The sequence below is a fragment of the Hippocampus guttulatus genome, chromosome 17 (assembly GCF_054856545.1).
Source record: "Hippocampus guttulatus isolate MCC_2025c chromosome 17, RoL_Hgut_1.0, whole genome shotgun sequence".
Classification (NCBI taxonomy): domain Eukaryota; kingdom Metazoa; phylum Chordata; class Actinopteri; order Syngnathiformes; family Syngnathidae; genus Hippocampus; species Hippocampus guttulatus.
In genome coordinates, this window is record NC_141277.1 from 11,675,490 (window position 1) to 11,818,783 (window position 143,294).

Sequence of the window (143,294 nt, forward strand, 5' to 3'; positions counted from 1 at the left end):
CGAGCCCCATATAGCATGAGAGTGACGCATAAAGCGTTAAGACGACTGTCGAGCATCAGCAGCTCTCTCTCGTCGGAGATGATAATTACAATCTTCACTGAAGTTCCATTTGAGTGTGCTCTGCTATCTTTGAGATGAATCTGATAAATCGAGCTTAAAAAGTGCCTTCGATTCCCCCTAGCACTTTTATCACCATGTCGTCATTCATGTTAAAAGTTACGGAGAGTTAATTATCGAATTTTTGAAGTGGCGCAGCTTGAGTCCGTGATGTTGTGTCACCGTCTTCATCAAAACACCTCATTGATCAATCTGTGAAGGAAAGGTCGTCCTGGGAAACACTGTTTGAATGATTCAAGTCATATTTCGTTCGCCAAAAAGAAGAATTTTTCCAAAAAAAACAACACGTTTTTTTAAATCAAAAAGCCATCCGTCGCTGTTGATCCTGGAAACATTTGCATCATAATGTTTGTGTTCCATCTTATGAGCATGACGTGAGGTTTGACCTCATGGCCCAATATGCCAGGCCTTTACCTTTTCCACGAAGACACATCAAGAATGAAATCACAAGCAGCCAACAAACTCAACCCAAAAAAAAAAAGCAGAATGGACTTTGACGACGGGATGAAATTGAATGAGCGTCTCTCCAATGAGAGCGATTCCGGATAACAAGCATGCGATTTAATGGGCTGTAATGCTCATGGACATCCTCAGTTGCCGGGTAGCCTCTCAAGACAGTCACATCATGTCATCACAGAAAAAAAAGTGATACATTCCAATCGAGGCGAACCTTCACGGCTCACAGCGCAGCGCTCTTTCCAGCTTCCAGGAAATGATAGCTCGGCATTCCCAGGAGCACCGTTTTCAAAATTGCTGAAGTTTTGAGTTTAGTACTAAACACACCAAGGGGAGGCTTCTTTCTTTGCCTGCACATCACTGCAAAAAAATTTGCACAAATGGTCAAAAACCAGCAAACGTAATCTAGTTATTAGCTCTGTATTATGCAGATACCAAGAAGCTACACAGAACAAAAAATACGGTTAGGTTTATTTTAGCTAGCAGATTGGAACTTTTTTTTTTTTTAACTCATCCAGTACCAGCCAATTCTAGACCAAGTCTGAAAAGACGTTTAAAAACGTCTTTGGGAGTGAATGAGTTAATATATACTGTGACTGTCTAACAAAATGTTGATTTATGTTTGGGGATGTTGTAGGCTCCATCTTCCCATCCTGCAAGCCACCTGAGACGGTGTTTAAGGTCACCTTCTGGCTAGGCTACTTCAACAGTTGCATTAATCCCATCATCTACCCGTGCTTCAGCCAGGAGTTCAAGAAAGCCTTCCACAACGTGCTCCGCAGCCTCTGCCTGAGAAATGGCGAGACCCAAGGAGCCCACAACACCAGCCACTCCGCTAGTCCACGACCAGTATCTAATAGACCTGATTTCTCGACGTCGAACGGTGCTTCTTCATGGCGCTGCTGCGGGACGCTGCGTGTGTCCTCTGAAGGTGGTTCCGATGACGCGAGTTCAGCGAGTCTTCTGAGGTCGTGCTGCCTCTCAACTCGTCAAACGCCAGTACCTGAGTACTCCTCTGCAAAGGTCTTACGCCTTTCACTCAAGGTTCCTGGGGAGGCCGTTTGATTCGTACTGTCCAGCACTTGGCCAAGTTTGATCCTACAAGGATCAATCACAAGTACAGTCTGTATATTTTCATTCATATGTCAAATGACGCAATAACCACGACTACTATTCCCAAAACAGTCATTTATGTTGGAACAACTTAAAATTATAAATGCTTGACACATATGGCAACATTATTAGTTAGCACAACAAGCAAGCAACTTGCAAAACAATTTGCCGGGGTGTTTTTAACGTAGATCTTCAAGTTGGGGGACAATACAAAGAGCAAATAGTTCTGCAATGTAAATCTTTTGGTGAATTGCACAAGGTAAAATTTTATTGCCGTTTGTTGCCTTGAAATTTTGAGTTAGTTTTTTTACAATGTACCTAAAATTGTGCAATTGACCCTTTATGAGGATAAACTAAGCCTACGTTCACTCGATTATTGTCATGTAAATACCTTCAACAATACTCAAATGAAAGGAATATCAAACTAACTGGAACAATTTGCATATTTTTCCGACCGCTCTGATCTTTACTGACTGATCTGTACTGCTTCTAAATGCATTTGGAACTAAACTGGTATCTAAAAGGGTGGAACTCGACATTGATTCACAGAATCAGATTTTTCATGAGACGCTATTAATGATATGAGAAGAACACAAAATGTGCAGTTATTGGAATTTTAAAAAAAGCACAGGTCAGGGTGAATGTACAGAAAATGCTGGATATCCTCTACTGATGATTTAAGTGCTCCCCATGCTTGCTTGGTTTTTCTCCAGGTGGTCCCCGGTTCCTCCTACCGTCATGTTAGGTTCACTGAAGACTCTAAACCAGCGGTATCCAACCTTTTTTGCCCCACGGACCGGTTTATTGTCAGACAATATTTTCAGGGACCGGCCTTTAAGGTGTGACGGATAAATACAACAAAATAATATGATATGACCTGCATGAAAACTGTGGTATTTTCGAAACATAATAACAAACATGAATCCTGACACGAGGAACGTCCGATTTGGACGCAACGCTCTCTGGTCGCTATGGTAACATTTAAACGTGCCTTCAAAATAAGATACGCCGCAAATACAAAGTGCATGAAAAATACGACTCACCATGCCGCATATCATGCACAGTGGGGTTGGTGCGTGGGAATCTGCCGTTGAGATAAATCCGTATTTTAAGTAGGACTCCTGATACTGTCGATTAAATGTAGCCTTTCTTGAAAGTATTTTCCCCCTCCCCAAGACGTTAGTTTTTTACTCATTTTGCTAACCCCCAGATTTCATTTTAGCGGTAACTTATCACATGACTGAGAAGTGTGCCTTGACCTGCATAAAGAGTTACACATTGTAGACGGATTTAAAAGAAAATCCGGCAATTTTTCGAAATGAAACATCTTTCAGATTCCAAAGTGAATACAACTGAAGTAATGTAAGTTCTTCATTCTTTCTGTGCGGCCCAGTACCAAATGACCGACGGACCGGGACCGCTCTGCGGCCCGGGGACCACTGCTCTAAATTGTCCATAGATTTGAAGCCAAGTGTCAGCCGTGTTTTGTCTACATGTGCCTTGCAATCGGCAGCCGACTAGTCCGGGCTATATACTGCATCTTCTGAAATAGTCTCCAGCACAGCAGTGTTCCTGAGGTGGATTAAAATGGATGAAAGGGTAGAAAACAAAAGCCGTCGTTTCTCCGTTTTCAACTCAAAAAGGCTTGAAAAGTCATTTATGAAAAGCTTTCACAGAATGCTTCCAGTGTGTTCTTTCTAACTACAAGACAATTCCCTTTGCCTCTCCTTGAAAGTAGCGCTAGAATAAAATCACCTCTTTGGAGCCTGTTGCCAGGCAGTGGAGCAGTGATGATGCCTGAGCAGGCTTATCTGCCAAGTGCAGCATGATGAAGGAATTTCTCAAAGACAAATAATTTGTCATTTTGAAGTTACCTGACGTGAGAACATAAGTGGAGGTGCTGACAACAGTCTGTTTTCACGCCAACGCATGTACTTTTTAACAGTGGTGACTCATGTTTTAACTGCATCAATCTCAGACATTTTATCTTCTAAAGTGATGCAAATATGCCTGCTCACGAAGGAATTATGCAACAGAGGATTTCTGAAACAGGCTACATCAATATGTAAAAAGGAATGTGACTGAATTTGAAATTACTACCATTACATACATAGATATCTATATATGTGTATATTGATATATATAAATATATAGATAGAGATATATAGCTAAATATATAGACAGAGAGAGACAGGGAGATAGAGAGAGCGAGAGAGAAGACCGGGGGCTGACTGCTTAGCGCGTTGACCTCACAATGCAGAGGTGCAGGGTTCGATTCGGGCTCTGGCCTTCCTGTGTGGAGTTTGCATGTTCTCCCTGGGCCTGCGTGGGTTTTCTCCGGGTAGTCTGGTTTCCTCCCACATTCTAAAAACATGCATAGCGGGTTAATGGAACACTCCTAATTGTCCCTAGCTGTGATTGCGATTGTGGATGGTTGTTCGTCAATATGTGCCCTGCGATTGGCTGGCAACCGGTTCAGGGTGTCCCCCGCCTACTGCCCGAAAACGGCTGGGATAAGCTCCAGCTCGCCCCATGCAAACTCCACGCAGGAAGGCCGGGTATCGAACCCTGCATTTCTGCACTTGTGAGGCCGACGTGCTAACCAGACATTCGCCGTGTGTGTGTGCACGTTCAAACTGAGATATAGATAGATATTTTTTTAAATGGTTGGACTGAGACTTTTTATTTCCCCTCCCCTCATGAAAATCCAAAACATTTATGCTCTGTTCACTTGAATATTTCTGCGTGATTCAAATCTTTGCATGCACTGGAGAGCGGGCGTTCAAGCCGAGTTCCCCTGTGGCAATAAAATACACAAACCTTAAAATGAATAATTCAGAGCATATTTATCGAATCCGCGTTCGCCTCGTCTGTGTCTCCTTACCAAAGCGAACCACCTGCATATGTTATCTTCTCTGTGTGGGGGAGTGTGTCAAATTCATCATTTAGCAACTCTCATTTAAGACGCAGCATGCTGCTGAAATGGAGTCCAACCAAATAGATTGGTGAAAAATTTGCATGTTACTAATTATAACCAAATTTTTTTTTTTCTTTTAAACCTTGCTACTGAGTGGCAACAAGTCCAAGGCGTTACTCCAGCTCCCCACCTTAAGTCAGTTGGGATATGCTCCAGCATAAGCAGTGTCAGAAATGTATCGGTGCCCTTATGCAGCAATTTTGTCCCAGCCTTTGTCGAGGAGGGAACCAACATTCCACCTACCCCAATCAACAACCCAATCAACCCCATGCAAAGGAGATGTGCCGCAGTGCATGAGGCGAACGTTGGTCACAGCGGATCCTGACTGGTTTTCAGACAACCCAATTCAGTAAAACCTCACATTTTCGAGTAACCTTTTATTGTGGGTAGCCGAAGACACACCTGTGCAATACAGTATTCGTTCTGTATGATCAGAATCGTTTTTAACCTGCTATGGATTTCACTGCACTATTCAACTCAGAAAGCAGCGGTGAGGGAATATCTGTTGTGAAATTCAAACTCCCTCAAAGAGGGGGAAAAAAAGACCGCAGAACAGTTCTGTCCCAGGAACAGCACCTCATATCGGCAGCAGGTGAGCAATCTGTGATGTGTAACTGCTCCTGATGAGTGTTGCTCTTGACTTAAGTCTGTGGGCAAGTGGTGTCTTACATTCACCAACCAATGTTTTACTATCCAATTGACAAAAGGATCAAAAGATATATTTAAACGTTCCAATGTCTCTTGCATTTCACTTTGTGTACGTGGACATAAAATCCAATTCCAAGCAAATGGATTGATACTAGAACAGCACATAAAGCATGCATTATGGGAATCTCGTGGTTGTTTTCCTAAAGAGCTTATTGACGCTTTTCAAAAAAAAAAAAAATTATGCAATTTTTGGCAGCAATTATTAGAAATTAATTAGAAAAGGGTAATCTCCACATGGAAGTGAATTTGTAGAATGCTGGGACTAAAAGTGGTTTTATAATAAAAAATATCGCAGCTGGGAAATGATTAAATATGAATGCCAAATAACAATGTAACACCATGTGAACCGTTTGCCAGTGTAAGCAGCTGACTGTTATACTTGAAGCTTCGAGGGCATAAAATGGGCCAGCTCTGCAATTAAAAAGTCCCATGGGGATTGTTCGTTGGGGTGTTGTGCCATCTAAAAAGGTCGCGTACATGAAAAATCAGGCCTGCATTGTTTAAATTCCTTTTAATTTGAAAATTGTGTGAAAATAATTTGTACCTGCAGTCGGAGACCTTTTCATTCCCCAGAAATAATATCCTCCTTCCAAAAGGAAAGGTTGCCTGATGCTGTGGGCGGCTTGATTGTTTTCACTTAAGCCTGCTGAATTGCAAAACACAAGCAAAGCCCTGGAAAACCCAAATAACTCAAAGTAACAAACAAACAAAAACCCATGACAGTAAAACATCACTCTGACACCAAGTGGGAGGCGTGGCAGTCCTTTTAACAGAAAAAGCTAATGACCAACAGGTGCGATGCTGGAGGAGGAGCCCTCCAATACCACTTGTTTGTCACAAACAGAATGGAACCATGACAGTAAATTATGAAACAAAACCAAATCGAATTTAAAAAAAAAACGAATCATGACAAAGGCATAGCCTCGCACAGACTCCTGTCCACACCCTTGTCTTTATGCTCATGAAAGTAGAGCGAGGACTGACAGATAATACAACAATACTCGTGGCCATATATCCTTTATCCTCTGTGATGAATGACTAACATTACTTACTTACCAGCCCATATGATTTTATGATCCTGTCTCCACGAGGGCAAGACGCAGACACGAAAGGAGCAGCATCATGCACAACTAAATCGAAAGCAAAAACTGCTTAATTTATTTATATTCTATTTAATTGTCAGAAATGTAAAGGGGATGGGGGGTATGGAACTGATTAAGGCTGTTTCAGATCATTAAAATGGGCAAAATATGTTTTGCAATTTGATTGTTTTGAGTTACAAGTGGGTTCGCAAAACAAAACTCTTTTTTCAAGGCATAGCTGTACATCTCGTTTAAAGGAGCAAAAGCATTAATGTGTAAACTAACTTTATTGCAGTTGATTATTGCATACACGCACAAGCACGCAGATACTGTCGACACTGCGTCAACAAATGAAGCTCCCGAGCCGCACACTATGGAGAATTTCAATCAATCTGTCACGATAACCTGTCAGCCGTCCTGCTCTCTCTACAGGCCACTTTAATGACTAAGTGTGCTGCCTTTCGATGTGCCTTATTTACTGTCAGAATGTCAGAGCAGGAAGGCCTGCCTCCAAAAATCCATCTCAAAAGCATTTGCATACTGTATACGAGTTGGACTGGAGTCTGGCTCAAGTCATGGTCACAATGCACATGTTATCCAAAACTCTTATACTATAGATAGATACTGGATACACATACACATACACACACACACACACACACAAAAGAGTTTGGGTGGGAAACAACAGAGCAGAAGAGGGAGAATCAACACGAAGTGAGAGTCAAGGAAGGAAATATTGTTCGGGTTTTCCAGTGTGAGCAGGGAGCGAAACAAGTCAATGTGTGTAAAGCCCATAGTACGGTAAAAGGAAAAAAAACAGCTACTATGAAGGTGAATAAGGTACAATGTTCAGTTAATTCCGTTTTTCACGGCCCTCTGAATAGGGATCGTCGGTCAGCATGGAAGGATCACTCTTTCTGTACTTTTTTTTTTACACATTTATTGGAGCACTTTGCAGCAGAAGTAGTAGTAGTAGTAGATGAAACAGAAGCAGGTAATAACCTAAAGCACACATAAATGCAGTAAAAAAAATGAATATATCTCTCTTTCTGCATCACGATGTAAATAGGTATAGAATTGACATTAATTGACACTTTTATTTTAACAATACATTTAATAAATACTTTAATCAACCACTATTTCACTATGTATTATTATCGTCATCATTATTTCAAACGTAAGAAACCATACATCACAAACACATCAAGTCGACTCGAACAAAAGAACTACAAGTCCCAAAGATCCAACCCGGAAGCTGAGCGCCGGCACGACTAAGCCCAGCTGCAACGCAATGTACTTCCCTCAAACATCAAATTGCAGCCGGACAAACACAACAACTATGCAAAATGAGTCAAATAAAGACACCACTGTTCTAGCAACACTTTAGCCCACGCCGTTTACATTGCCGATCGCGAACGGTAACTGACCGACCGTGATTGCATAGCGATGCGGCAAACATAAAGCACAACGGACACAATGCAAAGCAACCGATCATGATCGAATCTAAAGCTAACTTTACATATCTGGTAGAGAAAAGCACACGCGTTGCTTACCATTGGGCCATGCCGACGACGAAGCGAGTGTATTCACTAACGTAACATAATGCGATGCTGCTTTTTGTACGTCGCGCGAACGGTCACCTGTCAGTGGCAGCCCCGCCCCTCTTAACGTGCCAGGTGAATCCAACATACAATAAACAAGCTGAGTGTATATTTTCAGGAGCGACAAACAGTTTTGAAGACATGCGATCAAAAATAAGCATACAAAAAATAAATATACAGTACATATTTAGTACCAAAAATGTAAAATTATCTGCCGTCATTACAGAAGGTTCTGCGTGTAATGTTTTATAATGCCGAAGCAGTCTTACGCAGAAGAAAGAATCGATCAAACTATGATGTCCTCTTATCCATCTCTCATGCTTCTTCAGCGCTCAACTCGTACTAACTTCAAAATATGTGCTAGACTGCCATCTAGTGTTAAGAAAACGCATTACAAGGAGGACGCTCTGCATTCAGGAAGCGTTGAAGCGGCGATTCTAATTTAAGATCACGTGATTCTCCAGCGCTCAACTCGTACCAACTTCAAAATATGTGCTAGACTGCCATCTAGTGTTAAGAAAACGCATTACAAGGAGGACGCTCTGCATTCAGGAAGCGTTGAAGGGGCGATTCTAATTTAAGATCGCGTGATTCCAATTTCGCTCCAGGTTTTATGAATTATATATTTTTTGATTTTACTATGTACATCTGTCCCAAAAAAAAAAAGAGTTCAGGATACCTACTGACTTGCTAAATACCCCTGCACGCAGTAGTGGGCCTAAAGTAAAAATTATATCCCAGGAAGACTGTACATAATCATATCATAACGAAACACTGCAGTCTACATTGCCGTCCAATGGCGGTGGGGCTAGCTGACCAAATTAAACATTATATTGTAGCAGGCCTACTCCATATTGACCAGCCGTGAATGGGTGGCTGTATGAATGCGCCATGTGGATTGAAAGCTATATTAAATTGACCAAATATGTTTCTTTGCCCATAACAATGCTACGAAACAAGAGTTAATTTAATTGTATTGCCTTTTAATTATCTGATATTGTAAAAGTGTAGTAGCCTCTTGAATGAATCTTTTATTTTTGTTTCAGCATTTCATAAAACGTGACGCATAAGAAACACGAGTGAAGCAATTTTTTTCATCTTTTTTTTTATTCTTTGAAGTCCTTGTAGTTGCTGTTTCCACTTTTTTTTTTTTAACATTACCGCCCACTTTATTTCCCATGGTGAGCAAGCATCCCAGAATCCCCATAGCAACCGGGACAAACACCGTCACACAGTTTCACTTTCACAAAGGGGTTGGGGGTGGGGGGGCTTCGAGGGGGTGGGCAGGTGTCTTTACGATTATAGGCGGTTGTACAGAACGGCATCCCCTCTCAGTCTGCAGCACGTTGCGAACATACATATCACTTACTGTATATCTGATTAGCATAATATCGCATAGCATTAGAACTCAAGCAGACTAGAGAAGTACAGCTGTGTGGTTAACGTGTGTATTGTGCAAGGAGGGATGGGGCATGCAAACAGTGGTGCTTAGTGAGTGTGTGTGTGTGTGTGTGTCTGCGTGTGTGTTTGTGTGTGTGTGGAGATTACTAATGGTCAAGTGAAACTCCAGTCTAACTGGCATGGCTCAAACAAGCCACACAATCTGCAGCTCGTGAGAGTGGCGAGCTCTGTCGGCATGGCAACAGCCGCACACAACCCAAAAATGCAAAAAACGTAGAGAAAGAAAAGGGAAGAACAGGTTTGGGGTGGGGTGGTGGGAGGACTCTTACAGTTGGTGCCAAACTGGAGTGTTTGAGGAACAGACTTGTCTCCTTTCTTCTCAATTTCATTCTGGATCGGCAAACATTTGTGTTCATGATATTTTTTTTTGTTTGTTTGTTTTACAAATGAATGAAATGAAGACATGGAAATGAAGAGAGTGCAGTTCGTCAAGCACCACTCTTTAGGTACCGCTATGCTTGCTGAAGATAGTTTGAAGTAACGGGTAAAGTTGAGTCAGGAGATGGGAGGAGCAATGCTAGCCAGATGCCAAGCCGCATCCATTGCTCGGCAGAATGAAAAACAGATAATACACAAAAAAGTGAAATGAGAGGATAGGAGGTTTTGTCGAGTGTTACCGGGGTCCATCCCTCCAACATCTACACTGCACAATAGTCACACACACACACACAGCATAGAACATCATCAGCTCGCCACCACTTTCAAGCGCAAAAAGAAAGTGCTCAGCCGTTCAGCAACTAGTTACAAATTGACCTTAAAGAGCAGTTTAACAACACAGCTTTAAAAAAAAAAAAATCAAGATCATGAGCTCATAACATCTTTACAGCGGCTCTACTGGCACAAGAGGCCCAAATGAAAGCGCAAAATCTGGCACCTTTGAATCGGTTTATCCTCACTATTTTACACCAATTTTTTTTTATCTTACATCCTTCACTTTAAAAAGAGCAAAACAATTATGTATACACCTTTCTGTGGATTCAGGCACATAAAGAGTAAGAACAGAAAGCGGCGTATATTGATGAGTCTGGAAACATTCTGTGTGAAAATGCACGGGTTGGCGATGGACGGCTTTAAAAGTTTGAAAAGTTGACGGCTGCTGTGTGAATTAGATGATGTGGCGCAACAATAAGGCATTTCTCTGGCCCTCCTTGGTTAAATGGTTCCCTTAATTCGCTTTCATCCCACTTGGAATGGCGAGATGAGACATAAAGCTACATTTACAACAGCCGTCGGGCCTTTGCAGCTGACAAGCAAGTTTAGACCAACTGTATGTACTTCAGCAAAGATAAAAATCATAAGAGTGTGTGAATGATGTACCATGGGTTACTTGTTTTTTCTTCTTTTAAAAGCCCTACGGGTGGATTATTGATTAAATGTTGGGTGGTGATGAAGCACACATGCTGCTCCCAATTTCGAAAATACAGTACATTTGATCTTTTGCAGTAACGTACCCAATCTGCGTTAAATCAGCCCACCCAATGGCAAGTGAACTGGAAAAAGAACAAACAGTATTAAACAAAATAAAAAGTGAACAATTGTTTTTATTTTTTTGTTCCGTCATGTGAGGCAGACCTTTTTTTTGTGTTGTTTGTTTGTTTGTTTTGAACCGCGTCCTCGAGGATCTGGTTTAAGGAGGAAGGGGAGTGAGAATGTGGGGGTAAAAAGCAGGCGGTGGCAGAGTTACAGATCACGGATGGCGAAATGCCAAATGGGTCATCGTGAGAAGTTCCCGGCGTGGAACCCTCGGCACCTATCGGCCGTCCTTCCTCAGATCCTTTACCCTCCCCCCCCCTCTGCGCAATGGATGGAACGTTCTAACCGAGGCTGGTGATGTTAGCCTTCCCACCCGGGGGCGCCACAATGCGCTGGGTGTTGCGGCGAGGAATGTTGTCATCGACCTGAGCGCCTGCGTGGACAAAAAAAAATCCCGTTTGACATTTTACAGGGAACCAGTGTTGCCACCATTTGATTAGCACAGTGGTTGTCAAACATTTGAAACCAAGTCCCGCCTCAAAAGGTACTTACGGTACAGTGCCATGTACCACCAAACCCACTAAAAATAAACTACAGTAACATAGTAGGCCTAAGTGTTCATCATAAAATGATGCAGAGGTTTTATTCCTAAAATCGTTTTATTTTGAGAATCCATTTAGAATCACCAGATAAACACACTGAAATGTTAGGCCTGTGCCTTGATTGGATCGATCATAATTTCTGTGCGCAAGTGAACTTGCCGCGTTCGGCGGTAAACATTTAATTGTCATTATTCTGAATCATTAAGAACAAATGTGGTACGATACAATCACAACAATCGTGCAGGGCGGTCAAGTTGACATCAGTGAAGCGGGGGGGACTGACGTTTTTTCATCAAAAAGCGAAATTTACGGAAATGATGAGCTGTGAAAGATAACTTGGCCAACACTACAGTAGAGTTGCAGGTTTAGCAGCGACGCTTCACAACAACAGCGACTTGTCGCAACCATTTGGTCTGATCAAATTGTAGCAGGCCCTCTTATTGCGAAACCGTTTGCCACAAAGTATCTGTACAATTTTTTGGAGAATGGGGGAAAAAACTAAGAAAAGAACCATACTTTGTTGCAAAAATGACAAATAATTTTGCGACAAACAAGTTTGGAGGCGTGATGGCTCAACACAACAGTCTCACTGAAACGACAGTGAAGAAGATTTAGTGGGAATATCCCATCCGATTAAAAATAGTGTCCTCAATATTAGGGCCCAAACGATTAGTTGAAAAACTGATTGAATCGGACGATTTTAGCTCTTGAAAATGGACAAAAATTTACCCAAAAACCAAACAAATGGGCCAATTTTTGCAGGTTTTTTTTGTTAACCATTAACACATTAACACACAAGACAAAGATAATGACATTCAAACGTCACCCCCCCCCCCACAAACACACACAAAAAGCGAGAAAATAATCATTTGATTTTTGCTGATTTTCCTCCCTGCTGTCAAGTTAAACAATCACTAAAGCACAATATTAGTCTGCAAAAAAAAAAGTCAAATGTTCTGCCTGCAATTTAAAACTTTATTGTTGTCAGCGTTAAGATTAAAAACGAAATTATTTTGATCAATTTTATCTCAAAATGAATTGGTCCATTAATCGGTTATCGTAATTTTGGTGTTGTGTCTTGAGTCGAGCTAATTCCAATCTAAGAGATGATCCATCAGATGAGTGTCCACTAACCAGAGAGGCTGAAGCCAGATTGATGCAGGTTCCTGACTGGTTGCTGGTTGGGCTGCTTAGCAGGCGACGTCTTGGCCGATGAAGCGGGCGTCATGGCTTTAGGGGTGACCGACACCTCGCAAACCGGACCGTCGTACAGTCCCCTGGGTACACCCCTCAACTCGGCCAGCTGCAGTGTGGAAAAAATTGTTCAGACAATTAAAAATCAAAACAAAAAAAAAAAAAAAAAAAAGGAAGAAACTAGACATCGAAACTGTTTTGTACCCTGCTGCGAGCTTTTATCCTTTTGTAGACGTAGTCCGGAAAAGGTTTGCGGGCCACGTAGCGTCCGGAACCTTCTGTGGTGTGGAGGTTTCCTTCCTCCAAGACGATCTTTCCCTGGCTGATCACCACCAGTGGCCATCCACGCACCTCGGTTCCTTCAAAGATGTTATACTCCACATTCTGCAAGAGGAGGCCATCAAACAAGAACAAGCGGGAAAAAAATAGAGGTGTGAATGTAAGTGTGACTTGTCATTTGTATATTCTGGACATGCCAGCTACCCCACAAAATGGACGGATGGGGGAAAAAAAACGTTTCAGAATCCGAAACAATTTGAGATGGAACAGTGATGCTGAATGAAATCTGTTTGAACATCGATTAAAACAACCACTGCTTTATAAAAGGTGCTGAAAATGGAACAAAAATAATTCATAGAACGACAAACAATAAAACACTAAATTAACAACAAAGGCAGTAGAAAGCACAAAAAGAGTAAAACTAAAAATTAAGTCTCATGCGGATTCAAAAGCCAAAGAATAACAATGAGTTTTCAAAGTTGGGCAGCAGCAGCAGCATTTTGGACCAACTGGAGACACTTAATGGAGGATTGGCTGACTCCAAAGTAAAGTGCTGTGTGACTCCAAAGTAAAGTGCTGAGTAAAAATATGATGAAAAGAATTTCAAACGTATTACACACGCAGTACAAAAAAAATGTTTCTTAACTGGGGTTCACTTTTAAAATAGGCCCAATTATAAGGACGTCAAACGTAAAACTCCACGGAGCAAAATCCTTCATGACAATTTAAAAGGAACACATTACAAGCTTGACTTCCTGTGTGTTGTTGTTCCCATGTTGTGTTTGATGTGTCATCTAACAGCTCCCGCATGCTTCATTAGAGCTGCACTGACTCATCACGCAAATACCAGTATATTACACCATAATAACGTCAAAGAAGAAACACATTGATTTCATCTGGTCAACGTGACCTGCTTTGTTTGCTCCTGTGAACTCCCTGTCGACCGTCCATCCATCCATCCATTTTCCGAACCGCTTGATCCTCACTAGGGTCGCGGGGGGTGCTGGAGCCTATCCCAGCCGTCTTCGGGCAGTAGGCGGGGACACCCTGAATCAGTTGCCAGCCAATCGCAGGGCACACAGAGACGAACAACCATTCACGCCCACACTCACACCTAGGGACAATTTAGAGCGTCCAATCAGCCTGACATGCATGTTTTTGGAATGTGGGAGGAAACCGGAGCACCCGGAGAAAACCCACGCAGGCCCGGGGAGAACATGCAAACTCCACACAGGGAGGCCGGAGCTGGAATTGAACCCGGTACCTCTGCACTGTGAAGCCGACGTGCTAACCACTGGACTACCGGGCCGCCCCCTGAAAATCCTACCCAGGAAGCTGGCGATGTCCCATTTGGAGTATCAAGCAACTGAGTAAAATTAGAACGGTATGAAAAGAGCTTATTGGATTTAAGTCCATGGTTAGCACGTCGACTTCACAGTGCAGAGGTACCGGGTTCGATTCCAGCTCTGGCCTCCCTGTGTGGAGTTTGCATGTTCTCCCCGGGCCTGCGTGGGTTTTCTCCGGGTGCTCCGGTTTCCTCCCACATTCCAAAAACATGCATGGCAGGCTGATTGGACGCTCTAAATTGTCCCTAGGTGTGAGTGTGGGCGTGGATGGTTGTTCGTCTCTGTGTGCCCTGCGATTGGCTGGCAACTGATTCAGGGTGTCCCCCGCCTACTGCCCGGAGACGGCGGGGATAGGCTCCATTCAGGGTGTCCCCCGCCTACTGCCCGGAGGCGGCTGGGATAGGCTCCAGCACCCCCTGCGACCCTAGTGAGGATCAAGCGGTTCGGAAAATGGATGGATGGATGGATTTAACCCACATTGACCCCAAATTGGTCTCGGTTCGACTTGTCATAGCAACAAGTTTGAAAACAACCGATGATGCACACAAGCCTCAGGGAAGAACAACCAGGGTCAATTACGGATAGTCAAACATATATTGTGTTTGTGTCTGCTGAAAAGCTTCTGAAGGCTGAGGTCATTCATTTGGTGGATTTTGAAATGAGATCACTCGTACATTACACGAGACTTGTTATAGCACACGCGCATAGCGAATGAGCGAGCCGTACGGCGAACATCACTTCATCATTTTTCCGACCAGACGGAATTCAAAACAAACCACCAAAAAACAACCCGATCCGAGTACAGTGCAGACACGCGCAGACGCACACTCACACACGGATCTGCCTGCTAACAATCAAAACCATTCCAGTGTTCTAGTTCTTTTGGGGGAGATTTTACGGATGACGTCAGCCTCCTGCTGTTGCTGCGGGAGGTCCACACCCTGCTCAAGCGAGGCCGTTATAAAATCCCCTTTCGCAGCATGAAAACGTCTGCAAAGGCGGCATACTAACTCTTCTGGCTTCATTAATCACGTGAACTAAATGGTGATCAAATGCATCGTGGGAAGGTTTTATGCTCAGTCTGTTTTGTAAATGGACTGTCACGACTCCACTATTGACCTTAGTATAATCATTTTTTTCCCTTTCCTGCTAATAAATACACAGAAGAAAGCCTTTGGGGGAGTCCAAAGATAACTACATAATGACCCTGTGTAACCTGGATGTAACTCCAAAAACTTTGAACTGTTCATGATTAGAATTATTTTTTAACTAAACTGTAAAGATCAGCAGTGTCAATCAAAACTGAGCATTGCTACCTTTGCGGCAGCTATATTTTAGAAAACAGCTCTCGATCCGTTTATGATCCCTGAAAAGCTGCAAACATTAAAGCACCACAGTGTTTCACTGCTGGAGGGCATTTCTTCAAGCATTCCGAAATTTGCATTCCATGCGGAGGTCAGTAGAGAGATAGACTGAGGAAAAATGAATACACTTCCAAACTCAAAAAGGTGTTCCCAGTAGTAGGGTGGCCTTTTAAAGCTTTAAAAAAAAAAAGGAATCATTTTGGAAAACTACAAGAGCAAAGGATTTAGTGATGAATTAGTGAGTTCAGAGTAAGAAAATCCATTATTTTTTTACTTCTTGACTTTTCATTAAATCTCAGTTTCTTTTGAGATTGAGACTTTTAAATGTTGTATTTTTAAATACACTATATGTGAAGTACATTCACTTATGTTGTGTATGAAATGTGCTGTACATCAATGATTCTATTTCTTTTTTTAACCAGCCCCTTGGTACTGCTAAATGTCACAACAATGTGACAAATGTTTGTTTTGATTAAGCCCCCTGTATGATACCCAACATTTATTTTGCAAAAAAACAAGACGAAAAATAAGAAAAAAAAATGAATTGCACACTACAAGATATGTCATGACTGCTACACTAATGCTCCATTTATGACCGAGAGTAAAGGTAGAAAAGAAACTGACTCAAACTGGTAGCTTCACCAACAACACAACATACACAATGACAACATGATTACATGACGTCAAAATGTGACAGGTTAAATCACAGGTGTCAAACTCAAGGCACGGGGGCTACATCCGGCCCGCCAGGTCATTTTATGTGGCCCGCGAAAGCAAATCATGTGTGTCAACTTACTAAAATCTGTCCCGAAAAGTCATATTGTCATGTGTAACGTTGAGATTTGAAATTATTTTGTTAGCCAGTTTACACTCACTTGAACAGTAATTGAACAAACTATTATAATTGACTTTACTGATTTCAAAACTAGTAATCTATTAATTTGTTGTGTACAAGTAATAATTTTGTGGTTTCACTGTCATAACGGCCCACCAAAAGAAGACGTAACTCCAAATCGGCCCGCGACTAAAATAAGTTTGACACCCCTGGGTTAAATACAATACAATACAATACATGCAGATTTATATAGCGCTTTCACAACAGCGACAGCTGTAACAAAGCGCTTCACAAAACAGTTAACATAAAGTAAAATAATAAACACAACGCATAACATAAAACACGGACAGTCGTGCAGTCCTAACCACTTTTCCGTCGCACGCTTTGTTGTTTGAAGCAGTTTCAGATGAAAGAGGAGAGAATCAAAGTGTCCTTTAACCAGTGGATCAGAGACGTCATGCTCAAAATGTGCACACGTCGGCTACAAGCTAAGTTTCAAAGTCAACAAGAAGCTGTAGCATCCATTGACGAAAAAAGAGATTGGTTCACTTCTCCTGTCCCATGGAAATCCATTTCAATTCCAAGCGGCGACTCTCAGTTCCAAATACGCATCAACGCTCCTCTCTCCTCATCCTCAACTTCAGCAGCCATCCATCCAGCCGCACCGACGCCGACTGTCCGACAGCGCCGACATAGCCACTGAGCAAAACGGGGTTGTGAAAAATGCTGCCCATTACAGGCGCAAAAAACACAAGCGCCCCAGGTCTGTCCGGCACCGACGGTCAATGGCGGCGACATTCCTCCAAATCAACATCTGCGCTGGTACAGGCGTGCTGCCGAGAAGGCGCAACCACCAAGCACAGATACTTCTCCTTTGACCAATGTCGTGGCCAAAAAGCGCTGAAAACAGTCCATATCGGGTCCACGCGATGAAACAACAAACAACATGTGACAAAACAAAAGACAAAAATGCCAAAAAAGAACAAAAAAGCAAGGCTCTTGAAGAGCACTTGCTGAAGGCTGCCTAATGCAGAGAATAAAACCTAGCTGTTTTGTACCATTCTTAAATAGTGTTAAATCTTTGATTAAGATATCCTTTGACTTTTGGGTTGAGTGAACGCTGGCGCGTTTTGGCTGCCGCTGCTCAACCCGTATTATTTTGTGTTTTTTGTTATTGTAAAGTGTCCTTGGGTGTCTTGAAAGGCGCTTATAAATAAAATCTATTATTATTATTATTATTACTCGGGCGCCATCTTGGAAAAAATAAATCATCAAATGACACAGCTCAGGAAGACACAAGAGCAGGGAAAACGGGGTTGATTAACTCGATAAGCAGCCCACGGAATTTGGTGGCGGCGCGGGCACCCGCAGCGGCTCCTCTCTCTCCCGAGGAATGTCATTTCCTCCGTGCTGTATGTTGCACATGTAGCACATTTGACAATAATGTTGACTTGACTTGGAACCGTGAAATGGTGATTGAGTAGCATACCGAGTTGTGGCTCTTGGCGGAGATTATTTTCGTGACATCGGGGTCCCACAGCACCAGATCTGCATCAGAGCCCACAGAAATACGACCTTTGCGGGGGTACAGGTTAAAGATCTTGGCCGCATTGGTGCTGGTCACCGCCACAAACTGGTTTTCATCCATCTTGCCAGTCACCTGAAATGAATCCAAACTCAAAATGTAAATAATCCCAAAGTGGTAGTTAGCCATTGTTACATTAGAAAAACTGTTGTCTGTTGTATTTATATGGAAGCTTACAGTATATTTGATATCATTAGCTTGTGCATTTACTGTAAAGGGGCTGACATGCTTAACATTTAAACCGGCAACATAAACGCTCAGCAAACGGTACAAGAAATGAAATGTAAATACAGTGGTACATCTACTTACGACATTAATTGGTTCTAGAAGGAATTTCTTAATGAGAAAAAGTAGGGATGCGTTTTCCATGTAAATGCCCTAATCCGTTCCAAGACGCCCCAAAATTCAGACAAATGTTTTATAAAGCATACAAATGCATCAAAATATGGAACAAATACATGTTAGAATTAGATTATCCCATAATAAATGAGAGTTGTGCATAATGTAAAAAAAAAAAAACAATGAATAGAGTAAAGGATAAAAATGATGGTCATTTAACTTTTAACTGCATCCTCAGCGTTTTTTGCCCTCTTTCGTTCATGTCCTCTCTCAGAAGTGGTTTTTGCCTGATCTCAGGACGTTTGCTTTTGTCTGCTTTTAACAATCCTTTGAAAATGTCCAAGGCGAACATCAGCATAGTGAGCGATCACCCGACTGGTGAACACTTTTTCTGGGTGGTACACATTTACATAAAACTATCGGAACACCCCCTGGTCAAATGACGAGCACGCTGCATCAACACCTATCTATCTATCTACACACAAAGACACATACGGTAGAAGTCCCTCTCAGCCAATGGGATGCCAGGAAAATACCAGGTAATAGCCAATGGCAGAGCAGCTACAAGTATATTGCATTTAGGAAACTGGGAGCTGCGAGAAGCATACCACACTGTATTTATACCTTTCGTATCTTGAAATTTCTTTCGTAATAAGAGGCAATGTTTTCCTGTTGAGGCGTTTGGTAACTTGAAGAGACGTTCGGAAGTAGAGGTACCACTGTCATTTGTGATTTATTGCATGTTCCGTGGAAATTCAACCCATTCCTCTAAGGTCAGTAAAAATAGGCCCTGTGGCCCTTATAAACCCTTTCATGCACCCTGTAACCCGATAACATGATAAGCAGTCCACTGTAGTAACCGCTGTCCCTGAAAAGGTTAAATGTGATTTGATCTACCGCTCTCATGAATTTGCAGTGTGTGAAGCGACGTCACATGCAACAACACATACCACACACTTGTCCCAGATAATCGACATCCTCTCCTCTGTGCCGTTGACACCTTCCGGAATCAAGCTGAAGTCATCTTTGCCCACGGCGCGTTGGGCAGTGTTGAAAGGACAATGTGCACTTCCTGTCACCTGCAGGTCACCACTGCAAGAATAGGAAGTGGAAAATAGCAAGCCTCATCCGGATATGTCCCCCTTGGAATGTTTTGATTATGACGTTACCAAGAGAGTAAGGAGTTGAGATAGTCTGGTGTGGTCGGGTCGGGGCTCAGCGGTGGGGAGGTGACGTAAGCTGCTGCCTTGGCCCAATTTTTGCTCCAGTAGTGTGAGCCGTCTGTTCCCAGGCTCGCGGTGATCGGCTCTCCATAGACAACGGTGCCTGCCCAAGACAGTTTCATATCAATCAAAAAGTTCCAAAGTGTGCAGAAGCTTCACTTTAAGTCTATGTGTTGGTTGACGATAATCGCCTTTGATTGATATAGACCGAGATGGAAAAAATTGAGCTTTCTATGCCAAAGGCATTGACTGACTGGCTCTCTTTGTAGTAACGCGTTATTTTGGAGTCTTTGGGGAGAGAATATTCTTTTTTTTCTTCATTCCAATAACAGTTCTTTGTCAAAATGACATGAATGAAGACAAAACAACATATACATAAAATCTGATATTCCAGTTCAATTCCACAGTTACATACCGTATATGGAAAAAAATATATTGACAGACTTTAAATAAACAAAATAATGATTGCATACCAATTTAACATTGAAGTAAATATGTATACAAATTGTCAAGAGACTTCAAATAAACAACTTTGAGTATATGTAAAAAATCTTTCTACTTTTTTCTTTAGGCGTGGAAAAAAAAAGTAGCGTGTTTCCGGTAACCCGACCGACAGAGAATTTCTACGTCGAAAAAAAACTTCACGGTCTGCATTTTTTTCAAACAACCCTCTACATTTTTGTGTAGAGGGTTTACATCGGTGCAAACTCTCGCGATATTCAAGTTGAGCGCGTGCGTCGTTTGCCCTGTCGTCTGTCAACAACATTGAAACATGGCGGCGGCCGCGATCTGCGACGACAGTTTAAACCGCGTTTTCTGTGTTAGTCGCATGTATCGAAAAAAATCAGCGAACTATTTGATGAACACCACGGGCCGAGTAAACACTAAGGGCGGAGGAGGGCGGAGGCGGCGGCGCGCCGCGGCCGCCCGAGTCCGGAGCGGGGAGAAAACCAAATAGGTGGCGGCGGCGCCGGCCGCGGAGCGGCGGGTTCAATGTCTTCTTGTTTTATGTTTTATGGTTATTTTGTTTAAATTTTTGATGGAAAAAAAAAAAGATTAAAAAAAAAAAACTTTGTCCGACCTACCGACCCTATGCTGAAATTTCATGTTACCGGAAACACACTATCTTTTTTGTTTGACCTTATCTACAAATTTGAGAGACTCAACGTAACAATCAATATCAATCAAAAAAGCCTTGAAAAATGGAGTAATTTTTTAAAATAAAATTGGCCTTACATCTTTAGATATACGTAATTCTCTTACTTTGTTACAAAAAAAAAAATTGGAAGGAATAAGCCATCGATCTTTGTCAATGGCTTATATATGGATCAATATTCAGATTTCTTGGACGTAATATTTTAAATGTTCTGTAAAGCATTTTGTTCCAGCCGTTGTGAAAACTCTATAGCTTTATTGTATTATATTGTATTCACTTTAGCGTAGCTCCATCTAGTGGATGCATAACCCCAACCCCAGCAACTATTGTAACTTCTATTCTATGCGCTTTATAATGTGGTGCACCCTATATATGAAAACAGTTTTAAAATAGGCCATTCATTGAAAATGCACCTTATACAGTACTACGAAGTGAATTATAGTGTGGAGAAAACGATAATTAATTTCCCCTTTTGAGTTAAACAGATACTTTATCAAAAATAATACCTTTATCAGCCCAATTTTGGAAATATAAAGACTTGTTCCTTGTAATGAGTTGTTCCATATAATAGATCTCTGAGGAGAGAAGTTGTCGGAGAAACACAATTTCCATGCCAATAGGGCTGATGAAAATTGGAAAGCATAAGAGGTAACTTTGTGACGTTATAGTCTGTAATGTCATTGATGTTATCTCGTAAAATTAAATAAATAAATAACATAACATAACTGTCATCTGCTTGTAGAGTCATTTTAATTTCTTTATTAAAAAAATAGATATCCCTTTGAAAGTTGGATTATTGTATGTTTTGAGATGTATTGAGAGTAATTTTGCTGCAATAAGAAACAAAAAAAGACCGATGGGGGGCTGTTTTGGAGTCTCACCCTTCTTCCTGGCTTGAGCGATGACGTCAGCGGCACTCTTGCTCATTACCTTGGTGACATACAGAGGGCAGTTGGTCTGATTGGCCACAGTCACCGAGCGATTTACAGCCTCCGCCTCCACCTAGAAAAAAACCCAAATCATAATGCATGCGATCAAACAAGAATGGTGTCATGATTTGGTTTGGGACCAACAGGTGGCACTGCAAGGCTCCCCCTGCAGCTGCACACCTGTTGGTCGTTATGTAATTATGAGTTGTATAAAACGACTCCCGCCCGAACACTCAGTGTCGGGTCATTGTTTGCTCTTGGCTACTGTCATGTTTCTTTGTTGCTTTTTGCTTGTTGCTGTCATGTTTTTGTTCTTGTTAGTTTTTTGCCACAGCCATGGTTTTGGTTTGTTACTTTGGACTCTTTTTGTTTTCATGACTTTGTTTGTTCTCGATATATTTTCTGTGTTTTAATACAACTCGTCAAGTTCACCTTGCTCCTCCCCCTTGCCTGCTTTTTGGGGTCCACCGCCACCTTGCAATGTGACAAATGGATGATGAATGTCAGATTAAAAATGCCTCAGTGCGGCCAATATCCTCCTATCAAGCTTTGCTCCTCGTGACATTAGATACAAATATACCAGGGACAGCAGAGAGAATGGCCAATCTCAGCCAAACTTTTATGAAAATTGTATTCATTCATTCATCTTCCGAACCGCTCCATCCTCACTAGGGTCGCTGGAGCCTATCCCAGGAGTCTTCGGGCAGTAGGCGGGGGACACCCTGAATCGATAGCCAGCCAAACGCAGGCCACACACAGACACGAACAACCGTCCACGCCCACACTCACACCTAGGGACAATTTAGAGTGTTCAATCAGCCTGCCATGCGTGTTTTTGGAATGTGGGAGGAATACGAAAATTATAACAGTCTGAAATTGCAGGGGGCGGCCCGGTAGTCCAGTGGTTAGCACGTCGGCTTCACAGTGTGGAGGTACCGGGTTCGATTCCAGCTCCGGCCTCCCTGTGTGGAGTTTGCATGTTCTCCCCGGGCCTGCGTGGGTTTTCTCCGGGTGCTCCGGTTTCCTCCCACATTCCAAAAACATGCATAGCAGGCTGATTGGACGCTCTAAATTGTCCCTAGGTGTGAGTGTGGGCGTGGATGGTTGTTCGTCTCTGTGTGCCCTGCGATTGGCTGGCAACTGATTCAGGGTGTCCCCCGCCTACTGCCCGGAGGCGGCTGGGATAGGCTCCAGCACCCCCCGCGACCCGAGTGAGGATCAAGCGGTTCGGAAAATGGATGGATGGATGGATGAAATTGCAGGTGATATTTTTATTAACAGTCTTCGGAATACAGAAGTATTGCGCAACACAAGCTGGATGCCAAAAGCAAAAGAAATGATGACAAACACAGTATGTCCTATTCAAGACGCATCTCAGTTGCCTGTGTTCCTTTAGATGTAAAACAGATAACATCTTTATTCGTGGCGATTGAGAGCCCTGCTCTTCTTTTCCAGCTGGGAAGTGAGAAGTGATTCCGTGAAACTGGGAAGATGATAAGAAGAAGAGGGATTTGGAGATTGAAGTTTTTATGCAATGAGGCAGCGTGTTTTGGGAGTTGTTTCATCTCTCTTGTTTCCATTGCATTCATCACAAAGGATGCGCTGTAATCGATCTGCTCAGCCTCACAGCACCAAACTCTTGAAACACACAATACTGACCATGGAAAGGATGTTGAAGAACTTTCCAAACAAGTGATACTACCAAGGCTGCATGAACTGATCCAACATTTCCTGAAAGACAGATTTATTTATTTATTTTTTTAATAAAAAAATGTATTTTACCTCCTCGGGACGGCTCAAGACGTGTCCCTCAGGACCATTGATGCCCTGCTCCAGGATCCGGCGCTGTTCCTGAAGAATGTACATACAACAGCATGCTCAGGCAACTGCATAAATTTCACATGGTAGGATTAAACGTACAGACTAAACACGCGGATGCCCTTTATGAATATTCGTCATCGGTTGTCAGTGATTAACATTGAAGAAGTTTGAGTCCTGGCGTGATAGAGGGATGAAGAAAGAGAAGAGCACGTTGTTCACGTTCACCCTGGTTGTGGGGCATACCTCAGCAACAATGTCTCCGTTTTCAGCATGCACCTGAGCAATGGCTCCAAGATCACGGATTACACTGAATACTTCATACACCTGCAGGCACGACAAGGAATTGCATTTACCCACACTGGTCACAACATTAAGCACACCGAAACAATAAACTGTGCCGTTCCAAAAAGAATCATGCTCGGTTTGAATGAACATGGTTGAGAGCTATTCATTTGACACAACTTTGTGTTTAGAAAAGTCACTTTGAATCTTTCAAAATAAAACTGATTATTATTATTTTTGTAAAAGAAAAATAAAGGGGAAATCTCTTGTCTTTGATCTAATGAGATTGTACAAAGCCTACTCCGCTAAAGAAAAAGGAGGTACACCCTCAGAAATAATACAATGGACACACCTGAGTGTCAGTTAGCTGGAAAAGATCCTTATAAGCCAGATAGACCAGGAATGAGTTGATACCTGAGAAAGTGGGGAGAGACAAAACGATTTAAGTATGCAGCAACTAAAAAACATATTACAGTTTTAATAAGACAGGCTAAAAATCGTGCAGAAGCAAAAAAAAAATAAAAAAAAAAAAGATCAGCTCCACAAACCCCTGCAGCAAAAACGCATTACAAGCGTTGCCTGAATTGTGCCATCGTGGGTTACTAGTGGCCCAAACCAGCCTCAAGGGGCCACTATTGAGTTTTAGAGGTTCTTTCTGAATCAACCACAAGGATATTTTCCAAACAAAAAAAGTGTGGTTTGAAATTAGCCGTCTTGTGAGCAGCCCATTGCCGCGGCGGAGTTTTTTTCGACATACCGTGATCCTTCACAAGGGCTTCCATCTCTTCCTGCATGCCTCTGTGCCACTCAGTGATGTCCATATGCAGCGAGTAGTCGCAGCACGACTTGCTGTCGGCCCATTCGCGCCACTGCTCGAAGGCCGAGATGAGACTGACGCCTGGCTCGGGGACCACGTGGTCGACTGGATACACACAAAAACAAAGCAACTCATCCGCTTTCATCTGCAGTGTGTTACTTTTGGTCTCACATCAAGACTGAGATCATAACCTGGCAGCGGAAAGTTGCAGTTTGATCATGAAGTGTCAGGGAAAATCATCATGCATGATGTAAAGGAGACGAGGAATGACAACAAAATCTATTCACAATATTTGGATTGCAGCTATTTTGCAAATGAAAAATCTAGTCCAGTGCACGGCTGAGCATCATATTCCCTGACGGCAGCCTTCTCAATGGCATTGAAACATAAAGACGGGAGATAACTCACTGATCATCGTGGTGCCTCCCGCCAGTGCCGCTCTGGTGCCCTGGTAGAAATCGTCAGCAGATGTCATGCCTCGATCGGGCATCTGGAAGCGTGTGTGCACGTCAATCCCTCCTGGCATCAACATGCGCCCATGGGCGTCGATGGTTTTCACCCCGCCGGGCACGATGAGATTTTCACCTATTTGTCTGAACAAATGCCATAAAGGGTGATGACAGATTTTGATTGGAAAGTTTCCAGCCTCAAATTCGTCATGTGTTTTCAGTCTTTATTTGGGCTCACTGAAACAATGGTCAATTCTTTTAAGCAAGAATTTTGATGTTAGTGTTACCAATAATAACAAGAGATAAGTGTGATATACTTTTCTTGCTGTGTTCCTTCAGTAAATTTAATTATAACCTTGTTTGGGGTGGGGGGCGATTGATGGGGGAGAAAACAGAGCTCATTAACTTTGTATTTTTGAAATGTTTGTAAACATTAAAGAATATTGAATAATATTAGCCAAGATTTCCCCCAGAAATAAAACAATAATGAAAAAGTCTCAAATTCGAACTATTATCTACAATCTGCTGGCAACCAAAACCAGCTGGAATAGGCTCCAGCTCACCAACAAACTGAAAGAACACAAGAATAGAAATGGACAAATGGGTTCTATTCATTATTGACATTAAAAAAAACACACACAGACAAACAATCCTAAAATCTTAGTAAATCTGATTAAGGGAATGAGATATGAAAACTACCTTTGAGACTGTACAGTACTAAAGTACCGGTACATAGCATTTTAGGATGTAGTAAAAATATTACATTTTAGCAATTAGATAAATCTATTAGATTTCTCAAGTATTAAACTAATTTTTAATGACCTTTTTTCAATTGTTTATTTTTTTTTATACTTTAACACCTATGTATTCATACAGTGCTTCTATTGCCGCTGCAGTACTTTTCTTACCATTATGACAACTACATATATTCTCCTTGTATACTTCCTATACTACTTGTGTACTTCCTACGATACTTTAAATAGCACGTCGACTTCACAGTGCAGAGGTACCGGGTTCATTTCCAGCTCCGGCCTCCCTGTGTGGAGTTTGCATGTTCTCTCCGGGCCTGCGTGGGTTTTCTCCGGGTACTCCGGTTTCCTCCCACATTCCAAAAACATGCATGGCAGGCTGATTGAACTCTCTAAAATTGTCCCTAGGTGTGAATGTGAGCGTGGATGGTTGTTTGTCTCTGTGTGCCCTGCGATTGGCTGGCAACCGATTCAGGGTGTCCCCCGCCTACTGCCCGAAGACAGCTGGGATAGGCTCCAGCGCCCCCCGCGAGCCTCGTGAGGATCAAGCGGTTCGGAAAATGGATGGATGGATGGACGATACTTTAAAGTTTATCGTGATGCATGTTGTCTAATTTGAACGGTGCCAATGAGTGACTCACTTGATAACGCCATCCTCCATGTAAATGTCGGCGCAGAAGGACTGGTCATCGTTGACGATCTTCGCTCCTTTGATCAGGAGACGGTCACTCTGAAAGATAATGGTCAAGATCACACAGCTAAGATTTTTTTTTTTTTTAATCCCATGTCTTGGGTTACATTTGCTTCAGTTAGATATTCTACAAGAAACAGATGCTGCAGATCTCAAGATACTCTCAGCGGTCTGCCAAATGGAGGCGACCAAGGTGAAGTTACGAAGCGTAGCATTGGCTTTGGCTTGGCTTGGCAAGAGATTTAGTGTGTAAACGGAAAATGTGACATAAAGAAGTGGATTGACACTCCCCAAAAACTTGAAATGAAGCCGATTTCATTCCCCCAATAAAACACCGTGAACACACATTAATGTGTCTATGGAGGGCGGTGGAATTACAAAAGCCTATAAAAAAAAAAAGGATAGAAATTGTGCAGAAAAAGTGTTCTCATGAGTCCAAATGGAAGGAGAAAGTCGAATTGCTGTATGAGTACAATGCGTCCATTAAAAGTGTTGGGTCTGCTATTCAATTAAGGATGTAAAACCCATTTCACCCAATGATGATTTTGGCAAATTAAGGCAGACAAACAAAGCTCTTGTTCTGCATGCCAAAGAGAGACAAAGAAAAAAAATTGGGGTGAGAATTCACCAGTGAGAGAATGAGGATAGAGGCCCCCCCCCCCCAGACACACCCCCTGAGTCCTTTTTAAGGATTCAGACCTTTGCAGAAACACACATGCGAGGGGATCAATCACAGGGCCAAGTGTGAAATCAATCATTATTACACAGCCGGGGTAGGGCAACTTGTCTCGCTGTGAGGGCGAGGGGGTGCTCTTCCCTTTGCATTGCCTCCCACTCTTCCCTCCCTCCCACCGTTCTGGCACAGGGGACGAGAAGGGAGTGGCAGCTCCGGTCACAATGAAGCAAGCATCGTACGCTAACAAAGAAGGCTCTCTCTGAACCACTGTTGTTAACCTCAATCCAACCAGTCCCGTTCCCGAGCAGCCGGTTGTGGCCCCGCCCTTCGCTGATCCACTGCAGACCTGCGAAGCGTCCAATCGCAGACTTGAGAAGCAGTCAGGCACTGATATAACTTGGAGCTGGGAATGACACCGTCTTGCTACCCAACTGCGGATACTACAGCTTCAATAATACAGCTCAGAAGCACTGCTCGTTTAATCCTGTGCGTGATCTGAAATCCTCACAGCACAAATTATGAAACACAAGGTTTTATTTCGGGGTGCTGTGTACAATTTTAAGCTCAACCTTTAGAGTAGGGGCATCCAAAATGTTTCCTTCAAGGGCTACATACAGAAACATCGAAGGATACAATTTTGAAATTCTTCAACTTTCATTTATCAACCCCGCTACACTAAAACAAGCAATGTTATATTTATTTTGAAAAACAGCTACGTTTTCGCTTTCAGATAAAGGTGCTAAGGTTAAGAGTGAAGAATTTTTCAAAGATTTTTGGAGTGGCTAGCGGCCATGTATCCTGCTAGAACAGATCCGTCCCTACACTGACTGAAGAGCGGTCAAATCTCCACATTCAGAACGAAAACAAGAGAAATCTGTGGGAAACTAAGAACCAATTTTAAAGCTGTGGCTAATAGGAAAGGAGTATATGTTGAAGTGGTACTGAGAGGGGAGCTAAGTTTAGCCTGGGTCGTGAGTGAAAGTCACAGAGAGGCTACAGCTTTAAGGGTAATGTAAAATTTGTTTAAATGCTCTTAAAGTGTTTCCGGAACATATCTTATGGCATATTTAATTTATTATATAAGCAATTATGAACATTGTTGCATAGGTACTTATAATCCTACGCGAATTGTGACGGTCTATTATACTTTATAGCATGGACAGCACTAAGCTCCAACAGGTACAAGGAACAACAACTCAAATGTTTGTCATACAGTAAATCTCTATCTTGATTAGACGGGAACAAAAAGAAAAAGATCCGTAGGTTCTACGATTAAACAGAATCACTATTGACTTGAGCTCAGTAAAATTAGATTATGTTCTACTGAACAGAGGAGGGATTTGTAGCTCACTGTTGACCTGCTTGTGTCCCCCAGCACGAATAACATGACCAAATGACAATTTGCTTCACAAGTCAACGCTCGCATTTTCACACATTCCTCAGACCAGAAGCTTGTAAGTTTGGAATTACAGCTGCTGAAAAATTGTATAATCATCCATTTGTTGTCAGCCCACAGGGGCTGCAAAGTGGTTGTGTGTGATTGGACTGAATCTGTGCCAGGCATGAGAGCGATCTTCATATCATGAGAACCTTTGATAGGATGCAGACCAAGCTCAATAGCAACTTTGCAAACTATTGGCTGGCATGTTCAGCTTGTCCCCCGCCTACTGCCCGAAGACAGCTGGGATGGGCCCCAGCATGCCCCCGACCATTGTGAGGATAAGCGGATTAGAAAATGGTTGGTTTGTTGGTTGGAGTAATCTGCTGGACAAACATAGTAACTCACTAATATTAAAATTTTGAACAAGTTGACGTGTGAAAAAAAATGCTCAAAATGCGTTATTGCACTTAACGTTGGTTTTTGTTCAGCTGTTTTGTGCCGTCCTTGAATGGTAATTTTTATGCAAGAGAGCACAACTTGTACAGTGTACGGCAACTTTTCTTTTTGTGTTAAGCAGGTAGCGAGTCTGCCATACTGCACCACACAAAGAATGAAAAGTACGGGTCTCCCAAAATGACAAACAACACTGATGGCCAATACTAGTAAAATTTAGTCACTGAACATTCAATATGCAGTCCAAAAGCTTCTTTGTTGCTAGGAAAACTACTGTTAGCATTGGTCATTAACCAGCAACACTTTGTTTTCATCCAAATGGAGAATATCCTAGTAACACAAATGAAGTCAGGCAGAGAAGGCTGCCAGATATGACAGTGAGCACGATGATTTAATATGCCGTTATTTTGACTTAGTCCACCTCATTGAAAATGTCTAGCCACACATAGGCTGTAAAAACAAATCCTGGCTATATTTCATGCTTCATACAACAACCCGTATGCAGGAATAGTTGTTACGATTGTCTGACTGTCAATGTTTTATGTGTTCTGTTATTTTGTTATTTTATGTTAACTGTCCTGTAAAGCGGGAACCCCCGGTGGTCCAGTGGTTAGCGCGTCGACCTCATAGCGCAGAGGTACCGGGTTCAATTCCGGCTCCGACCTCCCTGTGTGGAGTTTGCAAGTTCTCCCCGGGCCTGCGTGGGTTTTCTCTGGGTACTCCGGTTTCCTCCCACATTCCAAAAACATGCATGGCAGGCTGATTGAACACTCGAAATTGTCCCTAGGTATGAGTGTGAGCGTGGATGATTGCTCGTCTCTGTGTGCCCTGCGAATGGCTGGCAACCGATTCAGGGTGTCCCCCGCCTACTCCCCATAGACAGCTAGGATAGGCTCCAGCACCGCCCGTGACCCTTGTGAGGATAAGCGGATCGGAAAATGGATGGATGGATGGATGGATGTCCTGTAAAGCGCTTTGTTACAGCTGTTGTGAAAGCGCTACATAAAAAAAGATGTATTGTATTGTATATAAATGATTCATAATAAAATATCCAAATCAATTTGTTCCACGAGCCATCCAATCTGTGGCTGGATGGTTGGATGGCTTGTGGAGCCGATGATGAGAATAAAGGAGCATCAGCACAGAGTGCAGATGCGTATGTGGAACTGAGGGTCGCCGGTTGGAATTGAAGCGGATTTACAATGGACAGGAGATGTGAGCAAATCTCTTTTTCGTCAATGGATGCTACAGCTTATTGTTTGCTTTCAAACTTAGCTTGTAGCAGACGTTTGCACATTTTCAGCATGAGGTCTTTGATCCGCTGGTGAATGGACACGTTGATTCTCTGCTCTTTCATCTATAACTGCTTCAAACAACAAAGTGTATGCAGAAAAAGTGGTTAAGATTGCACGACTGTCTGTGTCTTTGTGTTGTGTTGTATTATTTTGTCATTCTGTGTTAACTGTTCTGTTGATGGCGGTGCGGGCACCCACAGCGGCTCCTCTCTCTCCTGTGGTTGAGAGGAAAGAAGTTTAATCTGTGCTGTATGTCGCACATCGAGCACATTTGACAATAAAGTTGACTTGAACTTGAACTTGAAATCAGGACAAAGGAAATGTAAGTCCATCCATTCATCCATTTGCAACACCGCTTATCCTAAAGAGGGTCGTGCGGATTGCTGCAGCCTATCCCAGCTGACTTCGGGTGAAAGGTGGAATAACCTCTGAACTGGTCGCCTGTCAGTCACAGGGCACACATAGAGACAAACAACCACACACACCCACATTCACACCGTCACAGAGTGGGAACCGATCCCACACTGCCCACACACAAGTCGGGCAAGTGTACCACTACACCATCAGCGACCCGGGAAGTGTAAGTGGATCGGAAAATATCCTGTATCGTTTTACAATAAGGATATCTACATGAATGGTATACGTATTGGTTTGTAAATCATTTGCTGAAACATAACTAGTTCACTATGATATGTAATGAATAAGACTTCTTGCCAAATAGTGAGCCCACCTTTAGTTTTGCAACTTTGCTCTTTTGCACATTATAACTGGTAGCACCTCAGCATTCACTCATTATTTCTTGAACTGGGGTTGAAGATGATGATGTCATTATCAGTCTAGTTAAAAGGCCTTATTTGAAAGGGGCAGCAAATATGCAAAATCAACTTTGATGCACTCGTCATTTAGAAGGCACAAGAAGACAAACCACTCAGACCAACACTCACATTAACACCAAAGGACAACTTAGAGAAAACCTACACACAAACAGCACACAAGGAAGCTGCAGCCAAAATTTGAACGCAGAACCTCAGAACCGTGAGGCAGATGTGCTAACCCAATGGTGGGCAAACTACGGCCCGCGGGCTGAATCCGGCCCGTTGGTCTTTTTAATCCGGCCCGCCGAAGGTTGGTCCACAATTAAGGTTCGATGTGAATGATTGCATTCATTTCAATTGGACTTGTAATGACAGGCATTTCACCGCCAGGTGGCGCATTGACTTGAAGTTGCAGAACACGGGGGGGGGGGGCAATCTTTTCGACCACCTAGTACCTCTGTATCGCTCTACTTCTACTGGTCTGATCACAACCCATCTGCAGCGATGCACAGGCTAAAATAGGTCATCAACAACACTTTTGTCATTTAAAAAAAGTATATTAATACCGTACTTTCATGCTTTTGTTCTGTTGATGTTTGATATGGACTGTCAACAAATGCAGTTTTTTTTTTTAAATGTACCATAGCTCGTGCTGACCTGGCCCTTCTGTCAAATTTTAAAAGTCAATGCGGCCCCCGAGCCAAAAAGTTTGCCCACCCCTGTGCTAACCACTAGGTCATGGAAGGCTGTCCTCCTGCATATTGTTGAAAACACTTTAAATGAACTTTCTAGCTATTCATTGTTTTTTCGATCAGTAATTCCTTTTATTTGAAATCATTTAAAATCTCTTCAATCCACTTCTTAAAACTACACACACAGAAAATAAAGACTCCTTGTTGACCTCCTCAGTAAAGGACTCAGAGCAACCAGAGTCACTGCGGTCGTGTTCCTGACTTTGAAACACAATGGTGTGCCTTGTTCAAACGCGAAGTAACGGAAAATGTTCCATTTCTGTGCACCTTTGTCTGGGGCTTGACTTTGGGGAAACTTCTAATTACGCTCGAGGGGTGGCGACTAAGCCAGTGGATGATGGGTGGCTGTATTTGGAGGGAGAGCAGCATGCTGCGTAATGTGTAAACAGACAGCGCCCCAGGCTGCTGTGTGCTGTGAGATAACATGAATTTGGGGGGGGGTTCCCTTGGAAAAGTAAGTGCCGGCTCACTATGGGACAAGTGCAGTACTGCAGGTGTACACTGCCTAATATGAGCTCAGATGTAAAACATTGTAGCTCCAGAGCATTAAATCCAGGTCATTCTTATTATAATGTCTTTTTTCTTTTAATCTCCTTTAAAGAAATTGATTTGGTCTTCACTTTTTGTGCTTTTCATTTGATGGGGTGCAAAAAAAGTCAAATTGCTGTTGCAAAAAACATTTCAGATTCATGATTGACATTTTCAATTTATACATCAACTTAAGCTTACTCCTGTGGTATTTTTTTCAAGCATTAAATCTCAGGAAGGCATAATAACCACAATGCCTGAAACACACAATTCTGAGCACAAGATTGTCATGTTCCTGGAAGAAAACTGAATCAATACCGTGCTAAAAGCACCCTATTTTTTGTGCCGAGCACAGGTCGAGTGCTGAGTGCAGTTTAACTGTGTGCATGGGTGTAGGTAGATTTCTTTTGTCAATTGCAGTTTTTCTCACTTCAACTGTAAATCTTCTCAGTCTCCGGTGATCTTCCTCATCGAAGGAGAAATCACAGACATTGATTCGTGGTGATGCATCCAACTCCGATTCCAGGTGGTGAGCCTGCCTACGTTCATGTTTAATTGATGAGAAATGCGGTTAGCATCTAAGTACTGTACCAGCTGCACAGCTGAGTCTGTACAGGACACAGCAGTTACTGTTCTGTGAAAAGAACAATATCACTGGAGACTGCACTGACAGAAACAACAATTTGTGAGGACGTGCGACACAGAGAGACTTTGGGAATGAGGCATGATCCCTTGATTCACATTTAATCCATTCATTTTCTAGCCGGTCTTCATTTGGTTGAATAGACTTTTCACAGAAATGCAGCATGGTTTGAAAAATTTCTACAATTGATTCTATACAACCCTCATATAATATTTGTTGTATTGTAAAGACAAGAAAGGAGACATTTTTGCTCTCTCTCTCTCTCTCTCTCTCTCTCTCTCTGATATTGTATTATCACTTTGCTGGGAGACAAAGCAAGCTGTCTCTGGTCGGGGGGGGGGGGGGGGGGGGTGAGGGGGGTTAGTCGCATTAGACAGATGATAACTGCCTGCTCATGTCATTTGCGTATATAACCTAATTTAAGGAGGATTTTTGAAAATTAAATTGCATCCGTCATATATTTGTCCTGTGCCTTGTTTACATGAGTTTCCCTCAACAAGCTTTATGGAATTTAAAAAACAAACAAACATGATGGTCAATTTTACCCTACTCACCTCGTTTTATGAACCATACTGACAGAACTGTGACCAAAACAAAACAATATATATATATATATATATATATATATATATACACACACACACACACACACACACACTGATGAGGTTATCTTTGTCCCATCTCTTTAAATTTGAAAGAAAAATGCCTCTGGTCTCTTTTTCTGACATGCCCAATTCAGAAATAGCCCTTCTATCCATTTATGTTTGACCTAATTACCATAAGGACTTCGACACCAACTAATCCTCGGATCTCTCCACGCACCACCAACTGGCTGCTTGCAAACACCTTAAATCAACCAAGGATGACATCATCAAATCTACCCATCAAGTCATCAATAGTATGTCTATGAAAGATGAATCGAATCCGCACTGTAATAAATTGGAAGTCTAATGCATGTACTTTGATACATTTCATTTTTTTTAATCCTGTAAGTGGACATAAAGTTACACCCACTGGTCACAGCACTGGGAACAGTAAACATCAAATGTAAGCCACCACAAATGCTCTTTACAAATAAAATGCACAATGATGGGTCATGTAACTGTATAAAGTATTAAACACAGAGTGCATGCCTCTGCAATATGCATGGGTGCACTGAGAATAGAAGAAGACCCTGCGGCTCCATCTCTATTGCTCGTGCACTTCCTTTATTCCTTTTTACTGGTTGGCTCCTCCTGTTCATCCTCTTCTCACTCAGTTGAGAAGACAGCAGAAACATGGAAGGAAAAAGGAGCCACTGCCCCCTCCCTTCCTCCTCCCTCGTCACTAATGTACATCCTTGTGAGCTCCAAAACGATTTGAGGGCAGAAAAACTAAGAATCACCCCCAATGTGACAGGATCAATTTACCCTTAAATGCCCTTGTCGTTCTTGAAATCTCAAACAAAAAAGGGGGCATCAACAGCGATTCACACCAACCTTGCATGCAGCAGGAATTGCGTTTATAACAAAGAGCACCGGCGTAAAGCTGACTCAGAATCGCATAGTGCACCTAAACCTGCATTATAGCAACATTTAGTGCTGCAAAGCTCCGTTTTAAGCGTGCCAAATTGACGCTTCACACGTCTTCCCTCAAAATACCGTAAAAGTAGCGACAATCCGCTGTATCGAAAAATCATTAAGACGACGACGAAGGGCGAGCAGGCGGCTCAGATCGCTGCTTTTAGAGGGGAGGGTGAGACCAAAGCGCTCCCAATGACATCCTGTTCCCACACCCGCGGGCCCAACCACACCGCCACGGCAACTCACTGTGATGCGAGGGATGTTCTTCTTGCCCTGGTAGCCAGACATCTTCAGCGCCTTGCTTTCGCCGGGGACCGCTACGTGCGTCGACCGAATGAAGGGCAGGGAAAGACTCAGAGGATGTGATGTGAGAAAAGCAGGAGCACGGTCGTTCTTCAGGAAGCTCCCCAGGTGACCCCACCCCCAAAAAAATGTGACAGACGGCAAGAAATATGCGAGAGTGAAAGTCAGGATGGAGTCCTTGGCAGCCTCCCGGTCTCCGCCGATGCACCGAGCCTTTTCCAGCCAGACAAGAGGGGAGGGGCCGAGGCGAGCCCGGTCCCCGTAAAAAAAAAAAAAAAAAAAAAAAAAAAAAGGAACTCCGCTGCGCATGCGCAAAGCCTCGCCCTGTTCCATTGACAGAATGCCGTTACAGTAACAGTAACTCAAGCGGCTTATCAGCGTGATTGGGGTGTAATGTCTTTAAGTGACGCCTTAAATTATTTGGCTTCATGCTGTCCGCTACCAACATTTTTAGACAGCGTAAGCACATCGGTCTTTACTTGTCTCCTACCCATACCTGTCAACTTTTCGGAGCGCCAACCTGTATAAACTACCAAAAAAATCCTTATAAAGAGCAAAAACTCCTTATAACATACCAAAGCAATTTATATGTCAAAATAACGGCAGAAAAAAACCCACAAAATGTTCAATGATATTTATTGTAGATCTCCATAATACAATGTCTGGTTAATGTCTAATCATCCATCATTCTACTTAGTGGCATTACTGTGTTCAGAGTTGTATTCCTGCGTTGCTTTTTTCACAAACTCCAAATCATTTGGAGTTGGTGAAAAAAACCCCCGAAATTTTCAGAATCCGTACGATTTGTGCGATACGGCCATACACGTAAGATTCACCACAAAATCCCTATGAACTATGGCTAAACCGTATGAGTTGACAGGTATGCAGTAATTGCTCTCCTAGGATTAGACAGTGGTGAGAGATAACGATGTACAAATACTTTGTGTCTGTATTTTTTTCCAATGTTTTGCTTGAGTATTTATTTTTTTATCCCCACATTTATTTTGTTGTATTATATACTTACAAACAGATATCTGCACTTTCTACTTTCGCCAAATTGAGCGCATTATCATGCAACCTCTGCAAATGACAACACAATATATAAAAAAGGGAAATAGAGAGAAGTAAAGAAAACAGCAATTGATACTTCAACTGACTGAGATATTGGCACATAACATGGAAGAACGTAAACCGGAAGTGAAAACAACAATGGCAAGGGATGCAGAGGCAAGATACTCTCTATCCATGGCCTTAAATTAATGGGGGAGTTTGCAGTAAAACTGCTAGCAAGTTTTGAATGTAGCCTCACAGAGAGAGAGAGAGAGAGAACACACACGCACATTCACACACCGCGTATGTATGTGCAGCTCCTTCTCAAAAGATGACAAAAAACATGCTCAAGTGCTGTATTCTGATTCTATACATAGTCATTTTCTTTTATCTGGATCTGAGGGAGCCAATGCAAGAACTCCATTAAATACTTGACGTGTTTGCTTTCAAAACTTAGCTTGTAGCAGACGTGTGCACATTTTCAGCATGACGTCTCTGATCCACTGGTGAAAGGACATTTTAGAAAGGACATTTATCCGGCTTCAACTCTGTATTAGAGTGAGTGTCGATAAATGAACTGATCATCATGTCAATGGTTGAGATCCAGTCATAACTAGCTTGTGTGTCCCAAAGGCTTCCAATCAATATGCAACATGAAACCCAAGCTCAACACCACGTCTAAAAGCTTTTAACGGCATCCTGAGTGCTTAAAAACAACATAAGGGATGCATCAACATCATTGGTGCTACAAAACGAATTAGCAGGAGCAGCATTAAAAAAAAAGTTGATTGCTTTTCCTGCTAATGTGCCACATCCTCATACACCCTCACCCCACGCACCTCAGAGAAATTAAGTCTGAAATAACATACGTTGAAAGCATGTGTGGACTGTTGTTTTACATAAATGCACTGTAATGCTAGCTAATCAAACACGAATGTCCTCGGCCACGCCCTCAAGTAGCTCTGCATGCGGTTGCGTCACAATTTAGGCTTGCTGGGAGATTGAGTCAGTGAGTTGTCTGGTGGCCAGTGAACACAAGAGATGTTCAATATAATCGTCTATGCTTATGATGCATGAGTGGGTTTAGAACATATTCAGTGCAGAGCGGGATTGAGGGAAAACTTTATTGGGATTAAAAAATATATATTACCTTTCCATCATCCAGATTCTGCAAAGCCTCCTTGCCAGTGCTCTCCCTGATCTCCACCTTCTTGGGCTGGGAAATGTCGCTCTGCCGGTCGATGACTCGACTGTCTCGCTTTCCTCTGCACGCAGACAGCGCATCGAAGTCCAAAGTCTTGCTGTCTAAGGAGCCTTCCACTGGGCAGAACATGCCACAGAACTGCTGCCTCGGTCTGGCGGGGCTGTCGGAGCCCATGTTCTTAAAAAATCCGCTTGCTGCCACTTCCCCGGTGGTCGACATGCCTTGCAGACGGTGTTGCAGCTGTACAGGAGGCCAAAATATAGATATTCAAAAAAAATCTCCTTTATCTCAGCTCCGCTCTCCTGCACGGCCACCGCCTTGAGATGACTTCAATTGCAGGTAGGTGGTGGCAGCGTGACTAAAGCGGACAAATGAAAAGGACAATACAACATGAAAGTAGACCCACCCTGGTGAAAATGCCTTCAAGTCACGAAACAAACCCGAGAAAATGTTAACGTGATAACACTTTTGTTTCTAAGCTACGAGCATGCGACCACAATGTGACAAAACCGACGATGTTAGGGACACACCGGAAGTTAAGCCTGTCAAAATAAAAGCGCAAGAGGGTAATCTGGAGCCGGTGTGAAGATATCAAGACGCGGGAGAGTACCAAGAGCACAATTATTCCTTCTTACTTGGAAACAAAGTAACACTGACAAAGAGATGCATATGTCAGAACTGAATACTCGAACAAATAAAAGCATTGTCATGTAAGGACGTAGCACGTGTATGAAGGGCGTTTCCGGTCAAAGTTAGAGGCCAATATCAAACCTTGTAGACGAGTTTCCTGAAGTCACACCCAGTCCAACAAAAGAAGGACGCTGTCCTTTCAGCACTTCTTTTTTATAGATCTTTCTATCTATCTATCTATCTACTCCTTGTTCGTTCTTTGTAGCAGGTGTTCTCAAACGTTTTCAGTCCAGGTACATAACTACAAGTTTACGTGTACCATGTGGGGGAAAAAAGAAAAACATTTTGTCGAGGTACAACGTGTGAGCTTTATAAGAAATAGGTTGTATTTTGCAATGTTAAAGTCGTAACATTATGCATTGAAGACATTTACCAAGGGAAGACAGGTTAGTCTCATTATATGAAACCATTTATTCCTGTAAAAAAATGCTGTAATTTAAAAATAGGACTATGTTCTCATACTCCCATTGCTCCTGAAAAAAAAGAGGATCTTTCATACCTTAAATTCATGCGGGGGTTCAGGTTTATGTTTATTTATGTTTATTTATTTTTATCAGTTAGGGAGGAATATACAGTATATTTTTAAGTCCCAAACGTAGATATGCATTTTTAGCAGTTTTCTCTGAGTACCTCAGGCCAGGGCTCGCGGACATCTAGGGTTCAGGGAAGCCCAGTTTTTTGAGAACCACTGCATTGCAGTCTTGTCTGAAATATATTTCTACCTTTTGGAATGTAAAACCTTCCATATAGAGGTGCCACCTGCTCTTTGATGTGGTGGTTTCTGTTTCCTTCTTAACACAGATACGATAAATTTGTGCAAAGTTCTAAAGTGCACATGCCAATGACCGGGCCAGATTTACAATGTTTTTACCCCTTTTCTGATCAAAGTTGTCAAAAATTTGCCAAAGTGCATTGCGTGTGGGTGAGTATGTTTAATTCCTTCATATTGAATGCCGTATGGTTTGGCAAAAAAAATCCTGTCCTGGTCCCAGTGTAACCTTGGCTGCAGCTTCACCCAAACAAATCCTGACTCGCATTAAAAACAGACAAAACATGGACTGCAGAAGTGACTGTGGAATACATTTCAGCACGTCAACACGGTTTCCATAACAACGTGACAGGCATCGAATGGTTCAGTTGCCACTCTACTATCTCTCCAAAGGGCTGGGAGGGCACCCATGTGCATGTGTGTGCACGTGGGTGGGTGGTGATCAGAACAAGAAGAGAAAGTGTGAAGGTCTTGCAGTGGGTTGGGAAATATGATAATAATGGACACGGCAATGCTTTGAACACAAACACAGAACTGCGTGAAGCACATAGAAGGAGGCTGAGAGCAGAGACGCAGGGGTGCGTAGAATAATTAGTGAGGAAAATTGGCAGCATGGCTGATAAACAGTTGGACAGGGCGGAGGGGTAGGAAGGGCTTGGTCCTGGCATACATGAGCAGACATACAACAAGTAGTAAGAGCAGCCGATCCTGTAGGTGCTTTTTAAAATTTCATTTATTTTTTATATGGGACCTGTTGTTCTACGTTTACACTGCAGTTCATCACACTGAAAAAACAAGTGTGCTGTTTTGTTGAAGGGGCGGAGAAGGAATCCAAACATACAAAACATTATAACCAAACAGTCAGCTAATGGCAATCAATGCCTTTCGAGGACACACTGTTTTTGTGTCTGCTTTAGTATGGGCCGCATTAATAATGGCTGCCTTTGACTGACCTCTGCCACGTGTTTGTTTTCCACATTATTTTGTGGTCTGGAGTTAGCCACATGGAACATGTCGATTGCCCTCTTTTGCAGATTCTGAAGGGAACAGTCAGTATTAAAGTGCCAGATTCAAGTGATAAATTGTGGCAAAATGTGCAGATGTACCTAATAGTAACGTCAGGCCACTATATCACTGGTTTGAGCCATAGACGTTTCACATCGCAAGTGCTCTATCAATAGAGTTGATTCATTGAAGATTTTAGAACATTTGAGTGATTCCATTTGCTGTCATTCTACTGAACCAAATTACTAGAATAGGTTGCCAGGATATATAGTCTGTGTTTATATAGTGCTGTCAAGTGATTCAAATAAAGCGTGCAATTTTCCAAAACAAATCACAATGAATCCATTTTTTCTACTGGTGAGTGCATGACGAACATTGACCTCAAATTTGCATTCTGAATCCGGCGCGTTGATAAACAGTCTCAGCATTTTATGACAGTGTCTGACACATACCCATTCTACTATTGGTACAGCATGTAAACTAGAACTGAAGAGGAGAGGAAGCGGAGATTTTCATGCTGCCGGTAGAGGGGGAGAGGGATGTGAGTGAAAAAGACATTCTCATTAGATTTTGTAATGAATCCGTATTGTGTTTGAATATGTTTTGTAATTGTGGTGCGGCGCGGTGAAGATGAGATGCTGCATCGCAAGGGGTTTTCCTCGGGACCGAAGAAATAAATAAAAGATTCTCCTCACCAAAGCAAGGGACATGACTGGCCACCACCCACGGTAACCAATGGTGACACCATCAGCTGCAGTGGGCGGAGCTATGGGTATTGCTGTGTTGGGATTGGTCAAGAACAAGTGTGCTGACAATGGAGGAGGAGACAGAATGTGCGTGATACCTATAAATCAATCAGGCACGGGATTAGCTCATTGAAACAGCTCTGCAACATTGCTATATGCATTAGGACTGGGTCGACTCATAGCTACTGCAATGCGTGTATTATATTCAACTTTATTCAAAGCGACCATGTATGACAATAAGCCAAAATAACTGAGACAATCCGGCATGACGGAATTTATCATTCAGTTCCCCATATAGCATTGCGTATTTTTCATCTGAAGTATATATTTTGGGAAAAAGATTGAACTGTAAAGCACTTTTTCACTTTTTATAAACTTAAGGTGTGGTATAAGTTAATTTTTGTTAACTATAATGACCTCTTGTGAGGAGTAACATAGCAGCATTGCAGAATACTCACCACTGGAGGGAGAACAGTGCTAATGAGAGTAAATGAGAAAGGCATATTCTTCAAGGGAGGGCTTGGGGGGTAACTGAGCAGTCAAGGCGTCTGTTGAGAAGCTGAAAATGTGAGCAATGTGAGAGAGAGAGAGAGTAAATGTGGAGTCACACAACTAACAGAGGGCATGTTCAATGCAAGGCTGACGTTAAACAAGGTCATTTATGGGCTGGTTGGGAGGTCAAAACAGTCCCTGCACAGCCAGTCCCCCCACCCTCTCAAATTGGTCAAACCATGCCTCTGATTTGACCATAGAGCTCATAATTCTGAACAAGTTATGAAACATTGGACATACAGTAGGTCTCAGTTTATGCCGAAGCAGGCCTGCACAAAGCTGTGGATTTGAACGGGGTCCAAAGCAACAGTTGTGGACTCTGACAGCTGCCAAAGGGTGACACACTTTGCTGAACACAAGAGGAGTGCGCAAACACAAGATCTCACTATAAGTTTTAAAGTGGCCCTTAACAAGCAGCGCAATCAATGTTCCAAATATTCACTCTCTGCTGACACTTGTTTTAACATCAGATTCCATCGATTTTTCAGTCTGTTAAAATTCATATTCTGATTGGTAATATGTTTTGTAATGCATACACGCGACTTCCTGCAAGTTGTCAACTAGAGTTCGATTAAAAATAGGTTTTCACTACTCATTGAGTGCTTCCAAACCTACTGGAAGTTTTAAGGCATCGTGGGTTTAGTTACTATTATTGCCACCGCTAGTTTTAGCAGAAGCGACGTTTTAGTAGCAGACGAGCATGCCACACCACTAAGACACGGTATAATTTCCATTACACAACACAGTACACTTAATGGTGAGTGATGTTTTGGTTTTCGAGGAAGAGGACTTTCACACATACACACATGTACAGTATGTATATATCAAGTTCAAGTCAACTTTATTGTCAAATGTGCTCTATGCGCAACAAACAGCACAGATGAAATTTCTTTCCTCACAACCATAGGAGAGAGAGGAGCCGCTGCGGGTGCCCGCGCCGCCATCAACGGAACAGTTAACTAAAATGACAAAATAATACAAGATATAAGACAGAGACAGTCGTGCAATCTTAACCACTTTTTCTGCATAAACTTTGTTGTTTGAAGCAATTATAGATGAAAGAGGAGAGACTCAAAGTGTCCTTTCACCAGTGGATCAGAGACGTCATCCTAAAAATGTGCACACGTCTGCTACAACCTAAGTTTGAAAGCAAACAAGAAGCTGTAGCTTCCATTGACGAAAAAGAGATTGGCTCACATCTCCTGTCTCATATAAATCCGCTTCAATTCCAAGCCGCGACTCCCAGTTCCACATACGCATCTGCACTCTGCGCTGACGCGCCTTTCTTCTCATCGTCGGCTCCACAAGTCATCCATCCAGCCGCAGACTGTCCAACAGCACCGACATTTCCGCTGAACAAAACGGGCTGTGAAAAATGCTGCCCATTACAGGTGCAAAAACACAAGCTGTCCAGCACCGACAGTCAAATGGTGCCGACATTCCTCCCAATCAAAATCTGTGCTAGTACACATGTGCTGCCGAGAAGGCAAAGCCACCAAGCTCAGATTCTTCTCTTTTGACGAATGTCATAGCCAAAAAAATGCTGAAAACAATCCACGTGAGGTCCACACGACGCATCAACAACACCATGTGACAAACAGGACACAAAAACAACAAAAAATGCAAGTCTCTTGAAGTGCACTTGCCGACGGCTGCCTACTCGGGTGCCATCTTGGAAATATATATCGGTCTCAGGGGTTCGAGAGAGCCTCTGCCATGGAGGTTAAGACACACCCGACTCAACATGTCATTTAGTTATGACATGCCCGCTTGGCCATCACTGGCTGTAAATGATAATAATATTCTATTGCTTGTACAGTCAGTGCTGCGGGAAATTTAGTTCGCTCAGTAGTCAACGTGTGACTGCCGTGATAGTACGTCGTGCGATTTAAAAATGTTTTAATTAATACATGTTAACTATGTCGAGCAAAAAAGAAAAAAAAAAACAAAGTGGTCAAACGAATATATATCACATGGATTCACATGCATCACGCATGGGGCTCAATATCCTATCTGCATGATTTGCCATGCCAAGTTGAGCAACTCTAGTCTCGCCCCGGCAAAACTGTAGGAACACATTTTTATTTATCAGTAATGAAGGGTTCGGTGAATGTGCATATGAATTGATTGGGTTCGGTACCTCTAACAAGGTTAATAAGAACCTTTGAGCTCTCTCTCCCATATATATATATATATATATATATATATATATATACACACACACACACACACAGTAGGGCGGCCCGATAGTCCAGTGGTTAGCACGTCGGCTTCACAGTGCAGAGGTACCGGGTTCAATTCCAGCTCCGGCCTCCCTGTGTAGAGTTTGCATGTTCTCCCCGGGCCTGCGTGGGTTTTCTCCGGGTGCTCCGGTTTCCTCCCACATTCCAAAAACATGCGTGGCAGGCTGATTGGACGCTCTAAATTGTCCCAAGGTGTGAGTGTGGGCGTGAATGCTTGTGTGCCCTGCGATTGGCTAGCAACTGATTCAGGGTGTCCCCCGCCTACTGCCCGAAGACGGCTGGGATAGGCTCCAGCACCCCCCGCGACCCGAGTGAGGATCAAGCGTGTGTGTGTGGATATATATATATATATATATATATATATATATATATATATATATATATATATATCCATCCATCCATTTACCGAACCGCTTGATCCTCACTCGGGTCGCGGGGGGTGCTGGAGCCTATCCCAGCCGTCTTCGGGCAGTAGGTGGGTAACACCCTGAGGAGGGCAGAGAGAGCGAGAGACATCTCTTTCTTCTTGTAACCTCACCTCAGTAGGACAACAGCTTTAGAGACAGGGACAGTGGGCCATGATGTGCTTGTTGGATTCAATAATGCGTTGGCCTTACATGAAATGTGACAACGCGGGGACAATCTATGAGCGGCATTTATCATCAAGTTGTAAATATGCGTTATTTGGACAGTAAAAAACAACGACCGTACGAAACAATGAGTGAGGTGTCTATAACGCACCGTCCACAAAGGCTTGCCGTGTCGGGCAGCCAACAGCTCAATTCCTTCATCACAATTCTTAGGTGTCGTAGGTGCATGCAAATAACTCCTCACCTTTTACCTGCGCTGGTTCCCGAATATACCACGACTCCCGGGGTTCTTCCCGTTACTGCTGGGGGTTGAAGTCACATTTGTGGAACGAAAACTTCTTGACAATGCTCTCTGCTAAATGTCTACTGAAGCAACCCAGTTCAAAATGATCAATTGCATACCGCTTGGGAGTCCTTGCTTGACTCCTTGCCGATTGACCTTGCAATCCACTTGTCACATATTTCTTGATCCTTTGGAAAGCTGAAGGGACGATTGCCACTCCCTTCACCATTAGTGCTACCAACCGCCACGCAATGAAGGAACCACTGTTTCAGTGCTAAGGCATGTGGCAAGCAATTGAATACGAAGAGCACAAAATGCATGCCGCAGTAGCCACTAAATTGTTTGTCTTCTGGGATGTCACAGGTCTGGAAATACCCGAAGAGGAGAGGACGCAAGATTCAAACAGCAGATGACACATCGTATTTAGGGATTAAAGTGCTGACTACCACCGATCTAATCACTTTTTAATGACAGTTATGCATTGCAAAGGGCTTCGAGAGATCTGAAGAAAAACTTTTCAATCTTTGGTTTCTGACCATTAAATAAATCATGCAACCCCAAACGTGGAATATTCATTCAGGTTATCTTTAATGACCAAATGTTTATCATTTGTTGAATGGAATCGAAGGGCGGAAAAAAAACAACAAAAAAAAGAAAGCAAATGTATTACAATAATTACGGTCAGGCCATCTCGGTGTGAGAGTGCTCTCTGGTTTCCTTCTCACATCAGGGCAAGTCAATGCAAAGGCTTTTAGTTTGGAACATGTCCAGGGCGACTCATGCGCTGTGCATTCATTCACAATTATATTCATTTAAAAAAAAAACAACAACAACAATTTAAAATACGGTGATAGCTCAATCAAAATCACCACTCTGCAAACTAGATCGGGTTTTTTTTCATGGGGGTGATCACAATCAACCTTGTGGGACATTGTTGGGAAAAGTACGAAAGAAATAACAGGGGACTACTTTTACTCCTCGTCTATGCCTTCAAAGAAAGTCATCCAAGAGCTCTTTGTATGCAAACATCTTGTCAACATTGCATTTAGATGATGGGTCAAAGTTCAGTCCTGGGCAAGACCGAAATCTACTCCCACACAAGCTTCGATAGCAGATCAAGTTTTGTGCTGTTGTTGAACACTTTCAGTCACGTGTCTCCAATCACATGCCAAGTAGGACCTTGGGTGAACTAATTCATAGTTGCTGCCGTGTGGATTAGACACATGGCTCAAAAACTGAGGAAGTACCCCAACTTAATTAAGGAGGCTTCGGCGCTATCCCCCCAACTCCCCATTTGTTTTTTGAAACAAGAAATAAAATACCATAGGTCCTTAAAAAAGCTTCTATGAATAAAAGAAAACTATCAAGTTAGATTTTCCAAGAAACACCAAAACTAAATGGTCAAAACTTAACTCTGATCTACATTTCTCACTATCGATTTTGAGAGCAAATCTTTTCAAGTAACTTAAAATGGACACTAAAGACTAAAACAACATCGTATCGCTGTGTCCCATTCAGGGCCCCGTTAGCTTTTAGGATATGTTCAACTTAAAGAACATTGACATGCGGTCTGAACCTTATTGGACCCCGCAACACTTGCCCAAGACACCAACCTTGAAATACTGTCAGCACACATGTAGCTTGCATACACTTGCTCATACCCAGTTTTCCATTTGCTGCCTTTTCTGAAAGAATGCCACCCATTTTGACATCTGAAACAAGCCAATGAATATAGCATTCCGGCCCCCTGAAAAGCTTTTACAAATGAGATCTAAGGTAAGGTGGGGGCGGGGGGGGGGGGGTCATCTTGTGTCAGGAAAGGCAGTCAAGAAAAAGAGAGGGCAGGGCAGGGCAGGGCAGGGCTGAGGACACCAATGCATTTCTCCTGAGAACATGTCATATCTCAGTGAGGAAAGGGGGAGGGAGTGTGATGTTGGCAAGAAGGGGAGAAGAAGAAGAAACGCTTCACATGACATCAACACTTTTTCTGGCTCCAGACTACTTCTCAGGCACTTTTCTTCAGGTTCAGCTTCAGAAAGAGCTGGTGGGGGGCGTGGTCAATCTCTTCCCAATGTACACTCTGTTGAGCAGATGGCCAGATGCAGGTCACATGTCAAAATACAGCCGAGGAATGAAACGATGATTACAATTATGGAATCTAAGCAAGAGAGCTGAAACGTGACTGAACAGCACCCCCTTCTGGAAATTATCGGGACTTTGGAAAACATACCCAAGGAGTGAAAAAAAAAAGACCATCAAGTGGCATCCATGATGTTTGGCCCCTTCATTAATAAACCCCCCCAAAACAAAACAAAAAAACATTTATGGGGGGGGGGGGGTTATATACCTCTACAAAAATTGACTCCCGCATATTCACAGGATGGCACCAACAGATGCACTTTGTGGTAGAATATCAGTGGTGAGTCAGCCCATTTTTTGTGGAAAATACATGTTGGAACTTATCAGCGTTTCTGAAGAAGATTTTGTCGTCGTCCTCGCCCCCCCCCCCCCACCCCCCACGAAAAAAAGAAATTTCAATGGCGGACAATTATACACGAATTTTCAGTATTTGCAGATTGGCCCCGTTCCTAATTCCCTGTGAATAGCGGGGGTCCACTGCAGGATTTTAAGTTGTAATATCATCATTCACCACTAGATGGCAGACATTGCTTGGATGTGCTTGAACCAAGTCTTATACTGCCCTATACTTCAATGTGAGTAGGCCTATTAATTGCCAGAGTTTTAATGACTATCAGGTGAGAACTTGAATTAGGGAGTGCAATAATTTGTAACGTGCAATAATTTGAAAATGTACCATTAAAAGACAGCTAAATATAAATCACTTCACAAACAAAATGGATCAGAGCTTTTTCCACACTCAACACAAGAATACAAGAATTAATGAATCAACAGGCATCATCTTTCATAGTGCACCAGTCATGAGTTGGTGTTTCTTACCCAAGTCCAAGGGCGAGGATGTGTGAAATCAGCAGGGAAGGAATGAAGACTTTGAGGAACTCGGCAGAGAAGAAGCCTCCTTTTTTCATGGCACCAGTCTTCCTCATGCTGAGCGTCACAGAGCGGCGAGGGTGACAAAAATGAAACTCCCTGGAGGGAGGGGGAAAAAAAAAAAAGTTACAACACAGCACATGGCTGACTCAGGGCATTTGTTTTGAAATTACAGGTGTCAATTTATCACGTTAATTGCGAACAATTAATTACAGTCATATTTAGTGCCTTACATTTTTTAATCGCGTTAATCTAAATTTTAATGTCTAACTTTATTGTTTCTGTAGGTTGCCTTTTTATAATATCCCTTTTCATGTGTTGGCTTCCTGAGTTCGAGTAGTTGAGGGTGGGGAAACAACTGTCAGTCACAGCCTGAAGCGGACATTGATTAGCTGTCATTATGTTTGGGCTTGTTTAGTATAAGCTGATTGGCTCCCATTGGAGTTGGGCGGGCTAAGTGAGGAGTGGTGAGGAAAGGAGAGGTGAAAATGGAGGAGCATATGAGAGTTCTCGGCACAATGGATGGAAAATTAACTTTTCAAAAAGTGACGACACTATTGATAAAAGTAGAGTGCTGTGCCTAATTTGTAGAGTTTGCTGACCACCGAAGCAGCTCAAGTTTAGCCTCTCACATTAATGCAAAGCACCCAGTCATGAGTGCATCCACAGCTAACATTAGCACCGAAAGCGTTATTAATACAGCGAGCTAAAGCAAAGCTCTTCGCCAAACTAAACTCAAGGAGAACACCCCGCGTACGAGGCATCAAGTCAGCATAGTTGCTGTGTCCTCAGTAGCCTACCAGAAGTGGTTGATGTTTATTTCGGCACTATTTGTTCTCATGATGAACAGTGTTATTTCTGAAATGCTAACTTACAGCACTATGATTTAAGGGTCTCTTATTTATTTTTTATTATCCGAAGCAAGTTCAGTGTTGAGTATTTGTATCGCTCAGAAAAATGTTCTTACTGTTTTTGATATGTTAACCCAGGGGTGGGCAAACTTTTTGGCTCAGGGGCCACATTGACTTTTAAAATTTGATAGACGGGCCGGGTCAGCACAAGATAGATTTATTAACACATCAGAACATATTAAACATAAACAGAACAAAAGCATTAAAGTATTAACATACTTTTTAATGGGAGCAGTGTTGTTGCTCACCCATTTTAGCCAGTGCATCAAAGTCTGGTTGTAATCGTGTTGTCGCAATTCTCAGAACAGATATGAGGTGTTCATCACTCATCTGGGATCTGTGGGGTGCTTTGTTGGTGTTCATCACATTGAAAGTCTGTTCACACACATATGTCGAGCCAAACAACACCATCATTGTCCGTGCCATCTTCTGGATGTTTGGAAATTTGGCTGCACTTAACGAAGCATAAAACTCATCCAGTTTCAGGGAGTGGAACTTGTCCTTTAACATCATGTCACATTGGAGATCTATCAGTTCCAACTGCAACTCCTGTGGCACTGTTTCCGGGTCTTGTGAGAAGGGACATGACACCAGCTGAAGTGCCCTGTCAATTTTTTCAAAATCACAAAAGCGACGGCAGAATTCCTCATGCAGGTCATCCAGTGATTTTCTATATTTTTTCACATGTTGTGGGGCCTCCTTTAACGTAGCCAGTGTGGGGAAATGAGCAAATGACTTGGCTGACATTTGCTTCGAAAATAAAATCAGCTTGCTTTTGAAGGCTTTGACGTTTGCTTGCGTTTCATGCACAAACTGTTTTTTCCCTTGGAGCTTCATATTCAGTTCGTTCATATGTCCACAGTAAAAGCAAAATCACAAAGCCAATCTGTGTCATTCAGCTCAGGAAACTTGTCACTGTTCTGAAATTGCTCTAAAAATGAAATAATCTCCCGTTTGAGCTCCCACACACGTTGACATACTTTCCCCAAACTTAACCAGCCAGGGATGGCAATGGCCAATGATGAAAAAAAGCGGAAAGGGGCGTGGCCTGGACGGGGCGACCAATCACAACAAGTAAGACATCATACACGTCCAATCGCAGGGCTGTTTACAATCGGAAGATGGAAAGACTGATCGGGAGAGCTCGTGAAAACTCGACGATAAGGTACCTGACCCCCCCTAAAATTTTCTCAACGGATGTAGACGATTCACAAAAATGATCAATTTAAGAAATAAAACGGCGGATTTCCGCGTATCTGCGGAAAATTGCCATCCCTGACCAGCGGGCATTAGAATGATACAATAAGTCCGTGCGATCAGCGTCAGCTTCTTCAAGGAAATGGATAAATTGACGATGGTGAAGTCCCCTCGCTCGAATAAAATTGACAAGTTTCACAACTGGCTTCACTACGTGGTCAAGCTGCAGCACGGATTTACACAGTGCTTCCTGGTGAATTATGCAGTGTATGAAAATGACCTCCTGCTCAGGGTTGTCCTCTTTCACCCTGTCCTGAATTCTCTTCAGCATCCCGATATTTTTTTCCTGTCAGCTTCGGTGATCCGTCTGTGGTAACGTTGGTGAGCGTTCTCCAAGGTAACTTGTGCCTCTGTATGACCGCTGACACGCTGTTAAATAAATCCTCTCCTCGTGTTTTTCCTTTCAGGGATTCCATATCCAAAAACTCCTCCGTAATCTCGAAATTCTCATTAATCCCTCTGATAAAAATTAAGATCTCAGCGGTGTCCTTAACATCGTTGCTTTCGTCCAGTGCCAAAGAATATAATGAAAATCTCTCCGCTTTTTTGTTTAGCTTGCTCGTTAAGTGTTCGTCAATTACTTCAATCCGGCGAGTCACTGACCTGAGTGATAAGCTAATTTTTTCAAATTAGTTCTTGCTCTCAGGACATAAAATACTTGCTGTCTCTAAAATGCACTCTTTAAGAAACTCCCCTTCGGAGAAAGGCTTGCTGGCTCTTGCTAGTTTGAATGCCAGTAAAAAACTTGTCATCGTGCTTGCTTCTTGGATGGAAGTTGATCGAGTAAAGGTGTTTTGTTGAGCCTGCAAACTTGCTAGCAACCTGTCAGCAGTAGCTGTACGTTCTTGTGTTGAAAGGTTGCTGGCGTAATTAGCATGCTTCGTGGAAAAGTGACGGCTGATGTAGTATTCTTTTAAAACCGCAACAGTTTCTTGGCATATAAGACATACAGCCTTGGATTGGACTTCGGTAAAAAAGTATTTAGGCGTCCATTCCATCTTAAACACCCGGCACTCACTGTCGACTTTTCTTTTCTTTGACATTGCTGCAGATGGCTTGCGATCTAACCAGTAGAAGTAGAGCGATTACTGAATTGGAAATGGCTCGCTCTCTCGAGTGCGCTCTTTCTCTCCCCCCCCCCCCCCCTCTCATTCTTTTGGGGTACGGGCACTGCAAAATAAAGTCACAGCGCCACCTGGTGTTGAACGCCCGTTATTGCAAGTAGAAATGAACCAAAATTGCAGAATTCACATCAAACCTTGTACTGTATTCTGAACCAATCTTCGGTGGGCCGGATTAAAAAGCCCAACGGGTCGGATCTGGCCCGCGTAGTTTGCCCACCCCTGTGTTAACCTATGCACTTTTTATGAACCTGATGTTCTATTTTTATTTTGTAATTATTTGGAGATTTACAAAAACAAACAAAACGGTGATATTCACCCTGGTGGTCGAAACTAAAGGTTGCAGGTAGGACTTGGGACTAGTCTCAACTCCAGCATCAAGTGAATGGCTGGGACTGCATCTGTTCATGTCTGTTTACAAACAGTTAAGACTTTATAATGCCACTTTTTTGTCTTTTGATCTGCCTCAATAATGGAATGAATTAAAAATGAAAATGGGGGTTTTCTCAGCACTTTTTAGATGAGATTAAAATATAGATTAATTAGATGAATTAATTACAGATCATAATTAATTAATCTCACGTTTTTTAATCGCTTGACAGCACTTTTTGAAATGACAATTCTTTGTCCTCTATGTCTATATACTGCCTCCTTGTGCCCAAGGCATACACCAGAAGGTGTGGAGCTGCACGGGATGAAAGGCATTTCCACTCATTTCAATGAGGACAGATGATTTGTGGTGCAAGTACTTTGAGTTAAGAGCAGGGTCACAGAATCAATTCAAGTCATATGTAAAGGCATCACTGTTCTGAGTTGAAATCTGGGAGTCACAGTCTCATATATAAAAATGTCAAGCAACAGGTTTATTTTAGTATCGTGCTGTCACACCAACTTTATTGCCACTTTCTCAGAAAAACAAGAAGCCGTGTGTGTGTGTGTGTGTGTGTGTGTGTGTGTGTGTGTGTGTGTGTGTGTGTGTGTATGGCTGGGGAAATGTTTACACAGTTAAGACTTACTTAGGAGGAATGTTTTCCGGTCGACTAGACCAGTCAGCAACCCAATCTGCGTCCTTCATGAGGATGTCCATGTCCCTCTCCTTGTCCAAGACATCCTCTTCGGTCTGAAAACACAAATGTTAGGTTATCACCGAGAAACCCCGCAATCATAATATGCTGGTGATTACGGGGGGGGGGGGAACACTGAAGCTATCAGCTTGCTGCGTTTGCAAACCCTTGTAAAAAAGGGCAATACTTTCTTTTCATGTCATGTTTTTGAAGTTTTCAAAAACATGACTATATGAACCGTAACTATAGTTACAGTTCTCGTGAAGACCACAGTCTGAAGTTCTGGCGGAGGGGTTGCCATGACAACCTCAATCCCCCCCGAGGCCCCACTTCAGTTCTCACTTGACTGTCTCGTCTGCCGGTCACGTCCACATCGAAGATGATCTGCCCTTCATCTTGCGGAGTTTGGGGCCGTGGAGGACTGAGGGGGCAGAACAACAAATGAACAAACTTCATTCAGAGTATGATCCCTACGGGTCGGCCACAAAATCGTGTATGATGAGAAATTCCACAGTCTAAACATGGAAAATATTTAGTTGGCTTATGTAGATGCTTAAAAATTAGAAATCTATTCTATATGGCAGTTTTAAATGCAGAACTCAACTCAACTGTATTTATAGAGCACTTTCAAACAGCCATCGCTGCATACAAAGTGCTGTACATGGAGCAATTTAACATAAACAACAAACAGTAAAACAAATCGGTAATAAAGACGGTAGAAAGCACCGAACAGCAAAACCAAGAACAAATCTAAGTCATGCTGAGTCGAATGCCATAGAATACAAGTGAGTTTTGAGGCGGGTTTTGAAGATGGGCAGCGAGGACAACATTAAAAAGCACTAACAAAAGACTGAATTAAAGGATTAGAAAACTTAATATTAAGGTGGGGAGAAATACCCTTGTTTCATTGTTTCATTCATAGCCCGGGGGTCGGCAACCCGCGGCTCAAGAGCCACATGCGGCTCTTAACGCCGCCCTAGTGGCTCCTTGGAGCTTTTTCAAAAATGTTTGAAAATGGAAAAAGATGGAGGAGGGATATATATTCTATGTTTTAACATGGTTTCTGTAAAAGGACAAACATGATACAAACATTCTTAACATTTTCCAATGCTGTAAAAATGTGTAGAATAAATATTACATTTCAATATTTCTGTCAACAAGGATTTGCGTCATAGCCTACGACACACGTTTCTCTTAGCATAGCGGGATGTCAGTCAGGTGGCTTTTGTATTAAAAAACAGTGTGTCATGTCCAATTCACCGAGGGTACTGGCAAAGAATGGGAATCTGGAGGGCCGAGAGAAGTATTTTTAAACGGTACACGTGAGCTACGATAGTTAACACGCTGCAAAAGTGCGTCCCATCATTCGTTTATCTTAGCGGCCGTTATGGCTGTTGCTCATGATGGCATGCATGTGTACGTGCGTGTGTATGCGCACGTGTGCAGTAACGGGTCGATCGCGAGAGGTTGGTTGATCGAAAAGTAGATCTTTGGTCAAAAAAGGTTGGGTACCCCTGCTCTCCAGATGGGCTACAGGGAAAAAAACAACATTTAATCATGAAGCATTTGTAGCTAACTTAGTCTATATTATCCTGATAGCAGGATAATATAGCGAATATTGATACATATAGCATGTGTTGCCTTCATTATAAGTCTTACATCAGGCTTTTAATTTTTTGCGGCTCCAGACATGTTTGTTTTTTGTTTTTTTGGTCCAATATGGCTCTTTCAACAATTTGGGTTGCCGACCCCTGAACTAGCCCTATTGACTGACAAGTTAGCAATGACACATCCCAGTACTTTTAATTTCTTTTCTAAATTCTAATAAAGCAAGAAATCTTTGCAGCATTGCTAATGGAAAAATGTGTTTGTGATAAATCTGACAGCCACCCAGGGCAGGCAAGTGGTCTGGCATGTGACAGACATCACATAGTGCAAACAGTGGACAACCTAGCCAACCAGGGGTAACCGTGGCAACGAGAGAGCGACCTTTCAGGTTCCTCAGCAATTTTATTCCTAAGGCAGTGAGGACAACAACACATCTGGGATGTACCGTGTATGTGCAATGCTGCTCGAACAATTATTTGACTTCTTCCCAGTCTACTCGCCGCAAGAACAATGATGCATTCATGTCGCGTTCCTAAAGGCAATTTGGTTTGTGGCTCTTTTCTTATTCTGTGTATTCCGATCAAATAAAATGACTTCATTATTTTAAGTCAAACCTTAGCGATGGATAAGGGAGTGCACGCAGGGGTCACATACAAGATATGATCTTCCAGTAGCTACGCTCGAGTTAAATAATCACAGGCTTGGCTTACCCGATTGCCTCGGACTCTATTCAGGTTTAAAAAGGGTAAAAGTCAAAAATAACTTTGGACAAGAGCCAACCACTACGGTGAAATCCCGGAATGCTATGAACCCGGAAGCTCGGGGCTTTCCGTGAACTTTGCCAAAGACAGTTCTTGAGCTTTCACCTCCTGTGTGTTCCCTATTAGGGAGAGAAGGGACTAACGTGGTGATTTCAACCGGACAAACTAAAGCTCAATCAAAAACATACTTTGTTGAACAGGTGAAACGTCATTTGTACTGAAGGTGAAAGGCTAGCCCACCTGTCACAGGAGGAATTACTACGGCTGGATTCGTGCTGGGCATCCAGTAAGATCTTCTCCATGTCACCGTTGTGGATGGAGGACGAGGATGGGACGTGCTCCAGTGCCCCCACCATGGCCTCCTCTTCCTCCACCTGAGGAAGGGGCAACAGGCCTGAAACAGGGCTAACTGCGGAAGACGACTGGCTTGAGCCTGCAGCGCCTCTGTTCATCTCCAATTCCACCCAGGACCCTTTGGGGAGAAACACTCATATGATGACCAGGCCTTTGAAGCACACACTATCTACCTGTGTATATTATTTCATGTTTTGGTGCAACCATTGATGCCATTACTATAACCTACAACTGTATTTTATAACTTACTCTATGTTAACTATCTGGATCACATTCTGTGTGTGTGGGGGAGCGATTGTTAACTGATTGCATCTGCTCAATTCAACGGTGACATATAAACAGGCGTTCAGAACATTGTTAAAAAATAAACAACATTCCATTGACTGCTTGTTTTCCCATCAAGGAAATTCTGTGAAATGGCTGCCCTAGAGGAGGTTACCCAAAGAACAGTTCTGACCTCAGATCTGCCCGTAGAAAGATGTCGGAACATTTTTCAATAAGGCAATAACGCAAATGCTCGTCATATTACGTTTGCAGTTCCAGATGATGGCAAACCGGGTTGCTTTGTTTCTGGAGTATTTTCAATCCCGCTCCTTACTTTCGTGTGATTTACATGGGCAGGGAAAATGTCACGGCATTAATAACAGTCATTAAATCAAAACATGCTTTACATTTGGTGTGGTACAAATACCACAAGTGGCATGCAAAAGAATTACTGCAAGGTAGAGACTTCAGTTATGTTTAACTTTTAAATTCAATACACTGGCATTTAATCTTTAATAACTATTTGATTGAATACGGTTTTATTTAAATCTCAGAGGCAACACATTTTAACTTAATCATCAATTCAGTAAAGTTTTAATTGTTATTATTATTGTTATTATTTATTCAAGCAAAGAAAATAATGTTACACTGGCTGGAAATATTTAATTTACTTTTTAGGAATTACACCTCTGACTCATTTTTGACTAAAAATAGTCCTGCTGCAGGACTGTAATTTAATGTTGGCCATTATGGTGGCCATTCAAGAGTCGTAGGCATTTTTTTTTAGGTACTACTTGTTGCTAAAGTACTATAAGCATATTCATTATCTCCTACTCAAATACAACTATTTACTGTAACCCCATAATGCTGTTTACATGGTTGTGTCTTATGTCAAGCACTGCTTAACATTGAATTATGGAAGTACAAGTAAACATGGCCAGCGTTACGGGAGGGGATTGCACTTCTGCTTCTCCTAATTTGACCTCACAAGATGGCAGGATCCAAAAAAAGAATCTGAGTAGCACTTTCACCCAAAGACAAACAAGTGGATGTGTCAATCAAATGTTGATGAGGAAAGCACTATTTCCTGCTGTGTGATGACAGTGCAGTAAATGCCTTCCTGTAGCTTCTTGTGGACCTTCCATGTGATCGATGAATTTTCTGTTGATGTGAGTTTTGCATGTGCAGGCGAGAGTGACTTCACACTTAAGTTGTATTACAAATATAGATGACGGACAGGCTGGCCGTCATCTATATATCTATATCTATATATAAAACAATAAATGCGGTAAATGAAACGATTTTTCCTATATCACCAAGATAAAAAAAAAAATTATCACCATAGGCAAGGAATACCTCCCACAGAGGTCCTATGATCTTACAACAGTAAAATAAACAGTGAGCTCCCCTTGCCAGTTGCAAAGGCAGTCGAGTTCAGTTACACCCAGTGACCCAATATGTCAGCCGTCCCTCCCCCTCAAACTGAGCATTCGCTCTCATCCTGTGGATTACATAGTACACTATGAGCGAAGCTGCTGTTGACAGAGCATTGTCTCTGCTCTGTGGTGTGTGATTTGAAACCACGTTGCCATGGTGCCAACATTTGCGAACATTCTGGCTTCAGACCTGCTATCTGCTGTCAAGTTGATTAGGAGAATGGACACAAAGTGACCTTTGTGATGTACCGATGTTGGGGATCAGACACAGCAGAGATGTGATGGAGGACTTTGCCTGGAAGAGCATATGCTACAGACAAATATGCTTATGACCTGGTGTGAGTGCTCCAGGAAAGTCCAAAAATAGCCTACTGGCTGAGCTAACGCATATACACACTGTTGCCCTAGCTTGCTGATGATATATGTGGGGCATGTCTTTCCAGCTTTGTCTTGAACAGTGACTGTCCAGTATGTCTCCATCTTTCATGGTTGAAGTGACTTTCAACGCTGTATCAAACTCATGGCCGTAAAAACTGGAAGACTTAAGGGAACTTCTACAATATTATGACACAAATATGATTAAGAGTTTTGAGCACCAAAAAGACAACATCCCAAGCGGATGAGAGAAGCCCATTACATCTGGCTATTTTAAGCTCAATAAAATACAGTCCATTACAAGCACAAAGGTCGGTTGAAATATTTGAACCCAATGCCCATTTTCTGACGTCTGCCACTGGCCCTTGTCAGTCTAGCTGTAAATAGCATGCCCCGTCATGCCGCTCCATAGTGATGAGAAACAAACCACAATGTTATTGCTTTGTTTCCAGATGAGAGTTTTAATAAACATGTCTTGTATGTTTACTTAGGAATAACAAGCTGATTTCAACTTGGTCTGCTTAGCTAACGTAAACCACGACGTAAAGTGAAAACGCTTGCTGTATTTGATAAATCTAAATAGCTTTAATGGGGCCGGATAAAATATTTTTTCAAATAAAAAACAATAATTCAGAGAGCAGAAACATGGCTACATTTGTCACGAGAAAGATCTGAACCCCCTGCCCCAAATTTTTACCAGTTGTTGGCGTTTTCGATCACGGCTTGTTGACAAAACTCAATCCCACCTCCACAACACCGCGTGACTTACTGACTGGCTCACATGCCTGTCAGTCCAAAGGATCGAAACAGCCATTGGTTCGGACGCTGTCAAACAACGGAACATGGCGCTCTTCACTCCGCCTCCTTTACATGTAGCTTCGCGACGTCCAAAAAAAAGATTCCAACATGCACAACTATTTTAAACAAATGTAAATTGCATTTCACATCAAGTAATAAACATCCCCACAATCCAATTGTTGCTGCATTTAGCGAAATTACTGAAAAAAGCCTCAAATGGAGCAAACAACTCACCATTGAGCCCAGAGTCTCCGTTGTTGTCTGTAGCAGTGTAACTAGCGTCGGACATCGTTGAGCCAGGCAACAACCAGTGTGGGTTGTATAAAAAGCTCGTCAGTGGAAAATGCGTGCGACTTTTCCTTCATACATTCAGACAAGTGACAACACAAGTGTATCGCCTCGCCGTCAGATGCTTTTGTTAGCGAGAACGTATCGAAGCTTCGACTGGACTACGACTTGTTTTTATGGTTACTGCTGAGGCGGTAGCCGCCGCGGGGCTCGCAGATCCTCCCGGAGCTGACTGATGACGTAGCACAAGGAAGACGGTGTAATTATATAACCTTTTAAAAATACATACCGAAATTAAACTAACTGCAGGCCACGAGCCTTAGTTACTAAAAATCTTTAAGAAGGATTTATTATTATTTTTTGTGGTTTGGTGCAAAACGGCGCCCATAATAAACGTGCGTATGATCACGTACACAAACAGGGGCTGCATAAACCTGGTTTCAACATAGATGATTCCAGCGATAAGTTTATTTTCTGAAGCGGCTCCCATAAAAGAGGAAACAGACAACGTTACATCTGGTACATTTACATCAAGTGTCGTATATTTAGCGTTCACTAATAGTTTTCATAGAGCTCGTGAAATAATTGTTCAATTACATTTAGTGCGTTTATGTAAATATCAGTTTATGAGCATATTTTTTTATCATTCCACCCCTGCGTTCGAATCTAACAACGGCACCATCTCACCCTTAAACCCCTACCCATCAGGTGCCTCATACAAGCAATCAAAAGAATGCAAAAAGTAGTTCCTTTATTCCGCTCACTGTCATATATTTAAATTGTTGTCGCACATAGACAGAGGCATCAAATAGTCTGACTGGTCCACGTTTGTACGGTGTGGGGACAACACCCATCAGTTCTCTTGCAGCTCATTGCACCAACACATTTAAAGTGGCAGTAATGCGTGTATCTGAATTAACAGGATGTAATGAAATGCCTCAAATAAAAATCCTGTTTTAAAATACAAACACATTCACGTAATTTACTCTGAGCACGTCCAGTGTCATAGCAAACAATTCCCTTATAAAGCAACGCACCATGAGGGAAGACACCACTTGAGATTATCTCAAAGTAAAAATTCTAAAATGTCATATTTAAAATTATTAGAACAGAGGACGGAATAATTGCAGAGATAGATGATTTTTTAAATATAAATAGACAACCATTGTTATGTTTAAATCCACTCTCAGGCTGCTATTGTTCAACACAGGAAAAACCAAATTTGATTGTTATTATTTTGGAACATATTGGCCCTCCAAAGCAGTGACCAAGACAGTAACTCAACCCGATAAGACCGGAACGTTGCCTTTGTCCACAATCTTTTGAGCATTCTTGTGTGTATGTGTAATTAAGATATGGAAGGAGACTCAAACAATACTATGAAAGCATTACAGTTAGGTTCATAAAAATGGTGTATGCACACACATTAATAACAACCCCCCAAAAAAATAAAACAGACTTTCATTTTTCGCTAAGAAAATTAAACACTACTATGGCACGGGACAATAAGGGAAATACTAATAATAATAAAAAAAAAATTCACAGAGTCATGGGAGCAGGTTATAAAAATAAATTTGTACTCAAAAATTTTGGATCTTAATCCGTTGTACCCACATTACCTCAGAAGAGGTAGGTGGTTGGGCAAAACAAAAACAAACAAACAAAAAAACAACAACAGAAAACAATGCAAAAAAACAAAACAACCCCCCCCCCCCCCCCCCCAACAAAATAAAATGGCACATCACTGAAACAACAAGGCAGGTGTCACTGTCACAGACAGGTTGATGATGGGCAAGAGCGAGGCTTCCTCTGTTTCCATCTGGAACAAAGGCCGGTCACCCAGCAGCGACAAACAGGGGATGCTGGTTGTCAGCGTTACTTTGACCCACCCTGGCTGAGGCCGCGAGGCGGCAGATGGTGCATCACGACATCTCACACACACCAGAGCTTGTGCACGTTAATTGACTTTATCCTGGAATATGTAGAGGTTGTTGGTCGTCGCTACTGCGATGATGTTGTCCTGCGGATGCCAGGCTGTGTGCAGGATCTTCTTGTTAAAGTCCAAACTGTCCACGCTGATCTCATCCTTCTTGCGCTTGCCCCCTACGCACACCTTGCGGGGTTTCAAGACTTGCATGGGCTTGATGTTTTCACGGGACGCCTCCAAAGTGACGTCGCGCCTCTGGCCCCGGTCGAACATCCGGAAGAAATTGTTGTATGAGCCGGTCATCACCACGCTAGCAGAAGAATGTAGGGAAACGGCGAGAATTTTATATTCAGGACGGAATAAACTTTTCTGGCAAAAATTTGGCAGGAAAAAAAAAGTGCTGTAGGTATGCAGGCAATTAATCAATACTGATGATCACAAATTAATAAAATCATGAAATTGACTCAAATCAACCAAAGCAGATTTTTTTTAATCACCTGTCATTGCCATTCCAGCAACATTCAAACTTGTCAAAGATGCAGTCGTTTTCATAGAGCGAGCACAGTTTGCTCCTCAGGTGCTCGTGAACCTGAAAGGAAAAATCAGAGCAGATTAGAGGCTCGGAAGAGCTTCTCCATTCCAGATTACGTAGATTTCTAGGTCTGGTACGAATATAAACAACCCTATTCTGATGCCCTTGAATCAAGACGACTTCAGACATCAGCAAGCTTCTGCGAAAATCCGAAATTGCCCTTGATATGACTTTCCAGATCAGATGGGATTACGGACATGTCAGACATGTGCACCATAAATGAAGGGACAAGTTGAGCTAACCATCCTAATGCATGTGCCGATAGAATTTTAATTTCATTCCAAGCAATCAGGCAAAATATATATTTAAATATATACCTGATAGGTCTCCACTGGCCGGTTCTCCATGTTCAAGTCCCATATCTTGACGGACAAATAGTCCCTGGTCATCATGTAGCGTCCGTTGTGGCTAAATTTCACATCCGAGATTGATGATATAATCTCGGAGAAGAACGAGCGATTACTGGGATCTTCTGGCTCTTCAAAAACTGGAAGTGCAAAAAAAAAAACACTTTCACATCTTCTCGAAAACATGCAGATATGAATTATCGTTATTTGAGTCGTGTGAATAGGACAGAAAAAATAACGAGCCACCCACTCTGTTTTGCTCATAATTTGTCTTAGATCTGACCTACGTGGTGAAAAGGTATTTTCTTTTTCTTTTCTTTTTTGGTGGGACATATGGCAACTAAGAGTGAGTGGCGTTACTCACGTTTGGAGTGCTTGTCACAGAGTGCAGAGATCCTCATGTCACACAGGCGGATGGTTCCTTTGCTGCTGCTGTAGACGAAGGTGTTACACTGATCAGGATGGAACTCGGCTGCTGTGATCACCTCTGTTAGCTCCTCCATGTTGGCTGGTTTGATGTCAACAATATCTGGAGGATGCAAGGTTAAGGGGAATGCGCGTGCTTTCTACAACTAGCCCAGACAAAATGCATCATGCTGTAACGTGTCGGCGCTTTTGAAGAAAGAGGGCAAGGCCATAAACGGTAGTAGGTATAACAGAAAATCAGGACGCGCTACATAAGACTGAAAAGCCGCTGCCCTTTTTTTCCCCATCAGTCGGTGAACGTTCTGGCACGTCAAACACTTTTTTGTCCGTCAAAGAACACCCAAAACGAAAGGATTTTCTTGAAATATCCTCCTGCATCAAAGTCAGTTCATCAAACCATATCATACAAGAGGTATGACACAGCTTGAAACCAAACAGAATATGCCGAAAAGTGCTGAATGAGCTCCTCGTTCGCTGGGGGGGGGGGGGGGGGGGGAAGAAAGTCCATTCACATTTATCACTTTTGTAAACACAGCCAGTTATTACACGTCTGCGGAATCTGCAGTAGTGTCAAACGATGACAGAAAAAGATACTGAAGCTGCGGTCAGTGATCTCGAGGTGCCAAAGGTTAATGCGCAGGTCATCTGCCGACAAGTACGTTTCATTGTCACTGTTGACCGAGATGGAGTTGATGTGGTAGGTGTGAGCGTTGGCGAACACCCTGCGTGGGCTGGCTTCCACCATGAGGTCCATGGGTATCAAAACTGGCACCTGAGGGCATAGAAAACTTAAGCCTCTTAAAAGAGTCACAACATCTGGCTCAACTTTTTTTTTCTATAAACCAGAGCAATTCTGCCCTCTAGGGACTGACTTTGGTCAAACAACACAAATGGACGGAAATGGAAGGTCAGGGATGGGAATCTTTTCCCATCCATACCCAACAAAGGCCAGACTTACATTTTTAAAGAGGAAAAATCCTTGCTTGAAGTGCATAATGCCCCCCCGCCCCGTTTTGATGTCACATTAACAAATACACTTTAAATACCCACATTGAGTGCTAAACAAAACTATGCTGTTTTAAATTATTATACATTGTTGTTTATATTGAGAGCGGCCCGGTAGTCCAGTGGTTAGCACGTCGGCTTCACAGTGCAGAGGTACCGGGTTCAATTCCATCTCCGGCCTCCCTGTGTGGCGTTTGCATGTTCTCCCCGGGCCTGCGTGGGTTTTCTCCGGGTGCTCCGGTTTCCTCCCACATTCCAAAAACATGCATGGCAGGCTGATTGGACGCTCTAAATTGTCCCGAGGTGTGAGTGTGGGCGTGGATGGTTGTTCGTCTCTGTGTGCCCTGCGATTGGCTGGCAACTGATTCAGGGTGTCCCCCGCCTACTGCCCGAAGACGGCTGGGATAGGCTCCAGCACCCCCCGCGACCTGAGTGAGGATCAAGCGGTTCGGAAAATGGATGGATGGATGTTTATATAGATATACAGATAAGACTTAAGTGGTCAAATTTGAAGTGTTAAAGAGATGGAAGAAGGGAGGGAGGAGTGAAATGAGGCAACATTTGAATTTTTGCTAACAGCTTGAAGACCACAAACTCTGAGCTCTTTCATTCTCATCCGATTCGGCAAGTGTACCGAGTGACCAGTTAATGTACATGCGCAGGTTAGATTCTTCTGTTCGATCAGCATCTGAACTCCCTGTGTTGTTGCATGATGTCATCCTCGTGCTTTCGGGGTGTGTATGATTCACGGACTTACCCGTAATGAGGTGATAGTGTTGGGATCCTTGTAGCGTCCGTCTTCCTCTTTAAGATTATAGCCCTCAGGTCTCCTGTCTCGTTCACTGATTTTCCACAATTTAATGGTTTTATCTGCCAAAGAAAAAAATATTGTTAACATTCCCGATGGCAAACGACATGAACTGAACTGCGACCACTAAAATGTTTTTTTCCAGTCAGGACGTGCCTAAATTATCTTCCGCAAGCATTGCGTTCCAAAATGTATCTCGCAGAATTCCACATGACTAATTTACCATTGGTTGACAGCAGGAACTGAGCAGCATTCTTCTGAGGAAGCCAACGAATCTTGTTGATCTTTTCTTCAATCTCCAAACTCTTCAAGTAGTCAAACTCAGGCTCGTGACTCTGGAAAGTGCTGTAAACGTTGTACTCGCTCCGAAACTGAGGCATGCTCTTATTCTGCGGGAACATCAGAAGAAGACACTCAGATAAGACAAGGACAGTGCGAGAATGGTGATAGGAATTGTTGCTGTTGTAATAACAAAGTAAAATATAACATTATTGCAAAAAAAAAAGCAATATTTCTGTTTGATGTCAGTGTTAACATTTCCTTGGGTCATACCTCAATTTCCTGTTGGAAAATGACCACACGTCCACCTTTGTCACCCGTGGCCAGTAGCTCACCGGTGTGGTTAAACTCAACCGTGGAGATGATGTCAGCTGAATATATAAAAAAATGACAATGAACAAACTTTTGGTGAACAAAAACATTTTCGTCTGTCCAACAGTAATAATTAGCTTGCCTTTTCACTCACCAAATTTCAAGCAGTTAATTTTAACCTGTCAATGAGTATGTAGTGCGAGACTCCCACTGTCTATACCCAAAAATGAAAAGGAAAAAAAAATACATGTTGTGGCATCCTAATGCAATACATTGAAGGTAGGCCAGAGAGAGAGAAGATGTAGAGCAGACGGGATAAAAGGGAAGGCACTTTTCACATATATTGTGACTTAACCCATTGCTGCCCACTGAAGCAGAATGCCAGCACACAAAGGATTCGTGAATGTTTACAAGGAGGTCGAAGTGGACTGATTGCCTGAGGATGGGGCACCACATTGGCGTCGAAGTCCATGTACACAATGACTAACCTACATTAATATACAGGTAATTAAGGAGTGACTAGTTTGTTGTTATTTTTCTGGATAAATACCACAAACTAATAATACTAATAATAGAAAAAAGATCTGTCATATATAGTGGGTTTTATTTTCTAAACAACAAAGTACCAAACATTTATTGGAGGGCGGTCATTTATAAAGATGCGGACTTGATATGTACAAATGTATTTTTTTATTGTAATATTTGCAGCATTTTCTTTATTTGAGTAAATGGGGTCCAGGTTTTTTTTTTTTTTTTAACAAAACAGTTGATGGGCTATTAACTTCCTACTGATCCGGTCTTGGGCATATTAATTATTATTTGTTTTTAATTGGTGTCAAAATGGCAAATATGTTTTTCCTCCACCAAATAAATTGTTCGAGTAAGTGTGCTACTCCAAAACACAACTTTCTATTCTTGGAATTTTACCATGGGCTTCTTCCACACTAGGATTACTGAATGTATTAGTAGCTCTGTCTTGTTATCGACTTCAACAACTAGCTGATGACATACAAATGAGTTGCATTTAAGGGCTATTATACTGTCCTATCGCTACACTGTTGTGAGCTCTTGGTAACCGATAGAAACTGAACAAATGAAACCATCTACAATTTTGCCTTTGCGCATACCTTCGGCTACGTCGTCATCAATGGCTCCCTTCACCTGAGAGAAGCACCACTGCATGTCACCTCCAGCTCCTGCAAGTTAAAATAAACACTGAACTGAAGGTGGCGAAACAGACAGGCAGTCTGTTACAAAGTACATGGACAAAATTGTTCGCTGAAACAAAAATCTGAAAATTAAAGAAAGAAAACCATCAATCAAAAGAATTATCTGGTTTCCTTTGGTTGAGTGTCTACTTTTACCTGTTTCAAGTTGTTTCTGTAACCAAGATGGGGTTACTTCACCGGAACAACCATTTTGGTCCAAAATCTCTCCAATGTTTTCAGGAACCAAAAATACATTGATTTTATGCAAAGGAACAATGATTGAAAGACGTTACAATCAAAATATTTTACAAAAAAAATGTTATGGACAGGGATGGGAATAACCAGTCAATCACTTATGAGTCATCACCGTTGCCATATTCACATCATCAAAGGCGAGTCGTGACTCCAAAAAGATTTATCAACAGAAATGGATCCGGGGGTGGAGACATCAGTCCAACAGTAAAGATTAACTAGTAATTTGCTTGCTATGACGCCAAAGAAAATCAGAAAATCTGATGAGCAGATCGTCGCAACGCATATGCCCGTGGATCCGTCTCACTTCCCCACCCAAAAGGGGGGGGGGGGGGGGGGGAACGATGCATTGCTGACAGTATCCCTTTGGTGACCTTCTTATGCCAAACCACCAAATAGTCCTGCGAAATTCGGTCAAAACTGTCCTATTAAACACCTCATTAAGGAGGAGATTACAAATTGCAACGGAAGTCGTGACGTTAACAGCTGATGAATGAAAAGCACAATAGTAAAATATCCGGTTGCAAAAATATTCTACGACAGGGGAACATTTTTGCACGACCACGTACATCCTTAATCTTGAATCAAGTGCAAAAGCTCCAGAGCATTTAAGGGCTAGCTCTGCGGCAATAGCATGTGGTCAATGTCAAAGTTTGAGCTAATGTTAGCTTGCAGGGTCCCTAGCCACGACAGTTGTAGCATTTGTATGTTACATCATTTCTTTATTTTCGGGTGTCAAATGTCGCTTTAGTAATTCCTTTGGCAGTGGCGTGTATGTCTAAAATGATGCCCTCGCTGTAGCGCAGAGAACTTATCGATAACACTCAGGCCAAACGCGTGATGACACCGGAGTTTCCTGACAAGCTAACGTTAGCATTAGCACTGGCTAAGTTGTGTTAGCCTGCTACTGTTAGCCAAACTGCTACTAGGGCGTACGCAGAAACGTGCAGCGATCGAGGGCGCTTGTGCATCCCGGGCGGAGTTGCCAGAGCGTCGGCATATTCGTGATGTTTACATGTAGAACCGCCGAAATAAATTACCTGCCATGACGAGACCGGCTGGGGGCTCGCCTCGGTCAAACGGGATCCTTCCTTCCTTCCACTCCCACTCCCACGCGTTGCTTCGTGGTGGGTCACTGAACTTTCTCCTGTGATGGATCTCCGCTGTCCGGCAGATCGAACCTGATCGTCGGGGCGTTCGACGAGGCGTTTTCAATGATCGTCGTCTTGACTTCCCGCTCCTGAGTGTGTTTTTCGAGTTGGTATATCCCACAAGTCACTTGTCGCCCGCCCGCCCGCCACAGCCTCCTTCTCTTCTTCCGCACCTCCACACAAATGCTTCTTTACAATGCGCGCGCACGCTGTAAGGCAGATGCTCTGATGAGCGCGCATAATTGTGGAGAAAAACACTGAATGAAACCAGAAGCATGATGGCACTTCGGTCAAAATGATCTCACTGTGGCTAATATCGTCACCCTCTGAACATAATGGTATTAGTCATATTTTAACCCCCCCCCAAACACCTCAAGATGCTGCCTGGCCACCTCTGCTGAAATCGACTAGATTAGGCGTGTCAAACTCATTTTTCTGGCGGGCCACATTTAGTTACCGTTTCCCTTGGAGGGCTGTTATAAGATAAGATAAAAAAACCTTTATTAGTCTCGCAATGGAGAAATTCCCAATTCACAGCAGCAAAGTTATGAAAGGAAGAAGTAGAACAACAAAATAGAGGAGCTGCTGGAAAGGCAGCCACTCTCGCGGCACCATTTTGAAGTCAAAATAACAAAGATAACACAACACATAGGACACAGACAGTCGTGCAATCTTCACTTTTCTGAATACATTTTGTTGTCTGAAGCAGTTATAGATGAAAGAGGAGAGGATCAAAGTGTCCTTTCACCAGTGGATCAGAGACTTCATGCTGAAAATGTGCACACGTCTGCTACAAGCTAAGTTTTGAAAGCAAACACGAAGCTGTAGCGTCCACTGACGAAAAGAGATGAGTTCACTTCTCCTGTCCCACGTAATCCGCTTCAAACTCCAAGCCGCGACTCCCAGTTCCAAATCCGCATCGGCGCTCCGCGCTAACGCTCCTTTCTTCTCATCGTCGGCTCCTCAAGCCCTACATCCATCCAGCCGCAGACCGTTCAACAGCACCGATCTCTCCGCTGAACAAAGCGGGGCTGTGAAAAATGCTGCCCATAACAGGCGCAAGACACAAGCGCCCCGGGACTGTCCAGCAACGACAGTCAAATGGCGCCGACATTCCTCCCAGTCAAAAACAGTGCTGGTATACCCATGCTGCCGAGAAGGCGCAACCACCAAGCACAGAGTCTCCTCCTTGATGAATGTCGTGGCCAAAAAATGCTGAAAAAAGTCCACATCAGGTCCACAGGACGTAACAACAAACACAAAGTGACAAAACAAACACACAAAAAAAAAAAAAAGCAAGGCTCTTGAGAGCACTTGCTGACAGCTGCCTACTCGGGCGCCATCTTGACTTATGACTGGAACCATAGAAAGAAGTCAAGTATAACAGTTTATTCAGATATTGTTTAAGTTATTGCAGTGAGGGGTTTGGTCACAAAAAATGTTGACAATGTCTCTCTTATTTATGGCATATGAAAAATTTTGGTAGAGATTTTATGAAGCATCGTGGAAGTTGACATCTTTTATTTGCGTTCGCCGGCCACATAAAATGATGTGGCGGGCCAGATCTGGCCTTGAGTTTGACACCCGTTGGACTAGATCCTTCGTATTGTTGCATTTTCTGGAGAAAAAAAAACCCTGAAGGACTCGGGCCATCATTTAGGAAGGTGACGATATTTGAACACCATTCACTTGAATACCCAGATTGGGGCATTCAAAGACCAGATTTGAGCACAAGCAGAAATACCAAATTAAAGAGCTGTTTGCCACCTTTTGCTCCTCCTTCTATTTTCTTTGCATGATTAAAAAGATTCACATTCAAAATATTCACTTCGGGAGACAGAAGTGTCACACAAGTTCGAGGAACGGTGTCACAACGTAAGTATTTTAAACCCCAACTAAAAAGCGAGTTTTCTCCTTCAATGTATGCGAGATGATCAACCAGCACAAAAAAGAAACAGCTCAAAAACCTTGTGTGAGCGAAAAAGAAGTACAGACATTTTTTTAATTCTTTGAAATAAAGCGATCTTTGATTAAACTTTGCTGCTGACCGGTGTTATGACAGGAGCAAACCTAGGATGGCTTTACTGTGTATCTTCATGCGATAATTAGTTGACTACTTTTGTCTTCCAAAAAGCAACTTGAAAGGAACGTCATTATCTTGAATTTGAAATTTAGAGTTCCATCCATCCATTTTCCGAACCGCTTGATCCTCACTAGGGTCGCGGGGGGTGCTGGAGCCTATCCCAGCCGTCTTCGGGCAGTAGGCGGGGACACCCTGAATCAGTTGCCAGCCAATCGCAGGGCACACAGAGACGAACAACCATTCACGCCCACACTCACACCTAGGGACAATTTAGAGCGTCCAATCAGCCTGCCATGCATGTTTTTGGAATGTGGGAGGAAACCGGAGCACCCGGAGAAAACCCACGCAGGCCCGGGGAGAACATGCAAACTCCACACAGGGAGGCCGGAGCTGGAATTGAACCCGGTACCTCTGCACCGTGAAGCCGACGTGCTAACCACTGGACTACCGGGCCGCAAATTTAGAGTTGTGATTCGCAACTACTGTGCCATTGGCACATGAGTGTGTCGTGAGGTATGTATCATCAGGTGTGCTGCAAAAATTCAGTTGTATATATTATTTACTGCAAATAATATGATTGTCTTCATCTAGCTATGCTTGCAGCGTTCAGTGGCCGGCAGGAAAAAGCTCCATTAAATAACAGAATGTAAAAAAACAACAAAAAAAAAACTCGCGTGTCCACATTTCACTATTCATCCAACGTAGTTGCTTTGCGTTCAATAAATATTTCAAGATTCAAGATTTTAAGTACATTTGAGTGTAATTTGCGATGAGATCACCATATACACTTTTGTCTTTTTGTTTTGTGGTGTGCCGTGATTTATCCCGTGCTTGGATTATTTATTTATTCTTTGTCCTGTGACCACTGGTGGGCAGCATAGTTCAACATAAACGCTTTGTCACATCCCGGAAGTAGAATTCTAGAAATATTTATCACACACACCACTAAATAAAGTATGAATTTTCCTCGTGCCTGCCTACTGCAAGAGTGTCTCGAGCATGCAATACGATCACACTAAACTCCCCAAAAGGTGGGGTGTCAGTCGAAAAAGAAAAAGCCTGCGCATGCGTGTTTGTGCGCACGCACTCAACCTTCGCATTGTGCTGGGCAGGCCCGGCCGGCCTGCAAAAACGGGGTGTGTCGTAATGGGGAGTGTCCCGGGACAACATCCAAAGTAGCGGCTTTGCGCTCAGCTGCCACGCACGCCGTCTCGACGCCTCACTGGTCCCGGCCTGTTGCTCAAGCGCCCATCGCGCCTCGCTCTCGTCTCCTTTTGTTCTCTGTTTGTTTTCTACAACTCGGAATCTGTCAGGTATGACAAATTTGTCTTTCCAGCAAAAGCGTTCCGGCCCCCAATTAACAATGAATCGACTCCCATGCATAAGAATAGAGAACGAACGGGCTTTATTTGTATTTTTTTTTTGCATGGCGCCCCACTTTGTCTGGCATTCTGAAGTATTGAATAGTAGCAATGCTGTAGTAACAACCGTATTCATTCTGTAGTGCAGCCAATGCCATATAAGGGCATACCCCTTGCTTGCATGCAGACAGAAAATTAGGTGGTTTCACTTGTATGGCAGCACTGTGAGACAGTGGGTCGTGTTCCCAAAGTCTCATCTCCAGGTTTCCTGTATAATAATTTCTCCCTGTTTGTGTAGGTGTTCTGATTTCTTCCCACTTTCCAAAACATGATTCTTATGTTAATTAAAGACTGAAATGCCCATGTAAATGTGACACTGTACATATACAGTATTAAGGCTGCATGAGACTGGAAAAAAGATGTGAAATGTGACATGAGTGTTGAATATTGTGATATTTACTGTATATCATTGCAATATGAATTTATATTTAAGTTTTGTGTGTGTGTGTGTTAGTAATGTCCCAAGATACTGTTCTCCCATTGGAAGGTGATTCATATGCACAAAGTTGCATCTGGTTGGACAAAGTCAGACAAAAGCATGCGTCGCATGTCTTTGCGATACGCATACTGCCCATTATATTGTACTGATTGGCTGGATCGGATCGGCAGATATTTTGCCTTTCATGTGAGATCATATTTTGCCAATCGATCAACGACATCATTGACCTGATAAACAAAAGTAGACGTTTGAGCAAACACAGGAACGTTTCACAGGATATAAAGTCAATTTTTTTTCTGGATATATTTAAATCATTTGGAGTTTTTTTGGATAGCGGTATCAGGGTCACCCCCCATGTACCCCCCCCCCCCCCATTTCCATGCATTGAATGTTTATCTGCATTTTGGGGAGAATTTTTAGAGTTTCATTTTGATTACTTTTTCGCCAATGCACTTGAGTAGGCGCCAGTTGTATGCATTTTTTAGCAATCCGTGGACCTTGCCGGGGTCGACTGTACAGTAACTAAACAAGTTGTTTAAATGTATTGGATGGAGTATTCCATCTTCTGATCTTAATTGGAGGCCTGGGCCACCACCTGCTGGTCGTCCTGCTGCTTGAGTTGATAGTCAGCCAGCGCCGCCTTGATGGCGTCTTCGGCCAGCACTAGGAGAGATGCCGAGTTAGGGACTCACCTTGCAAACGCTTTTAGCATGTAGATAAATGACTTTTTTTGAAATTTTGCAACGGGCACCATCCCTTGTTTCTGACTTTTGGGTTGAGTGAACGCTGGCGCGTTTTGGCTGCCGCTGCTCAACCCGTATTATTTTGTGTTTTTTGTTATTGTAAAGTGTCCTTGGGTGTCTTGAAAGGCGCTTATAAATAAAATCTATTATTATTATTATTATTGGTGATGTTCTTGTTCTCCAAAATCCTCATTGTATAAAGCCCAATTTTTTTATCTAGATAAAGAACAGTTGAACTAATCAGAAATGGTGTGACACTCCTGACCAATTGCATGCCACCCACAGGAGCAGATGTCTGTTGTTTCCACAGAAACATTCAAACAAATAGTGAGGCAGAGGAAGTCGTGTCAGCGACCACGAGATGAGTGTGTGACCCACTGTCGTGTTTGCCACAACGTGTGTGTTGAGGCGATATATTGCAGGTAGACAGTTGCAATCCAATAACAATGGCCTGCGTCAAATCCTCACTCAGTCGTGAGTCCGGGAAGCCTGCATCCTCGTTAATCTGCACCCTGCACATTTCGATATAAATTTCAAAGAACTACATTCTTTCTTTGTGTGCATCTTGTGCAAGATTTGGAAGTTTGCTTATGCGCCAAAGGGGATGCAAGGAAACGAAATATAGGTTTTTATTCGGCTCACAAACTTTTTGAGATTTTGCCCAAAAGTTCTGAGGTGTGTGTCAAACTTATACAGACCAATACTAAACCAATTTAACAAACATTTAAAACATCTTTTCGGGTTAAGATGAGTACTATTAAAAAGTAATGAATACTTTAGAACTTTGCGATAGTTACTCCACAACTATGCTGATCTTTAACCACAGTAACTGCATTACATTCTGATCCAATTTTAAACAATATGATGATCTGTTTTGATTGTGACATCGATAGGATGGAGGTGTATTTGATACTATCACTTAAATGTTACGGTGTTGGCAAAGAGGAAAAGTACAATACGGTGAAGTCAAGTTACTAATAGTGTGAGTCATCAATTACACAATCCCAGCCAACATCTTGATTCTTCGTTTCGGGAAAAAATCCCAACACAAGGCTGCAGTTAGTTTATGAAAGTGTGAATTGTGGGCTTGTTTTTTGTTTTTTCCAGCCAGGACAGCAGCTGACAAATCACAAGGGTTTTGATACCCACGCTGTTTTGCGCCATATGAGGCTACTGTTTGTGTCGCACTAGTTTTGAGGCCTGCAGCAGGGACTGTGGTGAGCAAAGTATGGGGGAGGGGGCCATATAATAGTGTTGGGACTCTGGAGCCAAAGAGGCTAACCTGGGGTTAGAGCGTTCCATGCAGTTTCACAGACGTTTGGGATTCTTTGCGGACACAGTTGTTTCTCCATTACTTTTTTGGGGTAGTTTTATGCTAGTAGCTAGTAGCTAGTAGTTGTTTGTCTTTTAATTTTTTGAGGTACAATTTTATGCTAGTAGCTGTAACCAAAACAAACTGGATCTTCAGCCAAACATTTACCGCTTTATATAAGCAGCCCAGGAACTCACTTGGTTTATTTTGGTGTTTTTGAGCAGCAGGGTAGGAGTGTGGTTAGCACTGCCTCGCAGGGCAGAGGTTCTAGGTTTGACTTTCAGGCTTTCCTGTGTGACGTTTGCCATCGAAGTCGATCACGTACCCTGCCTCTCACTCAGAGTCAGCTGGGAAAGCTCTACCTCACCCATGTTCATTGTTCAGACATATTTTTCAGTCTTTGATTTTTCTTTTTTTAATGTGTTAAGTTCCTCAGGCATTACGAATACCCCCTAATGTTTGCTTTATTAGGACTGACAAAGCCAGTGTCTTACTCGGGAGGTGCGGGGTGGGAGCTTTGGTGCTCAGTGAAGTAGCAGAACATTTTCCTCCATCGGGGGCTACGTGTATGATCGCAGTCAAAAGCTGCCGCAGTGGTTTTTTGTCGTTTAGTCTGAAGCTCGTCAAAACCCAAAGCTGCACAAAATAGAGTCGTGTAAGTCTCCAGCCTTTTTTTCGAATAATTCTATTTTTAACCATGCATGCCAACAGCGACATGTGTCACTGAGTTTGAAGAGTCTCCCATGGTGCTATTTTAGAGAGCGTACATTTATAGTATGCAAATTTAACAGCAAAAACATGAGTATGAAACTTCAGTCCTTAGTTTTCAAAGTGTCACGTTAACATTCTCTGCCAAACATCTGCCCTCATGTCCAACAAGGATCTCGTGTTTCCACTTAGATCTTTGTTTGCATTTGGTAATCAGATTGTTGGGCGTGTCGGTGGTGAGTGACTTTTACAGCCACTAAAGCAGAAGTTGATGATTTATAGCTAGTAGTTTGGAACATACTGGTATCGCCATTGTTCCGCGTATGTTTCGGAAGTAGCCATCGACGGTTATAGAATCAGAGTTTGTTCATTGTATTTAATATATGAGGATCAGTACTCTACAGTACTACTGAATAAAACGGATTAACTACAGAAGTGTAGAGCGCAAGATAGCAAAAGGTTATTTGCACTAAGTGCATCAAAATATTCCTTTGTGTACCTCTGGGCAGTTCAGTATGCTGTTTTAAATATCCTACATAACTACTCAACTATAGACAGCCCAGGTCATACTATCACAAAATAATATGGTAGCATAGGAATAGATGACAAGATGCCCACTGCTGTTGGCAGGTCAATTAATTCCTTTGATGTGTTCATAAGACCAAAAAGTTGACGTCAAACTAAAAACTGCACTTTACATATTAAAAAGTCAACTTTGCGACTTACTTGTTTTCTGGGTTTGGACATGTGATGTTAGCAAAGCGAGCTTGAGGGGCACTATGACATCACTCTCAGTTGACGGTAAGGGGCTGCGCAGGATAAAATGGCCTCCCTGCCCAACATCGATCGATCAAAACGGGTGGATTCATCTACAAATGCTAGTTGGGGCAAACAGAACATATTATTGCAAAGAAAAATGTTAACTCCCTCTCGATTTTAGTGTCTACTAATCACTTTTCCATGTGGCAAACAGAGAAGCCTTCATTGTTACGCAAGAGAAGCGGAAATAGTGGAAAATAAATTAGTTGGCCTGGACGCATGAGTGCCCCCACTAGCTTGCTTCCATTTTTGCCTCTCGAGTTGGCAGGAGATGCTTCGCATGCTTGTGGTCCGACGGCCACCTTGAAAGCTGAACGATTCTTGTCAAGGTGTTAACGCCTGGTCGGTAACACATGCACATAGGGAGGCAGCAGAACTCTGGAGGACCGGTTCCAAAATCAGTTGTGTGTGTGTGTGTGTCCTGTTTGGACCAAACTAGCATAAAGAAAATGCTCTTAGTTGCGAAACACAGAGTACTTGAGGTGTTATGATGACATCTTGAGCTAAACGAGGGAATCAGTTAGTTAACTGAACCATGTTGCTGAAATTTGGTAGGGAAGGCTCACTTAAAAAAACAACAACCTCCAAATCAAATTTGCTAACACAGCTTCAATTCAGAGAACTTGTTTACACTCTCCAGTGTTTACTCTGCCAAGTAAGAGAGTCAGGCTAGCCTGCTGAAAACATTTCTGTGACCATTTGTATTTATTTATGATCTCAGAGGGAATTATGTAATTTTCACACAAGCATTCGTGGCTGTTGTAGCCAGAGGCGGTTAAATACATAATCAAGTTCCATTAAGTCATAGTAGATCACTGTGCAGAGAAAATGTTCCTGGAAATTGGCATTTTTCATGTTTTTTAAAAAAGATTTATGTACGTATTTTTCTTTGAATGACTGATCCACAGTGATCACGAAATCAGTTTAATGTTACTTTGATTACAGTACTCCCCAATGACGTCGTGCTTTCTTTGGCAAAAGTATGACAAAACACCAAAGGGCTTGTTTTCATGTACAGTAACTGAATGGAAGGGTGCAACACGAGCCATGAGGGCTATACCAGCTTTTGTTTCTTGCTAACATCCTTCAAGTCATGTTATTTGCCTTCAAAAGCTGAACCCATGTAATGCCTTTGTAGAAGCCCTTATCCCACGAAACAAACCAAAGCCTTAATCCTTTATTTAATTAACTGACAATGATTAGATGGGGGGAAAAAAATGAAACACTAAGGTCAGGCAACATCTCTCCTATTTTAAACATCACATGCCACTAAGCAGGCACCTCCTTGAATCTCTTGACTCGACTGGCGCCATGTATCTTCATACACTTTCACAAATGGTGAGGGATGAGTGGGTGTGCGCGCGCGTGTGTGTGTTTTGATGTGACCAGTTAGATGAGGTAATACACAGTAGTACATTTTCCATTCATTCATCATTCCATTTTCTATACTTGCGTGTCCTTACTATGGTCACGGGTGAGCTGGAGCCCAAACAGCACCAGTTACATAGTAATGCGTTACATTACTCCAATCCCACCTTAATATAATATATTCCTATAACGTGTTACTTTTGTCCCCGCCCCCCCACAACACTTGTAAGTGTTCATGCTTATACTCTGTTTCCTATTAGCTACAGGCTACGTGCAACACCACAATAGATTTAAAACGAGAGATATGATTGATTGAAGTGGAGAACTTGAGATGTCATTTGAAACCAGATTAAGCCCAACCTCAACACAAAAGAGTGTGCTTTTTAGTTTGAAAAGTACAAAAGCGAAGGCAGCAAGAATGTTAAACAAGCAGAAAATCAAGATGGCTGCAGCAAAGGTCTGGCAAAGGATCGCTTGGCAGGAATTCTGCTGATGACCAGTGTCCCCACTTTCACAGTCCTCGAAAGGATTTTCAGTCAAACTTGGGCTTTGCCTTGTTTGTACTCACTGCTGCCTTTCATGCAGATTGTGTGTGTGTTATTTACAGCCAGTGCCACGCCATCGCTGGTCCCAAGGTAGGGGAAGTGGGCGGGTTGCATTTGCTGCAAAATTGGATTAACCCTGTCATGCAACCTGTAACCTGATAACATGATAAACTGACCACCGTAGTAACCGCTGTCCCTGAAAGGGTTAAAATTATTGTCCAAATGGATTAACATTGTTTGAATACTAAACAATTAGCTGTAATTGCTAAATGATACATTTACTGGACAATTCTTGAAATCAAAGTTTAATATATGGACTTCACATTTAGATTGTTTCAGTTCCAGTTGTGGCAGCGTTTCCTGACAGGCAAAATTATAAACTGAGCCCTCTTGTACTCCATCGGTTATTCTGTTTCCACATGAATACACTCATGTGTGGTGCAGATGTGCAAATTTGGAATATGCTGAAGATAAAATATAGAATAAATGGGTTTAAGTCAGCTCCATATGGTTGTTTGGAACTTCTCCGTCAGACTGTCTGAGTCATTATATCCAAAGCTTCCTTCTACAAGGGGAAACACCCAAGCACAGGGCACCCGTGATTCACTATGCAGTGCACTAATATCCAACTATAGCTCAAAGTGTATCTTTGTTTCCATGGCAACAGCTCAGCCTTAATGGGAGTGGCTTGATGTTTCCAAGAGCATGTGGCTCATAAGTAGGAGGGGCTAAGATTCACTTTTTACAGAGCGACGACTGTTACCTCGGCAGTGTTTGTCCACACAGAGTCCCACCACCAGGACTACACATCTGTATGCTCAAATCTGCAAAGGAGCAAAAAGAACCCACTTTGAAAAAAATTGTGTGATTTTTTTTTTTTTTTTTTCCAAGGTAGAATGGCACAGCACCTGGAGTTTGAGCGGGCTGGAAAGAAACCAGGCCTCCAGGTTTGGAGGGTGGAGAACTTTGACCTGGTGCCTGTTCCTGAGAACCTTTATGGAGGATTTTACACAGGAGATGCATACATCATCCTCAACACCATCAAACAACGCTCAGGAAACCTGCAGTATGACCTCCATTTCTGGTTGGGTGAGTGCACAGAGACCAACACGTTCTTTCCCAAATGCAGAATTAACAAAGATTATTTGGCCCATTAAAGGGGACTATTTGTTAACTATTGTAGGTGTGTGTGTGTGTGTGTGTGTGTGTGTGTGTGTGTGTGTGTGTGTGTGAAAGTCCATCCATCCATTTTCCGAACCGCTTGATCCTCACTAGGGTCGCGGGGGGTGCTGGAGCCTATCCCAGCCGACTTCGGGCAGGAGGCGGGGGACACCCTGAATCAGTTGCCAGCCAATCGCAGGGCACACAGAGACGAACAAGCATCCACGCTCACATTCACACCTAGGGACAATTTTAGAGTGTTCAATCAGCCTGCCATGCATGTTTTTGGAATGTGGGAGGAAACCGGAGTACCCGGAGAAAACCCACGCAGGCCCGGGGAGAACATGCAAACTCCACACAGGGAGGCCGGAGCTGGAATTGAACCCGGTACCTCTGCACTGTGAAGTCGACGTGCTAACCACTGGACTACCGGGCCGCCTATGTGTGAAAGTCAACAATGTTAATTTGAGAAATTCTGAGAGTAGATATGCTTCATGACTTTTTCCAACAAGCACATTAGTATTCAAACAAACAAGATTCATATCAGTACCGGGAGTGGTTAAGTGTTTTTTTTTTTTTTTCCATCGATGTGACATATGAAGGTCCGACCCTGTGGGGGCTTGTGTCCGATTTGAAATAAAAATTAAAACATTGTCGGGTTAAACTGGAGTCTGTGTTGTCGTTATTGTTACGCAGGTGATTTCTGCACCGCGGATGAGAGAGGCTCGGCGGCCATTTTCACAGTCCAAATGGATGACTTCCTGGGAGGAAAACCCATCCAGTATCGGGAAGTCCACGGCCATGAGTCCAAAACTTTTCTTGGCTACTTCAAGTCTGGGATCAAGTATATGGTGAGACTTGAACTCGTTTATGTGACACCCTGCACATTTGTTCATTTTCGCTCATTTGCATTGTAATTTGGTGTGCTGCTTTGCTATGCCGGTGTATTAAATTGGAGTTTTTGAATTGCACTGAATTATAATATTCATTTTTGATTTCATTTAGAGTATTGCAGTACGTGTATGGTGTGTGCATCCCCCTTGGAAATTACATTGCTGTTGAATATCTTTTTTTATTTTTTTTTAATCAGTGAATCTTCTGTCAGACGTCAAACAAAATTCACCCATCAACCAAATACTGAAGCACACATTATATTGTCATAGCAGATATTGAGAGGCAGCCAGTTATTAACTGTGAAACGTTTATCTACCAGAAAGGAGGTGTGGCATCAGGGTTCAAGCATGTCGTCACCAATGAGGTGGTTGTACAGCGAGTGCTCCAGGTCAAAGGTCGTCGTGTTGTCAGGGCAACAGAGGTGCCGGTCAGCTGGGATAGCTTCAACCAAGGAGACTGCTTCATATTGGACTTGGGAGCTGTGAGTCACTTAGGGGTGTCGGTTTTGAAAATGGGGGAAGCTGTTTGGGTCCACTGGATTGCGTAAACTTACTTTTCCTCCCCCCCTTCATGCGTCGCAGGAGATTTACCAGTGGTGTGGTTCCCAGAGTAACCGCTTTGAGAAGCTGAAGGCCACACAGGTCGCCAAGGGGATCCGGGACAATGAGCGCAGCGGGAGGGCCCGCGTCTATGTCTGTGACGAGGGTATGGAGAGAGAAAAGATGATAGAGGTGAGGTTCTTCTATGTACTGGTACCGTACTGTCAGAATCAACAACAGTAAGTACATATGCACAATGTAATGCAATCCACGAATCAAAAGTTTCAAAAATAAAACCATGGCCAACCCTCATACCTGTACATGGCCAATCAAACTTGAGGTCACCCCCGCTCCCCTTTTTTAAATATATATATATACACACACACACACACACACACACACAGTCGTTCTTGTATCAGATGTTGTTCAATCAGCTGAGTGCGTATAACACACTGAATTTTTGGCCTCAGGTTTTAGGAGAAAAACCAGAGCTGCCGCTTGGAACTTCTGACGACATCAAGGCCGATGCCTCCAACAGGAAGAGGGCCAAACTCTACAAGGTACTTCTGTTTTCTTTTTGCCGTGACTGAAAATAATTGTTTGCTGGACTGAAGCCTCTTTTTGGTGGGCGGTTTTGTAAAATACTATATAGACTCAGAACCACTTATGTAAATTGTTGTGAGTAGTAAGAGTGCTTTAACACAATTATGTTGTAATGTTGATTGTAATATTGACTGTATTGGGTTTGTTGGATAGTTTTTATGAATGTTTATAGAGCTATCCATGTACGAAATATAATAAGTGCTTCCATATTATCGGAAAATATTACATATTCAAAATGGAGTAGAAGTAGTCATTGAAAATCCTGTTGGCTTTGTAGCATGAGATGACACTATCAGCACCTTTTACAGAAAACGACCCCTCACCAAGTAAGTCTCGATTTTGAAAAATGGGCATCGCAGCCCACTGTGGTACATCTCGCAAAGCATGTCACGATGATGAGAACGTTATCAAATAAACCGTTCATTTCATTTCCCTTTGAATTGTCACATGACAATTATTTAGAATATTGACAATGTCAACGTGCACATTTCTACAACAGTGTGCTTCTTACACAGCATGTGCAATGGGTTCTTTGCGGGCAGCAATAAATGGTTGCATCACTTCCGTGTTGGTTAGCAAGATTATGCAAGCCGGACACAATGGATTTCCAATGACGTTAGCGAATGAGGCACAAGGGACGTGGTGCGTGGGAATCTATGAAGGTGTGCAATTTGATACTGATCAAAATTTAAATTGTTTGCGCTGAAGAGTACCATTGTAGCTCTTTTCCGTTTAGTATGTGAAAGGGGGGGGGCACTTTTGTTTTGAGCACAAAGATGTGATCCAACCCACCATGGAATTCTTGGAAAAAATAAAACCTCTACTGTGATGAAAATAGCCCAAATATAAATGTTCATAATACATGATAATGAACAAGTGATTGATGGTTGCATCTTATTAAAAACACACACACACACACACACACACACACAAAAGTATGTAATTTGACTCTTGAGGACTTTATAAAAAGTGAGCTGTCCCCAGATAGGATAGCAGTTTCCCATCACTGCTGTAAAAATGGATTCCATGTCACCTTGTATGGCAGGTTTCTAATGCCAGTGGAGGTATGACGATTGCAATGGTGGCTGAAGAGAACCCATTCCCACAAAGCGCCCTGGAGACGGGTGACTGTTTCATTCTGGACCACGGCTCTGACGGCAAGATCTACGTATGGAAAGGTAAGGTGTGATTGTCAAGCCATGATCTGTTTTGATCAAATGTGGTCATAAGCCGCACTTTCGCCGGTCATTTATTCATGAATTTGCCAAGAAGAAAAGTGATTTTTGTGCTTTTTCTGAAATGCCGCAAGATGGCACAAAGAGGGCATCAAAGCCCCGCCTGGTGTACATTGCCGTAAAAATCCGTTGAAGTGATTCATCTCGACTGAGAGACAAGCTTTTTATATTGGGGAGGAGATCACTTTAGCTTGGGTTGATAGCGGAAATGTTACTGCATGTTTGCACTTTTTTTTTCCAGATCATCTGTAAGCAATTAATTTTTAAAGGTAATGTAAGATAGATGACTTTCAAGTGATATTTAAGTTTGTGTTAGAATAGAAAAATACAATGTTGTCATGTTTTAAAGTTTCATCTTGTCACATGCTTGATTGACCTCAAAGTGCTTGTGTTCAGAACATTTTGCACACATTAGAAGCACAGAGAATCAGGGGTCAAAGGACCCGAGCGCATGGTACCTGACCATGTGCTCCTCATCTCAGAGAAACATTTAACCCTCACTCGTAGACATGCCGGCGCCTGTTAACCGACAACTTGGAAAGGAAGATTTAACTATGGACGGAAGGGAGTAATTGTACGCTCCATCATGAGAAAGGGTCACGAGCCAGGTTACGACATATCAATTCAGGCAGACATCGCTCGTTAAAATGTCTATGTTTCTGTTGGTTTATGGATGTTGGTGCTGGTACCAAGAGAATGCTTTGTCTGAGGGGTGACCCAATGGGGCCGTCCAGGGGTGCGGCATGTTAATGAGGATGGGAGTGTTTTTCTGATATATTCCTTGTAATTTGCATGTACAGTCAATAAAAGGGCCGGCAGAGGTTGCAGAGGTCGGGTGTCAGTGGGAAGCGCACACGGAGTGGCTTTGTAGAAAACTGCACCTCCTGTCGGCAGTGAAAGTCGATCTGTTCCTGTGTTCGGGCCTTTGTCAACTGTCCGAGTAAAAATCTCTGACAGTTTGTTGGGATCCCAGTGTGATATATTTCCCCGTTAAATTATTAATTTAGGCACTCATAAACATTTCGGGTTGCATTGATTGCTTCCATTTTTACACTATTTGCGCCAGGGCTTGGTTCCCATGCTCTGAATAGTGTTTCTCTCAGTCCTCTCCAGAGCTTTCCTTTCTCTCTTTACATCAAAGGTCAAGGCGCTAACATGGATGAGCGAAAGGCGTCGATGAAAGCTGCTGAGGAGTTCATCAAGAAAATGGGCTACCCCAAACACACCCAAGTGCAGATCCTGCCCGAGATGGGCGAGACGCCGCTCTTCAAGCAGTTCTTCAAGAACTGGAGGGATAAAGATCAGACGGTGGGCTTGGGTGTGGCTTACATCGCCAACAGCATCGCCAAGATCGAGAAGGTGCCCTTCGACGCCGCCTCCCTGCACGACTCCCCCGCCATGGCCGCCCAGCACGGGATGGTGGATGACGGCAGCGGAGATAAGCAGGTGTGGAGTTTCTTCTGACTTGAATACCTTACTAATAGAATCATCAGTGTGGACACTGTTAGACACAAAAGGCTTGATTTTACACAAACATTTAAAAATAAGTGAGGATTCTGCTCTCAAGCTCCTCTTCCAGGTGTGAAGTTTCATGAAAAGTGGCATTTCATGATCAGCCATTGTGGTCAATCTAAAAAGTCGCTAATGTGCTAAAGCTAAACAGACAGCTAGATATTCAATTAACAATTTTTCAGTTATTGTGGTCGTCGTTAAATCCTGGCTGTGTTTCCAAATGATAGGTTGCTGTATTTCAATATATGAGGGGGGAAGATACTTGAATGATGCAGTACAGATCTCTGCCATGACAAGCGAATAACATAGTGTTCAATTAATACCGCTACGCATTGGTGGGAATTAACAAAGAACAAATACTTTGTTGCCCGACTTTTTCGATATTTTTATTTTACAAGAGTATTTATTTTTCTGATGCTTTTTACTTTCGTCTCTCCGTTTGAAAACTGAAATGTGTACTTTCTACTCTTTACTTTGTCGAAATGGGCTTGTTAGTTTCTTTAACCTCAGCTGAAGATAACATGACCCCCCCCCCCAAAAAAAAGGATGTCAGCCACTCTTGATATTTTGATTGCTTACTCCTCACTTAATTTCTGTTTCAACCCCTGCAGGAAAAAAAAACATCTTGCAACCACTCGCACACACACACAAAACTCTTTGCCACGACTATAAATAGCATAATTTACCTATATAATTGTAAATTGTTAAAGTACACCTCTGCAAAAAAAAATCGCATGCTTACATTAAAGAAACCCCAAAAAAGTCATATAAATCTGCTAAATAATTTCATAAACATTGGTTTATACTCCTCTGCGCACACTCACACAATCTTCTAATTGTGTTATTAGACTGCGCAGGTGTATGACGTGTCCTGTGATAGCTCAATCTTGCGTCTTTCCTGACAGATTTGGCGTATCGAGGGATCTGCCAAGGTGCCAGTAGATGAGTCTACCTATGGCCAGTTCTTCGGAGGAGACAGTTACATCATCCAGTATAACTACCATCACGGAGGACGGAGTGGACATATCATTTACATGTGGTGAGAATGATGAGCATGCAAACTCTGTCAACAGAAAAAAAAAAAACATCATCATCTTGATTTGCCAAGCTATAGGAGTGTGGTTGCATGTAATTCAAGTCACATTTTTTTTATCTGTAATGATTGTGGTTCTTCTTCCCAGGCAGGGCATAGACTCCAGCCAGGATGAAATTGGGGCTTGCGCTATCCTCAGCGCCCAGCTGGATGACGAGCTTGGTGGCGGACCTGTGCAGGTAGCGCTCCCCTACCCTTTATAACTTCGAATAAACTTTTTATTTTCATAATCTCAAACTCATTCAGTCACTCACATTGTCAGCGTTCCTTTTTTTTTGGCTCCCAATGAGGCCCTCCTCCTCGTCTGATCTTCCATCCTTTCGCCTTCTCTCTCACTTGCCGCTTCTTTCCTCCCCTCAATTTTACGCCGATTCTTTTTTCTCAGGTTGTCGGTGCTCCTATAACTACTCAGGTATTCTTCTTTTCAAACTTAGTCTTGTCTATCTTGTCCACAGCCAGTGAAAAAATTCTACCGATACTTTAGAGCACAGGTGTCAAAACTCAAGGCCCGGGGGCCAGATCCGGCCCGCCACCTTATTTTATGTGGCCCGCAAAAGCAAATCAAACATTTCAACTTCCACAATGCTAGCTAAAATCTCTACCAAAATTTAAAATTCGCATCTGTAATTAATAAGAAGGACATTGTAAGAATTTTCTTGTGACCAAACCCATCATGACAGTCACGTTAACAAAAGTGGAGTAAACCGTTATTCTTGACTTCTTGAAATGGTTCCAGTCATAACGGCCCTTCAAGGGAAACGGTAGCTAAAGTCCTGGCTTTGTGCATGTGAGACACTCATGGCTCCAGTTTGTCTTCATTTTCACCTCACTGTGTGTACTTGTGTCATTTCCACGTGCATGCTTCATGTATGTGGACATTAGATTGCACCTCAATTGCATGTACAGTGTGTAAACCTGGAAAAGCATTTTCCAAAATCCCTCCTCTCGCTTTCACAGGGCACCCATTTCAACAATTGGAAACTCAAAAATAGAATGGCAGATAATTAAACAGGACTTGCTTTCAACCGTGACGTAAATGATATACCAGGATCATACACTTTTATTTATAGTTAGTTATTTCTTCTCTGCTTTCATGTATTGATATATTAGCTACATATTTATGTATTTATTTGAACTTTGATGTAACGTTAAAATAGCTTTCTTTGCTGATGGCCGGGCAAAATCACATGGTTCTATTCATATGTACAGTATATAGTAAGATGCGTGGTACCAAATATGGTTGCTAATCCTATAAAGGGATATCGCAGACAGCGGGTGTCTCGTAAATGTCTTGTAATCCGCGTCCAGACTAAAATTACATTACTCACACAACACCACACCAAGCGTACACTTTTCATCAGCTAGAATGCATAAGATGTAATCAAAATCAATTCTAGCTTTAGTGTGATTGTTGGCCAAATAACAAACACGGTAACACTTCTCTTATCCACGACTTGAAGGAACGTGGAAAATCCACAAGGAAGTGATGGTCTCCCGAAAGGTTTGCCACTAGATGGCAGCAAAGCATTTTTCCATCAGATCAAGCTATAGCCCAGCCAAAGAAGCTCCTTTCCACACTGAGTTCAACACACAGTAATTGCTTGGCATCAGAGTGCCCGCCAGACGGCATCAAGGAACCTTTTATATTAGACCCAAATACAAAAACTGTGGTATATAGTGACTTTTTCAGCAAATAATGGAGGATATGACAAACCACAGATACGCAGTATAATATGCTGTATATATAAAAAAAACAACAATATTGTTGGGCATTGGAATTTCAAATGTGGCTTTGGTGAGATACTTAATTTTTTTAAACTGTTACCATTAATCAAAGAAGAGCGCCCAATAAATTGCATTAAAATGATTACTATCCAGCTTTGATGCACAGAAAGGGTACAAAAAATGAACTTTTACAAGCAACGATTCATTGGTGTGACTCAACTGCATGACTCTATTTAGACTTTTTGAAGAATTGTGATTGGCCTCGGGGCTGATGAAGTTCACTTTGTGTTTCCAATTTAACTTGACCAAAGAGATTCACAATGCAGTAATGCACCCACCGACAGAGTGAATCGTAATTTCGATTGATGCCCGTTTGACCGATTGATCCCCGTCTGTGGCCACATTGTTAGAAATTAGATTTTGTAGACTGCAAGATAACTAACACGAAAGCATGAGATCGGATGCACAAGGAATCAGTGCACGAACATGCTAATTAATGAGCCCTACGCTGTTGGCATTTGTGTCAGGTGAGGGTGGTGCAAGGTAAGGAGCCGGCCCACCTGATGAGTCTATTTGGAGGACAGCCCATGGTGGTCTACAAGGGTGGGACGTCCAGAGAAGGAGGTCAGTCAGCTCCTGCAGAGACTCGCCTCTTCCAGGTGCGCTCCAACTCCGCCGGACACACCAGAGCAGTGGAGGTAAGACATCAGAAAAGATGATTTTGTAAACCGTGTGTTCAAAAAGGTCTGAACTGTTATGTTCATGCAAAATTGTAGGGTCTTCTTTGAACATCAACATACGTGTATGTTTAGGTTGATGCAGTAGCAGCCAACCTGAATTCCAATGATGCTTTCATTCTGGTGAGCCCCGGAGGCTCCTTCCTGTGGGTGGGAGTCGGTGCTAGTGACACTGAGAAGACGGGAGCCCATCAACTGTGTGGCATCCTGGGAGTGTCGCCCTCGGAACTGGCTGAGGGAGGGGAGACAGGTAATGAGTCTTGCGCCCAACAGTCTCGAACTTGGTCTTAAACTGGACGATGATTTTAAATTGAACTGGCAAATTGGTGCCATTGTTAAACGCAGCTTCTTTCATCTTAGGCAGCTGGCTATAGTCAAGCCTCTCCTTTCTCAAGAGCACTTTGAAACAATCATTCATGCCTTCGTCACATCCCGACTGGATTACAATAATGCACTTTACTTTGGAGTCAGCCATTCCTCCATTAAGCGTCTCCAGTCGGTCCAGAAGACTGCTGCTCGCCTCTTGACTGGTACCCGTAAGAGGGAGCACATAACTCCTACTATGGCATCCCTTCACTGGCTCCCGATACATTTGAGAGTTCTTTTTAAGATCCTATTATTTGTTTTCAAATCTTTTAATGGCCTCGCGCCACCTTACTTCTGTGAGCTCCTCCGCCCCTACGCACCTGCCCGTTGCCTCAGGCCTGCGGACCAGACACTATTAGAGGTACTGACAACTAAGCAGAGGCTTCAAGATATCGAGCCTTTTCCGTTGCTGGTCCCTCTCTTTGGAATGACCTCGCACTGAACGTTTGGCAAGACCCCTCACGGCCAATCTTTAAAACTCGTCTTCAAACTCATTTTTATTCTTTGGCTTTTGACTCACCATGAGACTTGATTTTTAGTTTGACTGTTTTTGTACTTACTGTCTTTGTGATTAATCTATTGTTTAAATTATTTTGGTTCCATGGACAGCGCTTTGTGTACAGCGGTGGTTGTTTTAAAGTGCTCTATAAATACGGTTGAGTTGAGAATGAACAAAGGACAATCATTTTTGCAAAGCAAGTCCCGTACTACATGGAATCCCAACCACTATGCTGCATCTTATTTGTGTTGTCCCAATTCACTTTATTCGTCAGAAAATTATCACTGAGTTTTCTGCAGATGTGTCTTTGTTCATCTATCAATGCTGTGCAAGTATTGTGACAGGCAGAACAATGAAATAATTGTTCACTCACCGGTCGCCATTCATACAGAAACATAGCTTTGTGTTCAACTAAAAAGTCTCGATCAACTTTACAGATGTATACATTTTTTGTTTTTTTTTCCATGTATAATTTCTGTTCTGGCTCAATACATGAAGTTTAGTGAGTCGGCCACAGTACCTGTTTGATAGTCAAAGCACGTGTCCCATTCACAGGTGAGTTCTGGGATGCTCTCGGAGGAAAGACAGAATATCGCACTTCAACCAGACTTCGGGACAAAATGGACGCCCATCCTCCTAGACTCTTTGCCTGCTCTAACAAGACCGGAAACTTCATCGTAAGTTGGACCCCCCCCCCCCCCCCGACTCTTGAGTCAAGCTTGTCTGCTCCACATATAACTTCAATCAATATTTTTCTTTCAGATTGAAGAGGTGCCCGGAGAGCTGACCCAGGATGACCTGGCCACTGATGATGTCATGATCCTGGACACCTGGGAGCAGGTTAGGAAAGCAGAACAATACATTTGACAATGAAGAAAAAAAAAAAAAGCACCCAAAGGAAATGCGAATGAGTCATGCATTTTGTACTTCCGACCTTTTGTGAAGGTGTTTGTCTGGATCGGCAACGAGGCCCAAGAGGAAGAGAAGACCGAAGCAATGGCATCTGGTAAGACCATCTTCATGGTCCACTCGATATACTGTATAAACAGCTCTGGAAACTAATTTAGAGACCACTCCAAAACTTTGCTGATTTGATAATGCATTTCCCCCCCCCCCCCCTCAATCAAATCATCTTTCGGTCATGAGTTTAAATGGTATTAAAGTGTTTTGCGATATTTTGTGGTATATTTACAGATTAAATAGTGAATCTTTGCAATTCTAAACATTTTTAAGAGCATCAATAATTCGTGGCTTTTGGTTATTCGCCTGGTTTTACTGTAAGAGTACATTTTGCGCAGGTGAGCTCATAAAGTTGCTTGTTGCTAAGCTGAATAAACGGAAATGGTTGTCTGTCGCAAAGTATTAACATATCTCTGCCTTCAGCGGTGCGTTACATCGAGACAGACCCGGCTAACAGAGACCGCAGGACGCCCATCGTGAAGATCAAGCAGTGCTTCGAGCCGCCCACCTTTACCGGCTGGTTCCTGGGCTGGGACCACGACTACTGGACCAGCGACCCCCTGGAGCGGGCCATGGCCGAACTGGCCATGTGAGCTCACGCTTGGTCCCCGCCACGCCTCACCATCCTAATAGCACCTGACACTTCGCCGCCTCCACAAGCTGAAGACTGTTTTTGATTGTAGCTCTTAGTATGCCGAGACTTTTGTCGCTATGTCAAGAAACAAGTTAGTTGTTGCCTCACAAGGTGGCCTTCATTTGCTTTTAAAATCAAATAGCATAGTCATGCTGTGCAGGCTGGCTTCATGCAGGGTTTTTGTTGAAGTGCAATCTCTTTTCCTTTTTTTTTTAAAAATGGATTTTATATTTGGACACATGCCTAAACACAGCCAGCAAAGTAATAGAATGCCTTGTATTGTAGTTGGTCAGGATGGCAAATGTTTTTAAGCAGGAGTCGTCGACAGTTTAGGTCTCGCTGCATGCCGGCACAGTAATAAAATTAAATTGCAAGTTGTGCGTGTCTTACTATATGAAAATAAATAAATAAAATCCAAATCTCTTGATTGAAGATTTAATAGCATTTTTAATAATGCGAGATAAAAATCATAACAAAAATGGACTTGCATTTAATTTCCAGCTTTGGGATCAGAACAGTCTTCAATCCTAAATATTGTACAAAACAGCAAACAAAACATTTAAAAAAAAAATTGTTGCCCAGTAGGTTTCAAATAATGTAAATTAACATTTACATCATTTAACGTGAACAAAAATCAAGACAGTAGCATTTTTTCCCCCCCAATTTTCATCACTAGCGTTTCATTCAGACGAATGCTGGTGCGAATGGGCAAAACACACCGGATGCAACTGTACTGTAACAACATGTGTGTGTGTGTTTAAATTATATATATCCTGTATATATATTTTAAATACACACACACATAGCGTAGAGTAATACAACTTCTCAAAGCTAAACATGAATACAATTGCATGGTAAAGCACATGCGCGCACACCTGAATGATTTAGTAAAGCTCTCGAGTTCGAAATTTTCTCCATATTGTAACAACTACTGGTCACATCACATTTCAAACACGACAATTCAACTTTAAAGACAGCCCAAAACAAACACTCTTAACTTTTTAAGAGAGGAATTGACTGACTGAATAAGAAGCAAATTAAAAACTCTGATGCTACATTTAAAACTGCATAGAAAAGGAGCCCAAATAAATCCATGGCAGTAAATTAAGGCTTTTTGCTTTGCGGAGGAGCATTCTTAGGGACTATTAGCTCCCATGAAGCAATAATCTACGACACATGTATGGCTTGTCTATGTTGCAGGGGAGCCCCTCGCCCCCACCCAAAAATTTAAAATAAAAAAAATCTTAAAATGACATTAGCTATATGAGAATCCAGCTAAATAAGCAGCATATACAGTGTTGAATACTGATTAAAACATGGGTGTTACCTCTAGGTTGAATTTGTAATCTGTAACTGAAGTATTGACAAATATATCTTGTGAAACAATACTGTTAATTGTATGGCACTCTTCAAATTCTCTATACTTAAGGATTCCTCATGCAGGTTCGCATGAACTCCTCTATGTGTTACACCACTGCTACGTGAACGCATGGTATGGCTCTAAAACTGTACAACGTACTAAAGACGTGGCTCGGTCATTTATTCGTGAGAAAGATTTGAGGATTTAAGGCTGAGGGAGTTGCAGCAGGTGGCACTGTGGTGTAAAAAGCGTAGGGCATTCATTTTTACTCTCAACGACTTCTTATGTTCACTATAAAGCTATTCGACGGCAAGCGTGTCCGTGTAACGAGTTCATTTGGAAAGCCTTATGATTTTTACATCGACTGTTAGCTTTCGTCTGTGAGGCATCATTCATTACAAGAATAGCCCACCGGACAGGAGCCTCCATGCCACGGTGGTCGGCTGGTTCGCACTTTGGCCTCGCAGTGCCTGTGTGGATTTTCTTCGGGTATTACGGTTTCCTCCCACATTGCAAAAACATGCATGGCAGGTTAATGGCACACTCCAAATTGTTGATAGGTATGATTGTAAGCGAAAATGGTAATTTGTCTATGTGTGCTCAGCGATTGGCTGGCAACCGGTTCCGGGTGTCCCCCGCCTACTGCTTGAAGACAGCTGGGATAGGCTCCAGCGCGCCCGTGACCCTTGTGAGGAATAGCGAATTAGAAAATGGATGGACGGAGAGCCTACAAACACGGTTAGAAGATGTGGAAACACGTTAGCAAAAAAAACCCAGCATGCAATGATAAAAACAGGGTGCATGTAGCGAGTTAAAACCTCGAAACAACTACAATAAAATCTATGCGGGCAGTGGTTGGAGCAAAACTGCAGCATCAGGCATTACACAAGAAGTATGTGAATGTATGTAAGGTCACTTTCCCATGTTTTTGATGCAAATGCTTGTTTGGGGCCGGATGGGATGGATGCTTAACGTTTGGAAAAGCCCTGCATCATCTCCAGAGGCAGAGGGAAGATGATAGTCGAGTTTTTCTCGGCGGCGATGGTGTTGAGGGTCTGCAGGTAGCGCAGCTGCAGCGCGGACGGAGATTCGGCAATCACCAGCGATGCCTCCTTCAATGCCCTCGAGGCGTTCATTTCGCCCTCGGCGGCGATAACCTAGGAGGGCACGCATGAGTAATTACCCTCCATTTTCACATTTACATTGATTAATCAGGTGCTTTTAAGCACAAAGGATACAGTGGTATTTTCAAGTTCGATCAGCTTCCAGCTGTAGCAAATTACTTTCTTATATAGTAAGACTTACTCAACTTTATTTTTTTTTTTAAAATTGTACGAAAACTAGACGACCACAATCCCACGAGGCAACTTAAGGATTTCTCATGCCTTCCAACAGGCGAACAAGAGAGCAAATTAAATTTTTACTACTAGAACCAAGACATCAGGTTTTCTTAATAATAATAACAATAATAATAATAATAACATGGAATATTTATGAATTAATGTTTAGGCTCAGCAACAGGTGGATTCTTTTTCTGTAACATCATCTATAAATTACAACGCATCGACAAAAGTCGAGACCTTTTTAAACAATACTTTTGGGCACACGTTAAGCCATCTCAGAGTAAAACTGAGGCAGGTACGAAGCGTGGGAATTTTGCCGGTCAAGGAGGAAATTTGGACCCTCTGGTTTGAGATCATTGCCAGTCACGTCGCCCCTCTTATGTGAGTGGCGCGCCGCAGTGAAACATACCTTGGCTCTGGCCTCCCGGGTGGCTTCAGCCTCGGCCGCCATGGCTCTCTGGAGCTGCAGGGGCAGCTTGACGTCTTTGATCTCCACTCGCTCCACCTTGATTCCCCAGTCATCAGTGGCGTCATCAAGGGTGGACTGACAAGACACACGCAGACATTAGGCGGGCTTTCTTAGATGGATGGTCACTGCTCAAGGATCAAGTGATTTCAAATCAGGTGATCGTTTTTGGTGGCAAGGAGAAATATTTACGGTTGTGTCTACGGTGCGCTATCCATTCTACTTTTCACCACATGACGGCAGCAGAGGGAAGGCTTTTAAAATGAATGTTCTGACAACAGGGGCCTTTTTTGTCCAATCAGTGGCAATGTCAAATGTTCAAATAATGAACAATAGAATGTGGAGCAACATTGAGACACACTTATGACACTTGACATTAGGTGTGAATATGAAAGCAACTTATGGCTCACATAAATGGCGCCCATGAAAACAAAATATTCAATTCTTCACATGGGTCACGGATGAATAAATGATAACAATCAGACACAAAGCGACAGCTGCTCTTTCTTGGTTTGTTCAATCCTCTCCCGGTTGTTCACTTTTAAATCGACATTTGCAGCCGAATAAATGCAGATCGAGAGAGTGGCTGCAATCAAGGGGCCACTTTAACCCTCTGTTCTGTTTTCTATCGGCTCCCCGTGTTTATCTGTTGCGCCATGGGGCCGCCGCAGCTGCTTCGCGAACTCCTTCACCAGAAGTACACATGAAGCGCAGGTTATTCCGAGAGCAGGTCCCCAATCTCCTTTGACAAACGGTGGTTGGAAGTCCTTCAGCCAACCCACTGCCAAAACATGACATGTTTGGGTTTGTCTATTTGGTACAAGTCATCATGACCAGAACCATGTAGTCTGCTACTCTCGCTGGCTAAGTGGAGGAGACACATGGCCCCGGGTTGTGATGACAGTTCCAAATATGGCCAGTGGGGTCATCTTCTGACATTTTTTTGGTCCAAATATTTTCTGGCCCTTCCGATACGGGTGTTTGTGACAGGAGTCCCAGAATAAAACACCACGGGTTCAAATAACGTGGGGAGCATCAAGACAATGCTCCTCCCCAAAAATGAATTAATTGGTAAAACCAATACTTACAGTCCCCAATTGACAAATACACCAGCCATGTAATCAAGTTAAATAGATTTAAGAGGGCAGACGTAGACTGTGTGCTATACGTCCACAAAGCGGAAGGGCAGTGGTCATTCCAATATTTCTAATTTAAACAGCAGCTGACTACAGTGGCTATGCAAACACATGCTGAAATTAGTGCCAGGGGCAGACTTTCCATTAGGCTAAAACAGGCAATTCCCTGCGCACCCTGAGATTTCCGAGTTCTCTCAAACGTACGAGACGTTCAATAAACCGATCAATGTAGTTTTCTTCAGATGAAAGTCATTTGATTCATTTTAGTCTAAATTCACACACACAAATGCTCCCTCTTGCCTTCGCAAACAATGGAGCACCCCATCTTTTTGTGCATGTGCAGGCTCGATTCAGCAAGTGGGCAGCACAATTACTTGCTTACACAATTTGATTTTTTTCAACATTTTTGTTCTTTCTGAAAACTGCAGGGTTCGGCCTTTTTCTGCCTAACAGTGAAAAGAGCATAAAGCCAGCCGATTTTATAGAGCACTTCTGTCACATTGTCAGCTGCCTTGAATGCAGCGGAGAAAAAGTGCAGAGTGACGAGAGCCGCGGTTCTCATCACAAAGACACAAGTATTAAAGCGGTCGAATGACTGCACCCCCCTCCATCCCCAATACGTCCTGATCGATGCATCCAAATTGTCGTGGAATGGGCCTCACGCAAGCGACTGAGAGTGAAGAGGACTCTTACCTGCATGCTGTGTGCAATTTCTTCACGGTCCGAAAGGATCTCAGCCAGGTTCTTGGTCCCGAGAACATTTCTCAGCGTGGTCTGGGCCAACAGGCGTGTTGCAGCATCAGCGTTGGTGATGTTGGCCACGGCCAGAGTGGCATTCTGAACCCGGTAGTACACCACGCCATCCACACTCACTGTCACCGAGTCTTTGGTCAAAACCTGCAAGGATTGCCAAGTTCCAAACAGGAAAACGGGCAGCAAGATATTGAGTGTGAGGAAGATGCCAACACAGCTTTTTTATTCTATCACACCAGGATAAGATAATAGTGGTTGGTCTTCCATGTTCTCCAGGATTGTTTTTTTTCTGACAGTTATTTGGAACATACTCGCGTGTTGGTTTGTTGGTTCTCTCTTTTGAATGTGAATAAACTTTTATTTGTTCACTTTACATAGATGTCTGACCAAATTATCTTAAAAAGAAAAAAATATTCGACGCAATGTTGGGTCAATACTCGTCTATGAAAAAGGCGACGCTGGCAGAAGGACGTTTTCATTGGTGGAAATATTCAAGGAATTGGATAAGCACAGAATCAGGAAAGCAAGTTGGAACAACTTGTTACGCGCGCTCACGGTACTGCCACAGTGACTGATCACATGCATCATGCATGGATGTGAACCAAACATGACAAAAATACATTTTGGCTGTCGGTCAGAGATCTGCGATGGCATTGATGGTGAGTCGCCACTCAATTTTAGTGGTCAAAATAGCTCACTACTGCCCCCTATAAATTGTCAACAAAGCACCCTGGTTGAAAGTTTCATCCACTTCTACGAAAATTAAGAGGCATATGCAACTGCCGAAAAGACCTCCAAAAACTATTTTCCAGTCATACATTAAACCTAACAGGAAGTACCGTATTTGCCCAAATATAAGACGGCCGTAATTATAAGACGACCCCTTCTTTTTCAAGACTCAAGTTTGAAAAAAGACTTTTTGAACACCAGATTAATTTTTATACAGACAATAATTACAGTACATCTGAAACAAATGATTATAACAATATATTTGAGAGAAAAAGCATGTTATTTTGCCTCATTCAAATCTAAAGTGCAATCACATTCGTAAATGAATGGCTTCTGGTTTTTGAAATGTAAATGACATCATAACTTCTCCTCAACTGCCGGTTAACCTGGCCGATCTTCGGCCCACTTTTCTCCAGATTGTCACGACGTTTCTCCATTTTCTGTTACCTCTTCTATTATTTTGTTCTCTTTTCCTTCTGACCACTATTTTTTTATTTTTCTTCTTCGTGGCAGGGGTTCACGTTGGCCTGCGGAGTCAAGTTCACCATTCGCTTCAATGATATCTGGCGCCATCTAGCGTCGTGAATGGGTAAAATGTCGGGCCAATACGGTAAGTCTTTTTAACTTTACTTTGGAATTTGGTACCATTTTTGGCCTTTTATATATGTTTTCTTTTTTAACAACCTTAACCATCTATCCATTCTCACAGACGCTTATCCTCACTAAACATATCCAATTGTTTTCAAACTTCGGGTGCCGTTTAAGATGAAAAGTTACAGAAAACTTTGGATTTTCTTGCACGTTGTTGCCGTGGCGATTCTGTGTTGCTTGGCGGCGTACGTCACAAAAATGAAAGACAGGGCTGCGCAGTTAGCGGCAAATGCGGCGCAAGGCAGCCTTTGTTATTGCAATACTAGTATAGCGTATACCAGCATTTTTCAACCAGTGTGTCGCAAGACATTGTCAGGTGTGCCGCCGGAAAATATCCAATTTGTATGCCTGTGTGGTCTATCGCACAGAAAGTAATTGTGTAGTACCCTCCCATACCGCTAGGGAGCAGCAACAGCTAGCCAATTGCCTTATGTTTAGAGGAGAAACAAGCGAATTTGTGACCCATGAATGCAGGACGACGGTGAAACAATAAATATGAAAAAATAGAAAATACATTTTCTTTGTGTTCATTTGATTCCAATTCAAGCTGCTATAATGTCATTCTTCAATGCTAAATACGGTTAAAGTAATGCGGTTAAACAATATAACACATTAATTATTCAAATAAGCGTTTTTTTTCCCTTCACATTTTCAGCTAGTGGTGTGCCGCGAGATTTTTCCAATGAAAGAAGTAGGCCTTGGCTCAAAAAAGTTTGAAAAACACTGGCGTATACTACCGGAGACAAATTCCTTTTGTGTTTTACATGCTTGGCCAATAAAAATGATTCTGATCCTGATTCTGCGACGACTAATGTGTAATTTTCTTTGGTTGAAATTGATATCTCCAAAACATGCCTGCACCGAGTCACTTTCCAGGCATTAGACGGCAGGGCGTCATAAATTGTGCTCGCTCGCAACAGTACATTTCAAGTTTATGGTCTTTTACATTCGGGAGCTGGAGGAGGAATTTTCCAAATGTATTTTGACAGCCTTTGAGCGTCTGCGAGATGTATTTGTTCGACGTCAACACCGGCGCGCGTGTCATACCTCTTGCGGTGGGATGTCAAAGGTGATGGTGCGCATGTCCACGTTGATGAAGCTGTCGGTGCACGGCAAGATGAAGAACAAACCTGTGGAATCATAAGAATGCAAATAGTCTTTGCAGAGACTGCGTCCGCGGTAAACACAATAAGAAGCGGGTGTCTCCGGCAATGTTTGAAGCCGGCGGGATGAATGAAATCTTGGCGAGGGGCCAAGTCAAGCAGGCTTTAGAAGACTGCAGCTGTGCTGACAGTCGGGCAAAGCTGTGAATATTCGCGGCTTTCAGAAGCCCGTTTCAAGTCACAACCATCCAGCGGGGGCACCAAATAAGACTTGGCACGTGCCTGAGTTGAAACGCTCGGAATGCAAACATTTAGCATTCAAGCATTTTCAATTATGGAAAGTGCAGATTTAACTGGGGGAAAATCTGAGCCAATGGCAAATACGAACCACGGCCTTCTCCCGGGCCAAGCTGAGACTAATCAGAAAGGCCTTGCGGGGACCTCGCGACGCCGCGAGGTTGTGGTTTGAAGTAAAATTCCAGTGTGGTGAAATAACTGTTTTAGTATCAGGATCGGCAACTATTTCATCCCCTAACTCGCTACATTGACAGATGAAGCGGCTGCACAAGCCTGCACTCATTAAAAACAAGAGAAAACATGCCTGTTGGGTTGTGCCACAGCCCGATTGTGCGACGGCGGTTAACGGCGCATTACAGCGAACCAAGTGCTGAATTTAGTTGGGGGCATAAACACCACAAGACCCCCAGGAATGTGAGATTTGCTGGCAGAGAGCTATTATTACCCCACGCCGTCACCAATGGGGTCCCCTGGCACTTGAGGGAGTCCAATTTCACAATTTTTAAGAGGACACACCCTGCCTTTTTATTGGATGCAGTAAAACAACAAATCAAAGATGAAGAGACGGAGAGCCATGAGATGCATGCAAATTGTTTCTCATGGGAGCCTGTATTTTTCCTCTACAAATACCTTGTCTTACAAGCGGGGGGGGGAAAAATAGGCACTCCCATCACTATTTGCAGATTTATTACTGCATCTAGAAGTCAAACAGCACTGGCAGACATATGGCAACACGTAAATGAGACCCCGGTGAATGCCGCTGCAGGATGCACGTTGGGGAGAGCCGTATTGTTTCCATTTCTGATTTGTGCGAACGAGGTCGAACAAGAGTCTCTTTGTTTATTTGTTTGTTCATCCGGTATTATTACTGCTTTTACTGGACAGTTACCACCCTTGACATTGGTCAAATTCACATAATTTTTTTCCCGGCAACCCAACTGAAAATGGGCATATTTTTGGAATAGGTGCTCCTTCTGTCTTCAGATTCACTGAGCTTTCTTTCCTGTCCCATCTTTTATGGGTGGACAACACATGGTTGCAAGTAACCAGGCAACCGTTGCTCCACGAGCCCTTTTATGTCAGAAATTAAATCAACCTGACTTGTGGCGTATGAACGGTTTGCCGCAGATTGAACGAATCCGGCAGGGCTTTGCCTTCGATCTGCATCCGCAACTCCATCTTCTAAATCAAGAAGATGTTTTTCCCGGGACCTGCCGCTCATGCGTCACGCAGGAAAAAGCTCTAGCTCCGGGCAGCACATCGAGCTGTAAAACAACGGCAAACTCATTCTGTTGCAACTAAGTGCTAACTGCAATTCCCTCGCGTGTGAGGCGCGAATGGACGCCATCTTTTTGTGCTCAAATCCTTTTGTAAAATATTTCTAGTTCAGTGTGTGGGGATACACAGGCAGACATAAGAAAAATCAACGCAAAATCAATCATTAGCTCACTCTGTTACACATTAGCTCTGGACAATGCAGTATAATACGCCAAAGACCTCCCTTTGCAGCCCCCACAGGCTTTTTTTTTTGTCTCGACTAAAATCATAACCGGACATTTTGAAGCCATCTTAAAACAAAGCCAAGTCGAGGTGCGCTGGTTTTAAACTCAAGTAAATAAAGAGACAGCTGCCGTAAAGCATGCTAAAAAGAGGCTCAACGACACGCAGAACAGCACAGGTGTCAAATTCAAGGGTGGGGGGGCCAAATCTGGCCCACCTGGTCATTTTATGTGGCCCGCGAAAGCAAATCATGTGTGTCAACTTGCTAAAATCTGCAACGAAATGTCAAATTGTCACGTGTAATAAATAACGTTGATATTTTGCATTAATTTTGTTACCCAGTTTACACTCTGTTGAACAATAATCGAACAAACTATTATGATTGACTTGACTGATTTCAAATTAGTAATATATTAATTTGTTGTGTACAAGTAATAATTTTGTGGTTTCACTGTCATAACGGCCCTCCGAGGGAAGACATAACTCAAAATTCACCCGCGACTACAATGAGTTTGACACCGCTGCACAACAGCTTCGGTGAACTTGCAAACTAGCTTCTTCAGGTATTATACATACACACAAATATATAAAGTACATTTACACACACAAACAATTCTCAGAGGTGTGTGTGTGTGTGTGTGCGTGCGTGCGTGAAAGTTGTTGTTTCCAACCTGGTCCTTTGGCTCCTCCTCGCAAAAGGCGTCCCAGGCGGAAAATAATGGCTCTCTCATACTCCTTCACAATCTGCGTGCAGAGGCGGAAGACACTATCAGCTTGTACAGCAGCTTTTTTTGTAGGTCTTAATTTAAAATCCAACGGACATCCTGTCATTTGATATGTCTTTCTGAACGAAAAGGACAAACTAATTGATCTATTCAAAGCTTTAGCAGCAATACAGCACATTCAAACATTGATGGCGACTTAAACTGCGGGGACCTCTTGACAAACACAAAAAAAAAAAAAAAAATGCATGTAATAAAACAAACATGACCTTGATGCACATCCAAATGGAGATAGGCAGTGTGACTATCATGAGTAGAAGAGACAACAGCACCAACAACCAGCCACATACGCCAATGTTAGAGTCTCCATTCTCCAAGGCTAGAAAAGAAAGAAAAAAAAAAGTCATTTTCATGTTCACGTGTAAATAAATGCATGGGGGGAGGAGGGGTCGGTTTATGATGGTCCTGTAATACAGTAATTCCAGATTACGGCATGCGGGGTAAGAATCTGTCATCGTTTGGCATACGGAGACAAGCTTCATCACCGCCGTACATAATGCTTTTCATTCATTCATCTTTTCATTTGGTTTATATTTATGGTGTTTTGTAGACAAAGAGTTACTGTGCTTCCGACTTTTTGAGGTTACGAATGCCATGCAGGGAACTAGCTTGTGCACCAATGAAAGAATATTGCATCACAACACAAGATGGCTTGCTCGCTTACCGTCATATTCATTACTTTTCTATTTGATTGTTTTTATATTTATGACCAAGGAAGCATTTGTCAAACAAATATTTATAGTAATTATGACTTGACTATTGCATTGAAATATGTAAATGATACTGTGGCCCTTTTTCTAATGGAACTCGATCATAAACCAAGGACCCCCTGAATTCAGCAATTCTGAATGTGAACGGCTGCAGTACTCCACTCTCGTGAGTGATTGGTTCAACTTCAAGTCCTTCAATAATAAACCAAAGAAAGAAACTGGGACTGGTTTCTGATTGTTAACGTAGCCTTGAAGGGGAAGTCTATTTTGATTAATACTGTGGTTGTGGAATATGAATACAGCAGCCAAATCCACCTAGCTTTATCTATCTCAGAGGGTGGCCATTTTACCACTTGGCTGTCGACTGAAAATGATATCACAGTGCCTTAGGGCTCAGCTTTTGAACATCACATGAACCTCCCGTGAGCCAGACTTGTGGTGGGCATAACTATCGAGCTCTATCTGTTCAGGATCCGTTTACTGTTTAACGATCGGGTCCAGAATCAATGTGAATATTTTACTAAGTTGACTTTTGCCCACCTCATAACCCAAGAAGTGCCAAATCCAATTTTGCTCATAACGGTAAATGGAGGCCACTTAATGTATACCAAATGCTGTCCAAAGCGCTTTACCAAGCCAAATATTCACCTTTTTAAAACATATTATAACATGACATAACTAACGAATGCAGCCATTTCAACAGATGGAATGGTTTTCCTTTTTGGTAGAAAATAACTTACTTTAACCTCTGGGATCCCTTGCCGTACAGCGGAACTCAGGGTGGGTTTTTTTTTTTAAACTTTTGAAAAAGTTGAAAATGTATCGCCGTTCTTTCGTATCAGCTAGCTAGCACTAATCTCACCTGGGAGGGTTCATCTTTCCGGGCCAACATCCGAGTTTGTTAACTCGCTTTGCGCTACAGGTTCAACGAAGTAACAAGTAAGGTGTTGGTAGACTGCTTAGGCAGGCTTTGTTAACTGGTTGCTTAACAGTTTAATTTAATGCTTATTAGTTGGATACGCATTCCCACACACGTAATTTCCAGGTGTCACTCAAAAAGTGCACTTTGCATGTTGCTGTGCACCGCCCACCTACATACATCACACGCATTGCCATTCAAACATTCCTGTGACACGAGTAAGCGCGACAATATTCTATGATTTTTTTTCTCCCTCGGATATGAAAATTCTGATTTGGCATTCTTTTTTTTTAATGGCGATTTAACATTTCAAAGTTACGTACAGCATGCAACAAACTTTTCGTGTTCTTACAGACGAATATTGACAATGACTTGACGAGTGTATTCGTGTAGCAGGTTAGTGATAGAAAATGGCGCCATACGAAGACAACCCAGTCATAAACCGAGAACCCCTGCATTGTCAAAATAATTCATACACAAATTATGTTGAATGCCATTGATGTTTCAAAAAAATAATAATTACAGGCCTAACACACTGCTCTACAAGTTACCGATCTATGATCACTCACTCTTAGTAGTGATTAGGTTAAAGCTAAGCAGCATTAGCCAATGACCCAACAGCCAATTTGAATTTCATTTCAAAACATGATGACATGCAATGATTCATTGCGTGTGATTGGATGCAATACCTTCTGCATCATGCAAAGTGCTGCTTGGACCTACAGACAAAGTTAAAGGTCAAAACACCATTGATCCAAGAGCACAATAACAATATACTGTACAGTAAACCCTGATTATTCACAAGGGGTAGGAACTGAGCCCTTCAGAAGAGCGAAACACCCAAAGTAACTGAAACCACCTTCTATTTTATTTTATTATTTTTTTATTAACACCGGGTCTACAAATGTTTATTCAATTTTTTAATTAGAGAGGCAAGGACAACTTTGTCGGTAATGGTTTTGTGCTGATTCCGAATCTGCCCTTGTTTTTTCCCCTCAAGAACATCATCAGCATAATGAAAATAAAAACAAAACATAATAGCATTTATGTATTTGGGGTTACAGTTGGAATTTTGAGGGAAATATATTTGATGATACATTACCCAGTTCAAGTTGCTACTGTACTGCATCATGCATGCACGTTAGGTACATAACAGTGTGCCTTTGATTCTTTGTATTTAAGTTCTTTCTTCTTGTAGACTGTCAGACAAAACCCGTGTTGCAGAGTCCCACTCTGTCAACAGGTTGCACAGAAAAGCGAAAATGTGCATTCGTGAATAGGCGGTGGTTCACTGTACTGTATATCGAAAGGAAGAGAACCTATCCTCGATGATCTTGGCATCAGGCATACGTCCAAATGTGATCAGAAATGATGACCTGTTGTACTTGGAAATGATGCGAAATTGAAAAACAAAAACTGCGTTTTAACCACGACAATCTAATGCGGTGGTGCATGCATTCAGGGAAGAGTTTGTACGTGATTCGTTCACTCACTCACAAAAATTAACGACAAAGGCGACACAGCAGTTTGTTCTTGCATCGGGTGGTTTAGGTACATGAAATCAGCGTATATTACGTATGCGTAGTCAACTTTCACACGACGGCGTTAGCTTGTAAATGGGAGGGGCTAGCCTTCGTTAGCTTCGCATTTGCTAGCTTTGGGTAAAACCTCATGTCGAATGTGACACTTTATTTTATGCCAGTCACACTAGTTGCGAATGAACAAAGATTTGTGATGTATTGCAAATAATAGATAGTGAGCTTTTCTGCGCTCAAATATCGAAACATAGTTACGTTTCAGCTTCGTAACGCAAGCAAAAATCATGTTAGTTTGAGTGTTACCTGATTGACGTTCTCGTCTTTTTGCATCTTTCAATGCCATATCTTCGTTTTCCATTCTGAATATTTCAAATCTTTGCAGTAGTAGGAGAGAAGAGAATTTTCCACAACACGGGCGGTGGTTTTATTCTTGTGGTGTCTAAAAGTTTGCCCTAAACGTAGACTAGAAGGTGCTGTGACGCACTACGATCGTCATCGCCAAAGGTAAATATTACTGTTTATGCCGCCTGGACATGGCAATGAGCAGTTTTGAATCAAACAGTATTTGATTAAAAACTGCTCATGAACTTGAAAATCTAGACTTTACATAAGACTGCAAGTTTCCGTTTAATAGTCTAAAAATCTTCAAGTTACGGTTTGAGCCATCATTTAACATAACGTAAGGATGTTTAAATTCAACTTCCTCGTCGACTTCAACAAGTCTCATTGTTGAAGACAGGTTAAAAAATAATAACAACTGCAGAATACTGTATATTATAGTATGATTCATTTGGTGTTGGTCCGGGTAGCAATGGCCCAGACATACTGCCTGAAAGTCTAATTTCAGGATCAACTTTGGAATGTTTTTATATTGATTTCCTGCCTTCCCTCTTTTCGTTTCCTTCCTACATTGTTTCAGTTTAATTATTTTACTCACTCAGTTCTACCCGACCACGCTGAGTCCAAAAAAGTGCATTATGTAATTTTCCTGGCAAACTGATGAAGGTTATGCATTTATGAGAGGTTCAGAACTCAATACCATCTAATCCTCTTCATTTATGATGAGGGTGGCATTGTTGGATTAATTGTCACACATCTACAAGGCCCTCAACTGGGATCAATGCACTGGACTGATTTTCAATGAGTGAATCATATGGTAGGTTAAATTATTTGCAACTACACGTTCCAACATTTTTGCTAATCCGAAAGGGTACTATGTCTTCTTCATTGTCACTCCATGTGTAACATACTGTATACTTTACAGTATCACCACGTCCATGTGTGCACTTGCAGTGCTTTCCCTTTCTTGGAAAAAGACCAAGTCTCATTCTGATGAACTGCAGGGAACAGTGGAATCAATTAGGAAACAGAGAGTCTGAGCTGTCCCCTGAGATCTGTTGAAGTGTACACAGAGCAATTTTTCCACATCCCACTGCAATAGTGTACTATCCATACAGTTCTTTATCCCAAGACAGGCCTGTTTTTTCTGTGTTTAACATTTGGGGGACATTTGGCCAATAGAGGTCATAGCAAGAGGTGCCAGTACATTCCCTACCTGAAGACATCCACAGCAAAGTATAGAGTAAGTGGTGATCACTGGAGTTTAGGTGCGGTGTGAAGATCTGGAACAAGATCTGCAACAACAACAACACAAAATGCTTGTTTTATAGATATGCAAATGTGGGTTTATAATACAGTACCTTGTGTTGAGTCAGAATGTCGCTCTTTGTATATGTATGCATATTGTATGTGACAGTGATCGGAGGGAATGAAGTTTTATTGGATTTGAACCATAACTGCAAATCATTGTGTTAAGAAACAACCCATGATGCTACTTTGCATGAGTGAATAAATAAAAGTCATTACAACAATTCGAGATTACGAATGGCACAAGAATGCTCTCACTAGGTCTTTTCCAACTTTGGCATGTTTGCATGAAAAAATCCCTCAGAGTGAAGAGTGACCAACTATCACTGCAGGAAAAACTTCACGCGGAGTTTATAGGCCATTGCTACATTCCAGCAGAACACATTTGTCAACTGGTCACAGCATGTTTTAAAGAACTGGGACCCTTGTGGATGGCCCTGCGGAAATGCGCAAGTGTGTTACGAGAAAAGGATATAACTCAGCCAAAAACAGGCCATGGGAACAATCGGAAACTGATTGTGAATAACTTGTCATTTCCTTTTCTCGCCGTTTGTTGGGTGGAGGCATACTTTTGTATACGGCATTTATTGTTTCAATAATCCCATGCTAGTTATTATGAGACAGAGTCTTTGGACACCTGATGGTTCTGTAATTGTTGTGAGGGGTGGCTTATCCTGTCCTGAAGACTGGCAGCCCCCCACCCAAAAAAAGGAACCTGTAAATACAAACATGTTGAGACTGGAACGTTTGCCAGAAAGACACTTGATTGACCATGATGGAGGCGGGGGAGGGAGAGGTGGTTGTGGTCAGGGCGGGATCCTTTCGCCGTCCTCTGCTTCCTCCAGGTCCTCCGCGTGTTCGTTTGAATTCGGGCTGAGGTGAGGTGCGAAATCAGAGGCTGGAAATGGAGAAGTTCTTGCAAGAAGCTTTATCTGAACGTTCAGGGCACAAGTGCGATGCAAGCAATCGTTGTGGTCAAGGCACAAATGCGCAAAGGCAACATCTCTAGACAAGTCTTATATAGCCTACGCAGGGCAGAACTCCTAATGGATATCTCCCTTTCGGTTTCTGGATGACCGCTGTAATGTTCTTGGCTTCTTATCATTTCTTAATGGAATCATCAAATACTTTTATTTTCAAAAAACATGAAACATAGTGGCAGTGCTTTAATGTTGCAACATTTTAGCTTTTCTTAGAAGCCGCCTTAATACTGGCCTCCACGAAAACCAGAATTGTTTGCAGGGCCTTCGCTTTTGGTTGGAACAAGGCTGCAAGCGCAAAACCGCAAGCCAGCCAAGAGATGCATTTACAGCGTTGTCTGATCTATGTCTGCAAAAGGTGTTAACATTATTTTCCGTTGCTATGGCAGTTCAAGTCAAGGTCATACCATAAGGTTCAAGTAGTGGTCACATTTCAAGGTTCAGAGTAAGGTCATGCTATAGTCAAAGTCTGTCTGTCCACAATAAGTAGTTTAAGCTAAACATGCAAATAGATAAATGATGGCTTCAACCATCTTTGCAGCCCTACACCTGCATGTCCACAGTGTCATCATTCTGACAGCCTCCCTTACCGAATGTGTGTTTGTGGTGTCAAGGAAAAAAATTCAAGGAAATCTCCCCTATGCAAGACTGATGAGGAATTTCATTAGAATTTTTTTAACCCATTATTTTTGTTATTTGTGCGCAAAATAATTGAATTAAAACAGTACCAAAACTTTCAGCACTGTTGAAACGGGATTAATTTACAGTCAGCTAAAAAGCACACGCACGGAAATTGTGTGTGCTTTTTAATACCGGTAGTTTCAAACCAGTTAGCTTTCTGAGGCCGGTGCATATTATCCTAATTCAATTTACAGTTGCACAAAAAAAAAAAACACTTTCAAAGTAAAATAGAATATGTACATGCTAGATTCACCTTCAAAATGATTCTAACACCCATTATGAATTTCATTCACATGTAATTCAAAATGGGTGTGAAGGGCATGCACACTAAAGCACATTCTTTTTTTGTGATTTATATAATTTCAATTCATATTCAGTGGGGCTACAGAAAATTTATAAGCATAACTGTTTTGTTCTATATGATATATTACTAATGTAAAATTACTCCTGAATCACAGTAAAGATTCTTTGACTTGTATGTAAACATCATAGGGTGCGCTTATTATTTATTTGTATTTCAAACCAGTGCGTGTAAAAAAAACAACAAAAATGAATCCATGGAAGCGTTTGGGTTTTCAATGAAGTATTTTCTCTGCCGACTTGTGAAACGGAAACAGACCTATTTTCTTTCAGAATAATTATTCCTGAAGGAGTTTGCCCCATGCCGTTTTAAATCTGCTCTATTACAATGCAGAAGTGTATCATATTGCAACAGTCACAGCTTGAAGGATTTATCAATTTGGGATGAAGGAGCAAGTAGGATCAATCATAAAATCACACTTGGGTTTTGATCGGCGGTACAGTTCCACAGAATCAAGTGCACCACGGTGAGAGAATTATCTATTTGCATTATTACAGACAACACCAGATTATCCCGGAGAAGTCTGCAACAACTGCAAATAAGCCTCCCGATGTCATTTTGATTCTAGAAGTTGACAGGCAAGATGGAGGTCACTGAGGTCAGGGCGTAGAAAAAGGTGCAAACTTGTAAAGCCGTCAATCTGTTTTCAAATTACGGCGGCGACAGCGTGCGAGGTGTTGTTTCCGTGTATTATGGTAATGGCAGGCCTTGGCGGCTGCCGCTTGTTCGCAGGTACCGCGCTCGCCACGTTTGGCATTCTGCTCCACTTCTCCCACTGAAAATGAGTTCTCCCTCTCGCTGGAAACTTACAGAGGATGCGGCGCCCACACAGCTGTTCTCCCCCGAGCTGGCGTACATAAAACATAAAAGGTAAGCCTATATGAAAAATGCACAGAGCGCTGGAATATAATGTGCTTGATACCCGACTACTGTCGGGCAGGAGGGAGATCAAGAGAGAGGCCTGCCCTGGATAGATTCCTTTTTTTGCCAAATTCGTTTCACTGCGGGCTTGGATGGCTGCCTGCGCAAACATTTACTCACCGTGCTCAATCCGTGGATCACATTACAAAGATTGATTGTTCACTTGCCTCTCACCCTCCACTGTTTCATTGGCCAATATGAAATTAAATGGGATTCTTCAAAGAGGAGGCTGGGAGTCGGCCCGTTCTGCTTCGAATAAGTGACTTTGCCTCTCAAGCAGATGTGAACAAGCAGGTTGTGTGTGCGCGCACGTGGAGAAAATGCCTCCATTATTCTTGTGCATTTGAGATGAAGCGAAAGCTTGAATACAAGGCTGCCAAAACAAATCCAAATGATTGTCACAGTTGAGAGAGTAGCGCGTTGTAAATTTGCCCAGCGCCCGCGTGAACTTGCAAGGCGATTCATTTGGGACACACAGGTGTCTTGCTACCGGGTGCCCTATTGAAATTGCCCGCAGAAGCAAAATGTGACTTTTTTTTGCATTCTCCAAAACAGCTCTGTGGGTTTTACTGCACCCCACAATGGTGTTAAACCATGGCTTATCATTTCAGCTCTGGCAAGTGGCAAATATTTTCTGTCTTGTTTTTAGCGGGCCTCTGAGTGCAAACAAACCAAAAAAGACACAATTGGAACATGAGGGAGACCAGCTCACCCATTGGCTATGGATTCCATAGAATATACAAGCTGCCAAAAATAGGGGGCAATTTCGCCTGCACTATCATTTTATTCAAACTAATTATTACTCCCCATCAATTCATTCATGATCTGAACCGTTTATCCTCAATATGGTTGCAGGCGTGCTGGAGTTTCAAGTCCAAATAGGAATACATTGATATTAACCCATTAAAAACTCATTCAGTACCAGCCAATTCTAGAACAAGTCTGAAAGGACGTTTAAAAACGTCTTTGGGAGTGAATGAGTTAAAGGACAATGGTCACTACAGTGGACAGATTATCATGTCAACAAGTTACAGGGTACACGAAAGGGTTACTATAAAACAATTAAATAGGCAACGAGGAGCAAGGTGAATTAATTTGAAAAACAATCTGACACCGCAGTTAGTTTCTACTCGACATGACACAAACTTGAAAATCAATGTGAGCTTTTCCAAGCAAGTACACTAGTCAAAGGAATTTGAACCGACAACATGTCATTTTGTGCAACAAGTGGAAATGCATTTGTGCTTTAATCAATAAGAAACGGGTAGAAAAAAAAAAGAGCAGAGGCAATTGGCAAGCCGACCGGCTGGAAGAAAAAAGCCATGATTGGGTGTTTTGACCTTGAGGACTCGGGGTCAACACAGGATGCTGGTCTTTCTTCTCTGCATGAAGCTTTGGAAAAAAAAAAGAAAAAAAAACGCTCCCGGTGAGGCCGAGAGCAAGCGAATCTTAGCCCCTCCCTCACCTCCGCTGCCGCATCACGTCCTCCATCCATTCCATTTCCCTTTCTGCGTCTTCCTCCCATCATAATTTTGCTCACCCTCGCCCCCTCACATCGTTAGCATTTAGATAGTTGAGAGCAGAGGAGCTTGGGTAATAGGCTTTTCCCTCCCCGCCGTCCCTCCTTGCTCAAATCAGCTGAAGTAAGAGGGATTAAATCAAAAGAACAACAATGATGATGAGAGCGAGTGCGAATGAAAGAAAAGCGGCAATGGTGGGGGTAGGGGTGGTGGTGGGTACCGCCGCATAACGCTTGATCGGGCTGCGAGCTCATTAACCCGGGCCTTGACTGAATTGATGTTAGAGGTGATTGGAGATTATCACATTTAGGGAATACTTCTTCTCCCCCCCCCCCCTCTCCATCTCACTCCTCCTCGCTCCTTTTTCCCCCCTCCGTGGTTTTTTTTCTCTCAATTTCATCCAGGTCAGCTGTCCCTCCCTGGTTCCATCCCTCGGGTGCGAGGAGAGAAAGATCCAGCCGGATAGCATCAACGCCAGCTCCCGTGTTCGCTTGATCTCCTAATTCTGCTTCATTTAAACTTCATCAACTCTTCTACTGGACCGGAAGCGCAGAAGAATGGGAACAGCTTGGCTGGAAACAGCTTTTTCTCCCCAGCTCCTCTTTTGTTGTGTGTGATCTGATATGATACCCGAGAGCAGCTGGTGTCACGGGCCCCATCCGTCACACATGCGCGCGCGCGCACACACACATGCACTCGCGCGCTTGCAGCAGAGCCGTCTAAGCTAAAGTTTTGAGTCATGGTTTTATAGAAAGATGAGAGTAACTTTGTTGAAGGTGTTCCGTTATAGTAACAATTATAATTCTCAAAGAATTGCGCTGGTTCATTCCAACACAGCGAATGTCTTAACGAGCAGCATCCTAATGCTGAGCGTTAACGAACTCCGTCTTGGAGTATTCATGAAACAATATTTTTATTACTGTGGTTGCAGCGAAAATATACTTCATCATACCGAGAGACACTTCTAAAATGACACTTGCGATTTTTGCTATTGGCCTGACTTTGAGAATTTCTTTGACGACAACAAATGACATTTGCATTCGCTATATCACAATTATAACGCAAATAGTTTGAGGTGAGAAAACATCAGACACCGTGTATATGAAGGATTCGCCACAGAAGTGCATTGCTGCCACACCATAAAAAAAAAAAAAAAATTAACATTACGTTACAACATGATAAGTTCCACGTTAAAACATGATCATTTCGGCTTCCGCATTCAGCATAAGACGGCGAAGGAATGACTTCCGGTTCAGATCAGTGGCAGAGCCCTTTGTTGCTATATGTGTCTTATTTTAAAATCGTAAATAATTTCAAACACCTGGCCTTATTTCTTCATTTATTTGTGGCGTTAGTAATTATGTAGTCAGTAACTTTGATTTGATAATACACAAAAGGGCTCCACACGGTGATCCGTGTTGTTATGTCGAAACTCATCACATCTTCACGTGATACCATAATTTATCAAAACACGAAACTTCTCAGGGTAAAACTTGATAACTTATTGTGTTAAAAGTTAAATTGTTCAACTCATCAGTTTGGCTTCCACATTCAGCCTAACACAAAGCAATTACTTGCCGTTGAGGTCACTTTTTGTGTCTCGTCAAATCAAAGGTACGAGCTAGTCTGTTGTTGTCTTTTATGGGGAAGTGGTGAAAATCAATGTTTTTTTTCTTTTTGGCCAGCTTCACTGATTATGTGACGCCTCTGAAACATTTCACGGATGTTTATCCATGAACTATTCAGCCAACAAAATATATTACAAGATTCATATCTTTTTGAAGAAAATTGCCTTTTGCAGATAATTAGCGCACACATGCACGCATGCACGTACGCACACACAAACACATACACGCGCACAACACGAAAAGATCACTAATCCGTACGCCTTGGACACCGCGCGTATATATTTCCCACCTCCCTTCACCTAGGAAATTTAGCATGCCCCCTCGGCTGAAGCAGAAAATGAGATTACTGTATTTAAATGACTATGGTAATAGAGAGCACGCTGCCGGGCCCCTGTCGGATAAAGGGTTTCTCCTGTCCTCATTGTGAGCAGTTTTGCAAAGTACTATCGTCCCGCTCCCGCTCACAATGGGGATGTCATTTAAGACATTTCTCTTTCTTTTCCTCCCCCCTTAGTTCCTCGTCAGACCCATGTAGCAGTCCCCAGGAGGCCCTGGGCGCCGAGTGTGTGCGTGTGTTTGCGTGTGTGTGTCAACCTCGCAGAGCCACCAGTCCAGACAGAAGGAGAATATTCCTCATTGCAAGCCGCTTCAGAGTGATTGGACACGGTCAGTCTGTCTTGGAAGCCATAATCCAATCTATGATTTTCATCAAGTGTACTCTCCAAGGATGAACACTACATGTCCACTGGAGAATGTGGAGGCCAGGTGGCCAATAGGGGGGGTGGGGGGGGGGGGGTCTTTTTAACTGCCAGGATCCTTGCATCTTTCTACGTATCTTTCCATGTGTCCTTCCATCCATCCAATTATTCATCTGAACTGCATCACTGCCTTTCCACCCCTCCATACATCTACACCGCGCTGCCATCTTTGCATTTGTGAGTATGTTAAGGCCTTCATCCATCCGTTTCCATCCATCCACACATCCGTAAACACATTTTTGTGTCCTAGTTATGGTTTCTTTTGCAGTGCCGAACCCAAATGTTTGAGCACCTCATATTAGATACACACAACAAATTCCTAAATAGCTCAGTTTGAAATCAGAGACTAGTAAAAAATGGTTGTTCAAATCAAATTAGATTAATTTTAACAGGGAAATTTGTTTTAAAAAATGCTCCCAGTATCTCAATGTTTTTAAAAGGAAGACTATTTGACTTTTTGGATATTTAGCACGGAACATGAAGGTGCACATAAAAGGATGTGGCGGGCCAGATATGGCCCTCGGGCCTTGAGTTTGACATCTGTCATATTTGGTATCTAATGGTGTATTCATCGATCCAGCTACTGAGTCAAAGTCCTGACCTCAGCCTGATTGAGATACTGTGGCCGCGATTCACACCAGATAGGCCAAGAATTTTGATGAACTGAATCTGTTTTGGAAAAACCAATGGTCCATAGTCCTCCTGACCAAAGTCAACAAAGGGAACCCAATTTATGCAAATTGAAACTTATCTTGTTACTTCGAGATGGGGTGGTTCGTATGGTTAATTTCAGGTTGATTCCATAATTTTGTTAGCATCATGGCCATGAATCACCCCATCAGTTAGCGGACGCTTGATATAAATAATCCTTGACATTAAGACCCTTCAACACGGACAGGGTACAGTCAAGAAAGAAAAGAGGGGGAATGCAGAGAGAGTTGTTGAGAGATTTTTTTTTTTAAATGTGGGACGTGCACCTGAGGATGACGGGATGCCTACTGTGAACTCTGATGATGCTCTTCCTTCCATCTGCATCCTAGCACTTCATCATCGGTGGGTTTTTCTCCCCGTCCCCACCCATCCGCCACAGTCCCACTTTTGCCTCTCGAACCCCCCTGCCTCAAGCCTGATCTATTGGTTTTCGGCGCCGCACCGGGCTATAAATCACGGCAATGGGGACCGTCGATGATTAGGTTGCTGGCACGGGGAGAGAGGGAGAGAAGAAAAGAGGGGACAACATCTCGGAGGAGGGGTGAAGGTGGGCCCGGAAACCTGGTGCGCAGCAGACAGGTTACTGATGCTGTTTCTTTCTCTCCGGCACGTACCTGCACGGGGGGCACATTCTCTTGGGTGTTACATAAAGGAGCTATGGCTCTGCTGGGGCCCAATGCAGCCTCCAGGATACATAAAGCGAGCAAGAATTACTTGGCTACTGAGATATACGGTATCTACCGTATGAATGCCGCATTGCTTATTCTGGCCCATAATGTCAGCGCTACCCCTGAGAGGAAGAAAAAGAGGGAGCAGCGGAAGGGAGCCCACGGGAGGAGGAGATATTGATTCATGTTGTTAACATACTGTAAGGCAATTAAAACTTCATTTGTTTAAAATGTAGACTTTAGCCTCATTTGAGCTTTGGTGGAGGGGTATTTTATTATTATTGTTATTTTTTCAAGCAAAATAGCTTAAACTGCATTCATGTGCAGCCAAGATAAATTCAGCGGTACGACCTAGCTTGTTTTGGAAATTCCGCTCCCTGTCAATAATTGATACCCGCCTTCACATCTGATTAGATACTTGTGGAGCGGGATGTCTATTTGTCTGGAACTTGACCTTAATGCCTCATTGGCAGCGATTTGCCAGTGGAGACCCCACCGCCGTGGCACTTTCCCTCAGGTAACAAATCTCCCACAATGCACCCAGCTGCCAAATCTTCAGCCGAGAAGTGAAATAACACAAACATGAGCGGGAATGATAATGAACACGCTTCATATGCGCGACTGAGATATGCCCCCCTCCCACCCCCACCTCCACCCCTCCGCCGCCTCAAGACACACACTCACACACACACACACACTGATATTGTACAATTTTGTTTTACTTGTTCACCCATTTAATGGCTGTTGTGTGTTACTGTATGTTTCATCAGCATCTCGGTGGCAGGTGGGAGGGATCCTGCCTTTGGAGGAGCGGAGAGGGGCTTTGTTTGCTTTAGTTTACATGCTCGCTGGTTGTTTGTTGCATGTTGGCGCGCCAGCTCTCGGCTGTCAGCCTCCGTATCAGCGAGTCTGACAGCTCCGCGGCCATGTTTTGAAGGGAGAGGAGGAATTAAAAGATAAGAGATTTGCAGAAACGAAGAACGGAAGCAGGTGATTTGAACCTCACCTGCTGAACAGATTGTTCCCGGGTTGAGGTTGAGGATGAGGCTGCATAAGGCATCTTTAGAGCTAATGTGGGTGATTGTCTGCATTTTCTGGGGGTGCAGGCGGCCAGGAGGGAGGCCGGGGATTACAGGGATGATCCCGCCATTCAAAGTCGCTCCAAACAGAGCCTGCTCTTCCCTCCCCAAACCCTGCTAATTCCCTTTTGATGAGGCGTGCTAAATAAATCCTATTTTCACGCCTTTATTCCCAACCGACTCCTGAAGCGGAGATCAGGAGATGCAGATTTTACAGGCTTCTGCTGCCATTTGGGAGCCACAATGGAGGAGCCGGTCGCTCCGTCCGGTCGGCCTCATTATGCCCCTCGTCGAGCCCGCACGCCAACTCCAGCGGAGTGACACATTTACACATGCGCTTTTTCACAAATATGCCATCATGGCTCTGTGCAATTGCTGGGACAAATGCAGGACATCATGTCATGTACTTCACATTTGTTGTCGCCGATACTCCAGGCGCGTGTTAGGGTGCGTGCGCACTGTACATCTCCCAACTGTCCTGTCGGCCCTTCCTTCCGCTTTCACATGCTGAGCCCCCGGCGCTCGCCTATGACGCTAACAAGCTCCTCCGTCTCTTTTGCTCTGTCTACAGCAGGGCCTTGTTATTAATGGGGACCAGCTGGGAGCGGTGCAGGTACATGCGCAGCCAGACAAAGGCCCATATATAATCATAAAGTCATAACAAACGACCTGATGTAAATGAGGAGGGGAGGGTTGGTGTGGAAAGAATAAAGCCGTGGCTCCGGAGGTGAAGTTGGGGGGGGGAAGAGGATCATCATTGTCATGCGACATCGAAATGGCTTGTGCCCACTTAGCCGGCTGGCAGAAGACTGACTCTCAGGCCTTTGACCTCCCTCTGGACACGGCAGCCAAGGGGGGGTCAAGACTTGTGAATGCCCCCTCGACATCTCATTTCTTTGCTGATAGGGCAGTTAGGCTGAGAGAAATGCTGTGTGTGAACGTGTCCGGGCAAACAAAAGACAGATTTACAGACACTCTGCGATGATGGCTTGGCCTCCTCGACATATGGCGCCGCTATATTGCTGCCTTCACAACCTGACGGCTTTCATATTCAATGAGAAAAAAAAAATCATTTCTTTTTTTGTAAGATGAAGCGATCACTGTGACGTTAACGTAGAGGCACGGAGGATCCCAGCCTGCTCATCTGCAGCGCGTCTGCGCTGGTGAGGCTTATCAAGACACATGCTTCCAATTAGCTGGGCTTCTTCATGTAAATGCTTCATAAATTATCCTCCCTACCTCGGGATTAGGAGAGTTAGCGTCGCCAGAGTCGGCAAAGGTTGTGCATGGAAATGAAAAAGACGGTGATGGGTGCAGGGTTTTGGGGGGTGGTGGGGGTGCAGCTTGAGGTGGAAGGTGAGTGAGTGAGTGATACAGCTGGCTGGCAGTGGGTGTTCATGTTTTTTGGCCGCGCCCAGCAAAATGACCATGAAACACCGCATAAGGCTATTATGACAATTCCTGAGGTGTCATGTCACAGAAAAGTGAAGGAACCTTCCAACGGGGGAGCAGCGTGTCTCAATTGTTAAATTTATATGAGGAAAATCTATAAGTGATTCCAAATGATCTCAACAATGGAAATTTATTCTACTGATTAAGGTCATGTGATTTGATCAAACTGATTTTTAAAAAAATGTGCAAACATTGATAATGTTAGAATCGTTGCTTCAAGTCTCACATGCATAATTTGTTCCAGATTCCTGAAAAAAAGGAAATACATATAAAGCAAAAGCGCTCTTGGTATTGTAGTAGGAACATATTAGAAGCACCTCGCTGTCAGCGTGACTCCGGGTTTCCAACACAACTCTTGCACTGAAACCCAATCATTTAATAAAAGAGTGTACACAATGTTTTCCCTGTGAGCGTATATTCGTCCTTTAAAAGACAGCACAGAGGGAGAGGCTTGCTTATTGAACATTTTGATTGATATCTGTCTTTTTGATCAAACAATGACCAATTATCATTGATGTTAATAGCTTGGTTGCCAATTGCTCAGACAATCCAGGCTAAAAGAACCCTCCCTAATTGTATTTCCAATTTAAAAATGTTGGTCTGTAAGTACTGCGTACTCTTTATTTACTAATAATATCTACCAGAGACAGGCAGAACAAAGAACGATTAAACGCTATTTAGCTAGATGACAAAAGGTACATAATTTACCTCTCCACTTTTAGTTTGGTGCATGTACTGTGAGATTTTTTTTAATTAATTTATTTTTTTTGCCTTGGTTCAGTAGAGGTTGTAAAACACCGAATTAAATGATACGCTTCAAGGTCATCCAAGTCAGTCCATTACCGTTGTGCGAAAAAAAAAAAAAAAAAAGAGAAATTATCCGTCCGGAATCTTTGATAAATCTCCCTGTTAGCCTTCAATCTAAAAGTGAAACAAAGCTGAGCGAGGTTGCCGCGTTTCATCAAAGGTGTAGAGCAGTTTGAGGGGCTTTTGAATCCTGCTGGGAATGTAAAGCGTCTGTAAACACAAGGCACAAAGAGCCCTGTAAGGCACTAAAGCTCTGGCCGCAGCGGCCATACAATGGACTGTCATCGTGAATTGGCCCAGAGCTGTGGGATAGAGCCTGTTTAAGAAGACGCAGGGTGGGAGTTAAGCCTAGCCAGAGCCCGGCATGACAGACACTTGTCCATATAGCAGCGCTTGGTGAATCTCAAAAACACTCTGTTTTACTGTCGCTCACCAAGACACTCCGCAACGCCAGCTGTCACCCGTACATGTAATGTAAATGCAATCTCCGTTTTTTTTCTCTTTTTTCCTGCGATATGAGTCGACCATCTCAGAGGGGCACATGCTCGCACACTCTGGCTTTTGCATACAGCATCATGCAGACAGTCAATAACAGAATGGGTGTGAGATTAAGCCTAAACCCGGCTCCTTTTCATGTGGCAGAGCAGCCGCTGCCCCGAGATCTGGCACCAGATGGCGCTGTGCCGGTTGCTGCCAGGAGATAATCGGGACAGATCGGGCAGCATTACTACCCATTATCTTGTAATTATTCTTGTGTGGAGCGCTGATCCTGCCGTTTGTGTAAGTGGATGGCACAGTGAAGCCGTCGCCCCCGGCAGGATTGAAATCCTCCCCGCTTCCCTCAAGCCCCTCTTGGGGACTCGGCGAGGGGTCTGTGGAGGTGTGTGTGTGGGGGGGTGGGCTTTGTGCAACATAACACAGCACCTGACATTCATAAAATCATTCTAGTGACTGGTGATGAAACCCGACCGCCCTTTGACCTTTGCACTGATGTCACACAAGGTGCCCTTTCAACACAGCCATAGCAAGAAGTGCATCACTCACCTCTGATGGCTCTATAAAAGTGTGATAAGGAAACAGTGCAACTCTCCGCGGCTCCATTTGCACAGAGCAGTCGTTATAACAATCCCCCCCCCCCCCACCAACCCCCTTCCGCACGCTCCCTCACTACTTACACCCCTAAGGATGGTGCTGACTGCACAGAGGCATATGGTTTACCATGTGCTGAGTCCCACGTGCGCACTCTAAAGCGCCAATCTACCCGGAACATCTTCACTTAATTATCGGTATTTTGTTTCTGCATCCTCCTGTTTTGCATATCAATATCTGTCAGCTCAGTGTGTAATATGAGGCTGTGAAGGCTTAGGCAACATTCGTACACCTCCGTAAAGTGCAGGTTTCATCGTGCAAGAATATACAGGACTCCCGTGGGGTGCCTAGTCCGAGATTATGGGCACGCTTTCACTCTCCCTTTTTAAACACGTCTCAGGTGTACACGTATGCAGAAACAGAATGTGTGTATGTGTGTGTGTGTGTGTGTGTGTGTGTGTGTGTGCGTGTGTGTGTGTGTGTGTGTGTGTACGACATCGGAATGTGGCCATGAATTACAAACCATGCACGTGTGCTCACGATCAATACACCATCGTTTGGAATAACGGCCTTTCAACTGGCGCGTAATAAAACATTGTTGATCAATCTCGCGGGCCCAACGGGTCGCACAGCAAGAGCATGTACATACAAATGAGAATCGCTAAATGCCACCGAGGGGCGGGAGAGGAAAGCAATCACTTCATATGACAAATTTCTTTGGAAGAATGGCGCTCAAAAGAGGAGGGAGGCGGAGACTTGATCTACAGCAAAGATGGGGGCTTCTTAATTCGGCTGATCCAAGAGAAGTGAAGACAGAAGGCATAATTACCGTCAGTACACCAGGGAAAGATTGCAGATTGATGTTACATTCCAGAAAAGGAGGAAATTGGAACTTTCCAGTCTCTGTGAAAAGCACAATGGAATGTCCTACTTTATTGGAAACAGGATGTCACACACTGGTCATTCATTTTGATTCAAGGTCTTAAGTTAACTTTTTACATGTCAAGCGATCTATTCGTCTATCGTCAATCACATAAGCTGGTATTCACTTGTCTCTCCATTTAATTCTGAACAGCCATTTTTTTTTCAGATGTGCAGAGACTGACGTAAACGTCACGCAATCCATCAAGATTGTCTATTTAGCACAGTAGTTGTGATGGTAATTTTTACCTCGTTGCCATAGCGTTTGTATTTCAAACAATGTCTCCATTGCAAGAGCAGTTCTGTTTGTGGAAGTTGCAATATTTTCAAATGGGTCAACGACACCGTCGATGGCTTCAGCCTGTATATTCCGATTGAGTGTGTTTTCATTCAGTCGGGCCTTCTAACCTGATTCTAATTGGAATATAAAATCAGTCTGCATTGCATAACCCACATTTTGTCACACACGACTTGTACCTCAGTAGACGTCTGTTCAATGGGGATCTAAAGCCTGCCTACAGATGTTAGTTCCCTTTTTTTTTTTTTGTCCAACACAAAAATCATAGATCCATCCATCCATTTTCTGATCCGCTTATCCTCACAAGGGTCGCGAGGTGTGCTGGGGTCTATCCCACCTGTCTTCGAGACACCCTGAGCTGGTTGCCAGCCAATCGCAGGGCACACAAACACATACAACCTTTAGCACTCACCTAGGGACAATTTAGTGTTTCACTAACCTGCCATGCATGTTTTTGCAATGTAGAAGGAATCCAGAGTACCCGGAAAAAACCTATGTAGGAACAGAGAGAACATGCAAACTCCCTAAAAATTATTTCCAAGTCTAACGTCATCCAGTAGAGGTTTTGTTTGACCTCATACGGTCGGTTACATATGTTTTTATCCGCATCGCTAATGCCAAATACCACAAATTAGCAACATCTCTTCTACATTGCAGCTGGTGGAAAGGGGAATGAAAGAGGCGGCTGTGTGTTGGTGGCTTGTTTCAATATTTCTGCTAATTTTTCTCCTCGTTTCCTTTTCTACCTATTTTTTAAATTTAAGATACATCGTGCATCATACTAACGCATTTTGGTGCGTTCGTGGCCCTTTTACCACTTGACTGAAAATGACATCACAGTGTCTAAGGGCTCAGGCAAAGACAGTTCCAAACACCCAGTTTCCGGGAATGCAGCAGAAAAAACTACAGAGATCCATCTTGATATCTACCACGTTGTCACTTGTGTGCGAGCCTCGATGAAAACAAAGTGTGCGCGTTCTGTGTGTGGCATCAGCATACACACCCAGAGAGACATGATTGAGATGTAAGAGACAACCTTTTTTCTGCCAAGCCGGGGGTCAGGTCAACCGATCTTGGGGGCACTTGGGCAAATCCTAAACACAAACACCACAGAAGAAAAGCCCAAGGAGGCTGGCGGTGAAAAGGACGGAGAGAACCGGTCCATGGGAAGATGAACAGCCAGGGAGATCATGAAGCGAGAGCTGATTAACTGGCTTTTAGATCTCTGGGAAACATCCAAAGGATTGTGCGTGCAGCTCCACAAATCCTGACCCTCAACGCTAAATCAATCAACCCTGGGAGTCCGTGGCGAACAATGTGAAGTCTATAAGCTTAGCCAAGCTGCTCCATTGACGGTTCATTAGGCAACAAGGAGCCCAGATTACCGCCGTGTTGCTTCGTTGGTGGCTGTCACTTAACGCTTAGAAAGAGCGCTTAGCTTAACGTTGCCCTAGCTTTGAAGCACTTGCAAGCGACGACCATTGAATCAGGTGTTTTTCTCATCTTACAATGACTGCTTTACACATAAATATCAAAGGGAACATTATCTAGTCATTTTGAATCATCGTACAGCGAAATGTTTGGACCACACGGGTATTTCAGCCTGTGGCGTATACATGCTGCACAGAGCCTAATTCAAGATCATTTATTGATTACTAAAGAGCAAAATCAAGCTGAAATATCCACCCATCCATTTTCTGATCCACTTTATCTTCACAAGGGTCACGGGGGGTGCTGGAGCCTATCCCACCCGTCTTGGAGAGACCCTAAACTGGTTGCCAGCCAATCGCAGGGTACACAAAGACATACAACCATTCACACTCACACTCATATCTAGGGACAATTTAGTGTTCCATTAACATGCCATGCATGTTTTTGGAATGTGGGGGGAAACCAGGGTACCTGGAGAAACCCCACACAGGCACGGGGATAACATGCAGACTCCACACAATGAGGCCGGAGCTGACCCCGGATTACTTCCCCGATTCCAAAAACATACATGGCAGGTTAATATAACCCTCTACATTGTCCCTTGGTGTGACTGTGAGTGCTGCTCTTAAATAAAATGCTGCATTGCAATGTAGCCAAATGTAGAATCCCGGTTGGTTATTTCACCCTTTGAGTGCTGTGAATAGTCAATCCGTGTTGTGATGGAGCCTGCATGCTAAATTAGCAATTTAGCCGGGGAGACAGTCCCTTCGTTTGAATATTGTCACACACACTCCATTGCAGAAGATGGCCGTAATGCAGCAAACCACTCAAAGGAAGTAGAAGAAGAAATGGAAGAAGAAGAAGAAGAATTAGTCATGGCAACTACTGTGTGACGGTACAATAACCATGCTGGGTTCTACCTTTGGATCCGAGTTAAGGGAAGCCATTTTCAACTAAAAAGAAAAACATTTTATGTGGTTAGAAGCAGAGTTTTTGAATCCAACTGAAACTGCTATGCTGTCGGGTGTGAGTCTGAGCTCTAATTTAAAATATACAAATCACACTTGAGTGAACCAGCATAAGTACGAGAACAAGTGTGACTTCAAGTCCGGAAAAATGTGCTGTGTGATTGGGGTGCTTTTTATTCAGCCTCTGTTCCACTCTTTCACCTCGAGACACCAACACATGCATGTGCATTGTCACCTGAGTGGCCCAACACTTGGTGCGAGTCTTTTCATGTCCTCCCTAGAGCAGCGTTTCCCTCACATCAACAGGGTTGAGCCCCCCCCAACAAGAAATGTTACGTTATGACCCGTGAGTCAGTAATCAAAGCGAAAGGAGAAGCGAGCTGAATGTCAATTGTGTATCATTGGCTGTCTTGAGCCTGTTAATCACTTATGAATCACTGAACGCACTCTGCGCATGCATCGTGAACGAGGTAAGGTTTGAAACGAGGCAAAATGAGCGCAATTAATATCACGGAGATCGTCGCATGCAGAGTGAGGCTTTTTGCAAAATATATCTCTTCATTTGAATCAGACCGTCTTCGTCTTCCTCAGACCTTAACGTCAGCTCCCCACATTCTTTCCCTGGGAATCAACTTTATAAAGGAGTGTGAGTGAGAGCGAGTGAGCACTCTGGAGGCAGTCAATACCTTATCAACTCCTGCCGAACGCTGACACCTTGACGTCCTTGACAGCAAATTATTACTTTTTCATGACGCAACCAGGTGCAATTACAGCAACATCTTTGCGCCATACCCTTCTGCTCCTGCAACTGTCAAAAGACATTCCTGGTGGGATCGTGGAGGAGCTGAGACATCAGTCTCCCAAGCCCTCCTAATGTTCACGCACATTGAGACACACTGACAGACGGAAAAGTCAGGGAGGTGTGTACGTGCGCAGTGGTGGGGGCAGATTGCAAAGGGGGAAAATTGCAGGGATTACTTGTATTCTACTCAAATGACTTTTTAGGGCGGTTGTGTTTGTTTCTGTTGACTGACAGAGCGAATGCATCCTGGTTTTGTTGTTCAGGAGCTGCCGAGCTGGCTGCCGCTCCATCTGCAAACAACCAGGTTTGTAACAGCATCACACGCCTCACACGGCGCGTGCTGCATCCTAGACCCTGTAGGCTTGATTATAAAGTTTAACCACACTTTAGCACACAACAATACGGGGGGAAGAGGGAGGCTGAAACAGTAGGTAAAGCTCAATTAAGACTTCAGAGTGTCACTTTTTCCCCTTAGTGCCGCAGCAGAAGAGAACACAAAGAACGCGTAAGCCTGTGATGGCACACTTGTGAGTGTGAGGATGCCGGCTGGTGGGGAAGAAACTTTGCCATCCTGGAGGTGGATGTTGCCTCATGCCGCTTTGTGTGTGTCCTTTGGTTGAGGTGAGGGGGAGATGTGAGGGTGCCGGTGGCATTAGTAGTGTGTGCTTGTCTCCAATGCGTGTGTGTGTGTGTGTGTGTGTGTGTGTGTGTGTGTGTGTGTTGCTGAGAAGAAGGGCAGATAAGAAAGAGAGAAGATGGCATGAACGCACAACAGACACACCTTGATTCTTAGCTTTCATCTCACCTCTTCCTTCCTCACTTAGTCAGTTTTTAAACTTTCCCATTAAAACACTCCCTGAGCCAAGAATCTATCGACACTATTGGCGATTCAAGTGGGTGTGGAAAAGTGGTCAGCGAATCAGAATTTTTGGATTCCAATCAGAAAGATCAGATATGGGCAGAGGAATCTCACTAATTACAAAAAATTACACTGCAACACCCCACCCTTGCGGATGATGTAATCGGCTGCCCATTTGACGTGGGCAATTGGATGCTGTCTTGTACTACTGATCATGCATCCGCATGTAGCCCTCCAGGGGGGTGATGCTAAATTAGATGATAGTCATAATAATTCATTCAATGAACTGATTTCCGCAATGATTCAAAAGGATTGTTCCACGCTATTGTCATATTTATGACATTAGTATGTTGACATGCACCATACAAGTCCACAGAGCTCAGAATCTGTATGCCTGTGCCTCAATCAAATCCATTAAAATCGCATCACACGACCTGCACCACCACTCAGACCCGCTTTTATCTATTGTAACATCTGGGCTACTTTAGGTCACCAATTTGACAGAGGCTGATCGAAATGGTGTAGCGCGGACTTCCTAATTCACAAACACGCAAAATTGATAATGCACCCGTTTTTATGCCAAGCCCATGAATGCCTGTCAAGCAAAGTGTGCGCTTTGACAAGAATAGCAATTGTGCAGCTGCAGTCAAACATATACGGTCATGGTACCACCAAACAAATGTTCATGTAAATTGTTGCATTCTTTTTTTTTTTTTTTGCATAATGCAAACTAATTAGCCAAACAATTACCTAAATGAATAAACAATACCTACTTTACACTTAGTGGAGTTAAAACACACACACACACACACACACACACACACACACACACACACACACACACACGAATAACAGTAGGTGCGTAATAACACCTCAATGAGCTGTTGGTTTTTCTGCGCCCTCTGTGTGCTTTTCTCCCCTCCTGTCACCCCCCCTCCCCTCCCCCCCATCTCTCTTCAAGCACTCCCGTCTCCCTTCTTGCTCTCCGATGCCTCACTCCCTGCTCACCTCGGCCATCTCCGCTCAGATTTTTTCCTATCTGCCAGACACAGATTTATTCTGCTTGTGATTCATATAGAGCACAAGAGTGTGAGTGAATGCGGGGTGGACGATGCTTGGGTGTGTGTGTGTGTGTTTTTGGGGAGAGTGGCAGAGGAGCAGGTCAGAGGTGGGGAGGGAAGTGTGTGTGTGTGTGAATGTGTGTACAATAAGAGATAAGATCATGGCTCCCGGGGGGCTTGTTTGGCCCTGTACCCGATCCATCAAACGCCAGCTACCGAGTGTCAAGGTCAACTCTAATGAGCATTTTCTGGGGACTTATTCCGTACGCCGAACGCCTCAACTGTCGGCACACACGATGTAACTTACCTATTCAGCTCTACGATGGATGCTTGTGACAGGAAATCTTACACGTTCGCATTCATCCCAACAGGTATGAACTGGAGCCCTTATGTTGAACCTGAAGACGACAAGAAGTGGGCAAATCTGAAGATCCACTTGTTGAATGATGCCTGCTTTTATGGCTCTGGAAATATGGCTCAATGTGCAATTAAAAGACATTTTTGAAGAGAAACTCCAAACAAACATGAGAAAAAAATTCTGTCACCCCCAAGACAGGGAGGTCAGCGTCTTACGAAATGTGATGTTTTACAAAACCTTTGGCAGTGAAATTTGAACAGTAAAGTGATTGAAGTTTGATCAACTGAATTAAAACTTCAAGAGCACATCCGACGCTAATTTTCTGCTCTTCAACCAAGATATAATGGCACAAACCTTCTCCGTTTGGGTGCGGGCTCAGACAAGAAAAGGAAGAAAAAATATCCAGGCGTCATAAACCTAGATGGGCTTTAAGTATCAAGAGTCCCTTATCATCATCTCATCATACTCTGATCTGCCAAAAGTTGTTAAAGGTTTGAAGGCTTGCAGGGTGTGGGTGTGCGCCGGGGCATGTGGAGCATACTAATGAAGCAATAAAAGTCACGGCAGGAGGGGTGCGGGCGGGGGTTGGAGGGGAGGAGGAGCATCCACTGACAGGCGGTGTGATGATTAAGATGTTGCGACCCCGCATATTACCTGCATATTGGCCAAATTAGGACACAGGGAATTTAAGGCCAGAAAGCAATGCTGGGATCCCCGCCCATGTGTGTGTGTGTGTGTGTGTGTGTGTGTGTGTGTGTGTGTGTGTGTGTGTACGTGCGCGCGGCAGCATGGTGTTTGGTTCCAGTCAAGGAAATGAAGGAATTAAAAAAGGGGAAAAATGCTGCTGATGAAACAGTGTCAAGTGTTAAAGAAATATTTGCTCCACAACTTCAAGAAGGGCTCATGTCAGTCATTTGTTTGAGCAATTTTTTTTTGTTTGTTTTGTTTTTCAATGCCTGTGAATTAGTCCCTTTCGCTCTTTTAAGATATTTTTGAAATTGGATTGGTTGCAGGATGCTTACAGTTGGACGACTGCTGAAGAAAACCAACAATTCAAGACTGTCACATTAAAACATTCATTCATTCATCTTCCGAACCGCTTGATCCTCACTAGGGTCGCGGGGGGTGCTGGAGCCTATCCCAGCTGTCTCCGGGCAGTAGGCGGGGGACACCCTGAATCAGTTGCCAGCCAATCGCAGGGCACACAGAGACGAACAACTATCCATGCTCACACTCACACCTAGGGACAATATAGAGTGTTCAATCAGCCTGCCACGCATATTTTTTTTGGAATGTGGGAGGAAACCAGAGCACCCGGAGAAAACCCAGGCAGGCCCGGGGAGAACATGCAAACTCCAAACAGGGAGGCCGGAGCTGGAATTGAACCCGGTACCTCTGCACTGTGAAGTTGACGTGCTAACCACTGGACTACCGGGCCGCCCCCATTAAAACATTCCTTTACTTAAAGCTATAGGAATGTATACTCTACATCTCTTAAAAAGAAATAAGAAAAATAAGGTGTTAAAACAAAGACCATTTCATGCACCAATAATGATAACCTGTATTGTCTGTAGTGCCACTTGTGGCCGCTGTCCCTGAAAGGGTTAAGAAAATTAATACGGGCTGCGTACGTGAAAAAAAAAATAACACATGTTATTCATTAAATTCTGTTTTAAATAAGAGATTTCTTTGTTGCACTTTTGGGTGTGTCTTCAGGTGCTACATGGTTCCGAACGAGTCCCACCCCAACATCCCTCCAGCGTCTCCCCATGGCAGGTAGAAAGTATGTGCGTGAACTTTGACCCCCGCCCAGCACCTCTGGCGAAAGCACAGTTTTCCACAGTGTCTACCAGCTTGTGTGCGTCTCCCTTTGGCAGCTGCAGGGGAGCCGCTTCGGCCGGTTTAAAGCCACTCATCACTCAGCGGCTGGTGGGGGGGTCAACGTGACAGCTTAACATTGAACTCTGACCTATACCATGACATCAATTCATCTGTGTGGTAAAGTAGATCTTAAAGCTAAGAGGCAATAAGAGCCTGTACTCAGTAACCAGCATGCTGTTTGGTCAATAAACCACATTATGTGAAATGTGTACTGTATGGAACTTGGATAAACGGGAGAGAGTCCTTGTGCATCTGCTGTGTACTGTCAAGTGATTTCATGGTATATTTACTTCCTGTTTCTAGACCTGTGAAGAGTGGATTTCAATCTGCACTGCACTAAATAATGGGCACTGACCATCCAGGCATGACAAAAATAATTTGATCATGATTGGTCCAGTGGTACTTTGGTTTCGCCAGCTATTTTTGTTTACATCCTCAGCACTGCAGGTACATCTTCCGAAGAGCACAAATGTGAATTTCATATCTTCTGATGTTTGAGTGAAGCCCCTGAAGGCACAATTAGTTTCCTTCTCATCAAAAGTCCAGTTTATATTTTGTTAAACAAACGGTTATTTATAATTAAAGATTGTTGCTTTTGTACACTAAAAAAGTTTGTTGAATTTACTCGCTTTTATTTGCACAAAATCAAATTATCTGGATGCGGATACATTTTTTTTAATGGAAAAAAATGTCTGAGCATCCAGATGACTTGATTTTGTGTGAATTGATCAAATTCAGGACACCATTTTTTCCCAGTAGTCTTTTTTTATGTCATCACAAAAATATCCCCTCCAACCACCCTCCCCCCCTTTCCCAAAAAAAAAGTGAAAAAATGCACTCCTTGGTATAGTAGTCCCCAGCAATGACAAAAATAACCAACAAAATAGTGGAGGGTCTGCAAAATGAACTGTACAATATTACTAGAATGTCACTCACTAGAACATACAAGGAAGAATACCATCTTTGGATTTGTCTTTGTTAGCGAAGAGGCGACTTCCTGCTTCATTTTGCAAACTCCTGCTCACGGCTGTATATGTGTCCCATCAGTTTGTGTTAAATGCTTTGACTATTTCCTGAAGTATACAACAGATTGGCAAATCTATAGCGTTTGAACATTTGCTAGTTCAAGAGCCAACTGTGCGAATGTGTACTCTTTGATTTGATGGGGAGAGCCAAATGTAGTTTTTGGAATTTAGAACTTGCCTTCAGACAAACAAAAAATACTAGTCAGAAGAGTGGCATACTTTTTAATCAAAAAGTTTGTTCTCAGTTTCAATATTGCTTCAAGTCAATCAAGCAATGCAAAAAAGGATAGGTTTAAATGAGTTCTTACAGTGTCGTGGGATCTCCTTGACTCCATCACTGTTGGACTTCTCAGTTTTGGCTCAGGTGGCTAAAGGTGAGCAAAAACAGGGTCAAGTCCGGTTTGAAGGAGCTGCCATTCCTCAGGAGGCCTGATTATGATGGATGTTTGCAGTTCTTCGTCCTCGGCTTGGCCACATCCTTCCCCGTTGGCCCCCACTCACCTCTGGGCCTCTTGGCACCGACCCTTCGTCCCACCTCATCCTGACCAGATGTGTTCGCTGAACTCTGTCAAGAATAATAAAACACCGGTTACAAAGGGCACGCGAGCGGCGTGGAATCGTGACGTGGGCAGTGATCCTGGAGGCATCAAGGGGAAAAATTCTCAAGTCTAAGCCAATTTGGTCCGTTTAATGAATGCATCATTATTTGCTTGGGTTATTTTTAGTGCAGCGCAGATGACAGTTGAAGCAAGAACATGACACATCAAAGTATCCAAAAATCAATGATCAGGAGCGAAATTAATGTTGACAATAGCGGCTGTACGCCAGCTTCCACTTCTGCTGGGCTTGAAACAAGATTTGGGGCGTTTGTCTCAGGTTATGGATGTTGGCCCTGAAACAAAGCCCGATGACTCATCATCCCTGCTCTAATTCATTATTTAATTCATGTGTTTGGTGATCAAGTACTTTCACATTACACTTGTGAAATTTGGCTGTTTTGGACCATCTTTGTGCAATGGATAATAGTCCTGATGGAACAAAAAAAAAGGGCTTCCTTCAGACTACTCTAAAAAACTATATTTAAATATTTACGAACAATGAAAATTTGAGTGCTCTTGTCCCATACTAACTAATAGGAGCTACAATGGTTGGACAACATATCACTACGTCAATGTAATGTCATTATCTCCTGTCATATGTTATCGGTGTACCAGTTTCAAATATTCAAGGTATCCTTTTTGAGGTTAACATTTTAGGCTAATGGCTGTGAAAACTAAAATGGTTTTGAATATTTATAGTAGGTCCATATTTTGAGCTGTGTATCAACTCACAGGAAGTCAGTTGAGATTTAGGATTACTGTAATAAGGTCCAATTTCCTGGTACTGGTATGAGCTGGAGCAGCAATATTCTGGACCAGTTTTTGTCGAGACCTGTAAAAACTCCATTGCAATAGTTCAATTAACTGAAACTGAAAGTAGGAACCGGCTGTTCTGGGTCTTGCCTGGACTAAATGTGGTCAGCTTAGAGCTGTATCTTAATTAATAGGGACCCAACAATGACTCCTGTTGTACTCCTATATCTGACAATGCTTACGTCTCGATTCAGCTCCAATGTTTTTGCTGTGTGTTCTTGGTTTTTCCATTCACCCCTCAACCAGTCAGCCACGCCCCAACTCATTGGCCACCCTGCTCACCTGGGCACACGAATGCTTCAAATCGGATTTCAGCCTCTCCTGCCACATTCTTTTGATGTCATGCAAAACACTCCAGCACTTTTCTTTGCATTGACCTGCTGTTGTCAACTTTGCCTTCCTCATCAGTTTTCTGGCAATCATGTCGGCCTTTTGTCCCTAACTACAAGCTCTTCCTTGGCACTTTGCAATTTCTGTTTGCCTGTCCCCGTGGTTGTTTGTTGTTGCGCTGCACTACGAGTGGATTGCCGACAGTAAAAGTCATTCATACCTGTGCCAACTTCATTAGTTCAAATATCCCGCTGATCATACTGCTGATTGAATGCTGAAGGTCAACCTCAAACATTGCACCGCATTATCTTTTGAAAGAATGCCATTTATATCAAAACAGCAAGTTTGATGATCAAAGCTGAAGCAAAATTTGAGGTTGGGTCCAAAGCAGAATGTTCTGGAAACCTCTGACCGGCGGGGTGGTCAGTGCTGAAGGTGGTGATGACAAGAAATTGTGGCAAAGACTGAGGCAGGCCCAAACTGCATTGATGGTGAGAGTGATGATTTCCTTCACCTCCTCACTCGTTTTTAACACTTTCTCCTGGCTCCCTGTGGCCTTGGCCCCTGCAGGCAACACACACGTTTGTCTACCTCACACACACACACACACACACACACACACCATGGTTAGGCCTCCAATTAAATCAAAAGTGGTTTGTTTTTATTGGTCTTTTGCGCTGACAAGTGGGCTATCATTCTGACGGCTTTACCTGTCAGCGAGCAGCTGAAAATCCTCTGTTGACAATGCCCAATGCTTCCAATTAGAGGGGAATCACACTCCAGGTGCGCTCACCATCCTTCCACAAGCCTTACCCCCTCCTCCCTGGGCCACCCCCCCAACCCACCCATCCTTTTCCTCTTCCTCTCGCCCCCTCTACCTCCTTTCGTCTCCATCTCCAGGAGAAGGGGCTCCGTCTCTGCCGCAAATTACCGACACAAAACGAAGGTGGTGGCGGCACTGCCTGTCCAGGGCCCCCGTCAGCATTAATGAGCCAATGAAGCTTTATTTGGTCCGCGTGCATGCGCTAAATTCTTTCTTGTGTGACAGCTGACTGGGAAATGTGACTGTTAACCTTATAAAAGATTCAGTGGGTTCTCATTAGTTTCTGTCAACTCCACTACCTGATGGCGTTAAGGTGCACTATTTGCATCCCTGACTGGTTCAGGTTTACATCACCACATCCGCACTCAACACTCCCCCCACCCCCACATACACACACTCACTCTTATTTGTTTGTTTGTTAAGGGAAGTCATCTTTTACACACACGCACCCTCAAAAAGACACGCGTTTCTTGATGTTCCTAAACCGTAGAAATGCCAAAGTTTATTCAAAGACGACAAAGCATATTACAAAGCCTATCTGGGCAGTGTTTTAAGAGGAACGAGGGAAGGAAAAGCAGCAGCGTGTCTCACTTGCTTCTCCACAAAAGGTAGCAAGCTTCGAGAGGCCCAGCAGGCCTTATTAGAAAAGCTTACGGCCACGTTTCCACTAATTGCGAAAGACAAAACAAAGTCCTGATGTACGATCAAAACTGACAGTCCAGTGGATGGAGGAAATCCACCTGGTGCCCAAGTTTTCAATTTGCTTCCAATCTCATAAATAAGAACAATGGTTGTTCATACTTTGATAAAAGAACTGTTATTCTAGCCAGAAGAGACACAATCCCAACTAAAGTGAAACGAGTGCCAAAGATATTGATGGGAAATATAGAAGTGGATATAACACTGTCATAAAGTTTCAATTATTCTTTCTTTTTTCCTTTTTTTGCGCAGTGTAGCAAATCTGAAGAATTACGAAACATTTAAGTCTTTATTGATATAAAAGCATTTGTTGGCTGTGACTTTAGCTTGATTTGTTGTTTCCGTGCATTTGTTATTCAGGCAAATATTTGAAACGCTGACGTTTTATATTCCATCCATCCATCCGTTTTCTGAACCGCTTTATCTTCACAAGGGTTGCGGGGTATGCTGGAGCCTATCCGAGATGTCTTTGGGGAGTAGGCACCCTGAACAGGTTGCCAGCCAATCGCAGGGCACACACATTTTCTATTTCTAACGTAATCAATTCAATCTCGTTATCGTGTATTTACAACTCCACGATGTTCAAAAGAAAAACAAGGAAAAAGAAAAAGTTAAGTCAACTCAAAATTTGAAGGCAACAATTATTAACATTTGACGTATTCAACAAAATATTTCACCAAAAAGAAGTAAGAGTTTACAAAACTAATTGGCCCTTGATGTTCCTCAACTTAGCAAATGATCTTGAAGCAAGCATGCTTGCTTTGTTTTGCTGACTATTTCCATCTATGTCAATCACTTGTTGATGAAGTGTTGTTTCAATTTAAATGACTGTTTGAGCCTCCTCCAAAAATCAATGTACGGGCAAGAAGCCCAAAAAGGGCTGCGGTGACGACAAGCATTAAACCACGGCTTCTTTTCATGAGAAAGCCACACAGCCTGCAAGGCAGGCAGGGTGTGTGTTGCCTGATATCAGCTTGGTCCCCGCCTCACTTGTGACAGCTTGCAACCGTGATGGGACCCCATGGGAGCCGGGAGCGGATTCACTAACCTGCCGGTGTCTGGGACCGACGCGCGCTTCCAATCTGGTGGTCACATGGTGTGTGTGTGTGTGTGTGTGTGTGTGTGTGTGTGTGTGTCTGTGTGTTCAATTATTAGGGGCTGTTGAGGCCGTCGAGGGGCAAACTGTTGTGCACCGTGCAGTTAAAAGTGCGCACAATGGTTTTGCATGCCTGTTAAGGCGAAAGGAGCCCACAATGGCAACTGGCTTGCCTTGAAGTTTGGCTTCATGCTGGTGCAGATTGTTGCCAATTAGCAGGGATTATTAGAAGGGTTATTGTGCTTTAAATGCTGACAGCAAGACGGCGAGGCCTTGGTGGTTATTTTAAAAAAAAAAAACCTTTTTTTTTTGAGCGCCCGTATTTTTAATGCAACGAATAAAACCATGCGATCACGGTGTTTATTCAACATAATTCCAAATGCAAGATTGAATTATTTAATAATGTATCGAGACAAGAAGGCATCGAGAAAACAATCCCCACTCAGCATGAATAAATAACACAAACGAATTTATTTCTGACTTCTCGGGAAGCTTCGCTTATTTTTCTTTATTTCTTTTTGTGTATCTGATGTTTCGCCATCAACATATACCGTAGTTTGAAATGATGATAAAAATGTGGGGGTGGGGGGTCGGGGTGAAGCCGATGCGCGGAGGAAGCAAAAAGCCCGCATCCAAAAGCGGTTGCTCGTAATAACCCCATTAGAAGCCTCATCAATGATGTAATGAAAGCAAACAGTGTGAAAATTGCCCGTAAACACTCGGATCCGAGTCTCCTGATGAATCCACTGTCTCTTTTATCAAAGTGAGGATGAGCCCGGTAGGGGACGTCAGGAGGAGGGGCTGCTGGGGGCGTGCGGGGGGTGGGGTGTGTGTGTGTGGGGGGGGGGGGTCCAGCGTCAGCCAATCAAGGCGTGTCACAGGGGACTCACGTGGAGCAGACGTTCTTAAAACCTATCGCTGGCGACTTTTCCTCAACTTCCATTTTTCACCACTTCCTCCCTTCTCGCTTTAGTTGGGCCTACTCAAGCCCCTTTGCTGCAATTCGGCGCATCCGCACGCGCCCGCTGTCCACTCCACCTGCTCCGTGCGTTCAGCCGGCTAAAGAATGAGACGAGTTGACCCGCTGTTGCATCTGGTGCCTGTCCATGGTGCTGAACCGGCTTCGTGAGTCTTTTTTTTTTTATTTTCTTCCTCCGGCTCCAGGCGTGAAATCGTCCGAGTTGTGCGTGATCCTAGAAATCCAACTGGACGCCCGAACTGGATGGACGACGCCAGGGACTTCTTAGGATATCATATGGTTATATGATTATTTGATTTTCTCATGCAAGGACGTTTGTCGGATCGCAGCGAAGAAATTTAAACTTGGCCCAAACACCAAATGGTAGTTTGAGGAGCACCGCCCCACGGGTCAAGACGATGGAGGCGTCCGGAAACGGCTCCAGTTTCGGCATCGACTCGCTGCTCTCCCACAGGCCCGGAAGCCCGCTGTCCAAGGGGGACGGCCTGGCGGGGGAGTGCCGCTCGCCTCTGGAGTTTAGCCCGAGATCCGACGTGGAGAGCGGCTGCTCGTCGCCGCCCTCACCCCGGCGGGAGTGCGCCGACGAGCTGGCCCCGAGGTCCGGACACGGCGTCGGCCTGCCGCCTCACCTGCAGCACGGCCCCGGGATCTCGGCGGGCCCCCAGCAGAGGACCATGACCTCGTCCTTCCTCATCAGAGACATTCTGGCGGACTGTAAGCCGCTGGCCGCCTGCGCGCCTTACTCCAGTAACGGACAACCCACGCAGGAGGCCGGCAGACTGGCCGCCAAGATTGCGGACGACTTCATGGAGAAAATCCACAGCAATTCGTCGTCGGATAGCGAGTATAAAGGTGAGAACGCACACGCGTGCTGAATGCTGACATTGTAGCTGTTTGTCAACCGCAGACAAAATAAAAAAAAAAACCACTCGGCTGCTTCAACGCTCAATGCGTTTCGTTTGTTTACCATTTCTGTCTGTATTCTTAATGGAAAAAACCAAGAAACTCGTCAAAATCAAGTTTCTTTTTTTTATTTTTAAACTTGGACATAAAATGAAACACCACAATTGGACAGGTTATTATAAAAACGGCATATTGCAAAGACGGATGAGCAGCTAACGAAATATATTTTAGGGGACTATATTACAAATGTAATTTCTGCTCAAATATGAACATGTTCAGGATGTCAAAGATGATCCTCAATTTGACACATGATCAATCGTTTACTTCATTCAAGGGGCGTGGCTACGGGTACATTTGAGTTGAAAATACTGCGTTTCACAAATTAATACAAAAAGAAATAACAAAAGAGTTGCACCTTTTCGAAACGTTTTTTTTTTTTTGGTCATAGCGACAGGCTCCTGTTTTTTTAGTCATAAAAAAACTCGCCTTTTTTTGGGCATGCAGAAACAATATAAAAAAACTAATTACACTAGGAATTATGACCACTCTTATTTACAATACTGTAATTCTTCTGTGTCATATTTCAACATGTTTATAGAATCAGATGGGCAAAATGGCGGGGGGTGGCGCGAGGGGGGGGGGGGGGTTCTTGATTGGAATATCCAGATAAAATCACGAAAGCTCGATCTGATTCCAATCATTATGTCAGCCGTAACAAACATGTCACCTACACGCACTGCACTTCATTGGAGCGACTCGTGGAATCATGTCCACTGCTCTGCAGGCGACACTGCAATTAGTATCACACACACACACACACACACACTGTGTGGGCATTTCAGGTTAACAAAAGTAACGCGTCGATATGAGCAAGTCATTCCGAGAATGATGCACGTCGCATTCTGGAATTGTGGCCGTCATCTTGAGTGGCGATCACGTCTGAAGTGTGTTTGTGTGCCGATTGATGGCAGAAGCCCTCGCCACGCGAGCTTTTGCTTCCCCACCATGAAGCTTATATTCCTCCTGCAGTATATCAGGGAAATTTGATGCAATTTGTCCGCGCCACTAATCACATTTGTTGGCATCAAGGCCGGAGCGGCTCTTGATTTCTACTCGTTTCCACGCTCGTGTGAAGTTGACGCGGACCCGCCCGTCCTTTCCCTGGTGACTCAATTAGTCGGATTATTGTGTTCCTGCTTGCTTTTCACCACCCCAAAAAAGACGAGGGCCTTTTTTTTGTGTCTCTTTCTTTTTGTGTGTTAAAATCAAAGTGCTCGCCTTGACATGACTCCACGCAGGAGGGGGGAGCTGATGCCCCCCCCCCCGCCCAAGAAAAAAAAAATTGAAGGCTGCATGCATTTCGGAAGAGCATTTCATTCCATGTTCCGAAGTTAATATACATTTGCTCAAGGACTAGCACAAAATAAAAATGATGGTCTCCAGAAATCGGTCACACGCTAGGTTGAGTATTAATGAAGTTTACCAGCATTACGAATCAAAACTACAGCGAGATGTCATTTTGATTTGATCCTCCCACGAATAAGAATGTTCCATTTAAAATATATGACACGCACAGAATTGATACGCAAACGCAGTTAACTGGAGGACCGAACAGCATATGTGCAAGATAAATAATTTAATCACCCTAAAACTGCAATACAACGTTAATGTCTAAAGAGTACAGAAACGCTGCAATGCATGTGTGGGCTGAAATATCAAAATACGAATAGGCAAGGAAAAATCCAGTACAACGATGATGATAATAGGGTTCTCAAATTTTATGCGTATCCAAATATTTTCTAATTATTTAAAAAAACACTTTTCAATCCAATAAAACAATCAACATTTTAGATTTTGATGCATCTTCCGCGTTTGTGTTCCGTTGGCCACCAGTGAAAGAGGAGGGGGACAGGGAGATCTCCAGCAGCAGAGACAGCCCCCAAGTCCGGCTCAAGAAGCCCCGAAAAGCCCGCACGGCCTTCACCGACCACCAACTGGCGCAACTGGAGCGCAGCTTTGAGCGCCAAAAGTATCTGAGCGTGCAGGACCGGATGGAACTGGCCGCCTCCCTCAACCTTACCGACACGCAAGTCAAGACCTGGTACCAGAACCGAAGGTAGGAGCGGCTCATTTGGCTGGACAAAAATAATACACCATACTGTTAAAAAAAAAGAAAACAATTAAAAAGTTGCTTGTACTCCAAATTGTTAGGTTGGGTACTTCGACCAAATTTTATTTTAAGTTTTGCTGTTCACAGCAAAGAATTGGAGTTTACAGAACATTTGCTCCTTTTATTGAACGCCGATTTAAAGACCAACTTGCTTGCTTTAGCTAAGCATGACCATAATGAAGATTTCCAAGTTGTCTCCGTTCTTGTTAATTTCCAGAAAACGAGTGGGGCGTGACACTTGATATGATTTGATGTTTTCATAAATGCGAAAACAGCTTTTCCACCATATGCGCTAGTTTGAGCATCAATTTGTCCGCGGAGCTTCGACTCCGGGGCATCTAAATGTCATCAATAAATACAAAAACAACATTTTGACCTCTGAATAATGCATGATTTGCATGTGTGTGTATCAATAATTCAAAGAAAGCGCTATATCTCCTCAATTATCTGCAATATGAATTATTCACCTGCGCCGAGTGCAGGCCGACGTCTTTGGGTGTGAATGCACGAGGCAGTTTGACGCGTTTAACCACAGGAAAGAAGAAAGTATAGCAGCTCCGTCTTTGAATTGGTCAGTTTGGCGTTTTTGAATGAAGAGAAGTGCAAGAGCAGCGTACAACTTTTCTCGTGTTTGTTGCCGTAGGACCAAATGGAAGCGTCAGACGGCGGTGGGACTGGAACTGTTGGCCGAGGCGGGGAACTACTCAGCCCTGCAAAGGATGTTCCCGTCACCCTACTTCTACCCACAGAGCCTGGTGTCCAACCTGGACCCGGGAGCGGCGCTCTACCTGTACAGGGGCCCCTCGGCGCCGCCGCCAAGCCTGCAGAGGCCCCTGATGCCCCGCATCTTGCTGCACGGCCTGCAGGGTGGCAGCGAGGCGCCGCCGCCGCCCCCGCCGCCGCCACCGCCCCTGCCCCCAATGTCGGCTGTGCTTTCCCGGCCGACCCAGCAGCGGTGAGCCGGACTTGCGGAGCGAAAGCAAATTAACACACGCGCCGCGAATACAAACTCGAAAGAAGAGCGAACTCGTTCGGAGCTTTGGCGCCGTGAATCGGAGACGTGGAGTGGAAGGAACTTTGCACCCGGTGGTGGAAGCATCTCTACGATTTGGGGAGGACTAATTTAAGGCTTATTTATATTTCGGTGTAAATTAAAGGCTCTAATTTATGTATTTATTGGATTTTTTTTGTGTATTTTTAAACTATGTTCGCAACGTTTTACATACTGATTCTTTCGTTCTACTAAATGCCTCGCCTCTGTTGTTGTTGCTGTTGATGCTTTTTAAAAATCATCATTTGGTTCTTTTCATTGCGACGACACGGACGGAGCGCATCCATCTGTCATTATCATTTTAACATTTTCGTTCTTGGAAATTATTCATTTGACTCAATCTGTAAAAAAAAATGTAAATAAGAATATTTTACATGGCATTGGACAGAGCCTTTTTTTCTTTTTCTTCAATCGGTACAGTGTGTCCGAATATAATTTGCAGGTGGTAAATTCGGCATAAATCAACATTTCGAGATGCTTTCTTTTATAGGTGGGGTTTTTAGCTGAAAATCAAACGCCAATTAATTTATTTACAATTTTTTGCCTATGACACGTTTTCCTCGTATTATTATTTTTATTGTTATTTATTATTATTATTATTTTTAAATTAGCACTTGCAACAACTGAGGGCCGCCAAAGGATGGGAGCCGGGTGCACCTGCTGGTACAAGCAGCCTGTTGATTGCTTGAGCTGTATTTCAACAGACATTGTGATTTCTTTTCCATTTTTATTTTTTATTTTTAATATTAGTTCATATGAAGCCGTGCTAACTTAACTGGCCTCCTCTCTCCTGGTGCAAAAAAAATAACTAAAAACAAAAACAAAAACAAAAAAAAGTAACATTGCAGATGCAAGCTTGTGGAGTGGTTCTCGTTTCTCTTCCGTTCCTCGAGTTCCTTTTTGGTGAAATTTACAGCAAGCGGTATATAAGATGGGCCATTTGATGTAAGAACAAATAATAATTTTTATAAATGTGGAAATAAAAGTCTTTGATTTAATCGTGTGATTACACTTATTTAGCGGGACCATTTTCTAAACTCCGTGTCCACATGGGGAACTCCTAAGTGCAACAAAGTCTGTCAAACACACTCATAAAAAGATTTCCTCAACTCCATAAAATGAGAACAATAATGCAACAAAGCATGAACATTTCCTCTGCGTGTTAATCAGAATGATATTCAATTATTTTGGTCTCATTAGTTTGCAGCTCTGGTTACATACAAGGCAATATACGAAATCATTTCAACACACCGGGACACGTTTCAGGAATTAAAAAGGCCAACTACCAAGAACGTCCGAAATATAAATACACAATTTCGCTTTGAAATTGAGGAGGCTCCAGCCTTCCGATCTATTTTTTTTAAAATCAAGCGGGACTCACGTCAGCGTCGATGAGCAAAGGCGCAGGTCCAATTAAACTTCCGTTCAAAATAGACTCGTGGGAGAGAAATGGAGTCAAAAACGGCCCTTTGCCCTTCACTTATTTCGCGTCTGCCTTAGTGCGTTCAAGAAGGTGACGAAGGGGGCGGGCGGCTCTGCTTTCACATCACCTTTCCTCACTGCAAGACGGCCACATTCAACAGACCAATATAAAAACATTCATTGGATTTTCTTTTCTCTCCCCAAATAAACACTTGCATATGTCAATTTGTAATAAGGGAGTTGTACGTTTTAAAGAGTTGAATAACAAAGTGACTTATTTTACGACACCTACAATATCTGCACGTTGAAATAAAACGAACATTTTTTCAAGTTCCTCTGATTCTCTGATTTAGCTTCTTTTTTTTTAAAAGATAAATAGCGAAATCGTAAAGCCTGTTAATTTGGCTCTAGTGTCTTAACTGTCTGTAAATCAGGACGCCATCATAGAATATACACTGGTAAAAAAACTGAAGTTGGGTGAAATCAAAAATTCAATGAAATCAAATTCGAAGTTGGGTAATTCCACAACATATTTGACGTTTTGCTGTGGTGAAAATTCCCGTATTTTCAGCCAAGAAATACGAGTTTCCGGAAGTCATTCTCCCTTGTGTTGCTCCCCAACATCAAGCTATAACCCAGCAAAGTGTTTGTCAACTTTCTTGGTTGCACTAACTAACATTGTTTCCATGAACGTCATAAATTTATATTGCTAAGTTGTTCCAACTGAAATTACGACTGTAGCACCCCCAGGAAAAAAAAAACAAAACTTTTTTCACAGTGCAAAGGACGTGCCCGGTTCATCCATCCCATCTTCCTTGTCTATCTGCACTTGCCTAAATTAACAGCAGCGCCGCATGCACCACCATCAACAATGCACAGCAGCTGAAACACTGTCATGTGCGCAATTGTTTAAGTGTCCTAAATGATCCCATTTGGAAATTGATTGTTTCCATCCTCCCCTTGGTGGAGGCTGTTGGATGCTAGCTGCTGCTCCAAGCCCGGCCCAACAGCTGCTGGGCGGCCTTGGAGCTGACTGCAGGCCGGGGATCGGCGTGCAGGGGACAGCTGGTCAGCGCTACCGCGACCCCCCTCCGCCTTCCCCCACCATCATCCTTGTTCTTCCTCCAGCCTGATCCTGCACACACCCACACCCACACACACACACACGCGCGCGCGCACACAAGCCCGCAAAGTATCCCCGACTTCTTTTGGAGGTCAAATCAGTTCAGATGCTGACGGGCGAGCCGATGTTACCGATGAGAACAAAAGACTTGATAGGTTTTAATTGAAAGTCGATAATGGCTTCGAGAGGGGCAGCCCCCCCCGCTGTCGTGCGCGCATGGCACCTGTTCTGCGGGGGCTCTCGCAGGCACTTAGCGGTCGTCCGCGGACTGGCCACCGTGAAATATCAGACTGACGGCCTGATAACTGGTGCGTTTATGAAGCGGAAAATTGCATTAAAAATACAGTGACGGCTTGGCCTGCGTGAACGGGAGGGGGGGGGGGGGTCCCAATGAAACACCTCCCAACTTGCCAAAAGATCATTAAAGTCCCATCAGAGCGATCCGTGTCTGATTCACATAATGACCAATAAAAGGTCATTCTTGAAAATCTACAGCAAGGAGGGGAAAAAATAAGCCCCGCGTGTCTTGTTGGGTGACTTTATTTATTTTTTATTTTTTCTTCTTTTCTTTGCATGTGAAAGGCTGGTACTAAATCCCTCAGCTCTTCCCACGGATTGTCCCCGGCTCAGGGTTAATGAAGTGCGGATCGGGGGTTCGTTGAGCTCCCGACATGTGGCGGCTTGGGGGTGGGAGGGTGGGGGGCGGTGGACAAGAATGAAAGAGCCCAAGGATCAACGACTTTTCTGAATCCCGAGGATTCCTAATCATAATGATTAAAAAAAAAAAACAGAAAAAAAACCGTTCAATAAAATACAATCTGGTGTTAAAATGTTACCATAGTGGCCCAATAAGACAAACCCAATGTACATCGTTTAGGAACACAAAGAAAAACGTTTCATTCAAATGATCAATAATCAATTTCCACACATTTGTATTGAGAATAATAAAAAGGCTGTTAAAGCATGATGGCATTTACAATGTCATAATTTAAGAATATGAGTTCAATGTGATCATGTTCAAATTACACATGACAGTGGCACTGAAAATTGAGCGGCTTTTAACTCATTCAGTACCAGCCAATTCTGTACCAAGTCTGAAAAGACGTTTAAAAACGTCTTTGGGAGTGAATGAGTTAAGTATCAATTTGGATTTTTTTTTTTGAAATTTCATTGCAAATGTCCCCATTGTGGGACTACTAAAAGTTTTCTGATTAGATTGTGCACGAGTACCTACTTTATTAGCCAGTGTATTTTAATGTCCTGCAGATGAAATCTGTGGAGCCTTTTACCTGTTTATAACATGCCCTTGACCTTTGAAAATAAGGTGATGCCATGCACAATTTCAAAAGTACACCTCAATTTGTAATTTTTAAAAGTAGGATTACCAGTGAGCAATTTTCACAAATCAAATCCCGATAACCAAATTCCTTGGTGACCCTCTGAACGGAGCCACTGCTGACACCAATACAAAAGAGTCCGGTATAAGGTCTTTAAGATGAAAATGAAACAAATATCAAATGTGCTTCCACATCGACTGAAACGTAATTGTTCAATTTTGGCATCATCATGCATTTTACCCAATTAATGTATTTGAAAGCTCTTCAAAACGATTCAGAAGATTGAAAACAAGAAGAGAAGCTCAGTGGTAGACACGGCGAGCTTCAAGAAGATGAAGGAGATGATGAAGCAGAAGCAAGTGGAAATGATGGCAGAGCCAGAGAGGCCCATCCTTGCCTGGAGGTACATCGGCCTGTGAGGAGCTCGGTGAGACTTGCAGACTGCAGGCGAGGTAACCCCACTAATCATTGGGCCAATATGACGGGCTGCAACTACAACTTGGGTCAGGGGCGCGGGGATTGACATCCCAATCTGGGCAAATAATGAAAGCTTTCCTCTCGGCTCAGACGGGGGCTTGCGGATGGAACGGGGAGGCGGGAGAGGAGTAATGGAGGAGGACCTGCTGCTTCCCAGACCTGAAATCACTCGTTTTTCAGATGGACTAGAATCGTAGCGATGGTGACTCGGAGCATCATTTTCATAAATGGAAGACCAAAAGACAGCCACCATAGAGGATTCAAAGTCTTTGATTTACAGAAGCAAAAAGCCGTCCAAGTCTATATCTAAAAGCCGAACAACAGCCTACCAGTGTATTGGTGCGACAGTTCAATATGCATCCTGATACATGTGGGGTGCGATCCGATTCATTTTAAAGAGGAACGATTCGATTTGGTTCGTTTCAGTGGGATTCGCGTCGATACAGCTAAGACGGTATGATGCAATGAGTTTCTTGTACAATCTGAATGAACCTGTCAGTATTGAAAATGTGGCATACCCTTCAAAGATGTATTATACTGTATATATATATATACAGGTATATATATATATATATATATGTATATATATATATATATATATACTGTATGTGTGTGTGTGTTACGAGTGTGCACCTCCCTCTTCTCGATTCGATGTTTTCAATCAAAAGCCGATTCAAATCGTATTTTTGTTACAGCCCTAATGAACGGCATCAAATTTGGTTGGATGAGCGGATTTTACTGTGCCCTACAGTCTCGTGCAAAGTTCCCCAAACTTTATTGAGACAGGGCACACATTTTACAAAGAACACATTCACAGCCGCTCACCAAATAAAAAAAGTCACCAAAGTAAGAAGACTGCAAATAAGGATGATCTTGTGTCAATTTGCTGACAAATTGTTTCAGTGTGAAATCCGGGCCTGTTTAATTGAACACAAAGTTCATGTACCCGCAGGCAGCTTTTGACTTCTTCTGTTGTATAAACGGCAACGGGTGGATACACCGGCTCCTTATACCTTAAAAATTTCATTATTCTGTCTCTCGCTTTAAATCACCGCCAAAGATACTGGAGATAGATATAAAAAGATAGATGAATGAATGACATTTTATTGTCTCATGGACACAATAGTAGGCTAAGCCTGCATGGGCTTACAAAACACCAAACAATCACTTCATCCGGACCAAGGGGCAATAAACACATTGTCTACTATTGTCTACTTTTTCTAAGCTTTTTAAATCAATTTTGCAATTTCAAAAACAACCAAATCACAACAGTATTTGAGCTTTTCCAATAGAACTCATCATATTTTCTGACAAAAATTGGAAAATGTCCCAACACACCACTGACGTACTGCAGCGTTCTCACCATAAGAACGCTGGTCTGATTTTATTTTATTTTTTTATTCAGGTAACGAAAAATAGTGAAGAATACACAAATAAGGCGACCCAGCACAATACACCACAAAGACGTATCCCAGCAAAACTCAATTCAATTACCGTGCCAAACAGTAAAAGACAAACCTTTACAGCCTTGAACGTCAAGTCAGCACTCTATTCAGATCACTTCTAGGCAATCTTCCGTCAAATCACAGAGCGTAGTAGAGTGTCAAAAGAAGCTGGGAAGAAACAGAGTCTTGACGGGAGGTTTCCACCAGCAGTGGGTCATAAAAACCGTGTCGCTCTCAGCAGGGGTCCGGTGTAAGCCATATCCACATCAGATCACAGAGATTATTCAATCAATAAGTTGCTGTTACTACAGGCCTCGCTGCTCGCTCATACCGGAGCGTGACCAGACGCTTCAACCAGATGACATTGCAGAACCCCCCCCCCCCCCCCCAACCCTGAGGCCCTGACCTCCAGGAACCAACCACCCAGCCACGGACGCCTATGGGACTAGACCACAACCCAAAACAGCAAATACATCTGCAGCAGTCTTGGTGCATGATGTCCACACAAAAGACATTTAATGAAGGTTCAAGACAATATTCTTCACTGATTAATACTGTATGCCAAATACTGTATGTCATTCAACAATAAAATGTTTGCCTCTTTTATTTCAGCATTCCATGAAATACTGTTTGAGCTTAGATTTTCACTCCACATTTTGATTTCCACTGCAGACCATTTAGGCGCCAAACTAGTTAGGCCAGAACTGCCCTCTGCTGATTTTTGTCAAGGAGTAACACTCACAGTCTGGACAACATTCTTCGTAATCAAATATTGATAAACACCGTGACTCTAAGGAAGAAGCATAAAATATCATACACACACAAAAAGGCTCAACCGGATTTCAGGAAATAGGGCAGGGCGGAAAGCGATACGTTTTGAGTCAGATCCGAATATCTTATGTTCGAAGCATTTCCACTGAAACTTTAATAAAAGGATGCCAATTACCAAATGCAGAGGTGAATTTTCTATGAACTGCACACAATTCAGTGCTGATCTAAGTGGGGATTGGGCCTCATTGACTCACAGTGTAAAGGCCAAGTTATTCCTTACAATAGAATTCAGCCAGAGCAAATAAGCGAGGAAAACATCACTTGAGGTTTATTTGGATGATAAACATGAAACTGCTCCACAACCTGGACCACTCTTGCATATCAGTGACATGTGGTGTGGTTCACGACTGGTGAGGCACTGACATGAAAGACAGATTTACACATTTAGGTGATAACAGAGAGACATGGAAGCCTGATCTTATATACTGTACGTAGCAAGCTAGCTAACTGGATAGGTTGATAGATAGCTGGATAGCTAGAAAGCTATTTAGTTAGCTAGCTAGATAGGTTAGCATTCTACTAACACACAGCAACAGTTTAAAGCGCGAGCGCATGAGCTGCCGCTGTTTCGGCTAAATGTGAAAAATAGTCGAATGGAAATAAAGGTGAAGCTATGTTTCACCTGCGCCTCCCTGACCACATGTCCCTCTCGCATATTAATTGCCACACAGTCGGTGAATAGGTTGAAAAGCTGAATGCATCCAACTGGTCAGTCCTAAATCAATTTTTAAGTGCACGAAATTAAAAGGGAAGAGGCAGTTTCTTGTCCAACCTCAGGGGTCACTGAGCAGAGCCACGGGGAGGCCTCTCACCTCATAAACATAAAGGCAGGAGAGGTCATCAATAAATGATGAGGAGTGGTATACATGTATTTTTAACAGCGCTTCCGTGTGATGTCTGGCAGCTCTCTCATACTTTGTCTCCTGGTAGAGGGCAGAGAGCAGAGAAGGGCCACGCATTTCTGAAACGGCCTCCCTCCGCCGCTGAGGGGTGGCCGGTTGTCAAGGCAGTAGGGGTGGAGGCTGTTGGGTAGCTGGAGTAAAAGGATGAAATCAGCCACGTCACTCAACTTCTCAGTAGAGGCTGTATGTCTGGAGAAATGTGGGATTACCCACAATACATTTAAAATATCAACTAGCCTAATTTGCGTACATATTTTATCAGTGTGGTACTGCAGCAACCCACCATAGCTTACCCAGTCCAGCCCAGTTTTTAAAACACAGCATGCTTTGGAGAGTTAATTCGATGGCTAATTCATTTGAGGATGTGAAAATGTTTAACGGCGTGGTTATGAGAAAAATCCAGTGGCGTTACCAAGTAGATATGAAATGAAAAGTTACCGGTAGTTATTTTTTATATGACAAAAACGGGCATTCGAGCAGGGTGTGAAGACTTTTTAGATGCACTGTACTTTGCGTATTTTTTTTCAAGTGTAAAAGTGCCTTGGCTCAATAAAGCTTGAGAAATACTGCTGCGGAGTGCTTTCAGCAAAACATATATTTGTGAACGTTGATTTTTTGTTTTTAAATAAAGAAAATAAGCGTGTTTATGGGACTTGCTCACAGGGAATCACTTATATGCAATGGGGAAAATCGTTGCCCAGTTGAACTTCGACAGTCTCATGGAAGCGAACGTGTTTAACCTTCAATAAACCAAACTTTCAACAACGTCATACTTTAAATTGCATTTTAAATTACAATTACACAAAAAGATCAATTAGGCGCTGATAATGTTTGTCATGAGTTTTTTGGTTGCTGTTTGGTTAATATCTCAGTCATGCTTTTTGTCTTTGTAAGGTGACAGTAAATGTCTTGAATTTCAAATAAAATATTGGAACACTATTTTTAGTAGTGCGCTGTTACATGCTACTCTGTCCGATTATGTTTGTGTGTGTGTGTGTGTGTGTGTGTGTCCTCGTGGGGTGTCAGGTGTGCTCGTTGCGGGTTTAGAGCCAGACACATTGAAGAATCCGTCAAAAGGACAGGTTGGGGACCTAAAGGGGGGCCAAAGATCCCCTAATTGGACAAGTGAGCCCGGTGGCGGTGAAGCCGAGTGCGACGAAGACAATCTGCCTTGGTGACCACTCCTTGACATGCCATTTGCCTCCGAGGACCCCCGGGGCTGGCCGAAACAGCTGCCCGACACAACGATAACTCCAGGCCAAGACGAGGACCTCGGGCTAACAAGCGCATAACGACAGACGGGACGAGACAGCGAAGAGAGAGCGTTGCAACCAAAGCAGCGATCGACCGAGAAGTCACCAGGAAGCACAGATGTACTCAAGCCGGCGCTCCTCGTCCTGGTTCAAACCGGCTTCCAAAACGCACGCGCAAGCCCGAGATCTTACGCTGCCGAGAGGGCGGCTTTAATCTGCGTGCTTTCCCTGCCTGGCTCGCTATCCTATTGCTCGTTTCATCAGCAGACAAAGTGACACCGATATATTTACATGGCGCAGCGGAGGAATTTGGAGGCATGTTGCCTGGGAGATCAGAGGCCTGGTTTATAGAATCGAGGCAGCACAAACAAACGGCAGCCGAGGCCCCTGGCTCTGCGCACGCACAAACGGCATGCCGCGATACACCTGAGTGCAGCAATGCACACTCTCCCAGGTTTGAAGTTTGTCTGGAGTGGCAACCCAAATAAAGAGTGTGAAGCGTGATGCCAGCAAGGAGAGTAAAGCAGCTTCAAACGCTTATCAATACAATTGGCTGTGCCAGGCGCAGCAGTTTAACCTCTTTAGCGCACCGGTTGTGTGTTTACTGAACACTTCTCGGGAAGCCGTCTTGTGTGCTTGTCGTCTTCACAGGGACGCGCTGTGGCCTGATGGGTACTGAGAGCCCCCCTTGAACAGCACAAGTTTTCGCC

General features: G+C 43.1%; 7 protein-coding genes and 1 long non-coding RNA gene across 14 annotated transcripts in view; 4 read left to right on the forward strand and 4 right to left on the reverse strand.

Annotated features, from left to right (window-relative positions):
* LOC147192117 (alpha-1A adrenergic receptor-like) overlaps positions 1-2,267 on the forward strand; it is a 12,254-nt gene extending 9,987 nt beyond the window's left edge. For all 3 annotated transcript variants that reach the window (XM_086134870.1, XM_086134871.1, XM_086134873.1), the window contains one exon: positions 1,211-2,267. In XM_086134870.1, the coding sequence (XP_085990996.1) occupies positions 1,211-1,638 (428 nt within the window). In that variant the 3' untranslated portion in view covers positions 1,639-2,267. The remainder of the gene's footprint in view (positions 1-1,210) is intronic.
* An 8,771-nt stretch (positions 2,268-11,038) lies between these two features.
* On the reverse strand, positions 11,039-37,786 carry LOC147192118 (dihydropyrimidinase-related protein 2). 2 transcript variants are annotated; one of them, XM_086134537.1, is made up of 14 exons: positions 37,258-37,786; positions 26,600-26,688; positions 25,169-25,353; positions 24,701-24,865; positions 24,296-24,357; positions 23,905-23,985; positions 23,623-23,691; positions 21,793-21,913; positions 19,702-19,858; positions 19,483-19,624; positions 18,098-18,268; positions 12,989-13,168; positions 12,725-12,893; positions 11,039-11,421 (listed from the first exon to the last, which is right to left on the reverse strand). In XM_086134537.1, the coding sequence occupies exons 1-14, from the start codon at positions 37,528-37,530 to the stop codon at positions 11,330-11,332; spliced, it is 1,956 nt and encodes a 651-aa protein (XP_085990663.1). In that variant the 5' UTR covers positions 37,531-37,786; the 3' UTR covers positions 11,039-11,329. The 2 variants fall into 2 exon arrangements, with proteins under 2 accessions (XP_085990663.1, XP_085990662.1); XM_086134536.1 differs by lacking the exon at positions 37,258-37,786 and adding an exon at positions 35,001-35,300.
* A 6,974-nt stretch (positions 37,787-44,760) lies between these two features.
* On the reverse strand, positions 44,761-57,675 carry bnip3lb (BCL2 interacting protein 3 like b). Its single transcript, XM_086134725.1, has 6 exons — positions 57,382-57,675; positions 54,161-54,392; positions 51,894-51,972; positions 51,504-51,607; positions 47,148-47,297; positions 44,761-46,269 (listed from the first exon to the last, which is right to left on the reverse strand). The coding sequence occupies exons 1-6, from the start codon at positions 57,434-57,436 to the stop codon at positions 46,221-46,223; spliced, it is 669 nt and encodes a 222-aa protein (XP_085990851.1). The 5' UTR covers positions 57,437-57,675; the 3' UTR covers positions 44,761-46,220.
* A 206-nt stretch (positions 57,676-57,881) lies between these two features.
* LOC147192120 (serine/threonine-protein phosphatase 2A 55 kDa regulatory subunit B alpha isoform) lies at positions 57,882-65,907 on the reverse strand. The gene is made up of 10 exons (XM_086134722.1): positions 65,632-65,907; positions 64,259-64,327; positions 63,093-63,190; positions 62,764-62,929; positions 62,490-62,602; positions 61,322-61,499; positions 60,666-60,830; positions 60,272-60,441; positions 59,860-59,951; positions 57,882-59,672 (listed from the first exon to the last, which is right to left on the reverse strand). Exons 1-10 carry the CDS (start codon positions 65,636-65,638, stop codon positions 59,393-59,395), a joined length of 1,338 nt encoding a protein of 445 aa, XP_085990848.1. The 5' UTR covers positions 65,639-65,907; the 3' UTR covers positions 57,882-59,392.
* A 3,059-nt stretch (positions 65,908-68,966) lies between these two features.
* On the forward strand, positions 68,967-87,565 carry gsna (gelsolin a). Of its 3 annotated transcripts, none has more exons than XM_086134720.1 (17): positions 68,967-69,138; positions 76,072-76,269; positions 77,038-77,192; positions 77,555-77,716; positions 77,817-77,966; positions 78,245-78,334; positions 79,423-79,555; positions 80,754-81,058; positions 82,030-82,163; positions 82,306-82,396; positions 82,603-82,629; positions 84,470-84,640; positions 84,755-84,929; positions 86,100-86,221; positions 86,307-86,384; positions 86,490-86,550; positions 86,928-87,565. In XM_086134720.1, exons 2-17 carry the CDS (start codon positions 76,077-76,079, stop codon positions 87,095-87,097), a joined length of 2,217 nt encoding a protein of 738 aa, XP_085990846.1. In that variant the 5' UTR covers positions 68,967-69,138; positions 76,072-76,076; the 3' UTR covers positions 87,098-87,565. The 3 variants fall into 3 exon arrangements, with proteins under 3 accessions (XP_085990846.1, XP_085990844.1, XP_085990847.1); XM_086134718.1 differs by having other exon boundaries at positions 76,076-76,269; XM_086134721.1 differs by lacking the exon at positions 82,603-82,629 and having other exon boundaries at positions 68,969-69,138; positions 76,076-76,269.
* stom (stomatin) lies at positions 87,560-100,876 on the reverse strand. Of its 2 annotated transcripts, XM_086134723.1 has the most exons (8): positions 100,729-100,865; positions 99,577-99,606; positions 97,468-97,577; positions 97,148-97,220; positions 94,624-94,706; positions 92,137-92,340; positions 90,251-90,385; positions 87,560-89,655 (listed from the first exon to the last, which is right to left on the reverse strand). In XM_086134723.1, exons 1-8 carry the CDS (start codon positions 100,781-100,783, stop codon positions 89,467-89,469), a joined length of 879 nt encoding a protein of 292 aa, XP_085990849.1. In that variant the 5' UTR covers positions 100,784-100,865; the 3' UTR covers positions 87,560-89,466. The 2 variants fall into 2 exon arrangements, with proteins under 2 accessions (XP_085990849.1, XP_085990850.1); XM_086134724.1 differs by lacking the exon at positions 99,577-99,606 and having other exon boundaries at positions 100,729-100,876.
* Positions 100,877-101,345: 469 nt separating this feature from the next.
* LOC147192123 (uncharacterized) lies at positions 101,346-108,254 on the forward strand. Its single transcript, XR_015103478.1, has 3 exons — positions 101,346-101,581; positions 104,827-104,964; positions 106,940-108,254. It is a non-coding gene; the product is annotated as an uncharacterized LOC147192123 (long non-coding RNA).
* A 21,353-nt stretch (positions 108,255-129,607) lies between these two features.
* On the forward strand, positions 129,608-134,792 carry barhl1b (BarH-like homeobox 1b). Its single transcript, XM_086135958.1, has 3 exons — positions 129,608-130,522; positions 132,467-132,689; positions 133,387-134,792. Exons 1-3 carry the CDS (start codon positions 130,069-130,071, stop codon positions 133,700-133,702), a joined length of 993 nt encoding a protein of 330 aa, XP_085992084.1. The 5' UTR covers positions 129,608-130,068; the 3' UTR covers positions 133,703-134,792.
* Positions 134,793-143,294: the final 8,502 nt, after the last annotated feature.

What these genes read in the sequence shown, in the direction of transcription:
- LOC147192120 (XM_086134722.1), bottom strand. An exon ending in TGATGACGACGTAGCCGAAG is followed by an intron (nt 63,191 to 64,258) that starts GTATGCGCAAAG and finishes TTATATATTCAG; the next exon opens with CTGACATCATCTCCACGGTT. An exon ending in ACACTATCACCTCATTACGG is followed by an intron (nt 61,500 to 62,489) that starts GTAAGTCCGTGA and finishes CTATGCCCTCAG; the next exon opens with GTGCCAGTTTTGATACCCAT.
- LOC147192118 (XM_086134537.1), bottom strand. Translation starts at nt 37,530, where the DNA reads ATGTCGACCACCGGGGAAGTGGCAGCAAGCGGATTTTTTAAGAACATG. An exon ending in AGAATCTGGATGATGGAAAG is followed by an intron (nt 26,689 to 37,257) that starts GTAATATATATT and finishes ATTATCTTTCAG; the next exon opens with AGTGACCGTCTCCTGATCAA. An exon ending in TTATCTGGGACAAGTGTGTG is followed by an intron (nt 18,269 to 19,482) that starts GTATGTGTTGTT and finishes GATTCATTTCAG; the next exon opens with GTGACTGGCAAGATGGATGA.
- bnip3lb (XM_086134725.1), bottom strand. Translation starts at nt 57,436, where the DNA reads ATGTCCGACGCTAGTTACACTGCTACAGACAACAACGGAGACTCTGGG. An exon ending in AGTAATTCCTCCTGTGACAG is followed by an intron (nt 51,973 to 54,160) that starts GTGGGCTAGCCT and finishes CTGCCCCCTCAG; the next exon opens with TCCTCCACGGCCCCAAACTC. An exon ending in CCGGAAAACATTCCTCCTAA is followed by an intron (nt 47,298 to 51,503) that starts GTAAGTCTTAAC and finishes CCCTCCCTCCAG; the next exon opens with GGAGTTTCATTTTTGTCACC.
- barhl1b (XM_086135958.1), top strand. Translation starts at nt 130,069, where the DNA reads ATGGAGGCGTCCGGAAACGGCTCCAGTTTCGGCATCGACTCGCTGCTC. An exon ending in GTCGGATAGCGAGTATAAAG is followed by an intron (nt 130,523 to 132,466) that starts GTGAGAACGCAC and finishes GTTGGCCACCAG; the next exon opens with TGAAAGAGGAGGGGGACAGG. An exon ending in ACCTGGTACCAGAACCGAAG is followed by an intron (nt 132,690 to 133,386) that starts GTAGGAGCGGCT and finishes TTGTTGCCGTAG; the next exon opens with GACCAAATGGAAGCGTCAGA.
- stom (XM_086134723.1), bottom strand. Translation starts at nt 100,783, where the DNA reads ATGGAAAACGAAGATATGGCATTGAAAGATGCAAAAAGACGAGAACGT. An exon ending in CACTTTGCATGATGCAGAAG is followed by an intron (nt 97,578 to 99,576) that starts GTATTGCATCCA and finishes TTTCTTTTCTAG; the next exon opens with CCTTGGAGAATGGAGACTCT. An exon ending in TTGACATCCCACCGCAAGAG is followed by an intron (nt 92,341 to 94,623) that starts GTATGACACGCG and finishes CAATCCTTGCAG; the next exon opens with GTTTTGACCAAAGACTCGGT.
- gsna (XM_086134720.1), top strand. Translation starts at nt 76,077, where the DNA reads ATGGCACAGCACCTGGAGTTTGAGCGGGCTGGAAAGAAACCAGGCCTC. An exon ending in TTGGTGGCGGACCTGTGCAG is followed by an intron (nt 82,397 to 82,602) that starts GTAGCGCTCCCC and finishes CTTTTTTCTCAG; the next exon opens with GTTGTCGGTGCTCCTATAAC. An exon ending in GGCTGAGGGAGGGGAGACAG is followed by an intron (nt 84,930 to 86,099) that starts GTAATGAGTCTT and finishes TCCCATTCACAG; the next exon opens with GTGAGTTCTGGGATGCTCTC.